Below are 144,179 nucleotides of genomic sequence, written 5' to 3'. Positions count from 1 at the left end.
TAGCCAAGGATGCCACGTGGTTATCTCTGCAGCTGCCCCCCTCTTAGGCCACGTCGACGCCACACGTAATAGAAGTGCACAACTAAGAAGGGCTGTCTTGCATGGACAAGGAAGCGAACTCCGCTAGGGAAAAGGAAACCTCCCGAAGACCCCGGCGGATGCCCTCATCTTGACAATCCCAAAAGCGCTATCCATCTTTGACACGGACACCCAACTATAAATAGGTATTCCCCACTCGAGGTAAGAAACTTCTGGAACTTTGTTCTTTTAATACCTCATTGCACTATCTCTTCAGCTCGGACTAGTGCTATTTCAACTTGTTCATCCCGGCCACATCCTTCTCTACCTTATTGACTTGAGCCTCGGAGTACCTACCCGATGAACAACTCCTTGAGCCTCTAACCTTTCTCCTAGTTGCAGATCTCAATGCGCGGCTTCGTCTTTCCGCCTTGGCCTCGTCTAGCTGATGTGACTATGTGATTGTGTCCTTGGTCCCAAACACCTTGGATCGAACTACATTAGGTAGTCCCCACATGTATTTCGCAATTATGAAAGTTGTGTGCAATACTCTTAAAAGGCGATAAAACTGGTTTCATTGATTTCCTTTTCTGTTGAATTTCGATAAATTATATTTCGGGAGAATGATTATTCAATCCATTATCAGAATTCTTAACCCCACTGTACAATTGGGATAGGTGCCAACTCAGAATTAATATCAATACATAGATGAATATTAGTGTTTAGTGTGAGGGTACTTGACATTTTGAATTATTGTAGATATGCAGTGAAATTCAAAATTCTACCGTGGGCCGCAGTGTATTTTCTTCATTATATAATAGTTGAAATGGTGGCCTCTCTATTTATTTGTTTGTTGATGAACAGGTCTTACACTTACATTATTTTTTTCTTTATTTTATTCATTAAAAAAAGAGCCAAACTTCAGTGATGATTGCAACAGCTGAATATAATCACACAATTCGGTTTTGGGAGGCAAAGAGTGGACGGTGCTATCGCCTATCAGACTCTTCAGATTTTCAAGTTAATCGTCTGGAAATAACCCCAAATAAGCAATACATGGCTGGTGGCTGCTGTTGGAAACCCTCACGTTCGATTATTTGAAGTCAGTTCAAACAGCCCTCAACCGATGATGAGTTATGGCAATAGGATTCCAATTTGATGAAAAATGGACGTGTTCTGGTTTTGAAGATGGGACTGTAAAGATTTGAGATTTTAGGGCTCCTGGTTATTGTCAAAGGGAATATGAAAGCCGTGCAGCTGCTAACACGGTTGTCCCCAGCATTGCTCTACACAATTTACATTCTCAAGAAATTAAAGAAGCCATCGGAGATGTTACCATTCAAGTAATTTTGCCCCAATCTTACTCCGGAAAGGCTCCATCATGTCCCTAAGTCTTTAGGGATCTGGCTGAAGAGATAATTCTTTTGAAAGATTTAGGCATTTAGATGGTTGATAAAAAAAAATAATAATAATAATATTTAAAGAGCAATTGTGTCTTTTCATATATTATTTAACAATTAATTAACAATATATATTAAAATAATATATTTTAAAATTTAATATACTGAATTATCACATTTTAAAATTTGTCACCGGCTTATATGTGATAATTAATCATACTGCGGATCCAAGCCTCTTATGAGCCACGTCATCCTTTACGTCATTGCACCTAATTCTCACCAATATAATAAATAAGAAATGATCCAACGCTTCTTTTCTTCTATCTAGTTGTTTCATCATCATCATCATTTAACTTACTGTATCTCATCCCTCTATTATTTAATTATGTTGTATTCGATATTATTGTGTCGCATTCCTGTTTCGATTATTTTAAACTTTCCATTGGATTATGTGTATTTCCACTTCAGTTCTATGTGGTATTTTGGGGCTTAATGATACATACGTGTTTAAGATAGATTATAATAAATTATTATAACTTGAAACATCAACATACCAAATATCCTCAATATACTCAGACTATTGTTTCATAAAATTTTTGTGTTGATGGTGGCAGTAGATGAGAGCTCGAGTTATCAAATTTTTAAATTTTGTTTTTTTTTTTTCCATTTTAGAATTTTAATTGATATTTTTGACAAAAAGTTGTTACTTTAGTAATATTGATTTTGAAAAAAAAAACGAAATTTCAGATGATGAATTGCACAATAAATTTACCCAAATTATCCTTTTTTTTTTTTCCATTTCGAGTATCAATTGCAAAACCAGAGTTTGGCCAAATTTAACCAAAAATTCACATCCCCGAAAATCTTCATTACTTAAGGCCGGCCTGACTCATATAAATTGATTTATCTTTATGTACCTCATTGTTCCTTCTATATTAATTCTCCAGCCTTTGAATAGAAATTGTTTAGCTCAAAGAAAAAAGATTAAGTTTAAGAAAAAAAGTTGCATGTAACCAATATATTTGACAACAAAAACAAGTGATTCTTCTAGATGTCATTGATTCTTAGGCTCTGCTTGGTTGCAATGCAAATAAATTTGCACTGATGTAAAATCATGGCAGTGCAAATGATTTGAATGTAAATTCTGACCTATTTTTGTTTCAAATTTTAGCTTATTTTGTTTGATTGCAGTTCAAATGAAGGAAATTAAGACATGAAGCAAAATAAAGTAAAATCCAAAACAAATTTAAACAAGAATTTGCATTTTTACATTTGCACTGCCATGAATTTGTAATAGTGCAAATAAATTTGTACCACAACCAAACACAACCTTAGGCTCAGTTTGGAAAGAGTACAAATACATACAAAATACAAGATTTTGCACTCTACATATTTGTATTTGACTTAGAAAATATCTCTATTTAATTTTTAAAAATCAATAAAAATGTGTTTTTAAAAATAAAAACATGTTTTCAATTTTAGCTTTAAGATGGCTACCCTTCCACGTGGAGTTTTGTAGGGGTGCAAGTCAGGCGGGTTGGGTCGGCTTTATGGTTAACCCAAGCCCAGCCCTAAACTTTGAGCTTAAGGCCTGGGTTTGGACGGAGCCCAAGGTCAAGCCCGATCTTTCCAAACCAAGCCCAGGCCCGGGCTGTGTTCGGATTGGTTAATGAACCACTCTAAAATTATGTATGTATGTATGTATGTATGTATGTAGGGGTGTCAAATGGACTGAGTTTTGTCCAATCCAATCCAGTCCAATGTGAGTCCATTACAAATGGACCTGTTCCAATCCAGTCCAACGGATATTTTGGACTGGTTTATAGACTGTTCAATCTATTCAAATTCCTATAAATTTAGATTGGTTTCAACTCAAACATGGTTCATTGACACCTATGTTCTTATCTTCTATCAATGGACCAGATATTGGCTTAATCCAATATAAATTCATTATGGATGGAGCAGGTCCAATCCAATATGTCATACCGGTCCGTCCAATTCATTCAAATTCAATATGTCTTATTGGTCCGTCTGATCTATTGACACCCCTATATATGTAAATTTAACATACATATTTGCATATATGCATACATGTCCTTTTTCAAACTACCTAAGGACCAGGCCAAAGTCTGGCTTGAAGAACAAAAAAGCCCGACTTATTAAGCTCAAACCTAACCTGAAGACCAAAAATCCAAATCCAACCCGTATAAGATTTCGGGCTGGGCCTGCCCAAGTTGCACCCCTAGAGTTTGAAAAATAAAAATAAAAAATTGATATGGACGACTGTATACACTGAAATATCCAATAGCCCTATTACAAGTACCATCAGCCCACATTTAAAATGGAGTTGCATTTAGATTATAAAAAAAGATATTATATAAAAATAAAAATTAGAAAGATGAACTAATTAACATACAGTTGATCAAAATTTTCTTTTCAAGCGTTGTACTGTTCATATAACATAATATAAGTCCTGGAGGAAATCAAATATTTTAATCCAGAAATTGAAGATTGTGTTTCTATATTCAATTTTGAAAAAAAGAAGAAAATACGTGGCAAAAAATATTTGTGCCTTTTAAAAACCAATGTTTATTAAACCAATTGTAGGGACAAAAAAAAAGCATTCATGTCATGTTAGAACCAAATTCAATCGAACAACAAGGTGAAATGGCCAAATTAATGCACCTTTCATCCCATGGTATGAAATGGCCAAACAGAATTTGACAACCTTAATTAAAATTGTAAATCTAATATATTATAATAGGTTCCACGTGGATGATAATGAAATATCAAAATATCGAATGTGTACTAAGAGTTGCGCGCAAACAAGCTGGTCGTACCAAATCCAAGGAAATGTAAATAATATGGTGAAGTTGTGGACCTCTGTCTTACGTACGTACAGATGTGAAATGTCTCTCCAAGATCAAATAGAAGTCCACCATTCTAAGTGCCAACATTTTAATTTTAATTTGCAGTTAGGAATTAGCTTACCTTTTCATCTTCATCTTCATCTTAGGATACAAAATTTCTATGGTCAAAGAGCAGAAAAATATAAATAAAAAATAGCAACTTCTATGATACCGGAAAGATATAGATATATATGATACCTATAATACTTAATTTAATCAATCAGAAATTCATGTGAATTTGAATGAACATCAGTTAATTGAATATCAGTGCAGGCTAAAAATCCCAAAATCTTTATGGTATTTTTTTCTTCTTCTGGAGGGTGATGGTGGTAATGGTGTATTAAATGATTAGAGAAGTACTTACTTGGAAGTTCTCCATTGTCCATTATATTGATAGGCTAAGCATAGATAAGAAGCACAATAGTCCAAAATATTGATGGGATATCTAGGACTTAGATAAGGATAGAATGGTCCTCTAATACGTAGACGGTAGACCTTTCTTCTTGTTTAAATCATAGAATTTTAGAGTAGTCCAGAAATCGGGAATAGTTTTAGACTTGGCAAACTCGATAGAAAATTGAAATTTGCAACCAAACCCATTTTGCTCTAATCAATGAGTCTGATGGCAGCAAACATTTCCTCCTTATATTATATATATACATTAGGTATATGTGTTCGATACACTCAATTTTTAACACAACATCAATTATTGACACAGTAAGGTGGAACTAAGAAAATAATCACAAATTCAGTGGAGATTCATTGTGTACGTCCGCCCACAGATTCATTACTTAAATTCTTATTTTAGTTATAGCCTTAATTTTTGCTAAACTAATCTCTGAAGAGATAAGAGAAATGTCACCACCTTAATTTAATGTCATTCATAAACTAATATCATCATCACCTTGAATTCGTCAATCTTTGTATTATTTTGCATCATCATCATCATTATTATTATTATTATTATTATTATTATTATTATTATTATTATTATTAGGGTTCTACTATGATATGAAAAAGATATGATATGGGAGAAATAACTGACCACTAAATTGAAATCACAAATGTGGGAATAAATAAGGTATTATTTATTAATATTTATGGGTGGGTTTTGATTGATCAACTCTTTCCATATCATATCTTTTCTATATCATATATTTTCCCTTATTATTATTATATACCCCAATTTTATTTTGAAAAGCAGGCACCACTCTCAATCAATGTTTAAGATTTTGATACAAAACGTCTTCTATTGAAATGTATCATATCATACTGATATGTGACTGATACATTTTTTTTAAGGCTTTTCATCTAAAATTTGTAAATGTTGAACAACATTTAAATTAGCCCTTAGTAAATATATGAAAGTAAAGAAAATTAATAATTTTTTTTTATAATATTAAAACATTCGATATACAAGCCCAAACATATCATATATCGATGTGTTTTTAAAGCCATCACCGCGTGCTGTAGAATCAGTGATAATGTTCTATACGAGTAATAAAATATACCGGGTCCTGCACACTTTTACAGTGCAACTCATGACTTTATTATTGGAGTGGAATACTGTCATTGGTTTCACACTTCATAGCCTTGTATGGCATTCAGCTAATCCAAATTAGCTTTGAACCATGCCGACAAATTCTTCTCACATTGGAAATATTGGAGTGACCAACCAATCCCTTCATATGATGTGATTATGGGAATGAACTGTAAGCCTTTAATGCAAAAGTTTCCTTTTACAACACTAGATCTCGCGATTTGATCCCACCGAGTTCCACGCAGTTAGAGGCTGAGGTTTGTTCATTGTACATTTTCACATGCTAGCAGGACTCCAGCTCCAGCAAGGAAGTAACACCTAACACACTCTTTCAATTCTACTAATTCCCACACTATTTCTAAGATCATTCTCAGGTAATCAAATGTCTCTCCACGATGACATTCTCACACGAACAACAAATAATAGATTCAATTTTTTCAATAATGGCATTCTCTAGTCATGAATTCACTCTACAAAATGATCTCAAAATTACACAGGTAGGGTACTCAAGTGTAATGTTTAATTGACAAAATACTAATGGATGGATCCAAGTGTCTAAGTTTGAGAGTTCAGGGTACTCAAGTGTTGCAATTGAAAGTTCAGGGTACATATCTGTCACTACCACAAAGTACAAGGAACCTATCTATAATTTACTCTAATAAATTAGATTATTATTATTTTGTTAAATAAAACAACTATAACTATATTATTTAAGAATAATAAATAACTATAGTGGGGAAGCCCAAATCTGCTTATGGTTGTCAATGGGTTATGTCTAGTAAGACTAATCTCGAATCGATTATTTAATCAAGACAAAATTATAGACCCAATTATATTGAAAAAATAAATGTTTATTCAACTAATAACTTAAATTTTAAAATTTTGATAATATAATCTTAATATAAATAATAGAAAATTACTAAATTATTCATATGTTAATAAGTAAAACATTTTTAACTATAATTATCTTATTTTCTATCAAATTTACTATTTCAAACATAAACATATGATTATATCTATACCTTATATATATATATATATATCATAAAATAATCGGTTTTGGGTTTGAATTGACTTAAGACAAGCAAGAACCAAAAGAAACCCAATTATTAATCGAGACAAAATCATAGAACTAGAACTATTATAATTGGCTTGATCGATTTGGGTCCATAAGTTAGACCCAACCCATTGATAACTCTAATCTAGTTACCTTTTTGCTAGTACTAATAGTTCATTAGTAAATTATTCCTAACTAAATACATTATTTAATTTTATTAAATAAACAAATGTTTGAATAACATTATATTAAATTGAATAAAATAATTAAATGAATAAACAAAAGGTTTTTGGATTGTCGAAGTGTCTCACGTCTCACGCTTTGTGGGCATGAACAATCCTAGGATCAACATCCTAATTAAAAAATAATTTAGTCATTTATTATTTTCTATAAAATTTTCTTCTTTATCTTGTTTCTTTGGATATATTTGATTAAACATCATTTACTTGGACAATTAGACACCCCCTCTAATTTCATATAATTACCCCTTATAGTTTGGATTTTTCATTGGGGGCACTTTTTGGGTTTTTCACTTTTTCATGAGGATACAATCCCAAAATACCAATGGTTTCTCGTAAAATTTGGATTAAGTAAATTGATTACAATTTGTAAAGTATTGGGGTGTCTTACTAATGTGTAAACTATAGGGATGTTTCAGGAATTACAGGGTCTCCAAGTAAATGACCCTTTCATTAAACAAGGTAAAATGTAAAAACTAAAAAAAGAGCAAAGAGAAGGGATAAGTGGACTGCAATCCACCTCGAATTCTGAATTGCAGCCCCTCCTAGTCTACTAGTATCTCTCTGTGAATTTGGCATCTAAAAATCTTAGTTCCACCCCTACTGAACTATAAAAACCCCTAAAGAGAATCGTGTGAGAGAGGTGGGAGAGTATTGACGGAGAGAGATAAATTTGATATTGAGAGAATGATTTGATGGGAGAGAGAATAGAAAGTGTCAAAAGAGAGAAATGAAAGAAAGGAAAGAGCATGCCATGTGTTGATTTTCAGAAATGAAAGAAGAGGGAGAGAAATCATGTACATATTTACATTTATCGAATTAGAACAAATACAAATATGTACAATACAAAACCTTATATTTTGAAATTTGTACTATTGTGTATATATTTACATTGTACATATTTGCATTTATAGTCTTCTCAAACTCAGGCCTTAATTGCAGGTCGCACCGTGGCCAAAGTTGTCACTCGTAAGTAGACCTGTTCATGGGTCGGGTTGGGCTCGAGTTGGGCTTTCACTCTCTATTAACAGAGTTTTCTAAGGCCCGAGCCCGACTATCGGGCCTACAACTTAGGCCCGAGCCTGGCCTTCATAAAAAGCTCGAAGCCCGAGTCTGAAATTTAGCCCATACTGTTAGCGGTTGAATAGAGAGAGAGATTATAAATAAAAGAATAAAAATATATATATTAAATTATAAATATTATATTATTTATATATTTCATAAAATATATAATACTGAATCGGGCCAAGCCGGATTTGAGCTAGGCTTTTTTAACAAATCCCGAATCCAACCCGAAAAACAGTCAGGCTTACTATATTAGGCCCGAAGTCAGGCCCACGAGCCTAATTACATGACCAAATTCGATCAGGATGCGGCCCGGGCCATCGGACTACTCGGCCCATGAACAGGTCTAGTTGTAAGTCGTACGATGCTTGAGGTATATATGTAATATGTTTGCATACCAATCAGAACGGTTGCCATTGATTCGTTCGTTGTCCATATTTGGATTGAGGAGCCTTCTGATACCAAATTAACGGAAGCTCGCAAGAGAGAGAGAGTTCTCCCGCACAAATGGCTTTTTGTTTTCGACCCCAAAAAAACAAAAAAGCTTTTTGTTTACGCAATGGCTGACGTCAATCAATAGATTTTCTTTTGTACTATTTTCCTTAAAATTTGCAACTTACTCGTGCCTACTGGATCCGGTCCCGCCACTCGCACTTTTATCCTTTGAAACCTCCGCCTGTTGCTGAATTTATATTCTCTTACTTTCTATATATAAATAACACACCTGCATAGACACATGTTATTAGTGATTGAATCTACTACACATCAACTTTCGTTTTCCGATAGGTTCGTTTACATCTACTTCATGCTAAATTACGCTCAACCCAGATAAGCATGTTGCCATTTCAACCCGTACAATAATACGTATAGGGGCATTTTTGTAAGCTTAGGATATAAGCAATTGAAGTAATCTTATCATCTCATCAACAGAAAAAAGAAAAAAAGTAGACTACAAACAAAATTGTATCTCTCCTCCTGCTCTATATAAACCGTCCATCATCGCCCGTTTCCTCACTCTTTGTCTCTCTCTCTCTCTTTCCCCCTTGAAAAGCTAACGATTCGGTAAACAAAGACAACAGTGAGAGCGAACGAGAGAGAGAGAGAGAGAGAAGTATCGTATCGAACGATGAAGAGAGTGTTGGCGACGGCATTACGGCGAAAAGATCTTAGTTCCAGGCGCCGTTGCTTCTCTCACCTGGCCCAAAGCGCAGCGCCTATAATCGAGGAATTTGGAGATGTTGGTCTTCCTAAAATGCCCCCCTTCCACTACTCTCCGCCTCCGTATACGGGTCCTCGGGCGGCTGAAATTTTGCAGAAGCGGCGAGAGTTTCTAAGCCCTTCCATGCTCTACTTCTACCAGAAACCTGTACGCCTCCCCCCAAAATGTCTATTTCTTCTCCTGTCTCTTCGCAATTTCTATGATTTACATCTCACCGGCTTTATATATTCCATCTTTTTGTTCTTCATTTTGATGCTTTTTATTGCTTAAACCATTAAACGTTATGGGATTTCTCAGTTTGGAAGGTATTATTTTTTTATGTATTTACACTGTACTCTTTTCAGTCTGAGTCTTACGTTTCAGTCTCGAAAGAGTGCAAACATAAATATTCTCTGAGTTTGGAAAGGAAGAATACAAATACGGATGTACACTATGCAAATACAAAGTTTATAAATACCGTATACAAGATTTTTGCATGTATTTTGTTTGGGAAAATACAAATGCATGATATTTTCAATACAAAACCTTCTGTATTTGCACTCTTCTCAGACTGAGCCTTCATAATCCATCATCCATTCGTGGCTCTTCTTTGTTTTACTTTCTCGTCCCCATCCCCTATTTTTGGAAAATTTCTGAATACAATCAAGTTCCACTTTTTTTTTTTTTTTTTTACTTTTCTTGTTACAAGTTTCTCCATCTATATGTTGAGTGTTGGTTGATGGAAGGGGGCTGTTATATACTTTTACGGCTATCGAACTCCATAGGCAATAGCCAATCTTATAGTCGTTAGTTATTATCTACTCGCAAGTCGCAACAACAATTATATGGGACCCACCCACCCAACAGATTGATAATGGGTAGTGGCCCCACTGTACATTATCCATCGTCTGATCCTCTTATATATATACACGATGAGCAGCTGAACGTGGTAGATGGAAAGATGCAATATTTGTTCGATGAGGATGGCCGTCGATACCTGGACGCCTTCGGGGGGATAGCTACCGTGTGCTGTGGACACTGCCACCCCGATGTAGTTGAAGCGATTGTGAACCAGACGAAGCGCTTGCAGCACTCCACTGTGTTGTATCTAAATAACGTCATTGCAGACTTCGCCGAGGCTCTGGCGTCAAAGTTACCAGGAGATCTCAAGGTATCCTACTTTGCTTCGATCTACGCAAGTACTGTATTGTATTGTATTGTAGACTTGTAGTGTAGCGACGATTACTTCGAGTGTTGCTTTAGCTTTAAAATCTGGGGACGAATTGAATGTATAGGTTGTTTTCTTCACGAATTCTGGGACGGAAGCGAACGAGCTGGCGATGATGATCGCTCGGTTGTACACCGGCTGCCATGATATCATATCACTCAGGAACGCGTACCATGGGAACGCTGCTGGGACGATGGGAGCTACTGCACAATGTAACTGGAAATTCAACGTCCCACAGGTGAGCAGTGAGCTTCTTTTCTCATTTCCAGAGATGATCGATTTAATTATAATCTTAAAACTAATATTATTATACATCTTATGGGTTATCGTTATGATTATGAGGATGATATCATAACAAACATACATAGCTTGAGGCTATATATAGTTCGTCCATTTCGGGTCAGTCTCAAAGGTTTTTCTTCTTGTTTTTACCTTTTAAATTTTAATTACTATGGCGTATGGGTTCGACATGGCCATGGCCCATGGGCCTCCTCCTGTCTTTGATCATGGGCCCCACGCGCCCAGCTTGTATATCTTAACTTAACAGCATCGACTTTCGAGTTTCGGCTCATCCACTACCTGTTGAACCGGTCGGTAAATCCGGGGAACTGGTGCCCATGGTAGTCGGGTTGGACATCCCGACAGATCTGGCTGTGGCTGGTTTTTCCTTGGAAATGGTCGACTAAAGACGCGGACAGATATTGACTGAAAGTTGATAGCAAGGCTACTAGGCCAGGCTATCTTGCGTCGTGTACTTTTAATGGCATCGAATTAACATGGTTGAACCAAACTGGTCTGTCTTACCTTTCAAAAAGAACCAAACTGGTCCGGATATCCATCTGATTTTGATTTTTGACGACCACTGAGCTAGAGTGCTTTTTTTTTGTTTTGTTTCAGCTTCAGGCTTCAGCAGTATATCATTGTAGTTAGTTATGTTGGGATGTTTTGTTTCTTTTTTTCTATAATTCTATTACAGTAGTCAGTTGCCAGCCATAAGGCAAGTATAATTGACGAATTTTCTGGCGCTTATCAAATAAAAATTTTACGAATTCCTGGCCTTTTCTCGGTTGTTCTGTCCAATCATATTGCGACAGAAGCTCTAAAATCTGCACACAAGAGAGACTTTGGACATCTGTCACGTGATTAGTGTAGGAAGTGTAGGAAAGAAGCTAGTGCAGAAATTCCGGACCGTAGCATGGAGGTTCTGGTGTATTTGTGTGTGTGTGTGTTCATCACTTGGTGTTTCCTTTCATACAAGATCACCGTCGAATAATGGTCACTGCGCTGGTTGCCTGTAACCTAGTGGGGTTGACTGTTGAGGAAACTAATCCCATGGAGAATTGGAGATGGAGGCCAGAATGAAGTGATTTTGTTATTCTTGTATATTAATATTAATTAAATTCTCCAACAGGTTGGCATTCACCATGCCTTGAACCCAGATGAATACAGGGGTGTCTTTGGTTCAGACGGAGAAAAATATGCAAAGGATGTTCATGAGATAATTGAGTTTGGAACATGCGGTCGTGTTGCTGGATTCATCGCTGAAGCCATACAGGTACCATTCCTATATATGCTTTAATCCCTCCTCCCCCCCCCCCCCCCCCCCATCCCCCTCCCAATCAAAAAAAAGATCAGAAGAAGAAAATCATGGGCTTCATTTAACAGATGATCTCTTCCGAGTTCAATTTCTCAAGTGTAGTTGTACGCTTTTTTTTTTTTTTTTTTGAACAGGGTGTGGGTGGAATTATAGAACTGGCACCAGGTTATTTGCCTGCTGCTTATAGCAGCGTAAGGAAAGCCGGGGGTCTCTGTATAGCTGATGAGGTTCAGGCTGGGTTTGCTCGCACAGGGAGTCATTTTTGGGGATTCGAAGCCCATGGAGTTGTGCCTGACATTGTGACAATTGCTAAGGTCGTATGTTCTTAAGTTACAGCTAACTTCCTTTATAATTAAAATTTTCTGCACTTTCTAATCAAACTATTCATCCATTCAAAATGGACGCAGTTGATCTAAACAATAATTCCTACTGATACATCCAGGGCATTGGGAATGGGATTCCTATTGGTGCAGTGGTAACCACTCCAGAGATTGCACAGGTCTTGACTCGCCGCAGTTACTTCAATACCTTTGGAGGAAATCCTGTATGTACTGCTGGAGGACTTGCTGTTCTGAAAGTAATCGAGAAACAAGAGCTTCAGCAGAACGCATTTGTTGTGGGGTCTCATTTGAAAGAGCGCCTTACAGCCCTCAAGGACAAGTATGAAAGTAAGTCATCCTGGAATTAAAATGTACCCCACCCAATCCATCCATATAGTTGATGATGATGGATTCTCTCAATTCTTCCCAATAGAATGTGATGTTTTACTTGGTGTATTCAGTTATCGGTGATGTGAGGGGAAGGGGTTTGATGCTTGGAGTTGAACTTGTCACAGATCGCAGATCGAAGACTCCAGCCAAAGTTGAAACTTTGCACATTATGGACCAGATGAAAGGTCTTTTTAATTTCCCTCTTCCATTGTTTCTCTCCTTCTGAGCTGATCCTGCACATATTGCGTAAACTAACCTCATATCTCAATTTAATAGACATGGGTGTGCTGATCGGGAAAGGCGGGTTTTATGGTAACGTGTTCAGAGTTACACCTCCCCTATGCTTCACCAAGGAGGATGCAGGTGAATATTATTTTAATTAAGACACCTCACCATTTATAAAACAGCAACTGCTGCAAGCATTGCACACATAGACTTGCATAGATACAAAAGCTTCTCTCTTCTCATCGTTTTCTTTCTTTCTTTTACCTCTTAACCTTGTGTTCTTTCTAATTTCCTTGGTTCCAGACTTCCTTGTGGACGCGATGGACTACACAGTGTCGAAGACGTGAAGTTTTTGCCTTCGATGTGGATAATATTGGTCGTTTTCACATCTTTCTCTTCATTTTCTATCCATATGTATCTATTTTCAAACGCAAATTATTAATATATGTTTGTATCTTATTATGAATAAGATGCTGTAATTTTGCAAGGAAATGGTGAGATACCACCTCCTTCTCTCTCTTGTTCTCTTGTTCTCTCCCCTGTTTTCTCTCCTACTGATTCAACCACAATGAAAATCACCCTCCAAGCAAATGAAATCAAACCCCAACTTATTAGCTTGAGTATTGAGCAGTCAAAGAAATAATGTCCAAAAAGTAAGTTTACCAGAAACGTATAATAGTATGGACGGATGGAAAAACTAAAAAAGGCTAAGGCTAAAACCTCAAGTCATCTTAATGAGCCAGCCTAGTAGTGATCAAAAGAAGTGATAAAATAAAAGAAAATAGATTTTGATGATTTGTTCATGTGAAGCTATAACAAACATAAGAAAAGGTGATCTTAGAAGGGACTACAAGTGTTAAGGGCATACCAAAAAAGACATGAATTGAAATAATAAAAAAATAATTTAACAAGGGATATGATATGGCATTAAAAAGAATGTAATAGTGAAACAAGAACCATGTAACCCACCCCATCTAGTTGGGATAAGGAGGTATGATGATATAGCTGTTAATTATTCACCATATTAAAAAATTATGATTAATTAAGGTGACTTCATTTTTTAGTAATTTGCATAAATGAAATATAAGAAATTGTTTTAATAATTAATTATTCTAGATGAACTTGGACAATAAATTGAATTCAGATTAGAGGTACATCCTAATGCATTATAATTTTCAATTCATCACATTTCGTATGACATTGAATTTTAAGCTAATCGTGAGTGGGACACCGGTTAATGCATTGCTAGGGAAGTGATGAGTGGGTTTTACAAATTTACTATATTGTCCTCCATTCAAATTTTTCCATGAATGAAAATACCCAAGATATCCTTATTTGCTCAACGTATCCCAACCCAAACCACTGCTCTTCTAAAACCTAATATAGAGTCGCCTCCGACTTGTATAGACCGCCATTAGAGGCAAACACTGAGCTCGATGACGGAAAATGAGAACAAGTAAAATTAGAAGCGGGGGAGAAAGGACAAATAATAAACTTTTGCTCCCGACTAGATGAGCAGGAAGTGATGTGAAAGTTATACTTCTCTTTCTTCTCTCTCCCTCTCGATATTTTCTTTTCACTCAGTACATTCTTTGTAATCGTAGTCGTGGAATATTTTTATGAATTTCCTATCCAGATTTTGCATTATTATTTCTGTTTTTTATTTTCCTAAAAAAATGAAAAGAACTAACAGAATTGCTATTAGACCCTTTTATCATATGTTTATGTTTATGTTTATCATTCTCAGGTAACCGAATGTTTCTCCACGATGACATACAATCTCACAGAACAACAAATAATAGATTCAAATTTTCCGATATTGACATTCTCTAGTCATGAATTTACTCTACAGAATGATCTCAAAATTATACAAATAAGTGTAATGTTTAATGGACAAAATACTAAAGGATGGAACCAAGTGTCTATATTTAAGAGTTCAGAGTACTCAAGTGTTGCAATTGAATAGGAAACCTATCTATAATTTACTCTAATTATTATTATTTTGTTAAATAAAATAACTATAACTATATTATTTAAGAATAATAAATAACTATAGTGGGGGAGCCTTAGTCTGATTACTGTTGTCAATGGATTGGGTCTAGTAGAAGTAATTCTGAACCAATTATTTAATCAGAACAAAATTATAGACCCGATTATATTGAAAACAATAATTGTTTATTCAAATAATAACTTAAATTTTAAAATTTTGATAATATAATCTTAATAAAAATAATAGAAAATTACTAAATTATTTATATGTTAATAAATACAACATTTTTAATTAATATTATCTTATTTATTATCTATCAAATTTACTATTTCAAACATCAACATAAACATAACTGCACGATAGTGCTCTGCTAAAAAAAGGCCCAAGCCAAGATTTCCCTCCATTTGCTTTCATTAGGATTGATGCTCTTTTCAAGCTTACCAGAGATCTAGGTATATGGAGCAATCGTTTTGAGTCAGGATGGCACCCTTTTAGCAGAGCACCATCGTGCAGTTATGTTTCCAGATCCCCTCTGTTTTCAGGGGCGATGGCAGCTCTCCACCGGTTAAAGCCAGGGGTGCCAATTGGACTGGATTTGGTCCAATCTGAGTCCATTACAAACGGATTTGGTCCAATACAGTCCAATGAATATTTTGGACGGGTCCAGAGGCTGTTCAATCTGTTTAAATTCCTGTTAATTTATATTGGTTTCAACTCAAACCTGGTCCATTGACAATTATGTTCTTATCTTCTATCAATGGATCAGATATTAGCTTAATCCAATATAAATTCATTATGGACGGATCAGGTCCAATCCAATATGTCATATTGGTCCATCCAGTTCATCTAAATTCAATATATCTTATTGATCCGTCCAATCCGTTCAAATGAATTTTGATTTGGAAGGAATCCAACCCAAAACTGGTCCATTGACACCCTTAGTTAAAGCTTGCTGCGAAGGTTGGCTTGGACTGTGTTTGCATTGAGAGTGATTGTCAGAACCACCTTCACGCAATCAGGAATACGAATGAAGCTTGTCTCAATGAAAATTGAGCTGTTTTGGAGGACATAAAAGAAACTCATGAGCAGGCTTTCTCTCAAGTCCCAAGTTCACTGAACAGACTCATACTCTGCCTCGAAGTTTTCTTGTCTTTCTGCTGTCTATGTTGTTGAACACTTATTTGTGTTTCAATGAATTTCAGTTGGATTACCTGAAAAAGACTAACAAAACACGATACTTTCTTGTCATCTTAGGTATTGAGACATTCGATATGGGAAATTCCCTGAGAGGCTTTGATGTCCTCAGTGACATTTGCTTAGTCGGATTACCTGAATAAGACTCTGCCTCTCTCTAGGATGACTTTTTCTCACTCCTACACCTACAGTGCTGAATCTGTTGATTGTATAGGCAAGCATATTGCTGTAAAATTCCAGAAGAACGTCAACATGGTGAAATTCTTGGAAATGAATTCCTCTAGAGTACTTGAATCCGATTTTTGTCGTCCAACCATCCCAGAAGAAGTCATTGATAGATGAGGCAAAGCCCTCCTTTTTTTTTTGAAAGTTATAGGCTGATTCATTTATCAATCTGGTAAGAAGAGTCGGTTACAATGATAGTAGTGAGAAAGTCAGGGATTACAGACCAAGTAAAACAGCTATTTAAAATGAGACTCTTTCTTGCTGCCATTAGCTTTTCTAGAAACATGTCTGACCGAGAAAGAAGGGTGCTGGAGATCTGAGACTATAACGTGCAGTCTCCACGGTGGGTTACAAGAACCAGCCAACAGAAGATTGACTATCTGTAGAGCATCACCCTCAATAATAACATGCGAAAATTGCATTTGTAAGGCGAATGTTAGGCCATGGTCACACAGAGAGATAGGTAAAGCACGAGCAAACAAGAACAAACCGCTATGATCTCTGACTACAAGCCCTACAGAAGCTGTTGTAGGCTTGTAGCATTAACAGCGGCATCAACATTAATTTTCACCGTTCCCACAGGGGGGCTTTGCCACTGCACCATCCAAGGAGTAGAGGTAGCAGTTCCGATAAGACGCTGTTGATTGTTGTTCAGAGCAAAGGAGATCTGTGTATGGGCTGAGGTAATGATCTTATACGGATCGAAGTGAGCTCCCTCGAAAATTACGGCATTACGAGCAAACCAGATTTGCCTCGTAATAATTGCTCCCATAAATAAATGTCCCTTTTCATTGTCTTTTACAGAATTGTCGAGCTTCCACCAATGATAGATAAACTCAGATATTTCTGTGGCCCGAATTTCCAGTGGTTTGAAATGAAGCCATGAGCCAAACCACACAGGCTGGACTCCCGGGCAGAGAAGAAGACTGGATGCTTGTTTCCACAACTTCAGCACAGATTGGGTGTGATCTCTCTTGAAGTGGGACAAACCTGTAAATATAATCCCTTGTTAGTAAAATATCTTCCAAACAAACAATTTGTTGACTTGAAGTTGAGCCGTTGAGGAAGGATTTTTTAACTTCCAGAGTTGTTTCGTTTCATCTCAGAATACAACTATTTGTTTTACGTAGATTTCTTTGAATGAGTATCCGAAGTTACTTGTTTCATCTTGGTTTTCGGCATTCAAGGCACCTATGGTTCAGATCTTCATTTTGTTATTTTTTGTTATTACTTTTTATTCAAAAATAAAACATTTCTGGCTAGAAGGGCTGTATACATTACCACTGTATGCCGAAAACCATATCAATGCATATCTCATAGTATCGGCCGATACGTACCGATACAAAAGTATATCGACTATGGTTTCAACCAATGACACACTATCTCACAATAAAAAAAAAAATGAAAATAGCATGAATTGAACCTACATTGGTCAATGCACACCCAATGCTTAGGCATACAGTAACCACAAAGCTATTTGTTATTTCATGTTAGCAAGTAAAATAAAATAACTTTTATTAAGCTTAATGTTTACATGCAAACAAAAAATAACATACATTTATTTTCAAAAACTTCAACTATAAATTAAAAAGAATAATATTCAAAATTAATATTTTATAAATAAATAAAATAAACAATTTATAAAATCCACATATATATATATCAAAAATGAATTTTAATCTTACAAATTTATACAAATAAAATACTCATAATAGAATATTTATTTTAATACTTAAATTTTATAAATTTGCATGTGGTATATATCTTAAACTTTTATAAATTATTAATTAATGTTTTAATTTACATTAAATTATTATTTACAAAAATAAAAGTAAAATATAAAATAAATTGAATTTATCAACTCCATTAACCTACATTTTTTATAAAAAATGATTTTTAACTTCGAATTTTTATAAAAATAAAATATTAATAATGGAATAACTATTTTAGTATTTAAAATTTATGAATTTTCATAAAATATGCATTTTCAAAATTTTAATAGATTTGGTATATTTTAAGTTAAGATTATATACTTTATAAATTATTAATTAATATTTTAATTTACATTTTATAATAACATATTTATTGTTCACAAAAACATAAGTATTATTTATCAAACATTTAAAATTTAATTTTTTAGTTGCATTTTTTTGTTAATGTTAAAAATAAAATAGAAAAATAGAAAAAATGATATAATAAATCAAATATAATAGTTACATAAGCACATTTTAATAGATAATAAAATAATATTGACTTTGTGCATATATTAATTTGTAAAAATCTTTATAATATATAACATATATATGTATGTTTAAATAAACAACTCCTATGTATTTATATACTATTTATAATTGTTTTGACATTAAAGTTAATACTATTAATATATTTATAAAATTTGTGCATTTTCTTAACGTTTCCATATTTTTCATTCGTATCCATACATTTTCCAAGTATATCCGTATCCATATCAAAGTTATCCGATACGATACCCGATACTAATACTTTAATACTTGCCACAGATAAAAATGAATAAGATTCTACCAAATGGGGCCTTTGCCACTTTTCCTACCATGGTTCAAAGAACCATACAAAAAAAATACCATTTTGAGCGAACAAACCAGGGTCGATCAATATTAGCATATATAACTCAATCAGAGATTCAGAATCTACAAGAGTTTCATCTGCAAGATTTGTTAATTACTCTCAAGTGGTGCTCAGCCAAACAATATACAAGCTCAGGAAGTGGAGGGTTTGAAGCCCCATGTTTGTGCAGGGTGAAGCACAAACTCGCCACTTCCAGAGTTTGCAGCACTTAATTTATAATAATGATACCGAGTATCCCGTCTTTACAAATTGAACAAAGGGATGGAAAGGGAGAAAACAAGGAAGAAAAAGCAAAAATATTTACATCTTTTGCCTATATAACCGATTATTGGCCAAAGCCCCCAGGGTATTAAATTCTTTCAACAGATGTGCAACCCTTGGTGTGGAGGCTAATGAATATGTAACATACAATTTTCACATGTGCACCTGATCTGCGTCCTCCAATGTGAAGGAACAGGAGGTAATCAGCTCAATGATCTAAATGACCCCATAAAGTCACATCAGCAAGATTGAGATGCATGTTCAAGTGCCTGCATTACCCCCACAAATAGGAACTTGAGCCATTGAAAGTGATCATCTTGTTTGGGTGCTGTCGTCGGCATAAATTGAGACACAAGCATCCACAGCACCAGCAGCAAGCAAGACTTGGTAAGGATGGAAGGTGAGACAGCTTACAGATCCAATCTTCGGGGCCATGAAAGTAGGGTGGTACCGGATGGTACCTAGTTGTCCGCCATCTAGGCTAAAGACTTTGATGAGCTGCTTTGCTGAGCCACTGGCAATAATAGGGGCATGACGATGGACAGCCAATGCTGTGAGTGAGCCCCTGTGGGCATCAATTGTGAGGTATGCATCAGCTTGATTTCTAATATCTAGAAACTGAATGTCACCAGCTTGTGATGCACTCACAATCTGCATAGAAATCAAAGAAATTAAGACTTCAGAATGGTTGTCAAAGATGTAAACTTCATCCTTATAAATGATGTAGAATAAAGCCTTCTACCAATAGTTTTCCCAATCCAAAGGCCATCATTGTACCATTACTTTGGATATTTATGTTTTAGCAATACTTTATCATCATCTAAACCCTGTGCAAACTATATAGATCAGCAACATGAATCCTGTTCCGCCATTCCATTATGTTCGGTATCAAATATCCATTGTAAAATTATAAACACTTGATTCATTTCTTAGTACTACAATCAATGTCTTTCATTGATCTGCCCCAAGCTCTTCTCGCCCCTTCAAATGTAACAGAGCTTTAGCAATACATCTTTACCAAAAAAAATAGGCATTGCATATTTATAAATTATCAGAAAAGACCAGACTTGCAATGATCTCAAAAACCATTATAACAAAATATCAAGTAATCACCAAAGATACTTCCCCTAATTAAGACTAGTATCTCCATTATCTGAAACATTGTAATCCACAGTTGAATCAAACTAAATGAAATATCTTTAGGAGAGTTAAAACACAGAAATAATGACTACAATCTCTAATGCACTTCCCATGACAAAACACGGCAATACAACTAAACTACAAAAACACATATCAGAGGTTACATGTTACTAGGGATGGCAATTTTCCCCATCCCCACCGAGTACACGACCTCCCCGACCCCATCGGGTTGGGGATGGGGAATGAAGTCCCCACCCCAGCCCGACCCCGATTATATATATAATAGTATCCCCACCCTGTTGCCATTCCTATATGTTACCAGTATATGGAGAGTGCTATGGGACAACTGCAAAAATGGTTGTCGCTAGCACTCCTCAGAAAATTAAATATATGAAGAGGCATATGAAGTACATATTAAATAAAATTTCACTTATTTACATCTCAAACCAACTAAAGCACCTAAGCATACCTTTGCTGGGTCTAAACCAGGTTGAAAGCCAATTCCCACTACTCTTTCTACTCTCTGTGTGTGTGGCCGTGTAGCACAAACAAGCCTATGATTCAAAGAAACATGCAAAAAAGTAAAAGTAATTAAAATGATAGCATGAAACATTACAAGGCAGAGAGGATGAAGAGGAACTTCAGGTAAAACACTTGAAACCACATACAAAATGTTCAAAGATTGTGTAATTTGGATAATTATTCCATGCGAAGAGAAGCAGGCTTACATTTCAGGAGTGCGGATGTCAAATAGTCTCACAGAACCATCCACAAAGCCAGCTGCCAGCTGACCCCCATGAACTTGAGAAGCAGACTACAAAATAGCGTACACTCATTAAAACCATCAAAAGCAAAATAATGCATACAAATTAAAGTAGGATCTCCCCATGGTAAGGTCAGTGGACCTCACATGCACCCTGCTCTTCCCCCCACCCCCACCCCCCACCCTATGACGAGTGTTATGTAATACCAAAGAAATAGGACTATATGAGAAACAAACTGACCATTGATGATGCTCAGATATGGATACTGACACGAACATGGATAAAGGAAACAATAAACAACTCTAATTTCCTAAGATCCTGGACAAGAATACAGGTAGGATTTAATATGCTTATATCATGATTATGTATCTAGTTTTTTAATCAGAGTGTCCAAGCAATATCCAGTTCTGTACATATTATGTCTGACATCAATATGTTAGTGTTAAGGCCACAGCCATAGCCCAGGCCCATGCGGATAAGCGCCTCCCAAGATGATCATTTTCCCACACTTCAGCAAGTTTTTGCAACGGGATCAAGGTGCCAAGTAGCATATACAAGTCAGACAGGAAGTTAGTTTTAACTAAATGGTGTAAGTAATGTAAGCCTATATAAAGCAGAATTGTGTCAACAAAGGGCACTGAAATTAGTACTCTCCAAATCTTCTGTCTTCCTCCTCTTACCTCTCATCTGTATTCAGGTGAGGACCTTGCATCCCCATTTTATTTAGAGACACAGAACCCTCCAAATCACTCCTTGTCCCTAGAAGCACCTAGAGGTGTGTACCACATAGCCTTATCCATGGAGACATGGTGAAGATTTAGTGCATTTTACATGCTATGTAAAGTGCACTGACCCTCATGGTGTCTTCACAGGTGGAAGACCAACTCTTATTATAGGCAATCCCAAGGAGCGATCCTAGGAAACCCAAAGGTGAAATGGAGTGGATAGAATTACCAATTACCCACATTCTCTTGTGTACACAGTACACACACACACACATAGAATAAAGCATCACCACATTCTAGATTCTTCAATATAACCCTTTACAGTAGCCAGCAAATAAGGGAAAGTACATGCAGGGCCAAATGGGCACAAACTAACCAATGCTGAGATGCTGCTCTCTGATGATGAAGCAATGGAACTAACAAGTTGCTCTTTATCTAGATCCCAAAGCATGATTGATGATATCTCCCCAGAAGCATACTGGTTGATGTAACACGAGAAATTTGAACAAAATCAACAAACATTTATGGATCAACAGTACAATTAATACTATCAACAGTCTTGAAATAAGAACATACCAAATACCCAGATTGCTGCTGCCAATCCACAACAGCATTGACACTCCGTACTCCAGGTCTATGGCCTTGAATCGAAGAGAACGCAGTTACCAGCTTTTGTTTTTCTTTTATACTGTAATCTTTCCATATTCGAATGTTTCCATCACCTTTAAATAAGCATACCATTAGATTCATCTAAATATACATCCCGTGAAAGTGGCTTACTACACTGTCACATGAACACCTGAAAATGGATGTCATGCCCATGTCTATGATACCCACATACATATACGGATACAGGCATTGATACAGGAAATGGGGATAGAAATCTCCATTTTCTAAAATACTTGGCATGGATAAAAGTACAGGTATCCCATGTAATAATATGCTTATGTATTTATATTTATCTTTTTGAAGCTAAATGTTATTTCTCAAGACTTACGCCTTTCCAAATGTTATTTCCATATAACAATTGCCACCATAACTATCATACTGCTTATCAAAAATACCAGATAAGAATCTTACATGAAGCAACAAGAAGCAAACTCTCATCAAGCTCATTTACAAGACACAACTTTGAAATTCCTTTGTCAGGAAAATCATGGTTATCAAAGCTGTTGAGCAGAGTAGCTTCCTCATAGTTCCATACCCTGAGAAATAACCAAAATATAAGAATAAGTTAATATAAATGTGAAACATCATAAACAACAAACAAAAAAATATTACAGATCCAAGTAAATAATCAATACATCTAGGGAATTTCAATCAGCACAGATGGGAATGATTGTTCACATAAAACACAGATGTACCCTTTTCAGCATGCACAGAAAAGCAAAAAGTTTACCGAGGGGTGGCTCAGTTGGTATGTTAGCTGGTTCGCTCCAGCATAGACGTGGATCTGATTCCCGCAAGGGGATTATTAGTGGTATGTATCATCAGATAACTATCCATGAAGACCCAAGATGCACATGCACCCATCCATGTACAGCTGTGTGTGCTAGTGCACTCAACTGTGCAAGCACATGCATGCATGTGCAGACACAGGTAAGAATGGTGATAAATGAAAACATTTACATTCATGTAAATGACATTGCATATGACAGTCTATTTGCTTCAATGAGGACAATACTAAACAGGAATAGAGACAGGACGTATGCTGTACCTAATTCTTTCACTCTCATCTGCAGCAATTACGACAGGAGAGAAAGGTTGTAGAAGAATTGTCTTTGTACCCATTTCAAACTTGGTATCCCAACTAGCAATTTGATTATGAAGTTTGCTTACAGCTGCAAAACAGAGATGGTTCATGATCACTACATTTTCTGCACTACATAAGTTCAAACTTAACAAAAGAAAAAGAAAAACAATAAAGGCCCATGTCTTGATAAATCACAAAGACTCACAAGAATGCTGGCATTTTGCTATTCGATCCAAAGCATATTTTTCTCTCTCTTCTCTTCTAACCAATATTTCTTCATTCTCATCTGCAGCAGTAAGGAGTGGCCTTGAGAAATGACCACAACTCCAGTTGTAGATAGTTGATTGTGGGAGCAAACTACGCTCTGAAGTCCCAGAAGATGCACTAGAACCCAAAAGTGGACAAGCTAATCCCGAGTCAGGAGAGGCCGGTAGGTTTGGCCTGAACTCTAAAGAACAAACTCTTCGCATTCCTGTCAAGTAACTTTGTCGAGGGGGACTAACAGGAGGAGTTCTAAATGTCAAAGGTAAATGACCTACATCCAAGTAGCAGAAAGAAATTTTTTTATTGCAGATGCAGACACAATGAACAATAACCAACTTAGAAGTTGGCATCAAACACGTCTTTACAGAAAACCATAACAAAGTCAGTTTGGATTTATATGTGCATTAAAATCACACAGAAACAACCAACCAAAATAGATGCTAGTGTCCTGAGAAAACTCACATGATCATATTTTTTTATAGTAAAGATAAATTACATTAAACGAAAAAAAAAAAGAAGATGCAATTTCAGGTAATAAGAAATTGCCATGAAAAAAAACTGAAACAGAAGAGGTACTCCTTACAACACCCCGTAACAAAATACAAAGAAAAGCCCAACACAACCCCCTCCTTACCAACTTACAACACCATAGACTGTCATCCCTCCAACAGAAAACAGCCTATCCCCCCCACCCACCCACCCCAAAAAAAGGCCTAAGCCACCCAATACATTAACCTCTAATCCTTTACCTCCATCTCATTGCTTTAAATATATATCCATTTCATGAATCTTACCATCCCAATATTTAAGCCTCCATCCTCCCTTTCCCCCCAACTTCTTAGAAAGCTCTGCCCTGATGAATTCTTGGAAACAGAAGCTGTGGTTTTAAAATTTTTAATTCTCTGCTCTTCTTAACTCCACAAACACCTTTCTGGCAAGTTCTTCACCACCTAAAAAGAACAAACCAAATTCTTATCAACAACAATCCCCCATCCAAACCATGTGCTTCCCCTAACACCTCCTTCAACGTACATTCTAAATCCAATTTAATATCTCAATCCATATCAGTCTTTTTGAAAGGTGAAAAGAGTATTGTATTGAGTGTGAAAATAAAATATATAGGAGGGCAAGCAGTCCTCGAGAATGTAAATACATGCACACACACACACACACACACACACACACACACACACACACACACACACATATATATAACATTTACATTACCTCCTATACATATAAGATCAAAACAAGATTGCTGACCAATGATCTGAAAAATGGCTAATCAGAACTCCCTGAACCAATCCCCCCTACCAATAACCACTTCCAGGGGCTCTAGTTTCGCCCAAAAAAAAACTGCTATTCCACTCTTTCCAAATCACCCAACAAATGGAAAAAGGTAAGCACTTCCAAAGAACCTTTAACCAAAAATACAGCAACCCTTCAAGCAGAAAGAAGCTCAGCCCAAGACAAAGGGGAAGACCCAATGAACCCATAAAAAGTTAAGAAAATGGTACCAAACCAGAGAAATGAAAGGGCAATGAGGAACATCTTCCACAATCAATTCTTGAGATTTGATATAATGATATCAGAACCTACATTGTAAGACAAGAATGCCAAGCTTTGATTTTTTTGAGAAAAGTTTAACCAAATTTCATTAAAGCAAGAAAAGTAGAACGGATTTTTTGAGGAAAGTTTAATCAACAACCTTTTGAGTTTTTCATAATATCGCACTATCATTTTTATAGTAAAAAAAAAGTTTCACTAAATTAAAGAAAAGGACTACAATCAGTATGACAACGGATTTTCATCAAAATATAAGATCCACATCCTCCCAGCCAATCCCTCTCACTTAAGCCCAATGTAAACCAAGATCAAGATCCAATGTCTAAATTTAGGGTGTGCAATTTTCCACTCAAGCATATTCGAGCAATAAAATTGCTTCTATGCCAAATCAGTTCTGAGAGCCTCGGTTTTGGAGGGTGGTACAAACCAAATATGGAGATAGAAACTTCGGACTCGGTTCTGAGAGCCTCAAATCAGTCATATGGAAGCTCAATTTGGAGAGGAATTGAAAAAGGTGGAGTCATCCTCAAAAGGAATCGTTTAAATTGGGGATGGTACTCAGGTGAAGTTTAGGAATAATATTAGGTGCTGAGAGTGACCTCTTCTTGAAGCATTCCCTATCTTGTTTGAGCTGGCTGCTGACAAAGATTCCATAGTTATAATGGAAGTGTAATGTAGTTCCCGCAGTTCAGAAGACACCTGAATGATTGGGAGCTGGATGCTATGGTGGAATTGCTACATTTATTATACAGCACACAGGTGGAGTCTGGGAGCTCAGATAGAAGACTGGGCAGTGGGAGAATTCAAGAGTATGCTCTGCGAATTCTCTTTGCAATGTACTTGGTTCAGAAGAGCATTTAGCCCCTGTCAAACAATTTGATCCAAGAGAGTAACCGCAAAAGTAACCTTCTTGATTTGGACCGCCTACTTGAACAGAATTCTGACTATAGACAACCTGGTACAGAAGGGTATAGTGTTGGATTCAACTGACTGTGAAACATGTGCAGGGCGCTAGAAACCACTGAACCACCGATTGCTACATTGCAATTTCTCTTACAATCTATGGTCTAAAATATGGAAACTGTTTGAAGTAAAGAGCTGTTGTCCACGGTCAGTGGTGGAGTTGGTAAAGGGTTGGATGGTTGAAAAGATGAGAAAATAGGAAAATTGAGTCGGAATATGATCCCTGCTGTGGTTTTTTGATGTTTTTGCCAGGAGAGAAGAGAAATGCAAGAATGCTCAAGAACAAATGTACAGCTCGGTCGATACAATTTTTCAGAAGCTGTTAGGGGAGATGTTTTCATGGCTGAATACAGATAAGTTGTTTAAAAATATAGATTATAATTCCTTTTTTGTATATGGAAATCTTTGGTTATGTTTCATTGGATTAAGAGAGATGCTAATTGCTTGTCTGATGCTTTGGCCAAGCAAGGGGTGGGAAGTAAAGTTTGTTCTGGGATATGCTGTAACTTCTTTTTGTGGGGGGGAGCTAAGAGAGTTTATCTCCCCTCTCCTCTTTGTATTCGCATAATTTTTTTAATGAAATCCATTCAGTTATGGATTATATAAATTAAATTTTAAAAATACTAATATTAATTCAAAAAAATGTCAGAAAATGCCAAAAAAATGCAAAAAATATTAAACATAATATTAATAAAAAATATAAACTTAAATTTTAAAAATAATGTTTTAAAAAAACCTATTATCTAAAATTAAAATACATAAACATAAAATGAAAAACTTATTTAAATGAAAAATTAAAAATAAAATCAAAGATATAAAACATTTTCAAGCATGTAAAACCCACAACCTCTTTTTTTCCTCAATTGCATTACTTCAAGTAGCTAATGTGATGTAAAACATATTACATTCCTAATTCTATGAGCCGCCTTTGTGCCATGCCCCTCGACTCAAGTTCATGTTAGCATCTTAAATTCATAATTTTCACACAAAAAATAATGATTTTATAATTTTAATTGCCTTTTAAGAATATATTTTATTAAGATGAATGAATGAATAACATTAGCAAATAGGGGGTGGTTGGGGGTCCGAGGGCAGAGCCCTCGGCCCAACCACTAGGTTCAAAAAAAAAATGCAAAAAAGAGAAATTTTCAAAAGGCACATTGTTGAGGGCCCGGGAATAGGATCTCGTCATGGGTCGGTCCACGGGGAAAACCTCCTGTTTTACCTTGTTCCTTCCTGCTCGTGATGAACCTATCTTGGCGCCTTTGGTGATTTGTCCAAGAGATCACCAACTCTCCTAACTCACTCTTGACTGAATAATTTGATCTCTCATTCAATAATGGGGTCTCCTTAAATAGGAGATTACAAGAGTCCTAATCAAGGGGAGTCTCCTTGCTGAATAGGGAGACTTCCAGTTCTATCTTGCTAAGGATAAGATAAGCTAATCCTAATCTGATAAGCTACTAACAAGATAAGATAAGCTAAGCTAATCCTAATCTGATAAGCTATTAACAAGATAAGATAAGAGATAAGAACAATAAGATAAGAACAAGCAAAATGAGCTAATCTAATCTAGATAAGGTTGCTGCTGCCGAACTGGATAGGATGAGCATCACTGAATCCTTGCTGCTGCTGGCGGTGGGCCCGGGGCCTATTGCTGCCGGCGGCGATGATACGTCTTCCCGAGGAAGGCATCCATAACATTACTCCCCTCCTGGACTACGAGCTTGTCCTCAAGCTCGAAAGCTGGATATGTGGCTTGGAACTCTGCCGACGGGATCCATGTGGCTTCTGTTGGTGGTAGATCACACCATTCCACCAAGACTTCAAGGATTCCACGATTGAAACCAGAGCGGTGACAATTTTAGGCTGGGGGACCAGTTTGCCATCTTTCAAGGGTGGTAGGGAGGGAACTTGGTCCGGGGGAACACCCATAAATGGTTTCAGCAAGGAGATGTGGAAGACATCATGAATTCGGCTAGTCTCTGGCGATTCCAGCTGGTAGGCCACACTGCCAATCCGTCGCAGAACCTTGTAGGGCCCATAGAACTTAGGGGCCAGCTTCGAGGCAGCCTTATGGAGCAAGGAGCGCTGCCGGTAGGGCTGGAGCTTCAACCAAACAAATTGTCATGGATCGAATGACAATTCCCGGTGGTGCTTATCATAGTGGAGCTTCATGCGGAGCTGGGCCTGCTGTAAGCGAATGCGGACGTCGGCGAGGAGGGCGTCGCGGTCCTGTAAGGAGTGATCGACTGCGTCCAAGCGAGTAGATCCGGGCTCGTAGGACATCAAGCGAGGATCCCTGCCGTAAACGACGCGAAAGGGAGTCATGCCAAGGGAGGAATGGTAGGCTGTGTTGTAGTAGTACTTGGCCCAAGGAAGCCATTCCAACCACCGCCGAGGTTGATCGCCTACGAAACAGCAGAGATACATCTCGATAGTGCGGTTAAGCACTTCCGTCAGACCGTCGGTTTGTGGCCGGTAAGCTGATGAGTAGGCCAGGGTGGTGCCGTGTAGTCGAAATAACTCTTTCCAGAAGGCAATAGTGAAGACCGGGTCTCTATCGTTGACGATGGATTCCGGCAACCCATGTAAGCGAAAGATATGTGTAAAGAAGGCGAGGGCAACCGAAGTCGCACTGTACGGGTGTGATAGAGGAATGAAGTGCGCGTATTTAGAGAAGCGGTCGTCTACCACAAAGAGAACTGATTTGCCCCCTACCTTGGGAAGTCCCTCAATGAAGTCCATGGAGATGTCGGCCCAGATCTGCGATGGGATGGAAAGGGGCTGAAGGAGGCCTGCCGGGTGTAGGTTTTCCCATTTGTGTTGTTGGCATGTGGAGCAATTATGGACAAAATCTCAAATAGAAGTCTTCATACCTCGCCAATGGAAACCAGTCCGGATGTGGTGTAGTGTTTTTTGAATGACCTCATAGGTGGAGTTATGGATGTTGGTGATGATGGTGGGAATCAACGGGTAGTCTGCTGGAAGATGGACTCGTCCCTTATACAGTACCAACCCGTCGTGAAGTGACCAATCGGGGTCGGCCGTGCTGGTCTGGATCTTCTGCAGTAAGAGCGACCATTCCGGGCACTGTGGTGCTGCCTTCTTAATGTCATCAAACAGAGAGATCCGAGGTTGGGAAATGCTACATAGAACCATCGCGTCTTCTTCTCGCCTAGACAAGGCATCAGCTGCGCGATTGGAGGATCCCACCTTATATTCCACCCGGAAGTCAAACCCGAGCAGTTTGCTAACCCAATGCTACTGAGGGGAAGTGGTGAGACGCTGCTCTAACAGGTATTTGAGGTTGTAATGATCAGTTTTGACGATGAACGACCGTCCCCACAAATACGGCCTCCAGTGCTGGATGGCTCGGGCAAGGCCGATTAGTTCGCACTCATAGGCTGGAAGCTTCAGATGCCATTCAGCCGATCTATGGCTGAAGAAAGCGATCGGGTGCCCGTGTTGCTGTAGTACGGCCCCGATACCCACTCCGGAAGCATCGCACTCGACTGTAAATTCGAGGGCAAAATTAGGTAATTGCAGGACAGGGGTTGAAGACAGTGCATTTCGTAGTGACAAAAAAGCTTCATCAACTACATCGTCCCACCGAAAGGAGTTTCTATTCAACAGGTTGGTTAACGGGGCTGCCAACACTCCATAGTTTTGTACAAATTTGCGGTAGTAACCCGTTCAACTGAGGAACCCGCGTAAGGCCTTGGCGGATTGAGGTTTGGGACATTCTGTTATAGCCTAAATCTTGGAACTATCAACTGTGACACCCTACCCATGGATGATGTGGCCGAGGTAAAGAACCTGTCGTTCCTCGAAGGAGCACTTGGACCGTTTCAGGAATAAGCTGTGTTGGCGTAGGAGTACGAAAACGGTCCTCAGATTGTGGACATGCTCTACCCATGATTTGTTGTAAACGAGGGTATCATCAAAGAAAACTAAAACAAATTTGCGCAGATGGGGCTGGAATACCTCGTTCATTAGTGCCTGAAATGTAGATGGTGCATTGGAGAGTCCGAATGGCATGACTAAAAATTCGAAGTGGCCATGGTGGGTGCGAAAAGCAGTCTTCTTCACGTCACCGGGAGCCATGCGAACTTGGAAATATTCGGACATGAGGTCCAACTTAGAGAAATACTGGGCACCATGCAACTCGTCCAACAGTTCGTCCACAACGGAAATAGGGAACTTATCTTTGATCGTCCAGTCATTGAGTTCTCTATAGTCAACACAGAACCTCCATGTTCCATCCCGCTTCGCCACCAACAGAACCGGTGAAGAGAAGGGGGAGTGACTTTTGCGTATGATCCCTTGGTTCAACATCACTGTACATTGTTTTTCTATCTCATCCTTCTGCAAGTGAGGGTAGCGATAAGGCCTGACAATGACTGGTGCTGAACCCACCACCAAAGGAATACGATGGTCGCAAGCTCAGGAAGTGGGAAGGCCCTTCGGTTCCTGGAACAGATCAAAAAACTCGGCGAGAAGTTTTTCCATGGCTGCCGGTTCTGTCTGGAGTGCATGAACTTGCGGTGTCTTTTCTTTTACCCTGCAACCGTGCCATGAAACTTGCTTGCCGTTCAGATGGAAGGTCATGGCGAGTGCGCTGAAGTCCCACAAAATCGGGCCTAGGGTAGTTAACCATTTGACCCCGAGAACAATATCGAACCCATCCAATGAGTACAAATAAATCAACAAGAATTAGTTCAGAATTGACCTGTACTGGGACGTCCTTACAAATCCCTGGACTGTGAACTTTTTCACCATTTGCGACGACTACCTGTAGTCGCGGCCAGAGTTCCATTGGTAGTTTTAACTGCAAGGCTGCATGTTCACTTATGAAGTTGTGTGTGCTCCCTGAATCGACGAGAATGCGCACCGGCTGACCTGCGATCTATGCATGTAACTGCATGGTCTAATAGGTTTTAATACCGGTGATTGCATGGAGAGAGATCTCTGGTTCGAATGGGACGGGTTCCCCTTCCTCCTCTTGCTCATCTATGAGAAGGCAAAAAAGCCTCTTGCATCTATGTCCTACCGAGTAGAGGTCATCACAGTTGAAACATTGATCTCTCGCTCAGCGCTCTGCCATTTGTGGTCGTGGGAGGCTTCATTTCCCAGCTGGTAGCAGAAGAGGGGGTCGTTGCTGCTGGTCTTGGGGGCACCCACGAGTTCGATGGACGACCCACATTAAAAATTACGTAGCTGAGCTGTAGCTTGCACTCAAATGCGCGAGCTAAGTTCATGGTTGTGACCAAATTTGAAGGATTCTGCATCTCAACATCCACTCGCAGGGGTTCTACTAACCCTGTTGTGAACATATCTACTTGCTGGTCTGGTCGCACGGAGGATGCCCTCGCGAGGAGGGTTTGGAACTGTTGTTGGTATTCAGCAATTGTTCCGGTCTGTTTAAGGTTAATTAGCTCGCCCAGTGGGTTGCTGTTCAATGGGGGTCCGAACCAAAGAAGGCAATAGGATTTAAACTGGGGACAAACTGAGCCCGGGTTCTTCTTCTTCTAACTGATAAACCCAAAGTTGTGCTTCTTCTGTTAAATGAAAGGCAGCTAGGCTTACCTTGTCCCGGTCACTTGTCCGTTGATTCCGAAAGAATTGCTCACAGCGATACAGCCAGCCTAGGGGGTCTCCGTTGCCGTTGTACGATGGGAACTCTAGCCTGCTGTACTTGGGGATGATGGCTGCTCCATGGCCGACGGACAGCTGTTCGCCGGAAGACTCCGACAGATCTGGTTGGCGGTCGTTAGCTGCTATCCCTCCGTCAGAGTTCCTTTCCCTGTTGGAAAGAAACATCTCCATTAGTCGCCGCAGTTCTCGCACTTCACCTTTGATCTCACGAACTTCGGAGTTGGTCTCCACGAGTTGGTGCTCGAGGTCGTGGACCCTAGAAGGTAGCTGCTCCAGATCTCCCATGATGCCTTGCTCTGATACCAAGTTGTTGAGGGCCCGGGAATAGGATCTCGTCACGGGCCGGTCCATGGGTAAAACCTCCTGTTTTCCCTTGTTCCTTCCTACTCGTGATGAACCTATCTTGGCGCCTTTGGTGATTTGTCCAAGAGATCACCAACTCTCCTAACTCACTCTTGACTGAATAATTTGATCTCTCATTCAATAATGGGGTCTCCTTAAATAAGAGATTACAAGAGTCCTAATCAAGGGGATTCTCCTTGCTGAATAGGGAGACTTCCAGTTCTATCTTGCTAAGGATAAGATAAGCTAATCCTAATCTGATAAGCTACTAACAAGATAAGATAAGCTAAGCTAATCCTAATCTGATAAGCTATTAACAAGATAAGATAAGAGATAAGAACAATAAGATTAGAACAAGCAAAATGAGCAAATCTAATCTAGATAAGGTTGTTGTTGCCAAACTAGGTAGGATGAGCATCACTGAACCCTTGCTGCTGCTAGCGGTGGGCCTGGGGCCTGTTGCTGCCGGCGGCGATGGTACGTCTTCCCGAGGAAGGCGTCCATAACACGCATGCTTGGGCTAAGGCGCAAGGCACATCAGGCACTCGCCTAGGCACATTAGGCATGCGCCTTTTGAAAGTGCTGCGCCTAGGACCTGGGCGAGGCGCCTACCCTAAAATGCACTTCACCTATGCACCTAGGCATGCCTTTTAAATCACTGATATATAATATATATATATATATACTGTTAGTGTCGAGTATGTAGGGGTATTTCTGTCTTTGTGCTTCTGTTTAGGTTGCTGATGTGTAAGATTATGTTATATCTAATGTCCCTAACTTAAGTAGGGGCACATATGTCTTTTCCACAGTATTAGTAATATTAAACAAATCTGGCCAAATGGGAGAGTGAGCTTTTTCTCTCATTCGAACCAGACCTTTCTCTCCCTTTCTTCTCTTCTTCTCCTTTCTCTCTCTCTTTCTCTTTTCCTTTTTCTTTGACTGTTATCAGCCTAACAGGATTCAAGGGCAGGCCAAATATATATATATATATATATATATATATATATATATATATATATATATATATATATAATACATTCTATCAAAAAGTATATAGGGGTGGGTTTTGTGATTTTGGTCCCAGCTCATTCTAGTTTAGGGTTAGCGATCAGAGATCAAATGTATTTTATTGCTTCTTTAGTGGAAATTTTGTTATCCGAGATCCTATCCACAATAACTAGGGCTTGAGGTATTCAAAATGTCTTTGTTTTCGCTCTTTTAAAACATAATAGACAATTACTAGGCATAACAAGAGCTCACACCTATTATAAGGGGCATCACTTGGGTTAAAGTGAGACATGTGCCTTACCTCTGTGCATTTAAAACACTGCATCTGCCACCCAAGCTTTTCATTTCCAAGGAGTCACATTGCTAATTAAACACTACTGTTATAACCTCACTCCACACTATAGGGTTTCCTATACCAAAGACTCTTGGTTGCCATTATCACACCTTGATTTCAAGGATGATTCATTGCTTCTAATAGTTACCTCCTTTATCTTTTTTTTTTATCAGTGAATTGTCAGATTTATTAAATCAAAGCCCAAGATAGTACAATTTAGGGAGAGGCACGAGATGCTACCTCCCCTTTAAGGAGGGGAGATGGAAGAAACCATCAACCCTTTAGTTAAAGAACATTACAAAGGAAAAAGAAAATTACAGAGAAGCCCAATACAATGAAACCCGAGTAGCCCCTTGTTTAGCAAGATAATCAGCCAAGGCATTAGCTGATCTACCCAACCACTGAACTCTAACTGTCATGCCCATCAATAGCCATTTGACCTTTTTTAAGATGTCCTTAAGGTTCCAAGTGACAGTACCCGGGTCAGCCAACCATCCTACTACCACCTTGGAGTCTCCTTCAATTATTAAGTTTTGCACTCCAAGTTGATAAGCAATCTGTACCCCCTGTGCCGCAGCTAAGAGTTCAGCCCTCAGAAGGTCTCCTATTCCCACTAGTCCCAAAAAAAAGCAATGATGTTGCTGTTCTCATCTCCCAGTACACCATTAATCCAAAACGGTCCTAGGTTACCCTAACTACTTCCATCAAAATTCAGCTTAACAAAACCAGACCAATTCCTCATTAAATCCTCAAAGGAATAATCTTCAAAGAGCTTTAAGGATTTCAGCCACAAAATAGTCCTTGTAACAATACACTCTTTGACCTCAAGAATGCTTCTTTCCTTCTCCTGAAAAAATCTGGAATTTCTCTCTTCCCAAATAGTCCAAAAGAGAGCTGCTCTTATACACTTCAACATGATTCTCCCTCTTCTTGTGGTCCACACAAAGGTAGAAGGGGAAAACAGCAAATTTTCCTCAACTGGCAAGTTCCACCTGCACTCAAACAAATCAAATACCCAATTCCAAATGACTGCAGCAAAAGAACAAGAGATCAATAAGTGGTAACAGTCCTCATTCTGCGCTTTGCACAAAATACACAAGTTAGGGGATAAACACAAGAAAGGCCTTTTCTTCTACAAGTTATTCATCGTATTGATTTTACCATAGCACACTTCCCAACAAAACACAGCTATTTTTGGGGAAATAGGCCTAGACCAAACTTCCTTAACTAGGAAAGCCCGAGGAGAGGAAATGGAGCAATGGAAATTAAAGAAAGATGCACAAGTAAACGACCCTTTCGGAGTCAAAGTCCAAATCCTCCTATCAAAAATGAGTGGGTCCAGGCAAACAGAATCAAGTAACAATAAGAGCTCAGAAACTGATAAGGATTCCTCATCCCTCAACCCTCTACGGAAGCCAAGGTCCCAACTTGTTGACAAAGGGGTATACGGGGACAAAAGAAAAGAAGACACAGGTTCTTTTTTATAAAGGGAAATAGAGAAGAGAGAAGGGAACAGATCCTTAAGGGGCAAATTTCCCACCTAAGTGTCTTCCCAGAAAAGAACATGAGTCCTAGAGCAAGCATCATACCTTACAAAGCTTAGGAACTGTGGGAGGATGCCATGAAGTGCCTTCCAAGGTGTTGCAAGAGTTGATCGTCTGGATAACCCTGCATCCCAACCATTTCCGGAACAGCCATGGATACTTGCCACCACTTCATGCCATAACCTCTCCCTCTCTAAAGGCCATCTCCACAACCACTTAGCTAGAAGAGCTACATTCTTAAAAGTAATATTCCATAATCCAAATCCTCCTTCCTCCTTACTTCAACTAACTATCTTCCATCTAATCAAATGATCCTTCTTCTCTTGCCCCAGCTCCGACAAGAAGTCCCTCATCATCTTCTATATCCTCTTAGCTTCCCTAATAGGAATCTTAAAGACATACAAAAAGTAAACCGGAAAATTAGAAAGTGTGGGTTTGATCAAAGTCACTCTACCCCCCACATAGATATAATTCTTTTTCCAGCTTGCCAATTTCTTGCCAAACTTTTCCACAACAGGGATCCAAAAGTGGCTTTCCTTTAGGTTAGCTCCTAGGGGAAGACCTAGATAAGCTAAGGGCCCGGATGAGGTGGAGCACTCTAAGCAACCTGCAATAGCCTCTATTTCTTGAGCATCCATATTGACTCCCACCACAACTTTTTTCAAAGGCTTTTCTCATTGATTTTCTTTCTGTATCTTCTTCACTACAAAGTCTTGTTGACCTCACAAGATGAACTTCTCTTTCCTTACCATTTTTATGCTATTATTTTTTATCATTTTGTTTTTAGTCAAGATTCCTTCATTATATGACTAATATTTGGCGATTACCAAAACTCAATCATTTGAACTATGATCCTTTTGATTTTGTGTTTGCTTTGCTATCTTCCATCTAATCAAATGATCCTTCTTCTCTTGCCCAGCTCCGACAAGAAGTCCCTCATCATCTTCTCTATCCTCTTAGCTTCCCTAGTAGGAATCTTAAAGACATACAAAAAGTAAACCGGCAAATTAGAAAGTGTGGATTTGATCAAAGTCACTCTACCCCCCACATAGATATAATTCTTTTTCCAGCTTGCCAACTTCTTGCCAAACTTTTCCACAACAGGGATCCAAAAGTGGCTTTCCTTTAGGTTAGCTCCTAGGGGAAGACCTAGATAAGTTAAGGGCCCGGATGAGGTGGAGCACTCTAAGCAACCTGCAATAGCCTCTATTTCTTGAGCATCCATATTGACTCCCACCACAACTTTTTTCAAAGGCTTTTCTCATTGATTTTCTTTCTGTATCTTCTTCACTACAAAGTCTTGTTGACCTCACAAGATGAACTTCTCTTTCCTTACCATTTTTATGCTATTATTTTTTATCATTTTGTTTTTAGTCAAGATTCCTTCATTATATGACTAATATTTAGCGATTACCAAAACTCAATCATTTGAACTATGATCCTTTTGATTTTGTGTTTGCTTTGCTATCTTCCATCTAATCAAATGATCCTTCTTCTCTTGCCCAGCTCCGACAAGAAGTCCCTCATCATCTTCTCTATCCTCTTAGCTTCCCTAGTAGGAATCTTAAAGACATACAAAAAGTAAACCGGCAAATTAGAAAGTGTGGATTTGATCAAAGTCACTCTACCCCCCACATAGATATAATTCTTTTTCCAGCTTGCCAACTTCTTGCCAAACTTTTCCACAACAGGGATCCAAAAGTGGCTTTCCTTTAGGTTAGCTCCTAGGGGAAGACCTAGATAAGTTAAGGGCCCGGATGAGGTGGAGCACTCTAAGCAACCTGCAATAGCCTCTATTTCTTGAGCATCCATATTGACTCCCACCACAACTTTTTTCAAAGGCTTTTCTCATTGATTTTCTTTCTGTATCTTCTTCACTACAAAGTCTTGTTGACCTCACAAGATGAACTTCTCTTTCCTTACCATTTTTATGCTATTATTTTTTATCATTTTGTTTTTAGTCAAGATTCCTTCATTATATGACTAATATTTAGCGATTACCAAAACTCAATCATTTGAACTATGATCCTTTTGATTTTGTGTTTGCTTTGCTATCTTCCATCTAATCAAATGATCCTTCTTCTCTTGCCCAGCTCCGACAAGAAGTCCCTCATCACCTTCTCTATCCTCTTAGCTTCCCTAGTAGGAATCTTAAAGACATACAAAAAGTAAACCGGCAAATTAGAAAGTGTGGATTTGATCAAAGTCACTCTACCCCCCACATAGATATAATTCTTTTTCCAGCTTGCCAACTTCTTGCCAAACTTTTCCACAACAGGGATCCAAAAGTGGCTTTCCTTTAGGTTAGCTCCTAGGGGAAGACCTAGATAAGTTAAGGGCCCGGATGAGGTGGAGCACTCTAAGCAACTTGCAATAGCCTCTATTTCTTGAGCATCCATATTGACTCCCACCACAACTTTTTTCAAAGGCTTTTCTCATTGATTTTCTTTTTGTATCTTCTTCACTACAAAGTCTTGTTGACCTCACAAGATGAACTTCTCTTTCCTTACCATTTTTATGCTATTATTTTTTATCATTTTGTTTTTAGTCAAGATTCCTTCATTATATGACTAATATTTGGCGATTACCAAAACTCAATCATTTGAACTATGATCCTTTTGATTTTGTGTTTGCTTTGTCTCGTCTACGTATCTTCCACCATATTACTAATACACCATGTTCCACATTCATGTCCCCCTCTGTAGTATGAATTTTTTTTGATAGTAAGTTCTCTTACTATCCTAACTTCCATTATAAACTGGCTTCTCTCCTCTACCATCCAACTTATATGTTGTCTTCTGTCATGATATCTTACCCAACTCCAACGCCCCCCCCCCAATTATACAGATAATTGCTATTACTTCATAAATGCACAATCATTATTTATTGAGCCTTCTGTCATGATATCTTCCCCGCATACCAAAATTAACCACAATTCTTCCCCATACTACACCTTTCTCAATTATTTTCTTTTATACATGTCATATGTCTCCCACCCTCCACTAGTTTTCCCCATCTGCCCCTTTTTTTCCCATGAGCCACTTCATTATCTTATTCATGCTTTTGACCTTTAAATTTCCTTCCATCTACAAAATCTACTTTTCCCACTGTTATTGATAGCAATTAAGGTTCCCATACCACATGCATGAAGCAGTATCTCTACCAAATTAATCCACACTAACTTCAATGTGGAATGAGCCTTAGCACTCGAGCCAATAGAGACCGATGGTAACGGAACTCAAGACTTCTATAATGTTTGTTTTCCAATGTCAGCAACCAATTTTCTCACCTCTACCAGAAGTAATGTGTTCCATTAAGCCATTGCCCAACCTGCTGCTACCTCCTTGATGTCTAGAACAGATTTCACAAACCATCCAACTAGACATGCATCCAACAACTCCAATCTCTGCTTCACTCTTCCACAAGATGAAACCGCCTCCCTACAATCCAATTATGAAAGATATCACTTGTTTCTTCTGGTTGGTTCCATCACTAGGCTATTTCCAGACAAACCGATTCGAATTGCCCTGTATTTTAATAGCTGATTTTCAATAGAAGAGGGTTCAGAGGTTAAATAAAATGTGCAGTTCGCATCTCCATGGAAAGAATTCAATGTACCATATATGGATTTTTGTATGCATCATCATAAACAAACAACAATAAGGAGATGCAAGTCATACCACATAAAAAGCTAATCAGAACTTACCTGCATTCATGTCAAACCAAGAAGAAGATCTTGCCAGTCCAACAAGATTAGGGGTTGGAGGCGTAGTTGCACCATCCCCCAGCCGAATGTTGCCATTATTGAACCGTGGTGTCTTAGTAACCTGTTCAATACCAATTATGGATAGTACTCGTCGACCAAGGCCTGCAATTCGAGGTGATGGATCTTTGGCAAGGGTACACATAGCCAACACACATTGTGAATATATTCCACTGTCAAGAGATCTAGACCTTGAATAGTTAAATACTCCATTAGTGACATTTTCATTTAATAGTATGCCAGAATCAGAATGTTGAGATGAATCATCCGACAATGGAGACTCATGTGTTATTCCTGAAGCAGAAAGGGGACTGCTGGTGGAAACCCTACCATCTAGACCCATAGTTGTGCTGTCACTGCTGACTCTCGTAACAGGACCAATTTGAGAAGGAATTGCACCTCCATGCTGGATAAACTGACTTGTGCTGGTATAGCAACTTCCTGGATTTCTAATGCTAGCCAATGATGGTAAAGAATTTAGCCGAGAGGTAGACTGTGGCTTCCAATATGCAGCAGTAATTGACTTCAGGTGCCTATTGTGACCAAAGGCAAAGCGTGCAAGGGCTGTCAGAAAATAACCCAACTGTCAAAATATATCCAGCTTTTTGTTATCATTAACAGATCACTGCTAATCTATTTTTATTTATGGAAATGAATCAAATAAACTTATTGAAAGTGCAGTTTAAGGCACAATGGATGAAACAATAGTCCATGCATAATCAACACTATGTTAGCAAAACCAATTTAAATATAAAGAGAAAGATTGAATAATCTTGAAGCAATATCAGATGTAACACAAATTAAGACCTAAGCAGAAAATATAAGTATAGTGGTAAAGGCCTTTATTAATGATTGTCCAAATAGAAACTACAGGCAAGGCATATTTCTAAATTAACACACAAAAAAGAGAGAATTATGTATATATGACATGTATCCCAGAGATCGAAATGACCTTTCACTATCTTTTTACATCAAGATGGTCATTTATTTCTTTTCCTTTTTTTCCTTTTTTCTCCTTTTTTTGATAATCTTGCAATTTTTCCTCCATGACATTTTTTTCATCAGTAACTAATATTTTTATTGGTGTAAAAGAATACTTTGTAAAAGACATGCCAGATGCACCCCTTCATTTGGCCTAATACCACTAACCACCCATCTCTTATTCTTGCAAATCCCTTAAGGGACCAAACCCCAAAATAGCATATTCCTAGTGGTTCCTAGTTTTGCTAATGCATCTGCCAAGTACTTGGCATATCTTGGGATCCACTTATAACCAGTTTTTAGCTTCTCTGCCAGAAGTCTAATATCCCTAAGATGCTCTATAAACCCACAATACTGTGTTTCTGTTCTTTGGAAATAGAACAAAAGGATTGGCCAATTGGCGACAAGAGATTTGGCTAACCTAAGGCCTTTCAACACTGCTGCCAGTTCAGACCTTATTGAGCCAACTTGGCCAATTGGCTCTGAGAACAATGTCATAATGTCTCCTTTATGACAACTAAAATTCAAAGCTGTTAGATGCCAAAATGGATGATGCATCATCAATCATTGGCCCAAAGTGCAAAACTCCATAGGTGAACATTTACAGGAAAAGTCCCATGGTATGGATTAAAATTTCAATATGAAACCAAGTTTTGAAATGATTTTATCAACAATCTTAATAAAAGTTTTATTATTCATCAAAAAAAAAGTTTTGAATTAATTTTGGAACCCATAAATTTAAGAATTTATCAAAAAAATAATTCATCAAAAAAAGATAACTGTGATAAATAAAACTTTTATTTCTATCACTTCCTTTTTTTTATGCCATGTTCATGTTGTTTTGTTTATAAAAACAGTAAGATATTTAAAAATAGCACATCCATGCTATTATTTTCACAATCTCAATTTCATCGCTCCTATTTCTTCTACTTATCTGGTTTTATCCTATTTATTCACTGAAACTATAAGGATTTTACAGTCCATAGATATCTCATTTTGGTTGCCCTCAAAATCAGAAACAAAAGAATTTTGAAAGCTCAACCAAAGTTCTAATCAAACCATAGCTGCAAGAAAATTTCTATTTCTTTTGATCAGTAACTGCAATAACTTCATTGAAAGTCCAGAAATTCTAATTTCTAAATACTCACTATGCCAAATAATCCCAGGTTTCCAAGACTGAATCCATCAAAGTTCAGCTTGATGCATCCATTAAAGTGTATTCTAGACAATTTTCCATCATAAAGGTGTCAACCTCTTTTCCATGAATTTTTTCATTAAGATTAAAAAATGCCCTTAAAGTTCTTACTTATCAAAGACAAAGATGTGGACATGCATACACACCTTAAATTTCTACTATTCACTCAGCCCCCTTTTTCCATACTACCTAGCTTCTATGCAACTACAACCATGCTCCCACCCTCCAGTTCTTTGCAGACTCACAACCATTAACCCCTTTCCATGCTACCTAGCTTCTGCGCAACTATCATGCTCCCACCCTCCGTTCATTAACCCTTTATCTTTTACATTTCTACTATTCACTCAGCCCCCTTTTCCAATAATTCCATGCTACCTAGTTTCTGTGCAACCACAATCATGCTCCCAACCTCCTGTTCCTTGCAGACTCACAATCATATGGAACATGGGGAAACAAGGAGACAAGATAAAATGCCATCATTCTTGTGGGAAACAAGAAGCTTTTCCCTTCACAATCAAGCTCTTCCCCCTCTTTCAGACAATAACCAGGAAGTTATAACGATAGGACATGAATGCCTAGAAGGGTATAATCTGTTTGAATTTTTTAAAATTGGAAAAAGCACATTAAAATCCTAGCTGTTTCCCAACAAATAAAAGAGATAGCCTAATAGTGAAAGTTTGTCTGGTTACATACCTACAGAAACTTCAGCCCTGACCAATGGGCTTCCGTCTGAAACAATAGTCAAAAGGATTCTAATAATATTTATCTCAGCCCTAATCTTTTCATCATCATCACTGTCATCATCCGCTCCAACCCCTCTACACGAGTCAGTTCCAATGTCAAGAAGGGTGCCCAGAGCAAAAACAGCAGAAGCTCGAACCTGAAACATGGTAGTTTCATATGTGTCAAGGTTGCAAGATTTGGTAGGAGACCTCAAAGAACTATTAAACCCAATGAGAGAAAAGCAAGAAATAATGAAATACAGAAACAAAACCTCAGGTTGGGGCTCTGACAGTAGAGGTGCACAAATTACAGGTGCATCTGCCTGCAAACCTATTGTCTGTGCCTCTAGAAAATCTTCCCACAGCTTCCCTACACAGAGACAAAGCCACTGAAGAAGTAATGGCTCAGTCTGTGTGTCATGGGGAATTGCAATTTGAAGATGTTTCAAGCAAACATGTAACAAATCAGCTTTAATACAAGCTTCCTGACCCAGTCTGTGCCCATCAACAATGACAGCCAAAACGAATGCAGCCATTGCCCGCTGCTCTGGATAGGCTTCCATGCTATCAAGGAACCTGATGAAATATGTGTGCCCACCATCCTTTACAAGATCAACCTGGCAAGACTAAAATTCCACAAAAAAAGATGGATAGTATTTCAAAAACGCATGCTTAACAAGACGACAAAAGAAAATACGCAAATAATAGAAGAAAATGAGATACTGTTACTGAAAAAAGAAAAAAAACCAAATATCAGTGTTATCAAAGTGCAAACTAATCAAATGACTAGTCAATCGAGGAACACACAAACTGCATCACTAACTAGTTAGACAACACTTATTTTGTGATCACCTAGGGTGAATACTGACTAAGAATCAACTATACTGACTAGGTTGATTAAAGGCTAGCAGCCTAGTTGATCCAGTCAACCACAAAATAAGTTTTATTTTCCCATATTTATCTCTAACCATTTAAAATAATATCATATGTGCCTTTATTTTGGTATATGCAAAACTATTTATTTTAAGTTCTTCTACTTCTTCCACCCAGCAGTGTACTGGTGTTCAATTGCCACTTACAAGGATATCACACCAATAGTCAAATTCCAGTCATTCCTTGAAAGACAAGGATTGTCACCCCCTATCTTAACCTATCCAGCCTTCTTTTTAATGTTTGCAAAAGAATAGACAATAAATTAAATACTCTATATCATTATTTCAATGCATATTTGTAGTTTGTATTGATGTACAACCAATATTGCATCAATATCTTAAATGTAGAACATGTTTCTTCCTGTCAACTAGTCAGCGCCTAGTCACTTCATTGCCTAGGGAAGCCATACAACTAGTCACTGCCTCACCACAATGGCAACACTGCTAAATATTAAAGGATACAAAAAATTAAATTTAAATATGAAATGTGATACTAGCAGATTTTATAACCTCAAATAGAGAATAAGTAAAAAGAGCTCAGTTGACTGAAATCATGTGCATTTTGCTTTCTGATACAAGATAAAATACTACTACCCTAGAGAAAAAGGGCCCCATCAACAATGCAAATGCTTCTGTAACTGACTACTACTCAACATGACAAATTAAAATCATATGGTTCCTCTACTAATTAAAAAAAAAAAAGTCATATGGTTCCTCGCTTTTTTTCTGCGTTGAAGTCAAAGAATGTGCTAAATTTTAAATGCCATCCATGAATTCCAAAATGGATAGAGAAAAACCTTGTCAAGTGCAAGGATCTTTGTCCAAATGAATACAAGAATTTGCCTCAACTCCATTGCTGTTGTTTGAAGCAACTTGAGTACATATGGAAAGATCCCAACAGATAAGGCCTACAAAAAGCAGCAGCGGTTCATTTATTCAGTAAGAATGGCATACCTAGCAACTACAGTCATACACTGACAAAGAGAACAATGTACAGGGACAAACAGAAGAGATAAATAATTACCAGATCAACAGCCCAAGGACCCATATCAAGAAATCTTCCAAGAAGTACCAGTGCACGAAAGCGATGGCATTGACTAAGCAAAACCTACAACAATGGATCAATATTTAGGCATAAAAGAAATAACAAGGGAGGTCAAAGACCACAGATATCAGTTTCTGTAAAGAATAAAATGAGAAAGGAAAGAAATAATCAAGCACCTTTTATACAACTCAAAAAGGAATGAGTGAAGAACATTCTAAAATATAGGAAGTACAGAAATTAAAAAGTGATTTAGGAAGGACAAAAACAACAATATTCTATACAATTAGCTCTTGCACCAAATCAGCAAGGGATTGGCAATAATACTGCCAAAAAACCATAACAATGGAAATGACAGCATTTACCATCACCATCTCTAGATGGTACTCATCTTGTAGCACTCAAGTATTAAGTATTTATCATCTTATTTCATATCTGAAGAGTAGCTGCCAAAGGGGAATTGATTGGTGCAATTGTAAAATATCCATTGACAAGCATGAGAATGCAGCTTCAAGTATGAGAGTATACACTCTGCAAAAAATAAAATAAAATAAAATAAAACAGAGGTTATCTCCATATTCAATTCATCCCACCCAAGACCCTGTATAGCAGGGACTGATACTGGATAATGGGTATGATAACCAGATATAGGCATGTATACAGTACGGGAAATGTCGTTACAACTCTATTTCCTGAAATCTCAGACATGGATACAGGAACAGGTATCACATATAATACGTGCATATCATACTTTGTATCTAGTCTTTGGAACTAGGCATGTACAAGTATCTGGGTATGACAGGGTAAAGGCCTTCCTGCCAGCACAAAAACTCTATCCAAACCAATATAAACATGAAATTTGAATTGTTTTATGCAATCCGATGTGTAGTTGAATGATTATCATAGCAAATCCTGAATGATGCCATGGACAATATCATGGGGTCCTCGCCCCCATTAAAGGGAAATAATGACATTCCATGTTTTAAAACATGCCTCCTATAGTGTGGCTCTGAAAGACTGAAACTACCTTACATTTCCTCCAACAAAGGATATGAGTAGAATTATAAATTATTAACCAATCAACATGTTTTAACTTTGAAGATGTATGGCAACAGATAAGGCATGGTTCACTTAAGACGGTTCAACCAAGACTACTCACTAAAGGATAAAGAAAGAGATCTTTCCAGGAGATGCCCAGATGCCCAAAAATGTAAGTACCATAATATATAATTTGATACAATTAATATATCCTTCAGCTTGAGAGGGACCACCTAGAAAGCACCTCACCTGAAGAACAATGGGTAACTGCTCAGGTGGTTTTTTATGCTCAGATCCATGGTCAAGCCATACTTCAAAAGCTGTCAGCTGCTCCGTGAAAAAAGGACTTGGCTGCAAGTTAAACCAGAAACAACTCAAGTTTTTCTAATGGCAATAGAAAATGCAAAGTGCAGTATTCAACTATCGTTCTCTAAACTACAAAACTTTTGAATGAAGAAATACAAACAAAGCAGACACCTGGAACTCTGCATTTGGTTCCTCAATCAAGGAAGGTAGTTGAGAAAGGCAAATTTCAGCAGCCATGTCCCATGCATCCCTGTACCAAAAGTAACACCAATAAGAAGGAATGAGTAGGAATATTCGAGACAGTATTGCTTCAGTTTACCTAAAAAGAGTGTCATGAAGACTTTTCTAGAGATAGTTACCACATATGATGCTGATGAGTTGGAGGCAACATTGGATATGAAATTGGTGAACAATTTGCGGATCGCATAATCCGTTCAGCAAGTAAAAAATTTCGAAATAGACTGGCAACTAGTAAGTCTTGCCTGAACAACCTCTGAAAACGTTCTGCAGGAAGCCAAGTTCAGTATTGACTACAGGATACACCAAAGGAGAGAGCGGGGGAAGGAAAAGAAGAATCGAAGATAAATATTACTTAGAAAATTTATAGTAGCTGGTTACCATGAGGGAGGACATTCCAAGCAATAGTGTCAGTCACTGCTGTAAAAATCCAGTTAAGTTCACCAAGAAGTGTTTTCCGATCATTTTGGCGGCCAGGAATGTTGTCTATGAGCGTGGGATTAATTGTATCACGAAGTAATGAACGTGTACGGAACCTGAAAACAGAATGCAACATGTCGAAAGATAAAACTGCTCAATATCACCAAAACAATATACAAGCACCATTAGAAGCAAAGGAAACAGCCACCACTATAGTATAGTAACAACTGTCATTTTGCCGGTAAAAGCAGTACAACTGTTAAAAGCATACAAGAAACAACTGTGCAGAGAGTGGGGATTCCACTGAATACCTAGAGCAGAAAATAGGTGCTCACCATACAACATTAGCAGGTGATACAAAAATGACAGTATATTCATGCAAAAATTACAAAATGGAACAGGGAGATATTACAAAGTATTAGTATTTGAAACACAGCCCAGGTCACTGAGTTGGGACCAACCTTATATCATATTCACCATCAGCACACCAGTACCATATTCAAAGAAAGAGATCGAATAAATATAATTGAAATTAAAAGACCAAATAAATCAAAAACAACCAAATTACCCAAGCCTGGAAACTACAGAAAAACCTATTTACTAGCAAACTTAGCATTTCAAATCCCACAGAGTACAATTCTTGTCTCACAACAACCTCCTCTTCCACCTAACATTAATCCCAACGAATGCAAAGCTACTTGCTTTACACAAAATATAATGGATAACCCCCCAACGACAAACCAACCCACTAAGTTAGGCCATTATCAATGAAAAAGATGATGAACAAATCCATCCATCCATTCTATTCAATGCGATAGTAGATAAGAAGTTGAAGTCACCTCTAGGCCCTATTATATGCATATAGTAGGGAGTAGGGATTAGGGAACAACCCTACTCTAGGAAATGAACCATCAAACCAAAAGAAAGCACCAACCTTGCAATACGGAAAGTGACAAGACTGAGTGGAAGAGCCAAGGCTCTTAGGGAATCATCCCTTTGCTACCACGACCTATCTAGAGGTAAGGATTTTGATGAAAAAATCAAATAAAAATGGATAAAAAAAGATCCTAATAAGTGGCATTAACAAAAGCTGGATGTGGTGCACTTTATCTGTCCATCTTAAAGGGGTTTATAAAATAGATTGTAATTTTTATTCATATGGTTTTCCTCTCTGAAAGATTAACTTTGGCTTATAAAGCCATTTTTCATGCATGCGTGTTATATGGGAGGGTAGGGGCCACTTATCTTACCCAACTGCATAATTTTTCATTGTAGCTGGGTCACATTTATACATGTTTTACAGTTTTTGCACAAATGCAATACATTATTCACTTTCTCCCACCCAAGAGGAGGGGGACCTTGTATTACCAATATTCAATGACAAAGGCCAACGAATCAGCATACATGTTAGCAATTAAACAAACTTTACAAAATCGAACAAAAAAGAATACCATAGTCCATTACAAATCTCTAAAAGACATTTAATTCCTTGTTTGAAGGTAGAGATGAGAAAAAGAATAACAATACTATATTTTAATCACGAATGAACACAAATAAACCATAAGGTTTTGCTCCGAGTTATGAAATTCAAACAGAGATAAGTCCCTGAGTTGTTGCTTCAGAGACATCCTATTACCACTTGAAAGTCCCCTGCCACCTCAAAGTTGTTAAGTTTATATTTTTTATCAGTAATTTAAGTTTTTTTTTTTCTTTTTGCATCTTTGCAGCTAACTTCAAAAAGGCGCACACCTCTATGTAACATTGGTTGGTCTATCCTCATGCATATCATTAATTAGGTTTATATACATATTTGGAACCCCTTCTCCAAAACTCACCATATTATCTCTGTAGGGACTTTATCATATACTTTCTCTAGATCAATGAATGAACACCTTATGAATCTTCTTCTTTCTAAACTTTTGTATCAATCATCTCAAAACAAAGAAAGTTATGTATGTGTTTTGCAAAAGTTACAATGCCAATATAATTTAAATATCAAACACCAAACTACACAAATAGGACTAGTGAGAACTAATAAAGAACAGGCAATGGACCTTACCATCTTAGTGCCATCTTAATTGGTGTTGTGAGGCAGGATGTGAACACGTCAGCAGGAAATTCAGCACTCTGAGGAAGAGTCTCATGTGCTTCACAGGCTGCAAGAAGAATGCAATCCTTCGAAAGAGATCCAGAGGGACCAGAAGAATTACATTCTTTTTGGAGCTGACCAACCAAAGGGAAACAAAATTAAAAGATATGCAATAGTAACGCTTTTTTTATAGGATATGCAATAGAAATGCTGCAAGACCCCATTCTGCAAAGTAATGTTGCAAGACCCTATTCTGCACTATGTCAATGAAAACTACCCTTTGGTGAATGAAAGAAAGAGACAGTACTGCTAACCTCTATAAAAGCATTGACAATCATGCCAGCAGCAGAGCAATCAAAAACATATATGGAGGGTGTCTTCAGCCAGGAATCAAGATCACTTATTGGCAAAGGAATGTACTGTGTATAACTCTGCATGCAGTGCACCACGGTGAGAACCAGAAAAAGACAATACTCTAGCAAATGTAGTAGAAGAACAGAATGGAAAGATCTCTTTAATAGTTTCCTACCTTATTAAAGAGCCAAATTTCACCGTTAGCGGTTGGTTTTGGAACTCCATGCCCATTGTAATGAAAGAGCACTCTCTCAGATTTGGCATTTTTGCGACATGTGTTACAAAGTTTCTTTACTTCGTCCACAGTAGGATCAAGTTGAAGCTTATACCGAGCCTAACCACAACTCAAAGATTTCAAAATTATGAAAGCACTGGATGCAGTAAATTCTCAAACAAGCATAAAGCAGATACACTCTTACCCTGGGTTGCCATCTTTCATATTGAGAATGCAAAGCTTTTCCGATCGTTTCTAGTGCTTTAGGAGCTGCCATAGAAAATGGATCTGCCAAATAATAAAAAACGAATTTAGGAGAAGAAGAAGAGTTAGAAGTTAAAAGGTTATTACAAGTCATTGAATAATTTATTCATAGCAAATACAAGCTAAATTTTCTTTAAGCATACATAAAAGAAAGAAACATGTAGCCCATCCTCCACAAAATTAAACAAAGATTAACCAGTCATTTTTTAGAAATAGTAACCAAATTTCATTAGAAAAAAAAATAAGTACATGAGTTGATGTACAAAACAGAGGAGAAGCCCCAAAAGCTTATACAGGAGGAAGCCTATCACTATACAAAACTTCCACAAGAACACCAAATTTAGCTAAGCCACCTGCAATAGGATTTAGCTCCCTTGGAATCCAGATCAGGTTTGCATTAAAACAACCCAGTGAATCCCTAGCCTCTGCCAAATAATGACCCAATCTCCACGGACCACTCCCCTTGCCCCTTAGCCATTTTATGGTATTTGCTAAATTGCCTGGAATAGTTCAATTCTGAAAACACAAGTTTTTCACTATTCTGATTCCTGTGAGAGAAGCCATCACTTCGGCCTTAGTACAGTCAGCAAAACCTACTGGACCACTGTACCCAGCAGATATTACCCCTTACATCCCTTATAATGCCACCTAAACTAGGATTGCCTGAAGCATTTACATCAAAGTTTAGAGTCGCCACTCCTTCACAGCATAATACTGGCTCTCTCAAGACAATTTGAGAAGAGTGTGGAGGAACAGACAAGTATGAGCATTTCTGCTAAGGTCATTAACTGAGACATGAGAACCTTTAAATAAATCCAAATTAACAGCCCAAAGATTTCAAAGATAATTAATATCGGAAATTAACTCTTCAAGGGAGATGGTCTTTTTATCAAAAAGGCGCTTATTTCTTTCCTCCCAAACTCCCTAAAGGTTAACAAGTCATCTATGTGAGCCTAAGAATAACCACCAAAAAGATTCACCTAAACTGTCCAATTAATCTTCAGTCTATTGGATAAAATAGCTCGAAATATCAGATTTTTCAGATGGTTGATCACTAAATTGCTACCTCTATGACCAATCACGAGAAAAAATATCACTACCCATATAATCATAATTATTGGACATATTATTATTTTTTTCTGATCAAACTTCAGTCTTTTTGGAAATGATCCCTGCAGCTGTTTTCTGGGTTATTTGGGTGGAAATGAATAACCAGATCTTTGAAAATAAGATCTTTGAGGAGAATATAGTGATGGAAAAAATTAAAGAAATGTTCTTTTCTTCCTTCGCCTCAAACCCTTTGCTTAAAGCAAGACATCACAATACTTTCTTTGACAAATGCCTGTTATCTGTAATTAGTTTGTCGTTTATCTTTTTGTATATCCCCAATGTACAGCCCCTTGTTGTACACGCACACTTCCTTTTTTGATATATTAAAATCTATACTTACCTGTTCTAAAATAATTAAAAAAAAAACTTCAGTCTTTTTCCTAAGTTGATATAATCAGTCATTATGTTAAAGCTATAAAGATCAAAGAAGTAAGCAGAAATAATGGACTCCAGACTCCAGGTATTAAAATTGTGTCCATAATGAACAAAAAAACTTTAGAGAAAATTATGAAAATACAAGAAAGCCTAGCAGCAATATTTAACCACCAAGTAAAGGAATATTTCCATAGATTATATTTTTCTTTTACCATTTAACAGCAAAAATCTTTAATCATTTCTATTTTAGAAGGTTTCAGGAGGGACTAATTTAGATCGTTCCATAATCACTAGAGTAGAATAGTACCATTTATGAATTATGATGCCCCTGAGCTACCAAATGTGCATGCTATACATGCAGCTGTCTACAGAACCATCTTTTTGTAGACATTGTTATCTCATCCCCTTGTAGTTTTCCCATAATTATTTTTTGATTGGTAACAATTAATGTATTTTATATTAATCACTTGATATCAGAAGGCTCTGGGGTGGAAAATGTGTTGTCTATGCCAGTCAGAAGCTGAATTGATTCCACATCTGTTGTTACATTGCAAGGTGACCTGTGGAGCTTGGTGCTACTTCATCAGGTTATTCAAAAGATCATGTGCAATTCCTTGTGACCTTTCCAATGCTACTCTCCCCTCGCCAATGAAAGAGTATCAGAACAGAGGTGCAATTCTCTAGAGTCTATTACTTTTTGCTTTGTACTGGTCTTTATGTGGGGAAAATAGCAGTATGTTACATTGGAAGAGTGCACATAAGGAAGCCTCAATTGGAAAATTAGAGAATGATGATTGGTGGTGAGCCATATTGAATGAATTTCATGGCAGGCCTTTTCTTTCTGAATAATTCTGTGGCAGCTCTTTTGATCAATTCCAAAATCACTTGGAGGATCTAATAGAGAAAAGGTGGGAGTCAGAAAAAAAAAACAAAAGATCTGTAGTCAGCACAGACCAAGAAAGGCACTTAGGGTCGGACTGACAAAGAATTCAAGATGATTAAACACCCAAACCTAAAAAAGGAAGCCCAAACAAGTCCATGTTCGCTCACTCACTGAAGCTCCAAGAACCCCCTATTTGCTAATGTTGTTCATTCATTTATCTTAATAAAATATCTTCTTAAAAGGCAATTAAAATTATAAAATTATTATTTTTTGTGTGAAAATTAAGATTTTAAGACCCTAACATGGACTTGTTTGGGCTTGCCTCGAGGGACATGGCACAAAGGCATCTCGTAGAACAGGAATCTAATATGTTTTACATCACATTAGCTACTTGAAGTAATGCAATTAAAGAAAAAAAGAGATTGTGGGCCTTACATACTTGAAAACATTTTATATGTTTGATTTTATTTTTAAATTTTCATTTGAATACGCTTTACATGTTATGTTTATGTATTTTAATTTAAGATAATGGTCTTTTAAAACATTAATTTTAAAATTTAAGTTTATATTTTTTATTAATATTATGTTTAATGTTTTTTGAATTTTTGGCATTTTTTATTTTTTTTTTAGCATTTTTTTTTGTATTTTTGCACCTTGCTTCAAAAAGGCATGCGCCTCGGGAACAAATTGGCCCTTGTGCCTTTTTTGCACCTTGCACTTTTAAAACACTGGGTCCTGCAGGAGTAGAGGACTCCATCCATTCCGAGTTCATAGCTGTATTCCAGGGCTTGCTAGAGAACTGAATGTGAACAGTTTGATAATAGAGATGGATTCAAAGCTGGTAATGGGTTGGTTGACAGATCCAGAAACTGTAATCTGGACCTATAGGGAAGCTGTGCACAGGTGTAAATGGTTAACCACTAACATGAACATAAGGATTCTGAGGCAAAGGAGATCAGCCAATGGGATAGCTGATTATTTAGCTAAGCAGTGGGTGCATAGGGAGCACTTGTTTTGGGAACAATTGCAATCTAACTTGTAACTGAGGCTGCATCTTGTACCTCTCTTTGGGAAGCCTCATTGTAAAGTTACTTTTCTGCTTTATTACTAAAATTTCTTTACTTATGACTTATCAAAAAAAAAAAAAAAAAAACGGAATAACTCAGTCCATGTGAAAGGAAACCTATACACTTAAGAAAATTATTCCTCAATCAACATAGCCATGCTAGCAAGGACATTCTTCAACAAAAATCCCCACCTATCAAATATCAGCCCACAGCCAACCAACATAACCATTGCACAGAACCCAACAACTACTTTAATGAGCTCTAGAGGTGGCTCCTTTACAACCCCTACCTCTCTGGTACTAACTCTCAGCCTTCCCCATCCAGACTTCCTTTTCTCATTGAGCAAGGAATCCTCCACCCTTCTATTCTGATAAAAGGTAAAAATTTACCGTTTGCTTGTTTGCCACTTGCATTCACATCACTAGCTAATTGCCTAATTCCTTGCCTTCTGTTAGCTGTAATTTATTAAGTCTCTTTCTTATTCCATTTGTTCCTGCTATTCCTGTTCCTACAGCAAATGAAAGCATTCATTTGCTCTAGTGCCTCTCCCACCACCACCACCCACCAAAATAAATGTATAAATAAATAACCCACCTTCTTGCTAAGAGAAATTTGCCTGTCAATCACCTTAAAACATTCTTTCAGAAGCTCATCTCTTCTTCAGACCATTGAGAAGTGGGTTGATTGAGTTATTGGGCCCTTAGTGGGCTCTATTTGCTTTACTTTTCTTTGTATTTATTATTATCTTATTGCTGCCAATTTAGGGGCATTATTGTCCTTTTACCATTATCTGTAACATGTTCATATAAGCAATAGAATGGGGCTGGGGCACATGCACCCCAAGGCAGTTACTCCGTCTTATTTGGTTCCCTTCTCCTCTCTGCTTTTCTCTTCTTCTACTGTTTCTGCTTGCTTAAATCTTCTTATTTCTGATCTGTTTTATATTATTTTTCTTGATCAAACAAGACAAGTCATACAATCCAAGTCTTTTTCATCCTGAGATTTTACCTCACTAGCCAATTTATTTTCTTCTCTGATTGAATATAGATGCCATATGCATGTATATAATAACGAAGCATATAGATTCCACATGCATGTATGCATGCATACGTCATTATTAAGTCTTTAGTAGCAAGACCAAAATACATCCTGACAGACCTAGACCCACAATTGTAAGAACAGACCATATCAGATCTTTCTTGTCAAGTGTCAACCAAATGCATATAATAATGGCATATCCAGCCATAGGTTATTTTTAATCTTTCCAAGGGTGCAATAATTAGTCAGTCTAACCATTACCATGTGGGCCCTACAAAGTTATCCTAAATCTCCTGTTTTGGGTTTCTATTCTTCTTAGGCTTCTTTAAATGGGTCATCCTCAGGCTTCCTTAAAAGTTCAAGGGGTCTCCAGCAGGGGGACCCTCTCACCCCTTACTATTTATATGTGTGGTGAAGACACTTATCAGAATGACAAAGAGAGCTATGGAGGATGGTCTGTTGGAAAGTTATAGTCAGTTCTAATGGAGCCAAAGTGCCTCTCCTTCGGTATGTTGATGATACCCTCCTTTTTCTCCAAGCAGATAAGAATCAAACAGTCCATCTTAGGGTGGTGCTTGCTTGGTAACTTTTTTTTGATAATTGAAAATTAATTTCATTAATCAAGCAGAATAAAACTCTACAAGCATCCCTTGGATAGGCACAAGATGCAGCCTCCCCTAACATTACAAGTGGTCAGAGAAAAAAGATTACAAAGCTGCTCAAAATAACCGATCCCTAGAAGACCCCTGTTTAGCATGATAATCAGGCAAAGCATATGCCTCCCTACCCACCCAACGATATCTATATGATATGTGCCTTGTTAAACATTAACATTTTTAATGTGATCCCTATAACTCCAAACAACTGAATCTGGATTTGACAACCAGCCCAAAATCACCTTACGATCCCCTTCAATTAATAAGTTCTCCACTCCTAGTTGACTAGCAATCTGAATTCCTTCTACTGCAGCCAACAACTCAACTATTGTAGAATCCCCTATCAGCACTGGGCCTGAGAACAATAAGGATATGGTGTTGCCATTCTCATTTCTCAAGACTCCTATGCCAGACAGTCCTAGGTTACCCTCATTGCATCCGTCAAAATTTAGTTTAATAACCCCTTCCGAAGGAGTTACTCAAATTGCTGCAGCCCTGGTTTTCCTAACCGAAGTGTGTGCAACTGCAGCCCAATTCCTCCAAATGTCATCAAATGAGAAAGAGTTGAAAGAAGCCAAGGATTTCAGCCAGTTAATATCCCTGGTTAAAATACATTCTGTCACTTCTGTAACGAACCTCTCCTTATCTTGGAAGATTCTAGCATTTCTTTCTTCCCAAATTGTCCATAGGGTGGCTGCACTAAAACATCTCTACATATTGCTCCCTCTTTTTGTTGGGCAAACAAAGGTAGACGAAGAAAACAATAATTTTACCTTTGTTGGCTGATTCCACTTACATCCAAACAAAACAAACATCCAATCCCAAAGAGCTGCAGCAAAAGAACAAAAAACCTGTAAGTGGTAACAATCCTCACTATGGGATTGGCACAACACACACCAGTTTGGGGATAAACATAGGAAAGGCTTTTTTCTTTTGTAAGTTCTCCAAAGTATTGGTCTTACCAAGGTACACTTCCCAACAAAAAATAGCAATTTTGGGGGAAACAAGCTTAGTCCAAACTTCTTTTACTAGGAAAGGCTCAAGGGAAGTAGCAATTTTGGCTTCATTAATATCTTCAGGTGGTCCCCTTCTTCCAACTCAAAGGTATTCTCGATTTCAAATGGGGTGGTAGTGCGTATCGTGGGTTTACCTTTCCATCTTTGGAAGGATGAAGTTGCAGAAGCAATAGCAGTGGTGTGTTGAGCGAAATTGGAGGGTGTATTCTGGGGAGATCTCAGGTCTGCAGCTATCTTGTTGAATGGAGTCAAGCCCGAGGATATTCCCAGGAAAGTGAATGTGAAGGTGGAAGGTGCTTTCATGGAGGTGTGGTTGGCTTCCTCCATGGAAGCCGAACTGTGGAGGGAAGCTAGGAAGGAGGAAGATGCAAAGGTTGAAGATGAAGTCTTGCGTGGCAGCAAAGGATTGGAGGACCTGCAAGGAAAGGAAAGTTATACAAAAAAGGGCGAACAAAACTTGGGAAGTTCAAAAGACTTGCAGAAGATGGAAAGTTTGAATCGTGCGCAACAAGCTAGCTGTTGGGCCTCTGACAAATCTTATGCCCATGCAGTTACTAGTGGTGCCTATCCTAAACCAGCTATTACAACTGTTATTCTGCGAGAAGACCAGAAAGAATTAGGAGGATATGCTGATAATGGGGAATTAAATGTTTGGGCCAAGGGGAAAAAGATAAAGATAGGTTTGGTGGGCCCAGAACTCTAAAACTTGGGCCGGATCAATCGGAAGCTATGGGTATTGGGCGATTTAAAGAAGGCCCTAAAAGATCAGGGGCGGAGGCTTTAAATGGGCCGCAAAAATCAGGCCCACTTAAGGCGGGTCAGGTGGATATAGGAAGCCCATTTCAGGGTCCCAACCCAAAAGATTATTACTTAAAAAGGCACGTGACTAAGCATGTGCCTTCAATAGATGGTTATTACTATCTATCTTCTTCTTCTTCGAGTGCAACAAACCGAGCAGCGGGAAGACTGAACTCGGTGCATACTAGAGCTTCGAAACGGTGGATTCCGACGGTAAGATTACAGAAATCGTCGCCAGAAAAGCGTAATCCAAGGTATGTTAAACGAAGTGATTTAGAGAAAATGAAGGAGGGAGCTCTCTAAGAATGAAGACTTGAGCGATTCTGAATCGGATGATTCTGAGAGTCTGGGTAGCATCGATCTCAGCAGATCAAAGGACATTTCTGAAGAAGATAACTTTGGTACGGAAGTATTACTTCAGGAGGAAGGAGATGATTCTCAAAGTTTTGAAAGAGGCCTGAAGAGTACGAAGGAACGGCAGAAGGCAACTACAATTGGGATGCAATTTTTGTCTATACTTGCAAGGGAGGTTAACTCCTTATCCCAGGAAGAACAGGTTTTGGGTTTGGAAAGAAAAGACTCTACTGGATTGCTCTGTGATGTATTGCCTAAAGCCAGACAGCAATGGAAGACTAACTGAAATGCGGAAGTTGACAAGTTGTCGACTCCTATGAAAATTCTCCTAAGCATATCAGAATACAGGAGACAGGATTAGACTTGCCTCCCTATGCCAGTCCTGTTCCCTTGGAAGAAGCTCATTTGGTTCCCAACAATGAAGGTACTTTTGTCAATTCGGATTTAGTTACTGATGTTTTTCCTGTGGTTGAAACAGATACTCCAGCATCCCGAGGAATCTTTAGGCAAGGAGGAAAACAGAGAGCTTAGCACTGGTGAAGGTGAGAGGAGTGAGGGAGAGTAAGATCTGCTTAGAAGAGAGAAGCCTAATATAGTCATGTTACAGGAAGCCAAGTTGGCAGATCTAGATAGAAGATGGTTCAAAAGTGTGTGGAAATCAAGAGGAGTGTGCTGGACTTTAGCTCCCTCATGGGGAGCCTCGGGAGGGATAGTGACCTTGGGGAGGGAGGATGTTATAGAATACGTGGAAGAACTTATAGGGAGATTCTCTGCCTATAAAATTCAGAACTGTGGAAGATGGATTCATTTGGGTGTGTTAACTAATGTCTACAGGCCAAATGGTTATAGAGAAAGGAAGGAAATGTGGGAGGAGTTGTATGGAATTCAAGGCTTGTGGGATGGCCCATGGTGCCGGGGGGGGGGGAGGGATTTCAATGTAATCAGGTTTTGCAATGAATCAAATAATCCCCAAAGATCGATTGCTACAAGCATGAAAAATTTCAATGAATTAATTAACACCTATGGGCTAAAGGAATTACCCCTTCTACAAGCTAATTTTACATGGTACAATTTCCAAACAAACTCGATAGATTCCTTTTTTAATGTAGAGCGGGAGGACCATTGGAGGAATTTAGTGGCTAGAACCCTTCCTAAAGTTACATCTGATCACTGCCCTATACTATTAAGTCAAGAAATTCTAGGCTTTGGACCACAACCCTTTAGATTTGAGAACATATGGCTGACTCATCCGAACTTTGAACGAAAGGTTGGTGAGTGGTGGAATGAAGACTTCAGAAGGCTAAAGTGGAAAGGTGTAAGGTTCCACAAGAAGTTGAAGAGATTGAGAGCTAGGATCAAAGAGTGGAATCGAGAACATTTTGGAAGGGTAGAGGATCACAAGAATATTTTGATGTCCAGGATTGATGAGCTAGACTCCAAAGAATCCCAGAGCATTATGAATGAGCAAGAAAGGATTTTGAGAAATAGCTTAAAAAAGGAATTGGAAAAAGTTCTTCTTAGAGAGGAGATTTCCTGGAGGCAAAAATCAAGACACAAATGGATCAAAAAAGGGGACGACAATACAAAATTTTTCCATGCGTTGGCTAATGGGAGGAGAAGAAAAAACTGTGTAGCCAAATTAGAAGTGGATGGGGAGGAAGTCACAAATCAAGATGAGATAGCAAAAGTGTTGGTTGATCACTTTAAATCAATTGTAGGGAAGCCATTGAATAATAGACTAAGGCTGGAAGGTCTAGATTGGCCCAGGCTGTCTGAAGATCAAGCAATCTGGTTAGAGAGAAGTTTTGAAGAAGAGGAAATTAGGCATGCAGTGTTTTCAATGGACAGATCCAAAGCCCCTAGTGGCTTTTCATCAAGACTGTTGGAATGTGGTAAGAGAAGACATTTGTGTTGTGTTTAAGGAATTTGAGGATAATAACAAAGTAAGCCCCTGAGTTGATGCTACTTTCACAGCTCTAATCCCTAAGAAGAAAGAAGCGAAAAATTCTAAAGATTTTAGGCTAATCAGTTTGGTGACTAGCATTTACAAAATCTTCGCTAAAGTGATATCTTTGAGGATAAAAGTAGTGCTACCCTCCATCATTAGTCAAGCCCAGGGTTCGTGCAAGGGAGACAAATAGCAGATTAGATTCAAATAGCTAATGAGTGTGTGGAGGATATGAGAAAGTCTAGAAAGCAAGGTTTTGTTTGCAAGCTGGATTTAGAAAAGGCCTATGATCTTGTGGATTGGAGTCTCTTATTATAGATCCTATGGTGTTGTGGGTTTGGAGTTAGATGGTGAAGATGGATAAAGGGCAGCATAAGTTCTTGCCGCTTTTCGGTCTTGGTTAATGGGGTAGTCAAGGATTTCTTCCCAGCTTTTAGAGGGTTAAGGCAAGGTGACCCCCTTTCCCCTTTCCTCTTTACCCTAGTTGCAGATGTTTTCAGTAGTTTGATCTCTAAGGCAAACATGGAAGGTGTAGTGAGAGGTTTGTTGATGACCTAATAATCTTTTTGTGAAGGGGGTGACAGGAGAACAGTAAGTAATCTCAAATCTTTGATAAAGCGCTTTGAGAGAGTATCAAATCTTAAAATAAACATGGAAAAGTGTTGCGTGGTGGGTGTGAATCTGGATGAGAGGACTATTGAGTCGGTGGCAGAGTATCTAGGTTGTCCCATTTCCTCTTGGCCCTTATAGTATTTAGGTCTTCCTCTAGGAGCCAACCAAAGGAGGTAGAGTTACTTTACTAAAAGCTTCCTTAGCAAATCTGTCAATTTATTACTTCTCTGTGTTTAGGATTCCTGTTAGGGAGGCCAAGAAGTTGGAGAAATTAATGAGAATTTTTCTTTGGGAACCAGGGGAGGAAAAAAAGGACCACTTAATAAATTGGGGAATAGTGTGTAGGAGGAAAGAGGAGGGTGGGTTGGGACTGGGGAACTTAGTTTTGAAGAATAAAGCACTCCTAGGAAAATGGTTGTGGAGATGGCCCTTAGAACAGGAGAGACTATGGAATGAGGTGATAGATAGTATACATGGCAGTTCGGGAAATGGATGGGATGCTGGTGTATCGCATCAAGCCACATTGGCAACTCCTTGAAAAGCAATTCAGAGTATTCTCCCTTTTTTTCCTCAACTGTATCAGGTATGATGTCAATTCTGGTACTTCTGTTTTGTTCTGGGAAGACATCTGAGTGGGCAATTCTGCCCTTAAGGACAGCTTCCCTTCTCTTTATTCCCTTTCTTGCTACAAGGATAAAACAATCTCTCACTCTCTGAATTGGGACTTTGGGTTTCGTAAGGGCTTGAGGGATCATGAACTCTCTTGTGTTTCAGACCTTTTGTCACTACTTGAAAGTGTTTTTCTGGACCCTTTAAGATCTGATGTGAGACTTTGGTCCCCCAATCCAAAAGGTTACTTCACGTGTGCTTCCTTCTTTAAGTCCCTTTGCTCTCCCTCGGGACAAGTGGGTTTCCCAGCTAAGAAGATTTGGTCTAAACCTGTACCCCCTAAAATTATTATTTTCTAGTGGGAGGTGTTCTATAGGAAAATCAACACTTCAAACTTATTGCAGAAGAGAAGGCCTTCTATGTGTCTGTCTCCAAATTGGTGTGTACTTTGCAGGGCTAATGGTGAGGGTTGCTCTCACTTACTTTTAACCTATTCTTTTTCTGTTGCTATTTGGGTTGGATCTTTGCTTTGTTTGATTGCAGATGGAATCTGACCACAGCCGTATATCAGATTTTTTACCCTTCCTTCTTTGTGTGGCCCACAAAAATTGGTAAAACAATGTGGAGGTGCATTAGAGCTGCTGCTTTGTTGACAATTTGGGAAGAAAGAAATGTGAGGATTTTCCAAGAGGAGACAAATATTCAGAATGTAAGGGATTTGCACTATGACCAGGGCAATCCATTGGTTGAGATCATTGGATTCCTTTAAAACATATTCCTTTGATGACATTTGGAGGAACTGGATTGCTGTGGCTAGTAGCAGTAACAGGAACAACAGGGTACCAGCTGTGTGGGTGCCTCCTTCAGAAGACTGGACAAAGCTGAACTTTGTCGGTAGCAGCCAAGAAATCTGGGTCCATCAGGAATAGGTGGGGTGCTGAGAGATACAAATAGTAATATAGTAGCTTTATTCTCAGGCTCCGTGGGTATAGGAGATTCTATTAGAGCCAAGCTTCTAGCGGCAGTACAAGTTATTCAGATTGCAGACCAGTTAGGAGTTCAGAATTTGCTTATTGAAGGGGACTCCAAAGTCATTGTGGGCTGGTTGAAAAATCCAGCTTCAATTATTTGGTGCTACAGGGATCTTATGAGGAAAGCTAACTGGTTTTCAAACAACATGACTGTTAATTATCAGTGGGTGGGTAGAACAGCTAATACCATAGTGGATGGGTTAGCTAAACAGGGGGTATCAAGGGAACATTTATACTGGGCAGCACTGTAAACTTTCTTTTCCTAGTCTGAAGTAGTACTTTGTTGTTGTTGTGGAGACGTACCAGCTCATGCCTCTCATTTGGGCAGGCTGTATTGTAATATCATTCTGATTATCATGAATAAATTTTCAATCATTTATCAAAAAAAAGGGCTCAAGGGAAGTACTAGAACAAAGGGATATGAAGAAGGATGCATAAATGAAGGAACCTTTGGGATAGGGATCCACAGTCTTCCATCAAGAGAAGAGGGTCCAAACAAACACTGTAAAAATGGATAGAAGATCAGTAACACAAACAAGCTCAGCCTCCCTTAAGCCCCTACGAAAACCAAAGTCTCAGTTCAAGGAAAAGTTAAGATCAGAGGGGGAAAAAAGACAGAAATAACCTCCTTTTTATAAAGGGAAAGGAAATAAAGGGAAGAGAAGAGGTCTTTTAGAGGTTGATTGCCCACCCAAGTGTCTTCCCAAAAAAGAACCGATTTCCCAGAGCGAGTGTCATACCTTACAAATTGAAGGAAGAGCGAGTTGTTCCAGGTTGGAGATACTTCATTCATAAGGTTATGTTTTAGCAGCTGAACTTGGGTGTAAGGTTGGTAGACTACCAGTAAAGTATTTAGGGTTACCTATTGGAGTCAAATGCAACTCCATGTCTATCTGGAATCTGGTAGTTGAGAGGCTGGAGAGGAGGTTAGCTGGATGGAAGTTTAAATATCTGTCAAAGGGAGCCAAATTAACATTGATAAAAAGCTCCCTTGAAAATCTCCCTACTTATCTTCTATCTTTGTTCCAAAATCCAGCAAAGGTGGTAGATAAGCTGAAGAAATTAGCTAGGGACTTCCTTTGTGGAGGTAAAGATGGGGACAGGTAGGAAGGCAAAATATTTGTCTATTAGCTGCCATTAGGTGCCAAGTGTTATTCTTCTGCTTTATGGGATCCAGTCATTGAGAGAATTGGAAAAAAAAAAATGACCTCCTGGAAGGCAAAATATTTGTCTATAGGAGGAAGAGTGACCCTTATCAAGAGTACACATGCAAACCTCCCTACTTACTCCATGTCCCTGTTTCCTATGCCATCTAAAATTGCAAAGAAACTTGAGAGGTTGCAGAGAGATTTTCTCTGGAGAGGATGGGAAGAAAATGCATCTTGTGAATTGGGACCAAGTATGTCTTCCTAAGGCAGAGGGAGGTTTAGGCCTAAGACAGTTAAATGTGGTAAATTCGGCTTTATTGAGTAAATGGTGTTGGAGGTTTGCTGCAGAAAGATCTTCTTGGTGGAGGTCCCTTATTGCCTCAAAATTTGGGGTGGATTGGAGAAGTTGGAAGTCTCAGGATCCATACCCAACATGGGGTTGTTCGGTTTGGAAAGGGATTCTTAAATTTCTTCCTGTGAGGTATGAAGGTGTGAAGTTTAAGGTGGGAAATGGGGGCAGGCTGAAATTTTGGAAAGATCCCTGGTGTTGGACAGACCTTTAGCTGAGGCCTGAGGCGTTTCCCCTTCTTTTCCAATGTGCAGTTAACCAAGAAATATCAGTGGCGGAATCCTATGTGAATTCTAACAACACAGTGACTAGGAGTCCTTAGTTTAGAACAGATTTGTTTGACTGGGAAATTGATGGAGTGATGCAACTAATGCAGATCTTACAGGAGCAGTCGATAGACATTTCTGGCGAAGATGAATGGAGCTGGTCCTGGAGTAGGGATGGCTGTTTCTCAGTCAAATCCCTTACTGTTAAGCTTAGCGGTACAGGGGTTACTGAGTTCCCCTGCCAGCAAGTGTGGAAGTCTTGTGCTCCCTCGAAGTCTATCTTCCTTGTGTGGACTATGGTGCTGAACAAATGTCTCTCAAGACTCAACCTGGATAGAAGGGGTATTCAGCTCCCTTCTCTGGTGTGTGGTTTGTGTGGTTTATTGCCTGAGTCCACAGATCATCTGTGTATTCATTGTCCTATCTCTTCGAGAGTCTGATACCACTTTATAGGAACAGTTGGTCTTTGTTGGTCGCCAAATTCAGTAAAAGGTCTGCTGATTTGCTGGAATTCTCAAGGTCTGAAGAGAAAAGGAAATCTAATTTGGAGAACTATTCCTGCAGTTGTGATGTGGGTAACTTGGTCAGAGAGGAACAGAAGAGTCTTCAGGAATAAATCTAAGAGCACTGAGGAGATTGTGCAGCAGGCAGTCAGCAAGCTGATTTCTTTGGTGTCTGTAGCCCCTGATTTTAAAAATTTGAATGTTCCTGAATTGTTTAGATCTGTATCCATTTGGGATCTGTAACATGTCCTGTGATCTGAGTAGCCACATGTGGTTAGCTCTCCTGTTGTAACAAGTTCTTTCTGAATTAATAAATTTCTTACTTTACCTTTCAAAAAAAAAAAAAAGATGGGGACAGGAAAACTCATCAGTGCAATGGGAAAAGGCTTGCAAAGCTTTGGCCACAAGTGGGCTGAGAGTGAGAAGTCTGAGGCAAATGAACTCATCCCTCCTAGGAAGGTGGTTCTGGCTCTTCAATGCTTGACCTCAAAGTCTTTGGAGAAAAACATAATAGTGGAAAAGTTTGGAACAAGCAATGATGGGTGGAACCCAGGCAGCTCAAATTCTTCTTATGGTTGCTCTATCGGGAGAGGAATAGAGAAGACACTCACAAGTTTCCTGCAGGGAGGAAATCTGAAAGTTGGTGATGGGAGTAGGGTGCAGTTCTGGCAAGACACTTGGTGTGGCAGCAGGGCCTTGATGAATGAGTTCCCTTCTTTATACCTTATAGCAGGAAACAGGAATGTTTTGGTAGCTGACCAATACGATGGGAGTGGCAAGGAAGGATTTTGGTGCCCCACTTTCAGAAGGCAAGTCACTGATTGGGAAATAGCTAATCTGGCCGGACTTTTGCAACAGCTGCAGGGCTTTAAACTCACCCCAAACCAAGCAGACAAGAGAGGATAAAAGTGATCCAAGGACAGCATATTTACAGTTAAGTCTTTTTATAACAATTTATCAGAAAGTAGGATACTAGACTCCCCTTGGATAGACACTTGACTTCCCTACGTTCCAACAGAGATTAGCTTTTTAGTCTGGGCTGCCGTCAATGGGAAATGCCTTGCCAAGGTTCATCTAGCAAGGACAGGTTTGGCACTGGAGTTCTGGAATATGCAATGTATGGGGAGAGAGGAAGAGGAAATAGATCGCGTGTTTCTACACTGCAGAGTGGCGGGTCTATTGTTTAACCATTTTTGTAATCCTCTCAACATTAGCTGGTGCCCCCCAAGTTCCACTTGCAACTTGTTGGGTAACCTGGAAGGAAAGGAACTGAAGAGTATTTAAAAACAGGAGAAGCTCTCAAGATGAGTTGGTGGTTGAGCTGAGGCCACAGTCTACTCATGACTGGCAGCTGATGATCACAAAGGAGTTCCTTTTCAGCAGTTTTTTGAACATAGTAGCATATTTAATGGTTAAGATGGTTAATTTATTTATCATACAGATCCATATGGGTGTTCAGGTTTTTGGTTTTTGCTTTGTGGGGGCTGGCTTTTTTGGCCTTCAATTGATCTATAGTTTCTGACTGTGCATGATGCATACTGAGCTTTCACATGGCCTATATGTAACTCTGACACATTTCAGAGATCTTAATACAACACTTTACCTTTTCCTAAAAAAAATATCTTCACGCTCCCCCCCCCAACAATTCAAAGACATATAACTTATTATCCACAGAAGACTTCCTTTTAGGATTAGAAACATCAGGGCCTCCAGGTGAGACACCCCCAAAACGCCCTGAGGCGCATCAGGTGCATGAGGAATACGCATCAACATCTTTTGCATGAGGCACACTTCATGTACACCTCATGCATAAAGAAAGAAAAGAAAAGAAGAAAAAGAAAAGGAAAGGAAAGGAAAGGGAAGAGAAGGGAAAGTCTGGGCCAGGGGGTTCATCCCCAAAATTACCCCCCCCCAAACACCTTTCAGCTAGCGTTATCTTCTTCATACATCTTAAAAAAAAAAATACATTTTTTATCAAAAAGAAACAAAAAAAAACAAGATGAGATCCTCCTTCCTCCTCCTCCTCTTGAGGAGAATCCTTGTGCTCGGGAGGCTTGCACCTCTTGCATTATGAACTACACCCTCGCATTTTAAAACACTGCTACACAGACATTTAAGACTTTCTTATCTTCAGACTAAGTCAAATTAAGACACCAAAAATGAAGCAAATGACAACCATGTGAGACAGATGATTGGTGTCACTGCCTCTTTTATTCTTGGAAAGGGTGCATATCAATTTTATGCATAACCATATTAGAATAAAAATAAAAAATCAAGCAGCAAATTTGCACCACTAAAGAAAAATAAGATCCTACATCCTCACTCCCCACGGCCCAAAAATATAAGCCTGCCTGCCTAGAAGTTTACAAGAGATTCCCTCCAACCAATACAACACTTCTTTAAAGAAATAACATAAAACTTCACAAACTGCAACAAGGCTAAAATCACTCACCCCACTTCAGCAAGGGTGCATATCATGTTAACAGTTGAGCATTCAAGTCCTCAAAGACAAAAAACCATGGACAAGAAATTTTTCTTTCTCTTGCAGAGTTAGAAATGTCCAGAAAAATTAAATTATCTGACAAATGGACCTTTTACAGGCAGCAGAAACTGGTAAAACACAAGAGAATCTAAGATAAAATATAAAAAAGAAATTTGGCAGTGCTTGATCACTTTACCTATCCAGCACTCCATTCTTGCACAAGGAGAGATTTTAATAACATCAGGTGGATCAACACTAATGTTTAAACACGGCACAAGTGCTACACACCCAGTCTTCATCTGCACTAGAAATTAAGGGTTAAAATTGTCAAATTAGCATGGCTGTCAAATAGAAAAATGCACTATGCAATATATCAATTACAGAACAATAAAAATGGAATAAGAACAGCAATAGAAATACCAATGAGAAGACCAAGGGAAAAAGCAACTAATCAAGCCATGTGACAATATTGGATTTAACATTTGAATGCAGTCCATACCCATTGACTCCAACATTGTTTCGAAATAGATAGTTCTTAAAAGCTTAAATTAATAAATGGCATAAGCTATACGCTAGATTGCTAGGATTTGCTTTGAAAAAATAACTATTAAAAGCCAGAATGGAACTCAAGAGATCCTAGTAAAAGCAAATAATTCTAGGTCAACAGCTAGATTATAAAAAGAAAAAGTCTAGTTTTTTATAACCTTCTATTTGTCCTTCATCTAAGGTCACACTTCACAGAAATAAGTTTTGAGAATAATTCAATAATTCTAAGCTATATTGGCCAAGATTAGGTAACCGTTCCTTCAACTGCAATAGCATGTGGGTTTCTTCCAAGCTTCTTTATCTTCTCCCTTTCTTCTTGTCCTTATGAATTGTTTGTTTTGGAGGGGATCAATAGTTCTTCCAAACTGATATAAGGAAATTCGCATTAAATAATTTTTAAATCCATTTCCAGAAATCTGGAGTAAGGCAGGAGGAAGGTCCATTTCATTTCCTGGATGAGTCCTCCTAAACAAAACCTCTTAAAACTTTACAATTTTTTTGATAGGTGTCTTAAAACTTTAAAATCACAAGTAATGTTTCCATGAGAAGTCCAGAGCCATCAATATCTTTATGACCAATAGGCCCAATACCCACATCCTAATCCTGATAGGGGAGTCAGGCCATGACCCTAAAATCTAGCAAAAACCAATATATATAGAAGTTCATAAATTAGGCAAGAAAAATAGTGATAATAAAAATTGAAATTAAGCTGTTTTTTAGTTTGTGGCATGTAGCAACACCTACAACTTTAAAAAAAAAAAAAAAATTATTGGAAAAGGAAAAGAAAGCATTTCATACGCAAAAAGTGACACTTTTACTTTCCAAGAGGAGAAAAGATTATTATCCCTAATTAGATGCAATTACTCAAGAAAATCCTACACCACTCTAAATGGGAGCAATAACAGTTTATTACCTATAAGATGGGTATGGCCTTCAAATACACCATCCAATGTATGTCTCTTTATGTGGACAGCCTATCTTTATAAGATCCTACTTTTGACTTTTTTTATAAATGGTAATTGTATTAAAAGAGGGAGAGATTCCCTCAAGAAGAAAACATGAACAAGGATAATATCAACAAGATCCTACAACGATCACTTATCTCAAGAGAAAGAGACCACCTTATCAAATATTGACTAGCCAACCAACCATTAAGTTGACGAGCATGCCAACTGCAACATTCATTAGTCAGTTAATCCCATGATGATGTGGCTTATAACAACCAAAGGTCAACTAATATTTTAGTTGTGCTAATCTTGAACTGTTTAAATATCATTATCTCAAACTAACTAAAATACTGTATAGGGAGCCCAAAACGAGTAGTTATTGCTTCAGCACATTAGCAACACTGAATGATACTCCAACAACCTATTCCAACTCTGCAGATCCTAGGAGGAATTAGTTTCTCATCTTTTCATTCATTGTAACTATTCCTACCAGAATCACTTCCACTGTCTGAAAGCCAATGAAGGGACCTAGCCTGCAATGGAGTATGGACTGTTGAAACATAGCCTGTGAAGGCCGAAGGGTAATAGTGAAAAGGGACACATCCTCTGGTATTTAGAACCCTCATATCAGCTGGTGCATATGGAAAGAATGTAACAAGCATATATATGACAACAACCATTGTCCCAAGTTGTCTGACACCAGTAAAGAGGAATGCATTATGTACATTTGGTCTTCAACATTGGTCAATTCTCAGATTTTAATTTCTATTGTTTTTGCAATTACTAGCATTCTATCACTTTCCCATATCCAGATGATGTCTAGATCGTGTACATGAGCTAGATTGGGCATTATATACATCATTTATATATAGCTTAGCCCTTTCTTTTCACTTATTACTATATAATGCAGATACCCCACCATTGAAGAAATCTACTATTAGCAGATTTCTTATCCTTTTTGTCTACTATCAACGATTCAACATCACATTTATTGTACCTGCCTCGCTACTCGTTATGGAAATGAAGACTCTATTGCCTATCAAAAGAAAGCTTCCCATAATAATTAGAAGATTTGATCAGCTATGACCTAGACTACAGCAGTTCATTGCAGAAGTAGAAATTTCTTCCAACTCATAATATTTACACTGACAGAAGCATCTCTTCCAAACCATACTCAACTTATAAATGCTGCAATGATAACTCTGTAGATCCAATTTTGTGGATAATTCCACAGATCCGCTTTAATTATTTAAAAAAACTTCACAGACCCTCAGCACATATTGGAAGATAAATGAGCAAAGGATGCTGACAAATTTAGTGTCAATGTCTAAAAGATTGTTGAACGTTTTTTTTTTCTTTCTAAGTTACAGCTTAAGAAATTTTTCATATACATGTTGGTGTAAGCTAGGTGGTGCAAATTTTTTATAAGGCAAAAGGCATAATGAGAGATAAAGTAGGATATGCCTTGAGGGAATACAAACTTCAAGAATTTTAATAAATTGATCCTAAAATAAAGGAGAGCAAAAGAAAATGTTTAGTTGGAATTTTTAAACAAAGAGAGAGGGAATTAAAAATACCAAGCAACACTCTAAGCCAAATAAAAATCACCATATCCCATGTCTGATTTTATCATTTTGACACTGCAAAATCTTCCTAGTTTCTTATCCATTAAAAATATTTGTTGATTTATTCCTCTACTCATTTTTCAAAAAGGAATAGATGCCTAATGTTAGTATCTATGGCAGAATACTAAAAAAACTTATAATTGAAGTAAAAAATGCAATTAGAGCTATATATTTTTATCAGAAAATGACACGTGTATGATGGATTCACATTATAAAATGTTACAAAATATAAATGTGCAAGTAACATGAAACTTGTATAATTAATAGAACATGCAGAAACATACTCTTGCTTGTACAAGGAGAGGAAACTAAATGCATATAGGTAAAAAGGGGGAAATTACATGTTAAAAAAGAAAACAAAAAAAAAAAAAACTTTATATTCTGATGAGAAAAGACCACAGGAGGCTAGAGAATGTTAGAGACCATCCAAGCAAGTTTAGCATATTGGATATTCAGGATGCAATTCACATCATGAAGCAGCTTAATATTTCTATGCTCTCAATCCTAAATGGACCTAAGCATGGTAGCATCTTCAAAGATAGCATCCCCATTTCAAAGGCCACATAACTCCATTACATTTCTTAACTAACCCAGCTTAGGTTTTTCTTTTAATCAACACCCATCCATTCATATTTTTTCATCGGTATAATAGAAATCTATCAGCCCCAAAAGTGTACCACAAAGGCCACATACCCAATGGGAGAAAAAGCATCTAGGAAGATAGAAAAGAAAAAATAAAATTGCAAGTTTTGGGGGGGGAAATGTAAGTCTAGGCATATGCAAAAGTTGAAGAGTGATATCTGCTAAAGGTGTTATCTTTCCCCACAAGGAAACTATTGTGTGTTGGTACCTTGAATTCCAATTAGTGACCGACTCCATGGTCCACCCAGAATCAAGTTGAGAAAAACCTGAAGACAAATTTCATAGTGGTTTGTGGTGGAAGAAAAGGGCCAGGCCCAAGCTCCACCAGCAAGGGGGACCCCCTGCAGTACAGGCCTGACCCATTTTCCATATACAGATCTGACCCAAATATGGAATCTACTGGACTAAAAGCTATATTGTATCTTGAGAAGCAAAAGAGAGAGAGAGAGAGAGAGAGCATGGAGTGTAATGGATGTAGGCTAAGCCAAACCATGTAAATCTCTGTGCACTTGTTTCCCTGTTATTGTTCTTCTTCTTTCTCCTATTGCATTCATTTATACTTAATTTCCTTGACATTTTTGAGCCTAACAAACATGGGTTCCAGGGTTGCAATTACGTGGTTCATTGTTTGGGAGCTGTCATTTTGGTGTTCAAACAGGGCTCGCCCTGTAATTCAACTTGGGCTGTGGGAATCGCACAAGAAATTGCACAGGGATTTGCACCACAAACTGGGAGTCGCACTACAGAAACAAATGACAAGAACAACCGCTCCTAGATAACAGCTTTCTTGAGCACCTGCCACCCTGTCCTAGCAGCACCTTTTTCTTCCGGTTGGGGAATCAATAAGCTTCCTCAATAACAAAAAGCTTAAAGTGCACCAACTACAAAATGTCAAACATCCAAAGGAAATATCCATACCTTAGACAGCTACAAGCCATCACCCAAAGTCCAAATCCTACAGGATTCATCTTATAGACTACTATGGCGAGCTATGAGTAGGAAATATAACAATAAAAGGAAAGATCAATTAAGAATGCGGCATTTCCCTAATAAGTTTAATCAAAATAAGTTATTCCATCTTTTGATGTGTTCTATATTCTCCAACGAAGATGGTGTCACTCCACCTAGCTGTTATTCATGCCCAATCGCAATAATAAACACCAACTCTAATAGTCGATAGAAGCACCAATTATTGACAGAGACACAGTAATAGGTTGGTAAATCAAGTTTATTGGTTCAAAAATGCACCAAATTAACAATGTCACCGACGAGCGTATAGGATAATAAAATTCAAACGCAAACAGAAGAGAAAGTGAAGAAACGATAGCTCACCCGGTCCTTAGGTCGCCACTTGGAGACCAACCCATTCTCAGATGGGCCCGATGGAAGGCAATCTTCAAATGCTTCATGTCGAAGCTCACACAATACAACAGTATGTGGCAAATACGCCATACTTGTCATTGTCATCCCAGCCGCATTGCTGCTGCTACTAGCAGCAGCCTCTAAATCTCTTCTTTGCCCAATAAAATCCCCATCTTCACGACTTGAAAACTCGTCCAAGTGATTCGAAACCGATACCGAAGATTGTGAAAATCGAGATGCCATCAGATCTTCCAATGCCATTCAAATCCCATAAAAAATCAACCTTGCCTCAATCGCATCGTTACAATTATATTTCAAATATCATAAACAAGCAATAAAGAATAATAAAATCCAAAACCAAAACCTTTTCTTCCACACTTGCGGAGCGGAGCAGAGCAGAGCTGAGTACTCGTCCAGAAACTAGACCTAATCAACAAAACCGCTAAACCAACGACGCATGAATGATATTCTTCGCAAGAAAGATAGAGAATCCAGCTTATATAAAACCTAAAACCTTAAAACCGCTCTGAAAACCCTAAAAACCCAAAAATTGGGGGAAGGGTATTCATAGTAATGGCGGCAGAGCAAACGAAGAAAAAGGATTTTAGAAACAGAGTGCGTGTTGAGTCTGTTACTATTTTTTTCTTCCTTTCTCTTTTTTTTTTATTTTTTTCTTTTACCCCTTTTTATCTATTTTACGTTTCGTTTCTCTCTCCTCTATTTTAATCTCCATTCCGAACTTTCGATTATAAAGCACAAGTTCGGAGCGGAGCCGCCGTTATAATAGGTGTGCGTGAGGGAGAAAGCGACTGTGTGTACATACTATATACTGCGCGCATACGCTGCTTTACCCGAACTGCCCGTAAATGCTGCCCGCGATTTTATGTTTGGTCGAGTGTAGCTCAGCAAGCCCCAAAATAGAACATGCTTACAGGCCCCTGGGCTCTGCCTCTCAGGACTCACTCAGTCGTCCATTCTCTTTTTTTTTTTTTGGTTCGAAAAAATGTGAAAAGTTATTACAATATTTAATTTTATATATGACAAGAAAAATAGGCCATTGAGATGTGAATGTGGGGTGCATTCTGTCGAGGGCAGATGTGAACTCGGCCATTGACCAACCCATGTCGTTTTAGCACCGTGTTCGGTTGGCAGTTCAGTCGTCTTCACATGTGGGACTTGAAATCGGACATCTCCCGTCTCCCGGTCTCCGTAACGTAACGTAATATATGTATACTTGTTTAGTGCAGCGATGCAGCACACAAACACGAATGATGTTTAGTGCAGCCGCTCGCTCATACACTCACTAATCCCACCTAGAGTAGAGTGACAAGTCATTGTTCCCATGGTTTACAGCTCTACACGTTTTTTTTTTTTTTGGGGGGGGGGGGGAGGGGGGGTAATCGCTCTGCACGTTAATGAAACACGCAAACACCCTCCTGCTTCCCTTTATGGCATGTGGGTCACGCACACGCTTGTTATATCACTATCAGATAGCCTATTGCAATTTAATTAATGGTCATGTTTTCCTCTTTTTTTCCTTTTCAGTACTACGGAATACAAACAGAAAATCAACTGTCAGCAAGCAAAGTAATTGATTGATGAAGAACATTTATCATGATATTTGAAAGGGGATAGTCATATATAGTCTAATAGAGGGGGTGTTAATTGCTAAAAGAACTGTGGTAATTCCGAGTAAGCAGAATTATGGGCAATTATATCTATATGGAGACTAATTTGATTAATTGTTCATTCGACCGTGAGAAAACTGCAGGTAGAATCATACGTGTAATCAGTTATGTTGGAAGTTAATAATTAATGAAGCTTGGCGATTGGGACTTCATCACCAATTTGGGCCACAACCACATTATTATATACATTTCCTCATATCAAATAGAGTGGGCTCATTATATGAAGTAGCCACTTCTAGCCGTCCAAAGTTCTTACCGTCTTCCCCTCTATGGATTATTATATGTTGGTTGTTATGTTTTGATAAGTTGTATTGTATGGATTAGCTAGGATGGCAGCTTGTTTATGGCCCAGGACCAGGAAGCTTCAACTCCTGCAACATGGTTGGGGCTGAAAGTGCCCCAACTATTAAGGGCATGCCTCTCACCACCTTCTGTTAATGGAGTCAATTTCAGCCCCAAAACCTATCCAAACTGTTGAAGACAAGCCTCTATTTTTATGGATCTGGATCTCCTATGCTTGTTATCTCCTACACTTTCATGCCGTCTATGACAGGTGTACACATGTATATCATATGAAAATACACGTCTATAGAGGACAATTATTGCACATTGAATGCAAGATTTTTTTTTTTTTAGGAGATCCATAGTCCTTTTTTCACAGGGCAAACTTCAAAAGAAAACTGAAAGTTGGGATGGGAGATATTACTTTAGGGGAAATGTCAATATGCAATTGGCATTAGGAAATTGAAAGTTACTAATTAAATGACACCTGCAAGATGGAAGAAAAACAATGGATTAGATTCTTGGTACGATGGTCTTCATGTCAAGCCAAGGAAAATATCAACATAATATAGTAAAGATAAATTAGGAAATTGAGAGGGTCATCATCCATCAAATGGACAGTTTGACAATGAATCCCTCAACCTTGACAGGTAATATCACTTGGGAAAAAAAAATGCATCTCAGTATGCGGGGAGTGGGTGGGTTTTATGCCTTACTGGTCAGGACCTGTGCCATGAGTCGGTTTTGTCAAGAGAGAGAGGGGCAAATGAACTTTTATATTAGATCAGTTTCTGAAGTAGAAAGATACTTTTGAGTTGAATTTAAATAAATGTTAATTTGATTAATAACTTTATTTTATTTTTTATTATTTGCAATGCATAAATTTTGTATTTTTTTAGTTTTATTAGTTGTAAATGGAACTAAGAAGTTATTGATAAAATTGTCTTTTTACTATTAAATATAATAGTTAATCCTTTTAAGAAAGTCATATATATATATATATATATACAATAGTTAATGCCTGACTAATCTATATAACAGTTAAATATAATAGTTAATGCCTGACTAATCTAGAAGATCATCTATATAACAAACTTTTCCACTATGTTAAAAACCAGAACCCTAAAAGTTTTTTCATCATCGTTATTATAATTTAAGCCTTGTCCCATTAGATGTGCTAACAAAAGTCTACTTACAAGTGAATTTTGCTTTTTTTAAGTAAGTTGAGATGTGAGATGTTTGGTAATTGTTGAAATGGGTGTTACAAGTAGTGGGATAGAAAAAGATTCCTACTTTAGGGTTCAAACATGATACCAAAAAAAACTTACAACCAACGAATCCATATCATAAAAGTAGTGACCATATAGGTGGTATGTATCAATGATACAATATTCATTTGGGAGTGTTGATTGTCAAAAAAAAACTCTTCAGGTATTATGTCTTTCCGGCATTACGGCATCAAAGTAACCTTTTTTTAAATGTCATGTTCAGCATTTCAGTAACTGATGACCATTCACTTATTTTACTTGGGCGCCAGCGGTCATCAAAAACCAGTATTAGTCATAAAACTAACTTACAGGAATTCATATTGGTGCAAAGAGAGTTTAGGAGGGGCATCAGTTGCAACAGGAACCCTTTGGTAGAATCTTTCATTCAGTGTCATATTTGTCTTGTATTGGCATGAAATTCCGGTAGCTTGTGTTACTGTAATGTGATGCCTCGACTGAATTGGTGATACCAGTTTCACATGGTACGGTGAAATTCCCTCACAACTTCCAACAAATAATCCGGCCCCGGATTCCACCAGAGCAACATAACGAGACAAAAGGTGGATTGGAGCCCATGAACAGATACAAATTTAAGGCAATGATTTATGCCCCCACTGATGATCAGTCGTAATCATAGTTTTAAAAACGATTCAAAAACGCTTTGGCCACTGGTTTTTGGATCAAACAATTTGACCATTCATTTGAATTCCGGTTAAATGGTTTTTGGGCCGAAAACTGGATCCAGAGACATGACTGATTATCAGCCAAATGGTCTGGCCATCCAGTCCGGTCCAATTATCAAAACCATGGTTGTGGTGTTTAGAAAATGTATGTTACCAAAATTTTCTACTAAAATATCGCTTCACTCGTATATATGTATAATGAAACTTTATTTAAATTCTTGATTTAAGCAATTTAATTTCATTAGCATGTACAATCAAGTGTGGATGCCCAGCATATATATATTAGGCTTGGGATGCAGGCTGGCAGGGCCAGGCTAGAGAGCTCAAAATGTTCTCGTAATAACCATACAATAACCTAGCGTGGGCTCATCCGGACCTAGTCCATGGTCATTCATAACATGACCCATGCTGTAAAATCAAACAGAAATGTTTTTGGAGCAATATTTAATTGGCCCTATTGCTGCATATCATATCATATAAATCCTGCTAATTAATTTTAGTTGGATTATCATCCAAAAAAGCCAAAATGAAATAAAGCAAACAAAAGGACGAGTATGAAGCCAAATAGGAATGACAAAGAAATAATCTTTTCAGTGGGTTTGCTGAACATCAAGTTGATGTATCCACATAATAACGTTTAACCAAAAATCAGAATCGCATGATATAACATACCAACAGCAGGAAAAGGCCATAACAATAATTTTAATAACCGTGATTTATATAATAAAACTAAAATCTTATTAATTAAAAGGTAAATTTAAAATAAAATAAAATTGAGAAGATAGCTAGCTACAGCTATTGGTATGGTAGAAGCTTTAGATCCCGAGTTGCCCAAAGACATGCATTGCATGGATCTAAATGCTCATACTTGAATATTTCATTGTGTATTACTTGTACGATTGTAAGCTTTATTACCACGCATTTGCTTGCATCACTAGCTCAACAGGCCGTTCCACGTACTTATCGTTGCCTTGCGTGTGACAAGCAACGAATTTGGTCATCCTCCATTTGGCAAAGGTTCAACTACCTTGTTCTTGTGAGGCAGGGAGCCTTTTATAATCACTTCGTGCATTCACTCCTAAGCTTCTGTTAGGTCGGGTATCATCACCTCTGCTGAGATAGAATCGCCACTGCTCTCTTTGTCGGAGCCATCTCTGCAACTGGAGATGGCAGTAGCAGGTGGCCGTTGGAGTGTGGCTGTCAAGTGTCAGATCCCAAGTCAGTCAGGTGTGCCGCCCCTGGGTACGGACTTCCTCGGTGTCAGGCAAGGTACGGTTGTTCAGTTTGGCATCCTGGAGGCAAAGTGCTAGAGTGGTGAGCGAGGTGAAGTCTTGAGTTCGGAAAGGGGAGTGTCCCGAACTGTCATGGGGTGGGCCAGTTCAGGTCGTTGCCTTGTATGAGGCTCGGGGCCTAAGGGAGAGTTCAGGCTCCTTATAGGGAGTTTGGACTGCTGGTTCCTCCCTTCGGTGCTCACGCCTTGGGCGTGCTGTTGTGCCGAGTTGTTGCCTTTGCCACGTGTTGAATGATTACGAGATCGAACCAAATCTTCCTTCATCAGTAACACTGGTCCAAGTCAGGGGTGGCAGAGGAGAGTCATGCCCCTCCCCCCCTCATGCCTTTAAAATTCCCATAATATCTATTTAAGTTTCACTTATATTTTAGTCCCTTTATTCATATTTTTTAGTTTTGGCCCCTAATAAAAAATCATAATTCCCCCCCTTCCGAAGCTGAATTTTATTCGGCGCTTCTTTGACGGTTTCATCTGCAGTGGCAGCAAGAATTTGCTATCTAAGGAAATCGAAAGTGACAATAAAACCCTCATAGACATAATGAATGATGTATCCCACTGCCCTTGGAACCTAACTCATCTTGTGAGGAAGATAAAACATCTTCTCTCTCCCATGACAACTATCTTCAAGAAGGTAATAACAAATTGTGCTAACTTCCTGGCCAACAAAGGGATTGATGAAGCAAATTTTGCCATCTTTTACCCTCCATGGCACCTTCCAAGAGAGCTTAGTGTCCTGCTTGATAAGGATTTTCATGGCATTTCCAATTGCAGAAGGATTTAATCCGGTTTCCTCCATTTTGGTTTTTGCTAGTTTTGATATATAATGTCCCTTTTTTTCCTTTGGGGCTCGGTAGTGCTTAATGTTTTCTCTTGTACCATTGATGTTTCCATTTGACAATGGTTAAATAAAATCCTTGGTGGCTTCCCATCCACCAGTTTCTTTTTGGGGATTAAAAAAAATCAAATAATTTGTAATTGGACCACCCGGCTGATTAATATTCTTCTCCATATGATCAGCAGACCAAATTTGAAGGCATGCTTACTCTTTAAGCTGTTCTTTTGACCTCTTTTTTTATTTATTTGGCTGCGTTTGGTAAATGTGTGAAATGGAACCAGGTAAATTTTACACCCCGATTTGATTTTATAAGCATTTGGTAAGCATGTAATTTTACACCGAAAATCAGTGTAAAATTACATGCTATTGTTGAATTACATCAATAATTGGTGTAATAAATACATCTCTATCTTCTTCTTCTTTTTCTCTTCTCTCTCCTTCTCTCTTCTTCTTCTTTCTCTCTCTCTTGTTCTTCTTCCTCCCTTCTTCTTCTTCTCTATCAATCTGAACCCACCTACGTTCTCCATGGAAACTGGCTCCATGGCAACCATCACCGGCTCAGTAGAAATAGTTCCATGGGAACATAGGCAGAAGCTTCATCACCGGCTCCGGCAACCATCTGCCTCCTTTGCTTGGGAACAGAGACAAAAAGTCAAAAACAGAACCGGTTCAGCAAAAGCTTCATCACCGGCTCTGGCATGGTTCAATCTTCTCCGGAAACGTATAACCCTCAACGTTGTGGTTTCAATCTTCACCGGAACCCTCCTGTTTCCGCCATGATTTCAATCCTCATATGACCATCTTCTCTCTCTCTCTCTCTATTTGTTCTCATTGTGCCAAGTTCGAGGTTTAAACGCCTTCTTCTCCTTCTCTGTGAGGACGCTCAGACGATCAAGGCATCTCATCGTCCCATCGCTCATATACCTTCGACAACAAATGCCAGAAAAATCTGCTCAACCTCCTTCCTTCCCTTGTCTCCAATGACTCCTGAAATGACTTCTTCAATACTTGTACGCCGATGATTTTACACCGTTTTGCCAAACACACAACAATGTAAAACATGCATTCGACAGATTTGTTTTTTACCCTCGTACATGAGCATTTTTTATTTCCACCGATTAAATTTTATATTTACACCTTTACCAAACGCAGCCTTAATATTCTTTTTGCGGGCGTGTTATATATTCAACTGGGTACATACGAGATGATCGTAAATAACTTATATATGCACTGTAAGGCAATGGTATATATTGTAGACACCTTGCGAGGTAAAGTGGGAATTTTCTCTAACAGTGAAGCTTGAGCTACCCCACAGGTTTACTACGAGCCTTAACTGGACAAGCTAGCCAGCTAGTTTCTGGGAAGAGCTTATATAGAATCATATATATATACATATATATAAAATAAGTAGAAAATGAAACAAGGTCAATTCACTCACTTCCATGCCAACTCCTATCTCCTACAATCTACAAATACAGCGGTCTACGTAACCCAATCCCATTGTACACGTCTTGTTTGCAGGTGCAGGAGACCTTGAGTCATTCCACGCACCCAAGCGACAGATTGACGGTATGTAGTATAGTCCTACCAAAAAGGTGAAGGGTACATATATAATTTCAAGTCATTCATTTTGTTGCTCGCCAAAAAAAAAAAGTGAACGTTATGTTAGAAAAAATGAAATTTAAATATTAGCTATATGATGACCAGTGGCTACTACGTACATGCAATGGCCCACCAACCATCCCACATCTTTGTTTTTCATCACTGGGGACCTGTAACGAATACAAACATAAACAGAAAAAGCCATCAACTAGTCAAGCCAAGAATTCGAATAACGTATGTGGGGTTATTTTCAGAATCCAAAGTGAAGTGAGAGAAAAGCGTTGAAGAGGCCGGGAATCAAATTAGTGGACTCCCTCTCGCGCAAAACCTGAACTCCAATGAAAAAAGAGCTCCTTCTCACTCCCTCTCTCTCTCTAAAAGACGACCACCACCTTCCAAGCCATATATAGTTAAACTTTTGGCCAAAGAATCTAAGTTTCCATTTAATAAAAAGATGAATTTTACTCCATCACAAATTCACAACCTTTTCAACAGCTTTCATCTCTGCTTTTTCAGCAATAACCAAAACAGAAAGAAAGAAAGACATGGATGGGTGTTGTGAGGACATCGACTTATCTAATGTTCACTTGTCCCGGTTTAGGATCGAACTTGGTCACTTGGAGCATTTGACAGATACCTTAAGCAGAGTCACTATAGCTATCTCATCCTAATCCAAGTTCTATTTGTTTTAGAGATAGAGCTTTTGACCATTATGCAGAGAGAGGGGAAGGGGAGGAATGGAGGAGTTCCACTCTAATGTCGTCTCAACTAACATTATTGGCTTTAATTTGTTGTGGCGTGCACCCTGTGGTGTCCATTGCATAAGCGGTGTTGCCATTAGGATACAAGTGATCGATTGACGAATAAACAGTTCTAGAATGTTGACAATGCATCGGTTTGGAAAATTGCATATCAAACCCGACATTAGTCACTCCAACTTGGACACTAGCTAAAGCCAGAACAAACATAGCAGAAAGGCAGTTCATAATGACCCACCCTATTAATATTTATAACACAGACAGCAACCTCATAAAACCTACAAATTACAATTGATCAGGAAAAAGATAATAAAATAATGGATAATTTTTGTCTAATGAAACAAAAATATTTGGATGAAAGACACATTAACTAGAACATGTATCACATAGCTATTACGTGCTCACTTATTGTGTTTATCTAACATGTCTACTATATTATGATCCCTATTCATACATTTTTGCTCAGATGTATTGACCACAATATATTACTGGTCATGTTCATCCGGTCACACATCGGAAATATTAGTGAAATAAAGTACATAAGATGTCCATAATGTGTTACTGGGTGAGTGTGGCCTGTGTTCTTGTATCTTGTCTTTTCCACATCATATTTTTTTTACATTTTTATTAATAATGAAAAATGAATACAAAAATTAGGAAAACAAAGAATTAATGTTTAACTCATATATAACCACACTAAATTAATTCTAAGTCATCATGTTGACTAAATCAATGGTTTTTATGGGTAAGCTTTTTGGAAATAGATCCAAAATTTTGATCAAGCAATGGATTAGCTAGTCCATCCAATTGATTTGATTATGGGATAAAAACACTGCTAAAAAATGGCGTTCCTCATTTCCTTTTTAGTTAAACAAGTCAACTTGTGATATCATAAATTAAATAATAAAAATACAAAAGATATTATACAATTTATATATAAAGAATTTAGTAATTGTTAATATTATGTATTTATTATATTAAACAAAATCATGTGTGAAAATAAGAATTATTGTTATTAATGATAAAAATGGGTAACATGAAGAGACTAGGAAAGATAATTAATGCCTTGTATACCCTCAACTTATTGGCTTAGTCAAATAGGTCATCAGTTCAACAAACAGGGTCATTTGATTGTTCACAAAGAAAATGGTCTTTTGCAAAAAAAAAAAAAGGTTTTAGTTTAAACATATAGTCAAAATTTTATTTGAATAGTAGATTAATAAATCTGACTATCTAGTTCAATCATTGATATAAAATAGAAGTGTTAGCACCCGATTTTTGTTCAGTCTGCCACTTAAACCTCTAATTCACACCAAATCCCTTATCAGACCCTTCCGACCTCTCCAAAACACCCCAAAACCAAGAAAGCTCAAATTTCACCCCAATAGCCTTCAAATCCACCGTTAAACCTGTGTGATACCAATCCAATGACCTTAATTGACCCCTTCTTACACCTCAACCACTAGATCTAACCCCACCATCAGACCCAGGACCTCCCAAAACACCCACTTGTAAAATTTCATCCAAAAAACCTTCATTTACCCCTTCATTGAACATAGATTCCATTCCGAGGCTCTAGAACTGTCGAATCAAGCCCTTTCCAGATTTGCCTGATTCGGGCCCAGTTGACCCAATCTGACCCTACTAATCAACCCAGAATCCCCAAAAACCCCACCTTGCCAAATTTTAGCTAAAAAATACCCACATTTACCCTTCCATCTAAAAAGATTTCATTTCGGTCAATTTCACTAGCCCATAGACACAAACCCTTCTCTGCATTCAGGAAATTATGAGCATCTCTAATATTTTATATTAATCATATTAAAGAAAAATAAGTATGAAAAAAATTAAATAACAAATTAAACATCAAATAGGAACATCTCTAATATCAAATGTTTTAATCCTTGATGTCATAATTAAAAATTAAAAATTAAAATAGATAAAAATACAAAAATACATAATTTTCGTAGCAAACATTTGGCCACATTTTTAATGTTTTATTTTACCATATTAAAGAAAAATAAGTGTGATAAAAAGAATTGTTTTATCGATGATGGAAATAAAATTCAAAATTTAAAACTGACAAAAAATGAAATTGTTTTCTTGTTCGGTGGTGGGTCAACAGTTCAATTTTTTGGCTCAAAGGTGTGAACCCTTGATGTCATAATTAAACAATAAAAACTAGGGTAAATTGTTGAAAATTCCCCTATAATTTGGTAATTGCAATCACCTCCCCTAAACTTTCTAACATACTTGCAAATAGATCCCCTTTGTTAGAATCCTCTAAAAAAAGGCATGAAATTAAAATGTCCAAAATATCGACATAATTACTTTTAACCAAAATGTTCATTTTCAAAATTTTCTCCTCATATGAATGGCTAGTCTAAACCCTTTTTTTTTCAGAAATAGATTTACTTTTCAAGTTTTTCCTTCATATCAATCATTCAAAGGTAAAGTTGCAACTTTAAGTTCTCTTTTTTTTGTTGTTGTTGTTTATAATATTTGTATTGTTTCTTCTTTTGTAGAAATCAATCTCAATAGTATTTGCATGGATATTTTGGACATTTTTGTGCCTTTTATTAGAGGGTTCTAACAAAGGTGGTCTACTTGGGATTGTGTCAAAAAGTTCAGGGGAGGTGACTACAATTACCAAACTTTGGGGGGGTTTTAACAATTTACCCTAAAAATTAAAAAAGATGAAAACATAAAAATACACAAAATTATGAAAAAAAATTAGACACATCTCTAATATCACATCTCCATCACATTAAACAAAACTAAGTATAATAAATAAGAATTAAACAAAACTAAGTATATTTATAGACATAAATATATATAAAAAAAAAATTATAGGACATCCGGAAACTTAATTGCTATCATTATCATCTGCAATTGTCATGCACAAAATAAATCACGTGCACATTTACTGGTTATAATATGTTTCTATCTACCGCCTAACAATGATGACTCATATATACAATTTGTCAAAATAATGAGCCAACTCATAAAAGAAAACATCATGATGTAAAACCAATCATTTTCTTGAAGTGAATTTGGTCGTGGTTGAGTTCCCATGCTGACTAAACAACAAATAACCATCAATATCAGTGAGTGTTGTCTGAGTGAATAGAAAACTGGAACGTCTTAGGACTGCATTTTAAGTTGCAATGGTGGTTGTTCTTAACTCGTTTTCTCTTATTCATGGTTCCATACATTATTTACTTTGTGCTATGATAATTAATAAGGTGACAAAGATATGTGCACGCCATTTTTCCTTGCTATAATATCAGGATTGGCAGGCCCCATCTCACGCTTGTGTTGTTGTTTAATCAGGTCGTTGCTAATCTTGGATATGGTCTTTATAAACGTGTCTCTATCTAAGCCCAACAGCCAAATGGTACTTTACAAAAACTTTGTAGTCTCCCTGAAAGCACTAGCCTGCACATTGGGAGTCGCTATGAATTTAACACACATGTGGGAGATATTCCCAATGCATGTGCAGATAGATGCCAATACTTTCAATATGCATGCAGAGTTTTGTAGGGAAGGAATTCGACAAGTCAATTTTGTTTTGTGGGTTAGACTAGTGATAATCACCCTTAATCCATATCTAAAGCCGACCCATTATTATCAACCTGCCTACAGGTTTCACGCATGTACATGTGGTTCCATCCACTGAGAGGTAGGATGGAAACTTATGGAAGGGAAACACACATGGGACAAAAGTCACAATACTTGCTCATTGTTTTATTTTTCCCCTTTTTTGCTAAAGAAGATACATTAATAATATTTGTTCAATGTTGGAAAGCACCTCAATAAGCGAACAATAAGCACCACCTCGATCTTCCACAGTATCGCCTTTCAATTTTCTAACAGTGCTAGAAGATCTACTTAATTCAAAATGATCAAAATTATCACATTATCCCTCTAGACTCTAGTTCCCTATTGGTGTTATGTAAAGCATCCAATTCAACTATAACCTGGAAATGGTGTAGTGATCAAGGAATACTAATTGCATTCGGAAGTAATATTAATTAGGTGCAAAGTTTAAGGTATTGATATGCATGATATGTTTCTACAAACGTATTGACCTAAATAGGTATTTTGAACCTTGTTCCAAAGTTCGATAGAGTGAACAAAGCAGATTTGTTAGAAAACTTTTGGAGTACTCTTGAGTTGCGTCCCTGTAGTGAAGATTTATTTTCAGTTTGAGTGGTGTAACTTTGTTTGATTTGTCAGCTCAACAACCAAATGACTTGTATTCTATCTCTTTTACAATTTAATGAAAATTTTCAATTGATCCTTCAAAAAAAATAATGAAATGAGGCTGTAAAAAACCACTAACAAGCCCAAGAGATCAAAGGACATGACCTACCTTGGCCAAATTCAATGACTCGTTTCAGAACATTCGGAAATAGATCAAGGATTCATTCATTATTTCTCTGACCTCTTTAACACTCAAACTAATGTAGACTTGTCCTCTTTGAATCAATTGTTGCCCCAAATCATCTTATATTCTGACAATGGAGCTATTTTAATAGCCCCATCCGAGGAAGAAGTTAAACAAGCACTTTTTAGCATAAAGAGCCTCAAATCCCCAGGCCCGGACGGTTTGCCATCTCTTGTCTATAAGGAATTCTAGGAGACAATGAAGAACCATATTCTTCTGTTTGTTTAGGATTTTTTTTTTTTAACAAGAGACTGCTCCACAGGGTAAACCATACTTATATTTATCTCTTACCCAAAAAGTTGGACTGTTCCAAAGTCCAAGACTACCATCCCATTAGCCTTTGTAGTTATACAAAATCCCAGCCAAAATCATCGCGAACTGTCATGGTACTATTGGACAAGTGTATAGGCCTCACCCAAGCTGCATTTGTTCCAGGCAAACACATATTTGATAACATTATCCTTTCCCAAGAAATGTTCAACTTTCTAAAATCCCAAGAAATGTCCTTTCCCAAGTCATGTCCAAGGCCTAATAAAAGAGTGTATTTTTACTGTGTCCTTCTCAACTCTCATTAATAGCACAATAGAAGAACACTTCCAACCTTCTACGGGCCTCAAACAAGGGAATTCTCTATTTCCTTACCTGTACATATTAGATGTGGAGGGTCTCTCTAGATTCATATATCAAGTTGAAAAGGAGAATAAGATTCAATGAATCCAAATAGCTCCAACAACTCCAAGTATCTGCCATATATATATTTTATTGATGATGTAATTCTTTTCATCAGAGCTCATAGGGACGAAATAGCAAATTTGAAAGATGTCCTTAATCATTTTCAGAACCTTTCGGGCCAATGTATCAATTTTGATAAATTTAGGGTGTTTTGCAATAAAAATATCAGATGGAGCATGATCTGGTTACTTCTACCTAGCAGGGGCTATATTCCTATCTGGCGTTGGACGTGGTATCTGCAAAGAAGAAGGTGAAGGATTCCCGGGGAACTCGCCCGGCGGGAACACTCTGATGCTTAAGTTAGAACTCGACGTAGAATTGAGAGAGTTGCGAAGAAATTAATGCTAAGAGTGAAGATGCGCAATTTTCAATTACCCTTTTCTTTGGGGGTTGAAGCCCTTATATATTAATGCCTTGTCAAATCGGGTGTAACCGCCTCTAAATCTCTGTCGTAGCCGTTATTTGCCAGGGCTAAGCAGGTGAGCGCAGGTAATCGTCACAGGGTATGGCCCTGTCAGTCGAGAGACATTTTTTTGGAGCTGACAGGCACGACGCCACCTAATGAGAAACGTGGGCGCAATCCTTTGGATTGGCAGGTGCTGCGCCGTCAGACAAGGGACGTGGGAGTAGTCTGATGGGCACGGTCTTGTCAGATAAGAAGCTTCCCGAAACCCTCGGATTGCTCAATAGCGAGCTACTTGATAGCAAACTGTCTGGTAGCGAGCTGCCTCGTAACAAGCTGCCTTGTAGCGAGCTCTTAGGATGGGTTTTAGCGAGCTCGTTATGCCAAGTTGTAGTCAATCTATCATGCTGAGCTGTCGCTTACGCTGAATCATGTTCACGTGTCACCTAATCAAGAGGTCGGGTCAAATCGCCCTCCATCAATATCCATCCTCGTCAACTCTAGATAAAAAGTTTGAACTCTAAATTGAAGTACCTTAGGGTTCCTATGTATGGTCCAGAAACAAACACTTGGATCTCCAATACGTCATGAACAACATCTCCTGCCTAAATAAATGGAAGGCGGGAATTTTTTTTTTTTTTTTTTCATTCAATCTGCTCTGCATTCTATCCCGATTCATTCTATGCAAGTAGTGAAGTAGCCCCGTAAAACTGTCAATCAAATAGAGAAAACCATTAGAAACTTCCGTGGGGTAAATTGGAAGCAAACCCCCACCCCTTCCGCTAGTGTGCTTGGGTCAAGCTTTCACATCCTAAAAGTTAGGGGGCTTAGGTTTTAGGGTCCTGAAAAATAACAACTTAGTACTTCTGAAAAAGCTAGTGTGGAGGTTTCTGGCAAAGCAAGATTCTCTTTAAGCTCATATGTGGAAATCCAAATACCTCAAACCTAATGTTTCCCCTCATTGATCAAAACTTCGGGCTCCCCCCCATGGAAGATAGTAGCTCCTCTCCTCCAAGACCTCTTCCATAAGGTTGGATATGTTGTCCATACGGATGTCAATATCTATATCAGCCAATCCCCTTGGACCCATTAGGTTTAAATTTCCAAATGATTCCTCAACCTTTGCCGCTGGAGCTCCAACAATCAAAATTTTCTGATTTGATTTCCAACGGCAGCTAGAACATCCCCATTATTCGCCACTATTTTCTCGGCCAAATAGTCACTCTCATCTTGGGAACCCCTATCTACCCCCAAGAGGTGAACCCACCCTAGATTTGGACAAGTCACTCCTCGGGAAAGTTCATTACCAAGCAGGCATATAAACACTTATCTTCCTCTGTGCACCCCCCATCTCTGACCAGCATGGGAAATGTTTTTCTAGATCTGGAAATTTCCAATACCAACAAGGTTCCAACTTTTCATGTGGAGGGTGCTAAACAATTGTTTTCCAGTCAAGGAGAAACTATTTCTTGATCCACGAGATGCCCAATGTGGCTTGTGTAATCAAGAAATAGAATCTCTAAACCATCTTCTCTCCCACTGCTTGTTTGCCAAAGCAATCCTCTTCACAGCTCCTTGGAACATCTCATTGCATTCCTTATTCTAGGACGTGTGGGTCTATTGTGTTTGTTACATTATTGATTAGATAACGGACAATAATGAATGTTCTTTAATTTTAAGTTGGTATGCATTGGCTCTCTATTATATTTGGTTTGCTCGTAATGAACAACACTTCAAAAGGAAACAACATTCCAATTAATTGGATTATCATGAGAATAAAAAACCTAATACGGTCCATATCTTTGTCTGAAAATATGCCTCCTCTAGAGGTGCCCCAACAGAAATTCTCGTTGGTAGTAAAACCCCAAACCAATATCATTATATTTACAGATGGGGGCCTGTTAAATGAAAATTCTTGTACTTTTGGAGTAATCTGTCTTACCTCATCTCTCTCCTGTTTAGGGATTGTTGGTGGAAGAAGTAGCTAGTGTGGATCAGTAGAGGAAGCTCAACTTTGGGCTATATACCAGGGCGTGTCTTTTGCATCCCGATTCTCTTCAAGTCGTGGTGATTCAAGTGCTGGAGAACAAGGCGTCATTGCGCCTGTGCCTTTCACAAAAGACCAAAACTTTGCTCTAATCTTTTGTGCCTATTAGTTTCTATTAAGTTTAACAAGCCAGCTCATACAGTGGCCCAAAAAGGCCAAAATTCTTGAGTGAGGAACTCTTCAATTTTCACAGTTATCCATCCAGGATACTAGATGTAAATATCTATATTTCCCTATCGTTGTTATACTAAAAATAATTTAGCTATCAAAAAAATAAGGATATACAAAATAAAAGAAACCTACAACCGAAGTTCTATAACTTGAAACCAAACCTGTTCATAGCCCAAGTAACTCGGTCCATTCTTTGTTAGGCTTGAACATGATTGAGAAAGTCCAACCAGATAATATTTTACATAATAATATATATATATATATATATAAATATGCATTTTTGTTTTATTCCTCTTCTCTTTTTCTCAAATAACAATGATATATTTGAGTATTTTTGGGTTTTGATGTTATTTTATCCAATTTTCAAAGATGGACTTCATGTTCAAGCTCAAAGATCTAAACTAGGCCCGAATTCAAGATTGAACGTGTTCTATTAATATAGAGGCCTGCCCTGGCCTGGCCAGATTGTGTTTTTGTTGTCTTCGACTAAACCATATTTTTTAGTTTTAACTCAAAAGGTTTAGGCGGTGTGGGATCATTGATGACTAACAAACTGGTATTTAAGGCCCTGTGCTAGAGAATCATTTTTGGGGATTCTTATGATTTTTTGGAGTATCGTGTTTGGGTTTGACATCTCTTCAGAATCCATCCTTTTTTGAATGGAATTTCTCATCCGAATGCCCACTCCCAAGAAATGAAAAATATCACACAGATGAGAAATTCTCACTATTAGAGGTGTAAATTGAGCCATACCATGCTGGCACGCAAGCTGAACTGGGCCGTGCTTCCCTCTCTTGGGATAAGTTGGGGGATCATCCTAACACGACCCATGCCCCAAGACCATGTGAGCCTATGTCGGGCCGCGGGCATGGGCCGAGTGGGCTGCAGGCCATTGTCTTTATCATTTTTCTTCAAGTTCCACTTCCATCTCCATTTTGATTTTGATCATCGGCGTCATGTGAATCATCAAGTGCAGTGTCATGCCCTCCTTTGTCTTGTAATCTATCGTCAACATCTAGCCAATCTTTGAAACAAATGCACATCTCCAAACTTTTATCATTCATGCAGCTTCTCTTATCATCCAGCACCTTAGTACTTGCAGTAAAACAAGACTTCGATGGAAATGTAGACATCAGAGAGTAAATTACGTGCCATGGTAGTGGTTTTTTTTTCTTGTCCACTCCACCAAGCTAAAATATCAAAATTATTCATTTCTTTTGAGTTGAATGAATCACTTAAATAGAAAAAAAAAATTGTTTATAAATAAAAATTAAGTTTAGCAAATGAATTTGTTGATGAAGTAACAGCAGATTTCTGCCTCCTACTTATTAAAGATTGAACTCTATCTTTTGTAGTATTGGAATTAGTTGTTTCAAAATTGGAAGATACACCAGTACAACTTGTAGATTTTTTATGCCCTACTATATGAGATTCATATAAGCTATACGTTTCAAATAATAAATTATTAATATTTTCGTTTTGATTTCCAACTTCAACATTCATATTTTCACAATATGATTCAAGTACAATATCTATACCATATTTCTCAATCTTCATAAAAAATAATATCTTGTGACATTTTTGCATTATAAAAATAAGTAAGAATTTGTTTATAGGGAATACAACTTTCTAAAAATGTTTATATTTTAAACCATAATTATGGCATAAATATTTAAATACTTGTTTTCTTACTCTAGAACTTTTAATATATATAATACAATTCCTAATTTTAGAAATAAAATTTAAAGCATCTTGAATACATAAATTTAAAATGTAACATGCACATCTAATATGAAATAATTTACCATTTAAATATGGTTTTAATTGAGATTTTAAAATATTTATCGTCAAATCATTATTACTAACATTATCAAAACTAATAGAAAAAGGTTTATTTTCAATTCTATAAACATGTAAAGTATTTAAAATACTTGCAGCAATAGTTGGGCCAGTATATAGCCATTCAAGCTTAGTAAAACTTAAAATTCTTTTTTGTAAAGTTCAGTTTCATCAATAAAATAACCGATAACACAAATATAACTTATATCAAATTTAAAGGTCCAAATATCAGAAGCAATTGCAACTCTAGAGTTAAGATTTGATAAAAATAGAAATTAAATTTTGTTTATATGAATAGAAAACTTTCAAAGTATCTACTCTAATAGTATTTCTATAAACTTTTTAAAATTGAGGATTTACAGATTCATGTAAAAATATTTTAAATTTACTATCTTAAACTAATAAAAATGGTTGTTCAGCATATACAATATATTATGCCAACTCATGCCTCATTTTTCTTGTAAATATTTAAAAGTACCAAAATCCCCTCCCAATTTGTGTTTGGGATTTTTTTCTTTCCCTTATTCTTCTTCTTGTTTCTCATGGCTGAGCAAATGTCTGCCCAAGTGGCTAATACCACTCTTGCTACAATAGCTATTGTCACTCCTACATTTTTGGCAAATAGCCCTTTTTCCCTTCCCCCCAACCTCAATTTTCAAACCGGACTAGTTAATTTAGTTCCCTTATATTTCTTACCCCCAACACCAATAGTAGTACAAGTAGTAGGGGGTGGGAACTTCGACAATTTCAATAGCATTCATATCAATGTTAACACTATCGTGTTGCGATTGAACACTGCCAACATTGAACATACTGGAGAATTAGTTTCAAGAGGAGCTGACCATTTTTTAATTAAAAAAATAAAAATTAATTTAATTGTACTCACCCGGATTACTCGTTCAGAATATCAACTCGATTTCAATGGTCAAAGCCTACAAGCCTCCCAAATTGCTAACTTTAGATACTTGAGTAAGCCTTATTCTTTTAGAAACATGAAAAAAGTCGAGACTAGAGAATTGGAGAGTAGAGAGAGTATTGAGAGTATGAGAGTGTATGAGAAGAGAATTGCTGAATTGGTGTAATGAGAATGGTGGAGAATAGGTCTATTTAAGAATTGAAAATAATTCAATTGCTCAAAATACCCTAAAAACTAATCATTTTTTAGTTGTTGGAAGGGGTATTTTGATTATTGTAAAGTCATTTGTCATGCCGTCGTACCATGCCATTTTGAGTCGATGCAAAATCGTGTCAGGCCATGGGCGGCATATCCCAATTTATACCTTTAAATTCGCAAACTTTACAAATGTTTGTGAATTTAGTTACAAATTTTACAATGCTAAGTTTCATTTTGTCCATTGAACTTATAATGTACCAACCTATAGTAATTTTTTATGTATGACTATTTTTTTGGGACTTCGAGGGTGAATGCTTTGTAAATATTTAGTTATTTAATACAATAGTTTTATCTTAAAAAAAAATAAAAAAGGGAAAATTCCATAAACTTTGGCTTGAGTGACAATTTGGTCCTCAAATTTTAAAATGCGACAATTTAATACCTGAACTTTCAAATGTGATAATTCAATACTCAAGCTTTCAAAATGTGACAATTTAGTACCTATTGTTAACCAATCCGTTACTCGATCGTTAAATGGCATTGAAAAAGTAAAAAAATGCTTTAAGAATGCCATCTAATTCTCTTTATCAATCATCTAAACATTGACAATAAAATGATCAGTCCCAAATTCTATATTCTTCTAAGCAATTATTCAGTTTGTTGTCATAATTTGAATGATTGATAAAAAGAATTAGATGATATTCTTAAGATATTTTTGACTTTTCAAATGTCATTTAACGACTGATTAACGACTGATTAACGGATGTCGCATCTTAAAGTTGGGATTAAATTATCAGTCGAGCCAAAATACAGGGTGAATTTTCCCAATAAAATAACAAACACGTGTTAGATAACAACACGCACGTGAAAGAGGGGGCATTTCAATAATTCGCAGGTCGTCTTCTTCCTCCCACTCTAAGACTCCACTTCGGGTGCCTGAGGCATACGATTCGTCGATTCGACAGCCACTAAAAAGCTCTATCAGTTGCTGGACGGTGATGAAACGGTGGAGAGACAGACAGCGATGAAATGGTCGGGTGACCCCTTGACGCTTGGTTGGTTCGGTGTTGAAGGAAGGGAAAAGCTGGCTTTTGAGGACGGAGAGGTGAAGATTCCCAAAGATTCCATCCATGCCCATCTCGGCTGAGATTGTGGAGACCCAAATCGATTATGGAGTATACTGTGCGGAGAACCCAAATCGATTCTTGTGATACAACCCAGGTAAGAACCTCACCATTGTAATCACTTTTTCGTGTTTATAGCAGTTTTGTTCCCTGGTAAGAACCTCTTCATGAGACTTTTGGCGTTTCAAACCCCAATCTCGTTCCAAAACCCCCAAAATCCTTATCTTGTTTGTTGCATTTTTGTTTGAATTTTTTGTATGTTTTACCGAAAAAAGACTGTTATTGAATTTCTCATTGATTGGCATTTTTCCTGTTTGTTTGAGTTTCACAATGAATTGATTTGTGTTACGATCCATTTGTCCCATATTATGTATGGGATGCTAATGTGAGGTATCCACATAGGTAGTATGGGATGCTGTTGTGGGGCATATATGTGATTGGGTTGAATGGTGTTAGAGTGGTGGTGGGGTATATATGTGATTGGGTTCAATGGGATGCTAATGGACTGCGGAGCGTGGTGGAATGTTACGATCCATTTGTCCCGTATTAGTAAGATGGGATGTTAATGGGAGGTATGCCATAGGTAATATGGGACAAGGATTAAATATCGATACGATAAGTTCAGTACAGTACAGGGCGTATGGTATGGTATCGGCCAGAGGGGATACGGGATATGCTACCAATAAACCCATATCCTCTGAATCGTGTGTATCGGAGCGATACACCATTGTATCGGTTTGTATCGTGATGTATCCAAAAAGTTACGCCTGGCATGAATCAAACACAAACCTTTCCGTGCCAAAGCCTTAAACGCGCACTTGAACCATTAAGCCGCTTTTCATCTTATGAAGCTTAATAAAATAAAATAATTTCTTTCTATTCTAGTGTCCACATGTAATGCAAAAAAGTTACATTTTTGTTTAACGATTCCAGCAAAATAAAAATAATAATAATATTCAAAACCAATATTTTATAAACTAATAGAATAAATAATTTCTTAAATCCACATTTATATCAAAAATTTGCTTAATCTCAAGAAATTTATACGAAAAAGATATTAATAATAGAATAATTATTTTAGTACTTAATATTTATAAATTTGAACATGAGATGTAACTTAAAATCTTATAAATTATTAATTAATATTTTAATTTGAATAAATAAAAGTATATATATTATTTGTAAAAATAAAAATATTATTTACAAAAACCTTGAGAATATAATATAAATTGAATTTGTCAAATCCGTTAATCTACATTTATATCAAAAAATGATTTTTTATCTCAAAATTTATGGAAATAAAAATATAATAATGGAATAATTATTTTAGTAGTTAAAAATTGTGAATTTGTGTATGATGTGTATCTTAGAAAATTTAATATATTTGATATATTTTAGGTTAATATTATATGTTATTATAAATTTTTAATTTATATTTTAATTACATTTTATAGTAACGTGTTTATTGTTTACAAAAATAAAAATATTGTTAACTAAGCATTTGAGAATTAATTTTTAGTTGATTTGCAGTTAATATTAAAAATTAAAAATAGTGAAATAGAAAATAATCAACATAATAATTCACATATAATAGTTGCATATGTTTTGTGCCTTGAAATTCAATAGAAAATAACATAATAATAGCTCAGTGCATGTATTAATTTAAAAAATAATATATATATATATATTATGTTATGGGATTCTTGGTTGATACAATATCAATAAAAGTTTATGATTTCTATGCATCCCACTATATTAATTGTAGTATATTTCTTCACATATACCTTTAGATTATACATTTTCTATGTATCTATACATTAATTATAGCTATTTTGATCTTAAAAATAATGTTATTAATATGTTTATAGAATTTATATGCATTTTTTGGCATATCCATATTTTTTCGTCCGTATCCATGCGTTTCCAAAGTGTATCCGCATCCGAGTGACCCGATACGATACCCGATACCAATACTTTAATCCTTGGTATGGGATGCTGTTGTGGGGTATATATGTGCTTGGGTTCCCTCCCTCTAACAGCTAGCTTTTAGGGGTGAGTTCTCCTAAGGCACATAACAATTTGGCGTTCGAAAGCCCCAAAACCTTTTTTCTAATTTGAGTTTCCCATTTATTTTATTGTTTGTGTTTTTCATTTTCTTGTTCATGTTATTTGCATGTGTTAACACCATCTCATCTCAGATTTGCTTGCTCCATGCGTCACCAACAATGAATTTTGTTTGTTTTTTAATGTATTCAAATATATTTTAAGCATCACTATGTTATTTTTAGTTTGTTTTGTAGTTTGCTTTAATTTAACAAGGAGTGGCATTCACTGAGCACCAACAAGTGTTATCAATATGTTATTTGTTTTTCAGTTTGATTTTGCAGATATGCTATTCTCTGCTCCAAATTGTCATTGTTTAATTTGGACTGCACATCAAATATTCATTTCATTTAACTTGTATGGTTGACCTTTGAAATATAAAGAGGAATTGCTCTATTCCGAAAAAAGAAAATAAAGAAGAAGTCATTTGGGTGGTGAAAATTGACACCCAAATTATAAGGTATACTGCATTTTAATAAAACTAATTATATATGGATTGATTTACATAAAACTCTCAGCACTCTAGCCATATTTCTCATTGCCATGAATCATGACTGTTCTGTTGGAGCTATCCTTCATCAGTGATTGAGTCTCCCTTTACCACTACATTCCATGCTTTTTACAAGTTCATTACACATTTCTTATACAAGGAAAAGACTAAACTATGGCCGTTAATGTTTGAAGCCATTATATCAAACATTGTCATTTACATACTTAGATAATAATAGAAATCTGACTTTCCTGATTGTTTGCTCATAGTTATTTATCTCATTGTTTTATCAGCTTATTTATATATGCATTGTTGATAGTTATTTATCTCTTTGTTTAACAACTTATTTATATGGAGTCTTATATTAACTATAAAAAAAAAAATGTTTGCTCATAGGCTGAAAGCATGACATTCATATTGCTAGGTAGTGCCTATCTCGTCTGTATCACTCATCTAGAGAATTGATATGAGGAAATAGGGTGATGCCAAATATGATTTTGATTCTAAGAAACAAGAATCAGATGACTGTGCCAAACACCAAACACACCTGCAAATTCTCTGGATGAAAATTCTTAGAATCCATTCTTTTCTGGAAGGATTCTAAGAATGAAAATTTTCAGATTTGATGCCAAATAGGGCCTAATATTTTATATTCTCCGAACGATGAATCGACTTTCACCTTATCACTCCAATCTTTCTTCTTGTTGAACACTTCAAGTCTTCAAGTAGATTTGGCAATTTTCAACCCAACACACCCATAACGGATTGGGTTTTTTAGATGGGGTCAAAGAGTCACATAACGGATTGGGTGGGTTGGAAATGGGTTATCAAACGGGTATCCATTAACAAATTATTTCACATTTCAATTTTCTTCTTCTCTCTTCCCTTTCCGGAGCTCCCACTTCTCTAGCTTGTTTGTTCTTCACTGGTTCACCATTCTAACCCTAATCCGAGGTTGAAGATAGCGGCTATCAGGCTATCAGAGTCTATTGCTCTCTCTTGCATGTACTTCTCTCTTTTTCTTATTCTATCCCTCTTATTTAAATAAGCCTAATCCAAACCCTAACCAGCACGAATTCAGCAGTTGTGATCCAAATGTGTTAAAATTCAAACCAGAGTTGGTATGGTCTGATTTGGTTTCCTGCAATTGTTAGTTGACTATAACCTTGATTTTCTGAGGTTTACCTTTGCAACACAAACCAGTCTTGGGTTTATCTTTGCACAAAATCAAAGCAAACCGGAGCTACAACACATGCTCTTTTCTCTTCATCTGTGTTTATCTTTGCAATTGTTACTTGACTTTAGACATTGGTTTCCTGCAAAGTCTACACCAAAGGTTGGTTAGATTTCTGCTATATTTGTCATTGATTTTCTGTGTATAAAGTATCAGAAGATACATTTATGAATTAATAAGATTCTGATGGAAATATGGGCTGGTCGTTTGAACGAATTGCTTGCCAATTGAAGTGAAAGACAAATCAGGAATCAGTCAGTAAACCTCTGCATCCAGTGCTCACCCAGTCTCTTTTCTCAATTGGTATTTGGAATGTTTGCAGTTCAACTGTTACAAATTGTTGCTAGAGTAATCTATCCATATTATGCAAGTCTTTCTAACTTCTACGAATCTGCTATTACCTTCCCCTCTTGAATGGTTTTGCTTCTTGCAGTGAATTATTGTTTGATGTCTCAATCAGATTATGCAGTTAGAAGTTTAGAACTTAGAACCTATAATGCTGTATCAGTCTTAGAACTACAGTAGTTTCTATGTGGATATCTTTTCTTACCCGCTAAAAGCAGATTTTTTTTCCTATCAAACCAAACACAACCTTAACTATACCTCCATATTAGCTTGGAACCTCTCCAAAATGCATGATGTTCTAAAGGGCATGTGCAAGTAACGAGAAGGTTTTATCTCAGAAAGATCCTGAGTCTAGACCTGAGTATAACATAACAATTAATTGTGTCAATATTGTTTATTTTTCTGACCACAAAGGAGTTCACGCCATGATTATGATATGGTACTGTACAGATTTCATGACTGGGAAGTGTGTGGCATGTAGCTGTGACCACTAACTGTCAGAGATTGACCTTTCAGTCTTAGTGGAGATCAGATCGGTGCCCCACAGCACCTCCCACCCGTGTATTGGGAACATCTCCCCATGATAAGTACAGGAGATGTTCCCAATGCACGGTGAGATGTGCATGTGGGGTGCCCTCTGTGATCTCAAGTTAGTGTTCGTATGTTTTAAAATTTAGCATTGTTCATGAAATTTTATCTAATTGTTATTATAATGTTTGAGGGAAAACTAAAATTGCAAAGAGAAAACAAATAACAAAATTATAGAAAATTAATCTCTGGATGGGAAAGGGCGAGTTTCAACCGGCATTGATTTGACTCAATGTTTCAAAATTTTCTAGTTAATGAAAGGGTAGATTCATTCTGGATAGTTGTGATACCTGGTGGTGGTGGTAAGAATGGATGGTTTAGAATATATAACCAATGTGGTCTACTTGGAGGTGTGGGAGACTCATAGTTGTAGGCTATCTGTTTTTGGCACATTTGTCCCTTTACCATCATCAAAACTCCTTGCATGTATCCTAGATTTTCATATGGATTTCTTAGGTTCTTAATGATGACATGATGTTTCATTTTCCAAGGGGGTAAGGGGGTCCTCAAAGGCGTCAATCAAAGCCATTACTCGATGTTGATCCCAACCATTTGATTTTTTTTCCCTTCAAGCTTTCAACAAGTTATTTGAGTTGATTTTTGATCTTCTAAAAAAGGGAGACTGGTCCTTTCAACTGTTTGTTCTTTGGTATATCTGTTTTTGTATTTCAAAGATATTATGTTATTGCTTTTAATATGTTACATCATTAGTGAAAATGCTGTATTTAATTATGTTATTGCTTCTGATTGTTATCTTTGAAGCAAGAAACCTTCAGGGCTTAGGAAAGAGGAGAAAAAAAAACTGTTTCTTCTTGGTGTTGAAGAAACTATATTTTGATGATGCACAGCTTTGATGTTATCGGCAACTGGATGGTTAAGTGAATTGTGTTAATCATAGCATATAGAAGGGGCCAGTTTCTATAATTTCTGCTTTTTTCCATGTTTTTCTGTAATTTCTGGTATTTTTCTTCATATCTTTTGTTTTCCATAATTTCTATTGTATTTTCTGTAACTTTTGTAATTTTATATTTCCTGTAATTTCTGCTATTTTTCTGCACTTCTCTGTTTTTCTATAATTTTTATTTGTATTTTTTCTGCAATTTATGTTTTTTTTTGTAATTTCTGCAGTTTATGTTATTTTTCTGCTATTCATTTATGTTTTATTTAATGAATTAAAAGATTAATGGGTTTGCCGGGTTTGGGTTGGTGGATTGGTTTGGACTGAAGCTTATAACCAAACCCAACCTGCTACCCCTATGGCCCCACTCTAAATGCTTCAATGTAGCAGAATACAAGGAAAGGGTACATGGCTGAAATTTCCCTATAAAATAAATGACCTTTTATTACTAGCAATTCATGATAATGACCATTCTGTTGTTCCGTGCAGCAAGCTGCTTAATTTGACTCTGGTAATGATTTGAAGTGGGAGTGTCAACAACATACCTGCGATGAAAATAAGCAACAGCTGCAGTAGTCTTATGAGAAGAAAGAGAAGATGGCCTCGTTCAGTGGCCTACAAAGGCAAATGGCAAGAGACCTTCAATGAACAACAAGCAATCGAGATGCTAAAGCAGGCAGCAGCATTAACACCCCAACCCCAACAAGAAAATGTTAGCGAACCTTATTTACTCTCTGCTCTCATCAATTCCTTTAGCAGCTACTGTTGTGAACCCACCCCTTTTGCCTACTCATTCATCATCAAGGCCATGACCATTAATTCACAGTTTGATAAACTACCTCCAGTCCTTGATCGCCTTGAGAAAGTTGAGAAATTTGAACCACCTGAGCAAATCTTCATTGATCTCATTCGAATCTATGGTGCTGCAAATATGCTTCAGGATGCTGCTGATATCTTCTTTAGAATCCCAAATTTCAGGTGTGTCCCCTCTGTGTACTCCCTCAATGCATTGCTTTTAGTTCTTTGCAAGAAAAGAGAAGGACTCCAAATGGTTGAACAAGTTCTATTGAGGACTCAAGCAATGAATATTCGGCTTGAGGAGTCCAGCTTTAAGATTTTAATTACTTCACTTTGTAAGATAAATAAGGTTGGTTATGCAATTGAGATGTTGAATCTTATCCCTCAGTGTGGATATAGTCCTAATGTAGAATTGTATTCTCTGATACTCTTGTCGATGTGCAAATGTGGGGATTTCACCCATGTTGAGGTTCTGGATTTCTTGGAAGAAATGCGTAAGGCAGGATTTGTCCCAAATAGAGTGGATTATGCCAATGTGATAAGGTTCTTGGTTAAGGAGGACAGGGGAATGGATGCTTTGAATTTGTTAAATCAAATGAAAATTAACGGAATGAAACCTGATACCATTTGCTACACCATGGTTATAGATGGGGTTGTCTCAGCTGAAGACTTTCAGAAAGCAGAAGAGCTGTTTGATGAGATGCTTGTGCTGGGTCTTGTTCCTGATATTTATACTTACAATGTTTATATAAATGGTCTGTGTAAGCAGAATGATGTTAAAGCAGGATTTAAGTTGCTTGATTGTATGGAACAATTGGAGTGCAAACCTAATGTCGTTACTTATAATACACTATTGGATGCTCTCTGCAAGCTTGGAGATTTGACAGGAGCTGAAAAACTTGTGAAGAAGATGGGGCTGAAGGGAGTTCAAGGCAATTTGCACACCTATAGGATTTTTATTGATGGATTTGTTCACAAAGGTGAAGTGGTGAAAGCGTATGGATTATTGAAAGAGATGCTGGACAGGGGGTTTCTTCCTAGTTCTTCAACTTTTGATGAGATGATCTATTTATTCTGTGAGAGGGGGCTCATGTGTGAAGCGGTAAAATTATTAGAAGAAATGGTTCTAAGGGCTGCTTCTCCTGGGACAAAAGTGTGGAAGGCACTACTCCTTGGTTATGGCTTTAAATCCAAGTCTTGTGAGAACTACCTCCCTCCTTTTGGAGGATCTATTATGTAATTAGTCAACACAGGTCACTATTGTTGTAGTAACTTCTGCTATTGCTTATAATAGACTGCCGTTTCTGGGTGTCAAATAATTAGTATGAGGTACTGGTATAATTTCTGAGCTCAGATCTCCTGCAAACAAAAACTCTGCTCACTTAACATACGGTCATTGGGAATATCTACCGTATATGTATGTTAAATTCATGGGGAGATCAGAGATGTTCCCAATGTGTGGTTGGATTTCCATGCTTGCATAGTTTTTACTTGTAGGGAATCCCATTGTACAATTTCTCTGCCAAGAAAAGCAGTTGCAGAAGAAGATTAAGAGTTGAAGTGCAGGTTTTCTGGTTTCTGGCTTTCCCAAGTGGGCTCCGCATTAATAGCCTAACCTGATAGCAAACAACATGAATCTGGTTTTCCCAGGGTTTTGAAACCCTGCCCGTCGGGCAAGGAATTGCAATCAATTTCACTGATTCAAAGAAAGGCAATGCACTTATTGTGACCATCGACCCATTCTCAATTCTTTTCTAAAAAAAAGGCAGAAAATGTAAAAGTGATTATCCACGACTTTCAATCCATATTCTAATAAATATTAAAAAACTATTTTTAAAATAAATATATTCTTAAATTTGTAATAATTATTTAAAATATTAATAAATATAAATTTAACATTATTGATTTAAATTTAATATTACGGGGTCATTCACTAGTTCAATAAAGATAACACTTCGCATTATACAACATCGTGTTTAAAGGACTCGTATAAATTGAGGAAAACATGTATCTTGATCCAAAGTGGGATGCCTTGCCTGCAACCAATGGGATTTCCGATAGTCGAGAACGCACAAGCATGCGTTGGCTGTGATGAGGCCATCGAGAGTGAATTTCATGAAGGATACAGACCAGTTTCAACAATTTAAAGATGGTCAATATGTTCCGGTAACACTACAACCTTTTTCAGCTAACCACTGGTTAAAGCTACAAAAGGCATTCAAGTAACTGATTTTCATACATTCCAGATCAATATAAAATAGTAAATATACACCACATTTCACATACGTCGTACACATTATGTATGAGATCACATGTATACAGCAGTACAAGAATATCAAGAATGCTTTACTTCCCCCCATTCACCATACTTTTCCCAGGCGTGCCTGATAAGCTGGGAGATGTGCTATTTGTTGTCTTCTTAAACCCTCTGTCCGCATTCCCAAGAACATTGAGATCTTCAAACAATCTGTACGAGGGAATAAATGGTTTTTGTTCAGCCACAGGGGCTGAGTTTCTTGGAGTGGAGTTCACCTTTGCTTCTTTTTGAATAGTTGACCCGCTGCTTCCTACTGAGGGGAATGAGTTGAAGTGCTGCAAAGACCTAGTTATCTGCAGGGGCAGTTGAGTAGCAGCAGCATTGGCATGAGGGGTCATATATGTGTAAGGCGTAGTCGAAGGACCCTGGTCTGAACCGGCAGGAGCTGTTGCCCATGGTGGGGGAGGATAGCTGGACGAGTACTGGGGAAACTGAGGTTGAGCTTGGGCCCAAGGAACAACATAACTGTTGTAAGATACCTGCCCTTGGTTTCCAGGGTAAGTCTGCGGTCCATATGGGTACCCTTGTGTCGTGGGAGAAACAGGTATTTGGTGCATGTCATGGTTAGACGCTGATGGAGGTGTTAAAGGAGTATGGGGCGAGGTTGAGGTTGTTGACAAAGTGATGCTCAAAAGGTCAATCATATCTTGCTCCTTTGTGGTGGTTCTGATCGGTGTAGGTGGATTTGGTAGAGCCAAATCCTTACTTGGAGAGGGGGTTGAGACTACTGGTGTTGATGGGGTTGTAACATTGGTCATGTTCAATGAGGTAGAACTTTCACGGAGGCCAGAAGATGGGATTTGAGAATGTACGGATGTAGTTTTTGAACGCCTGCATTTATAGAACACCAAAATCCATCATTCACCAAATTAAGCAAAAAACAAAGGTCTTTGTCAAAAAACAACGTTAATAAACAGATCAGAAATGGAATAGAAGAAACTAATAAAAATGGAATGACAGTAAATATGCAACCACGTAGGGGAAACAGGGATACAGTATCAGACATCCAGTCAAATTGATTTCTAGGCCATAAATTAGGCAACATGCTACGAGAAAAGTTGAGTTTGTGACATATCAGAAAAGCAAGACTCGTACTTTTTGAGTTGTTCTAGTAATAGTTAGTATAGATATCCATTCACGTACGCATGCAAATATCTATGTATACATTAGGAATAGGACTTCCAGAATTTTGAAATGAAAACTCTATTAAACATGAAGATGAATACACCTGTAACTGACCTTATCAACGGTTCCAGTATTCTGAATTTTTACAATAGCCTATTGGAAAAACCAATTTATATCTGGACATCCTGCATTTTTTTTTCTAATTTTCCCCCTCACATGTATATTTACTGCATATTTACCAATAATGATTAGTTCAGAAGGAAAAATAATCTCCCATCAGTCAATTTTATTATATAAATATCTCCCTTGGTGGTATCACTAGTATTGAATCTTGCATCTTGCAATGAACAATAAAGTTTATCTCCCTATGGAATAATAGACTAATTATAAATTCTTTGATAGAAATAACTCACCTGCGAGCTAACTGGGCAAAGTCATCATCCTCTTCTTCCTCTTCCTCAAGCTGGGCCTTTGTTGCAGCTGCCATCGGTGTATAGGATATCATGTTTGGTTTGGGGCTGGCATCTCTTAATTCTGGCTGTCCAGGGTTGGTTTCTCTAACTTCAGATGGTTTCGCACCAGCATCTCTTATTTCAAGTGGTCCGGCACTGGTGTCTCTTACTTCAGATGGTCTAAATCTGTTTTCTTTTACTTCAGTTGGAAGGGATGAACCAGAAGCTATAGAATCATGTTTTGCAAGGACACTTTGTAGATTGTCATTTAATGCAAGACCTTGGCCTAGGACCTCCTCATCACTGCCAAATAATTTTAGAAAAACTGTTACCCAAAACCCAAAACCAGATCATAGCAAATTGATATCTGTAATTAGCTCAAAGCAATCACCCTCAAGATTGTATTCATGGGTTCATAACTTCCATTTATCACCAAAAAGGAAAATTTATAATATTGTAGGTCTATTTACATTTTACAAAGCAAATTTATATCATGGTGATATTCAACATCTATAAGTACTTCACAACATATATATCTAACTCAATACAAACTAAAAGGAAAATGAACCGTCTATAGGTAAAGAAATATTGAGTCCTTAGAATGTTCTTTCTATAAATATATTGTCAAAATATAGCACATTAATATGCAGATGAACATGCTTAAGTAATACGCATACAAGTCTATAGTAAAGAAACATCGAGTCCTTAAGAATGTTCTTTCTATATATATATATATATTTGTCAAAATATAGCTCATTAGCATGCATATGCACATGCTTAAGGAATATGCACATAAGTATGCTAGTGTCAGGTCGTTCACTGGGCTTCCTCAGGTGACTTATGAACCTTCCACATGACAATTTGTTTCAGGACCTCAAAGGAGCCCCCCTTGTTTGTCTCACGGACTTTATCCAAGGAATGAATGTCAGCCTAAAAGACCTTGCCATGTGATAAATCTTGCAACATAGTCATCTTCTAAACTATAAAAAGCTGAACCATTGAATGACCAATAGTATAGCAAAACTCCAATACAAGGTGGAGCAACAATGGGTAGATGGATCATGGTCATAGGAGTAAAAATATAGCTGATTTAGATAGTCCCTTTTTTGGAGAATTGTCTGGATTGGCTACATGATTAGTCCACATGAGAAATAGGTTGGTCTGTACTCTGTAAAGGGAGCTTCCCTACTTTGACCCAGTTAAAGTAGGGAAGCATTGTTATATTATAATTTTAAAGAGGGAAACAGTGTTATAAAAAATATTGAAAATAATGAAGAGCTTAAACAAACCCAATAGCTATTAGGTATCAGAATATGGAAACTAAAATTCGGGATATAACCAGACTGGCAAGAATACATTAAAGCCAACACATTTAGATTTTAAAAAATCTATATTGCCCACTGCTGTGTGTCCACTGGCATAAATACCATTTTTTGACATGGATAAAAATTCTCTCTTTCCCATTGACCAACTTTACAGTGTTCTTTTTGCATTAAGTACTGGGCAGTCTGGACCCCACGGTAAAGAGAGTTTCGTTTACCCGGGTAAAACTTACCCATCTCCCAGGTGGGTAAGTAACTTTCCCACCTAGGGGAAAAGTTTATAAAATATAATGGGACAAGTTTGCCTATTTTAACATTAGCTTTTTATGGGTAAAAAAGTCATTATATTACTTACCTGGGAATCAAAAGAACATGGGTAAAAAAGTCATTATCTGTTGGGTTTATAGTGGACCAATTGGTTTCACTGACTCAACTAAGGCTGAAGTGTTGGATGCTCTCACAGGAATCAAAATAGCTAAAAGTTTGGGACCTTGGGTATTCATTATCTTTCCATCACAGGGGACTGAACAAATACCATCAAATGGTTAAAGGACAAAGAAGGGGGGTCCTTGGAGGTTAAACCATTATTTGGCAGAAACAAGGGATACTCTAGACAGTTTAAATGTAAACCTGTTTTTTTTTGAAAGGTAAAGTAAGATTTTATTAATTCAGAAAAAAACTCATTACAACAGGAGAGCTAACCATTAAATGGCTACTGAGATCACAGAACAAGTTAAAGAATCCAAATGGATTTAGATCTAAACAACTCAGGAACATTCAAGTTTTTAAAATCAGGAGCTACAGACACCCAAGAAATCAGCTTGCTAACCGCCTGCTGCACAGTCTCCTCAGTGCTCTTTGTTTTGTTGCCAAAGACACTTCTGTTCCTTTCTGACCAGATTACCCAAAGCACAGCTGCAGGAATACTCTCCATATTAATTTTCATTTTTTCTTCAGGCCTTGAATCTCCCAGCATAGCAGCAGATCTTTTACTGAGTTTAGCATGACCCAGCAAAGACCAATAGCCCTTAGAAAATGATTCCAAACTCTGGAAAAGATAGGGAAGTGGATACATAGATGGTCTGTGGATTCAGGCAATAGACCACACAAACCACAGCAAAGAAAGGGAGATGAAGACCCCTCCTATCTAGGTTGATTCTTGAGAGGCATTTGTTCAGCACCATTGTCCACACAAGGAAGTTAGACTTCAAGGGAGAACTAGGATTCCACACTTGATGGCAGGGAAAGTCAGTAACCCCTGTACTACTGAGCTTAGAAGTAAGGGATTTAACTGAGAAGCACCCATCCCTACTCCAAGTCCAGCTCCATTCATCTTCACTATTAATGTCTATAGGCTGATCCTGTAATAGCTGCAATAGCTGCAGCACCCCATCTATTTCCCAATCGAACAGATCTCTTCTAAACTGAGGATTTCATACCACTGTATTGTTGGACAAAACATAGGAATCTGCCACTGAGATTTCCTGGTTAGCTGCACATTGCTAAAGAAGGGGAAAAGCCTCTGATAAAGATCTGTCCAAACACCAGGATCTTTCCAAAATTTCAGCCTGCCACCACTTCCCACCTTAAATCTCACACCTTCGTACATCACAGGTAGACATTTAAGAATCCCTTTCCAAACCGAACAGCCCCAGTTTGAGAACAGATCCTCTGACTTCCAATTCCCCCAATCCACCCCATATTTTGAGGCAATTAAGGACCTCCACCAAGAATATCTTTCTGAAGCAAACCTCCAACACCATTTGCACAACAAAGCAGAATTTACCACCTTCAACTGCTTAGGCCCAGATTCCTGCTTAGGCCCAGCCCCCCTCTGCTTTAGGCAAACATACTTCCAATTTCCAAGGGAACTTAATGCTTTTGCAGATGGCTTAGCTAAATTGGGTGCTTGCTTAGAAAATTTGTGTAGTGATAGGATTCCTCCTTTGTAACCTTTGGGGTTCTCCCCGGTTTTGTACATCCACTCAGGTATTCCTTTTTATTTTAATGAAATCTGGTTAAACTTTTCTCAAATAGAACATGGGTAAGTGAGAAATTTGTAAATGAATGGGGCTGTTGTGCCAAGGATCACCTTCATTTTTAGACATGGATACTAAAGGCAAGTAGTCAAAATAAAAAAGGATATTTTTGGTGTAAAGGCATCCAGTAAATAAGTTATAACACAGGGTGCATAAATACTAAATACAGATTCAAAACAGGGATAAGTAAACATTTATAAAAAACAGGGATCCAAAAAATTATGCTATTAAATAAAAAAGGATTTTTTTGGTGTAAAGGGTGCATCCAGTAAATAAGTTATAACACAGGGTGCATAAATACTAAATACAGATTCAAAACAGGGATAAGTAAACATTTATAAAAAACAGGGATCCAAAAAATTATGCTATTTATTATATTAGGGCTTCCTCTCCCTTGTGCCTCACCTTAGTGTTTTTACATGGGAGGAGCGTGCCAATTTTAGATGTAGCCTACGTTACATAAATCATATTGTATAGATAAGGGTAAGGTAACTGGAAGTGCATTGTAAATGTGACCGATTTTCAATTCAAAGAATGAAACAACCAAAGCATGGGTTTAGCAAAATCTTAACTATGATAGGTTTTCAACTACTAGCCTTAATAATAGTATTCTACCACCTACCTCCTTTTCTCACAATCATTGCAAGTAAAACAGGGGCCTCAATTTGTTCATTTTTTATTCTTTTTTCCCCTTCAATTAACCACACCCTCCCCCCTCTCATGTTCAACATAACAGGCAGTTAATTGGATAAGTAGTTCAAATACCATTTGATATGAAGCCTGAAGGATGGTAGTAAAATTTGTGGAGCGTTCATCTTTTAAACTGTTAATGAAGCCTAATAGCAAGACCATTCTATAGTATCTAAACTACTTATTAGTTTAAACCGTTCTATGGTAGTTCAAATACCATAGAATGGTCTTGCAATCAGGCTTTATATAATTGACAGTTTAAAAGATGGACAATTCACAACCCTTCAGACCATAACATACAACTGACACAAGTAGTATATGTAATATCCAGTGAACCTCAACACCTGAAAAACTAAATAAACTAAAAAAATGGATAAGGCTTACACAGTTGAATTTAACATCTGCATGAGCCTTCTCTGGTTGGAGTGGCACCGGCTGACAAGATCAACTATCACTTCATCTTTTAGGGCCTAAAAAGACAAATGCAATAGAACTTTCAACTTTTGTCAAATTATACAGTGACAAGTAACAAGGATAAAATCATATCTTAGTATTTTTTATAGGAAATAAAAATTTTTATTAAATAATAAATAGTATCAAGTTATACGATGAAGGTTTCCCAATGAGAAACGCAAGATGCAACCTCAATTACATAATATCATTTACAATTGAGTCCAATATAGATGATCCTTATTCACCCCTAGCTTAATTAAGTTGTCTGCCATCTCATTGGTCAATCTCCTTTCCTTTTTTTGATCAGTAAAACAAAAATAATAATTCATTAGAATTAAAGAAAGAAAGAGATACAACAAGAAGTTGTGAAAAAACAGAGAACCAAAGAAAAAACAACCTTCAAGTGCCAAATCACCTCTTCCCCCTTTTTCAGCCATCCCACAACAACCTTCAAGTCCCCTTCAATGATCAATCTTCTAACACCCAAAACTCGTGAGAGCCAATCTCCTTTCCCATTGAAGTCTTATAGTCACATTTGTGCTTTGTGGTCAGCCATTTAAATCCTTTCACAGCTTCCCTGTAAGTCTAGACTAGTATGTCTGGGCCCTTCAGCCCCCAACTATTAGCTTAGAATCCCCTTCAATTGATAATTTGCCATAGTTCAACTCTCTAGCAATCTGTTCTCCTTGCAACACTGATTGGAACTCAGCATGAATAGAGTCCCCTACTCCTGCAAGACCTGGATATAAGGCAATTCTGCATTCCTGAAAACACCCCCTATCCCCTCCTATTCATGAAGTCCTTGGATAATCCAGGCTGTTACCATCCAAAATTGAGTTTTATGAATCCTTCTTCAGGAGGTACCCAAACCAAAATAGGCATTTCCTTATTAGCTGAACTTTCTGCCACAGATTCCCAATTCTGCCAAATATCACCAAAGGAAAACTGGGAGAACAAATCCAAAGTTTTGGCCCAATGTATAGCCCTCTTTATAATGCAAAATCCCAAACAGCATCCTTGTTTCTTTCTTTAAAAATTCTAGCATTTCTCTCCTCCCAAACCATCCAAACCAAAGTAACCTGCAAACAGCACAACTCTTCTCAAAATTAATTTTTAATTTTAAAAGATGTTCAAACAACTTCACGACCCATTTAGGTTCCTTGCCTTCTAAGGATCCTTAGCATCAAAATAAATAAATAAATGAATGAATAATTGTATCATTCGCAAACTACAGATGTGTTACTATCGTGCCATTCCTTCCAACCCTCCATCCTTTAAAAATGTCCATCCTATCTACCCTCAAAATTAATCCACAGATCCACTATCAAGGTAAATGGGAAGGGTGAAAGAGAATCCCCTTGTCTTAGTCCTCTCTTACCTAGGGAAGAAAATCCTTAACTACACCATTCAGTGATTTAAAAGGCGTGCCTCAAGGTAGGCGCCTCACCAAGGTCCTAGGCACAGCCCTTTCAAAAGGCGCACACCTGGTGTGCCTTGCGCCTAACCCAGGCATGTGCCTTTTGAAACTAAGACACTTTTTTTGCTTTTTTTGTGTTTAGCGGTTGGGTCAGGGGCTCCGCCCCCAGACCCCCGTGCGCTTCGAGAACCCCCTATTTGGTAATGTTGTTCATTCACTCATCCTAATAAAATGTCTTCTTAAAAAGCAATTAAAACTATAAAATCGTTATTTTTTTGTATGAGAACTAAGAACTTAAGACCTAGCGTGGACTTGTTTGGGCTTGCCTCGAGGGGCATGGTACAAAGGCGGCTCATAGAATCAAGAATGTAATATGTTTTACATCACATTAGCCACTTGAAATAATGCAATTGAGAAAAAAAAAAAGAGATTATGGGTTTCATATGCTTGAAAATGTTTTATATATTAGATTTTATTTTTAAATTCTCATTTGAATATGCTTTACATGTTATATTTATGTATTTTAATATTAGATAATAGGTTTTTTAAAACATTTAATTTAAAATTAAATTTTATATTTTTATTAATATTATGTTTCATATTTTTTTATTTTTTTATTTTTTATTTTTTTTGTCTTTTTTATTTTTTAGCCTTTTTTTATTTTTGCGCCTTGCTTAAAAAGGTGTGCGCCTTGCCTTGCACCCCAGGCGCAAATTGACCCCTGTGCCTTTTTTGCCTTGCACTTTTAAAAGACTGACACCATTGATGATAGTCAAATAATGACAGGTTTTTAGGCATCCTTCAATCTATCCACACCACCTTCCCCCAAACATGCATCTTCTCATTATTTATAGTAGAAATAACCAATCTACCATATCATAAACCTTTTCAAGATCCAACATACACACAAAACCTTTCTTTCTCCTTTTCAAGATCCAACATACACACAAAACCTTTCTTTTTTTTTTGATGAATAATAGTAAGTTTATGGCTTTTTGTTACTCACCAACCCTTTCCGTCAAAAGAAATTTGGTGTAGGCCAGTCCCCCAAAAAATTATGGCTTTTTGTTGGGAAGTTTTCCATGGGAAAGTAAACACTTTAAACAACCTACAAAAGAGAAGACCTTTTCTCTGTAATTCTCCTAATTGGTGTATCCTCTGTAGAGCTCACGGTGAGGATTGTTACTATCTATTAGTATCTTGTCCCTTTTCTACAGACCTTTGGGCTTGGCTACTTTCGTTGTTTGGGGGTAGTTGGAGTCTACCAGCAGAAGTTCACATGCTCTTCAACCATTCTACCTTTTATTGGCCTACAAAAATAGGGAGAATTATGTGGAGATGTGCTCGTGCTGCCTTGACTTGGACTCTTTAGGAAGAAAGGAATCTCGGAATTTTTCAAGATAAGGAAAGGAACAGCCAAGATTTGAAAGACTGTGTGTTAAACAGGGCAATACATTGGCTGAAGACCTTGGAAATCTTTCGTCAATTCTCCTTTAATGACATTTGGAGAAATTGGTTAGTAGTAGCAAGGTGTTCATCTTTAAAGGCCAAATCAATTACAAGCTGGTCTCCTCCACCCGAAGGCTCAATTAAGTTGAACTTTGATGGAAGCAGCATGGGTAATCCAGGATTATCCGGAATAGGGGGTGCTTTGAGAAATGAGAAGGGAGAGATTTTGTTGCTCTACTCAGGTCCTTTGCGAATTGGGAATTCCATCAGGGCAGAATTGTTAGCTGCTGTACAAGGGGTCCAATTTGCAAACCAGCTGGGGGTACAACAACTAATAATCGAGGGGGATTCCAAAGTGGTGGTGAGTTGGTTGAAAAATTCTGAAGAGGCTATGTGGCAATACAAGAATGAAATGAAGAAATTTAGTTGGTTGACAAGGAATATGTTGGTCACTATACAGTGGGTGGGGAGATCAGCAAATACCTTGTCAGATGTGTTAGCTAAGCAAGGGGTAAATAGGGAAGAATTATTTTGGGCTCAGTTGTGATTCTTGTTTTTCTTTCCTAGTTTACTTGTAAGTTTCAAGGAGGGGTTGCAGCTCGCGCCTCTCACTGGGATGATGTATGAACTCACTCTAATTTGCTTCTGAATCAATAAACTCCTTTTCAAAACCTCCACATACTCACTGCATTGGCTATCAAAATTTGATTAGAGATCTTGTCCACCTTGAATGAATGCCCCTTGGAATTGGCTTATTATAGTTGGTAGGGTTGTTCTTAATCTTAATGATAGCACACTTGCCACTATCTTATAAATTCTGGTCACCAAACTAATAGGTTTGGAGTCGTTTGGCTGAAAGCATCTCCCTTCTTAGGTGTTAAAGCTATGAAAGTAGCATTAATACTCAGGCTAATGAAGTGTTTTTCAGCAAACTCCTCAAAAACTACCCAAAGATCAAATTTAATAATCTCCCAACACAATTGGTAAAAAGCCATGGTGAAGTAGAGGTGTAAATCGGGTTATGCCAGGCTGGCTCTCTCCCTCCGTAGGGATACTTTGGGGCACGGCCCACAGCCCGAGCCTACGTGAGCCACTGTTGTGTTGTGGGTTGAGCAATCGGGCCAAGCCTTGGGCAAGGCTGGGCCGAGCTCTGAGAGGTCTACTTAGAAAAAAAATCTTTAAATTTTTATTTTATATGAATTTTGATGTATACAATTGTTTATATATACAATAATTAAATAAAATAGTATAGTAAAATTGAAAAAAAAATATATATATATATATATATTATTATATAATTATAATACATAATATATATAAATATATATATGGGTCATGCTAGCACACGGGTTGTAGCCTGTAGGCGACATGGCCCATTCCATCGTGTCGTGCTTGGCATGGCTGGCGTATTGTCGTGTCGGGCAACAAGTGGCATGGCCTAATTTATAGCTATATGGTGAAGCCATCCAAGCTCGAAGCTTTAGATCTATCCATTTAAAAAATAGCCCTCCTAATTTCCTCCAACTCGAAATCCATCCCCAATAATCTTGCCACTTCAACGTCCAAATTTGGCCAATTCAACCCCTCCACATTGAACCTGTTAGCTTCTCACCTATAAACTACCTCAACATGATCCACAAAACACATAATAATTCAATCATCTTGCCACTTCAACGTCCACACTTGGCTAATTCAACCCCTCCACATTGAACTTGTTAGCTTCTTGCCTTCTATAAAGTACCTCAATATGATCCACAAAACACTTAACAATCCCCTCTTGAGTCTTTATCATATAATATTTCTCCATTCATTTCCAATTTTACCACAAAGTTCTTTCTTCTTCTACCATTAGCAATTGCATTGAAGAATTTAGTATTATCATTCCCCTCCTTAATCCATTTATGCCTAGATTTCTATCTCTAATAGATCTCTTCCTTAATAAGTATTTTTCCCAGCTCCTTCAAATTTCATGTCAACCTCCTATCCTCCTCACTTATAAGGCCCCAACTCTCCTTATCATCTAGTTGCTTAATTTGAGAGGTTACGCTTAGCCTTTTTTTCTCTATTCTTCCAAAATGATCTCTATTCCACTCCTTTATCCTACCTTCTAATCTTTGCATCTTCTTATGGAACCTTACTCCTTTCCAAGGTATTCCCCTCAAATCTTCTCCCCACCATTCCTCCACCTTATGAATAAAATCCAGGTGTGTAAGCCACATATTTCAAATCTAAAAGGTGGTATGACCATTCAAAAAAGTCCCCTGCTCCAATTCTAATTGGACAATGGTCATATTAACTCTCGGCAATGCCTAGCTACCAATCCTACCTAATGTTTTTTTTTATATAAATAAATGAACCTTTTATTAATTTGGAAATATTAGCACGTACAAGCAGACCTTGGAGAGGTTTGAGCTGCGATCGCTCCACTAAAAAAGAAAACAAAAGCAATAAATTACAGTTGTGCCCAATACAAAGCTTCCCTAGCTGCCCCTTGCTTGGCTAGAAAGTCCCCCGTAGCATTTGCTGATCTCCCCACCCATTGTATTCTTAGGTCCATGTTTCTTGTTAGCACCTTAAACTTTTTAATTTCATTCTTAAAGCACCAAACTACTGACTCTAGGTCCTGCAACCAGCTTCTTACAACCTTTGAGCCACTTTCAACAATTAGTTGTTCCACCCCTAATTGAGCTGCAAACTGTACACCTTGCAGGGCAGCAAACATTTCTGCTCTAGTAGAGTCTCCCACTCCTAAATGACCTGAGAAGATAAGCATCACATTCCCGACTTCATTCCTCAATACCCCACCTAACCCAGAAGGGCCTGGGTTCCTAGACTGCTTCCATCAAAATTCAACTTCAAGAAGCCTACAGGAGGTGATGAGCAGCTTGTTCTCACTTTAGTCTTGGAAGATGAAGAACTTGCCACTACTGACCAATTCCTCCAAATGTCATTAAAGGAGAATTGGTGGAACAAGTCCAACGATTTCAGCCAACGAATCACCCTAACCAAGACACAGCCCTAATCTCTTGAAGGTTTCTTTCCTTCTCCAAAAATGTTTTAGCATTCCTTTCTTCCCAATTTGTCCATATCAATGCAGCTCTTGCACACCTCCACATGATTTTACCCCTTTTCTGCTTCCAAACAAAAGTAGAGGGATCAAAAAGCAATCTTAAATCTGCTAGCAAGTTCCAACTGCTCCCAAACAAAAAGAGAAGCCAATCCCATAACTTTGTAGTAAAGGAACAAGAAATTAGCAAATGATAACAGTCCTCACTCTGAGTTCTACAAAGGATGCACCAGTTGGGGGAAATATAGAAAAAAGGCCTTGTCTTCTGTAGATTGTCCAAGGTACCAATTCTACCTAATGGTCTTCCCACTTAGTATTGAAAATAAATCTATCCAACTTCAAGCAAATAGGGTAGACCTGTAAATTGGACCACGTGAACAAAGTATGCTGAACATGAATCTCTTTTAGTTCGCAAGTGTCTATAAACTCATTGAACTTCCTCATGCTGGTAGAGATTTGTTGATTGGGATTATTTGTCTCATTGGTGAATCTGATCACATTACAGCCCCCACCTAAGCACCAAGGACCGTCCCACAATCCCCTAATATCAAAGAGCTCCTCCCACATTTCACCTCTTTCACTATAATTGTTGGGCACGTAAACATTAGACAAAACAATGTAAAGCCATCCCACATTTCTCTATGCCTATGAAAGATATTGTACAGCTCTATAAATCTCAAATATAAAGGTGAGTTACCAGTTATCATGCAAGTGAAAATTTTCTAAAGAATTGGTTACCTTGTGAAACACAAGCACAGAGAGCCAAAATCATGTGCCTCCAAAACAGAGTAAATTGGCATTTCCCACATGTTTGATGGCAGATGTTTGGATACAACCTGGGCAGGTTAGATAGGGCTGGGGGGCAATAAATGCCTTACACTAGAAAGACTTTTACCAACAGTCCCTAGAGTAACCAGCCCAAGCCCAACCCAATCTGACATGACTAACCTTAACCAATTGGAACTAGACTGAATTGCCTTCTGTTAGGCTTTGTTTTAAAATATATGCCTAACAATAGGAAAGACTTTTCCCCAGAGTAACCAACCCAAGCCCAACCCAGTCTGGCATGACTAACCTTAACCAATTAGAACTAGACTGAATTGCCTTCTGTTAGGCTTTGTTTTAAAAAATATGCCTAACACTAGAAAGACTTTTACCAACAGTCCCTAGAGTAATCAACCCAAGCCCGACCCAGTCTGACATGACTAACCTTAACCAATTAGATCTAGGCTGAATTGCCTTCTGTTAGGCTTTGTTTTAAATAAATCCCAGGATAGGTGCACTGTATCAGAGTTTTTTTTTTTTTTTTTTGAAAACTGTGAAGTAAAGTGCTTTCATTAAAAGATCCATAATAAAGACACCTGTAAAATGAAAAATGAACAGAGGATATACAAAAACCATCTCATCCCTAACAGCCTTAATCCCCCCCAAACGAAAACAATTAAATTTGCAAATATCAACCCAGAAAGGTCCCTCAAAATTCAGCTTTGGTGGTTCAGTCAAGGAGAATTCCAATTTCCAATCAGGGTTACTTAGGCACTTAGGCCTAAAATCCAAAACCATCAAAATTAGTTATTTTGTGTTTGCTTGTGTTTTTCACTTTTTCTTTTATTTTGTTAATGTAAAAACTGTAGAATAAGCAAGAAAATGTAGACAGCTATGTAGATTTTTAATGGAGTTACCACTGTCTGATGCTTGAGAAATCGGTTTCTGATGAGAGATGGAGGAGGTGTTTTTTTTTGTATTTGATGATATGCACCACACTAATACCCTCCCCCCCCCCCAAAGTCAGTGGTTGCGGGAACCAATCCTGCATCTAAGCTGTAGCGAATCAGCTAACATACCAACTGAGCCACCCCTCAGTTGAAAGTTGGAATGTTATGGAACTTGCCAATTTTCTTACTGCAGTAAACAGCTTCCTGAAGGGTTCTTTTCAGACCAAATTGGATCTCTAGACCAAAAAGACTTAATGTCATCTTTCTTTGGGGTATTTGAAGGTGGTATTTTGTGTAGATTGATTAGCCTATCAAATAGATCCAATTTGTTTAGATTTTAGAGGTTTCAAAGAGTTAAAGATACAGTTGCAATGTCACACAATCATCAAGTGAAGGTTTTGTTTCACTTCAACTAGCTTATAATAATGCATGTACATATTCAACCGTTCAAAAAGTTGATTAAATTACCACATGTTATGTATACACAAGCATGTGCACACAAAGAGACACATTCAAATGTTTTCTTCATGTGTAGGCCATAGTGAAAATACTTCACTTTTCAGATTGATACAGTAAATACCAATTATTGTTGCACAAGGATGGAGCTAAATATATAACTGCAAATACCTCACGATCATTTGGGTTCACTGCCTGCAGCATCTCAGTTAGAAGCTCCATAATGCTCCGCATAGAATCAATGTTTGATAGACTGAAATGATACGGGAAACATTTAAACAAAAGCCAGTCCCCCCAAACACTCCCCCTCCTCGGCAGCAGGGAAAAGGTAATAATAATCAACAATCTTTTCAGACCAAAGTCAAAGCCAAGCCTTACCTTAAACTCTCTACCTCAGATGCCATTGCTTCATCAAGCCTTCTTGTGGTATTGCTGGGCATACCATATCCTGCTTGAATATGTCTTGGCATTGGATGTGTAACAGGTGGTGTAAATATAGGAGCCGCATCTGATGAACGCTGTGGAAATTCTACTCCAGACCGCTGCCATTGGTACAATCCCAATTTAAGAATCGTATTGTCCATGAATTTGGCAAGGCTTATAGTTTATTATATAAAGAACCAAATGCAAGTTTTAGTTGGTAGCATATGCATACCCTTAATTCCTCATATGCCCAGTAATATTGAGGATATTTCCCCGCAGGTCCACCAAATGCTTCTTGCCAAGAGTCTAGCAAGACTAATATTTTATCTCTCACATTCATATCCATCTGTAGAAATCCATAGAGGAAACTTCTTATAACCTGACTTGCAAGAGTACTCCAAATGATACATGGTAATAACAATTAACAAATGCACGGGAAAATGGTCAAATGAAGAAGAAAAGTGTAGTATAAATAATTACTTAATACAAGTTAATGAAAGAAAAGTATCAAGATATCATTCAAATACCTATCCAGGTTACCTATAAAAGAAAGAGATAAAAGCATATTTCTGGAATGAAATATTATCACCCAAGTATATGGTGGGACGATACTATCAGCCAGGCTGGGTTTTGACCACTTCATGGGCTAAAAAAATCCAGATCATCACTTGCCTTTCTGGCCACTACTCCTGGCTGCTTGGTGATATATCTAAACCATGCCTGAATTCAAAGAAAAAATAAACCATGCAATGACTTGAAATAGGGTCTACCATTTGGTCACCTAAGGCCAAACTTTGAAGAATACTGCCATTTTAAGCAAAGAATAAGCCATCCAACAAATTCAAGCATGGTCCAAAATCTGCTCAAGTATGGCTGGAATTTGATTGCAAGATATAACCACCTTGAGAAGACAATGATTTCATTGGGGACCTTGGTCCATCAGGTATAGGCCGCATGTGTAGAACAACAATGGTGTTATCAAGTAACACTTTTTTGGCCAGTGAGACTCTCTTAGTGCTCCAAAAGATCAAATGCATGACTTCATAGGACTAAAGCTAAGAGGGAGCTGTGGCCTGTGGTAGAGATAGTCCCAAATGATCATGGATTCATTGGATGGATGAGTAGAACATCCTATTCCAATGATCTGTAAGGTCCATTAATGCAACGACTGATAAGGTTGCTGGATATAACATCTAAAGAAATGATCTATATTGCAGCTTGTCTTTGCCAAGCTAACTTTTCTTCCATTTCCTTGTACTATTACTGCTGTTGCCTCGAGTGGTGTTAGAATTCATCTCCCTTCTTTCTTGATGAACTGACTTGAGAGAAAAAGAACTTATCTGAAAATCTCACCTGCTTTTTTACAATCTTCACCATCTCCTGTAGAATATTCCTTTCAGCAATTTGAAAGTGCACGTTATCACCACAGTTCTTTATGATTGTTTCCAAAAGCTGAAAAACAAAAGAGAAGAAATTGATTGAGTTTTCAAAAAAAAACAAAATTGCCATAACAGTATTGCTTTTGTCTGAAGTAATCAAACAAGTAATCATGCATGAGGTACCAGCTACAAGAATCATACTAGAGATTCTAAAGTGACAAACACATCCACCCATTTCTGCATGGATTTGGAGATTATGAATATATTTATTCTAAATACAAGCATTTGCAATTCGATATAAGAATGTATATGAAAAACTCCCATTAAACATACCGTCAAAGCAAGTAGTTGAACCTTTGGGTTCTTATTCTGCAACCGTTTTTTCAGGACTTTAATAACATCCTTTGCCTGCCTGATCAAATTCAATTCACAGCCTTTAATAAACCATCGGTAAATTTATTCTCTTAGAAATAAACAAATTAATGCATAAACGAAATAAATTTCAAACGATGTCACAAAGGGAGTGTAAATGGACATAAAACTTATCAGAAACTTTTCTTCACGCAACTTATCCCTGATAAAAAAATAATACCAATAATAATAAACAGGGGGTGGGAAAAAGGAAGGGGGAATACTTGCTCCGTGAGAGATAAGCACCCCGAAGGAAAAACACAAGTTCTTACAAACAAAGTATACTGTTCTTAAAATCTCAGACTCATAAGTGCCAACTTCATAAGCCTTGAAAGAACAATATACTAAAATTGCCTCAGCTTTATCTAAATCGGGAACTTAGAAACCAATCCGGATCTTCAGAAAATAAAAAGGGAAAAGTATATCCAACCAAACTACATCTAACAACAAACTTGTAACACTAGAAATCTACACCCAAGGAAGAAGTAGAAGAAATAAACACATAATAAAGGTACTGCAACATCAAGAGACCGTCCAAACTACAGGTTTTGGATAAAACAGAAGCCTTAAAACATGGTACAAAGTACAAACAACAAATGAAAAAATAGTCCTTAAATATGCAAGAATATTTCGTAGATATCAAAAGTTCAATTCTTATTTTTACCCGTAACTGGAATTGATGGAATCACAAATTTCCATATTCATGGTCCAATCGGGACCGATCAGAAGATCGCTCGTGGCCTTCTCGACTCGAACTGTAGCTGAAGAAGACATCTCTCTTCTCCCGAAGAAGAACAAAAGAAAACACAGCGCTTGTTGTCGAGAAAACGAAGAAAAACAAGGGAGCTTCAGCAAATGGTTCCTCTGAACAAAAAATCCGTCATTACTGTCTGAAGAGAGGAGGAAAAACCCTAAAAAGGTGCGTTGAAAAAGGTGGTTCTCTTCTTTCCCTTACCAGTCGACTTGTTTTTCGTTTTTATTCTTTCCCGGACTTTTCGTTTTTATTTTTTATTTTTTTTATCTAATTTTCATTCTTCGTGTTGTTCTACTTTTTAGTATATAAAAAATATAAATATTTTGTATTGTAATAAAAAGTCATAGCGATAGCAGCAGCCAGCAGGAGAAAGGAAAAGAGAAAGCGGACAAGAGGGATAGGCTCGTGTCCTCTAGGACTCTCACTCTGTCTCTTCTGCTTAGACATGTAGACTTGCGAGTTCAATTTTGCTACGGCATAGTTTTACTGCGGGGCTAAAAGCATGAATCGTGGCCTTAGATGTATTGTTGTGGGTCCATTACGACGTCACTTCTTCTAATTCTAAGGCTTTGATTTCACGGTTGTAGCACGGGGCTAAAAGGATCGTCAACAAAATACCTCATGATATCGAGGAAATAACGAAAATACCCTTTTGCTCACAACAATCAGATATTTTAATACACGTAAGCAAGAAGGGACAGCACAACGCGGAGGAGCCTTCCGGCCTTCCCTTCCCCCCACTGCCACTGTGCCACACATTCCCATCCATGGCATATATTTGAAATTAAAAATCATCGTTTTGTTTTTTAGTGTAGTAAATGATAAGAACAAACAAGATACTACACTTGATCTTAGCCAGAAGGAGAAGGCATGGAAAAGTCATTTAAAATACGCGTAAAAGTTTAGTCACTATTTTTAGAAAAAAAAACAAAACATATTAAGCCTGGAACTCGATTAATGATCAACTAATAACAAAAAAATGTAGTGGTGATCATTTACATATATAGTTCAGTTCGTAGGGATGAATTTGATCCGAGCTTAGTCGAATAACGTCTTATATAATTAACCTTGGTTTGGTAAAAAAATATGAGGTTTGAGCTTGAGTTCGAGTTTAAGTTCAATTCTAATTAGAAACTTGAGATTGAATTTGGAATGACTTGAAAGCTCACATATTCAACCTTAGTTAGGTTCAAATTCAACAATGAAGCAAGTTTCATATAAAAAAAAAAAAACTGTATATATAAAAAATTATACATGTAAAATATTAAAAATTATTATATAATATAAATTCAATCAAGCAAGCAAGCATCATTGGGCCTAGTTCAACTCGAAGCTCAATTTAAATCGAATCAAACCTAGCTTTTCAAAAGCCAAATAGCTCATAAAAAACTCTGTTTGTGTCGACCCTACTAGTTTGGCTAGTAAATTTTCACACTTAAAGGGGTGTTATTTTTGGGCATGATGTGGACCCATTTTGACGCACAATATATTTATATATCTTTTATATTTACTTTATATGTACATATATAATATTATAAAATGTTGCATTATCATCCAAGCTTATAATAATATATACAAGTCATAATATCTATTTTATATTTTATGCATGTATATATTACATGAATGCAAAGCTCTAGTTTTCCTAACAAGTCAATGTTGGTAGAGTTGTTAATGGGCCGATTCAACCCGATGGACCCAAACTGATTGGGTTGGTTATGCTTTTAGGAACTAGAATCAACGAGTTGGTTCTGGGTCCTAATATAGTGTGCTAATCATTATTGGTTCAAACCAATTCCACTCAATCCCAAATCGATTCAAACTCAGCTCAAGCTATATTTGTAATATATATAATATATTAAATAAATTATGTATATAACATATATATATATATATATATATATTATAATTGGGTCTGTCGGGTCAAACCTGATTGTCTTGAGAACCAATCGATTTGGTTTTGGTTATAAAAATTACATACCCTATCAGGTCCAATTCGATTATGGGTCCTCAATATTTCATGTCAATTCAATTCCAATTCTAGATAATCTTGACCCAGACCCGACTCATTGACAACCCTAAATGTGGGACATTGATTAGTTGTGAAAACTAAGGTTTTATGGAAGAATGCAAATTGGGTGGCTAGCATCCCACATTGCCTTTTCTTTTTTTTTCTTTTTTCTCCAGTGTTTGGTGATATGCACCACTAATACCCCCTCCCCTCTTCCCCAAAGTTGGGGTTGTGAGAATTGAATCTACTATGTTGGAGTGAACCAGCTACATATCAACTAAGCTACCCCTCATATATAAGTAGATAAAATTAGGATAACCAATCTATTCATTGTTACAAGCCCAAAGCTTGGCTTGGCCCCGACTTGGACCCATACAATCTTTTGGTGCATATACTATTGTTATTTTTATGATAAAAAATAAATACCATAAACATATAAATTTTGTATTTTATCTTAATTAATGGCATAGGCTTAAAACTTGCCCAACCTAGCTTGAGCTTGTATAGATCTAGACTAAAGCTTATATTTCAAGCATGAGGGGCATAATGTGATGAGTATGTTGTGTTTATTGCAACTTAGGCATGTGTCATGTGATCACATGCTAGTGCATTTTGCAGCTTCATATGACGAATTTTGACTCATCACTCAATACATGCATCCCACTCAAATCTTATCATTATCGCATTGTAATCCTATGATTCATCACATCGCAGCTATTTCCTTGCTCTTTGTTGTTTGACATGGTCTTATCACAACCAAGGTCCTTTTCATCGTAGCTATGGGAGCCCCAAGCTATATTAGTAGCTCTTTACCTATTCATCATATTGATTCATAAAGATTTTTTGTTGGTTAAGGACTAGTTAGGGAAGATGCTAGTTCAAGGTCCCAGCAGTGATGGCTAATATAAACTTCCCAATAGGTACGGTCTTATGCTCCAATAGACTGACATGCACGGATGGCATGCACATATTGGTCATGCATCTCTTTGTATAATTTAGCAGGTCATCACACAATTTGGGCTCTTAATTCATGGTAGTTCTATTTATTATATTTGTGGTTCTTGTTAATTGGCTAAAAGCCATAAGCTTCTGTTCTCTTCATCTACTTCAGTATCATATGGACCACTTGATTTGATTTACTCAAATGCTTACGGTTTTGCCCTTGTATTTTTTATTCATGGGAATCATTATTAAGGATGTTTGGTTCCATTGGCATTTTTTTCAATAAAAATTGTCACCTTAGCGTTTGGGTTGATAAACGTTTATTGGGTTTGAAATTAGTGTTTGGTGCAATCGTTTATTGAGAAAACAATGTTAAACGTTTATTCATCGATTTTTGTGAAAGGATCCATTGGGGAAAATTTTAAATTCTCACTTTCCCCCAACGGCTAGACATTTCGTGAAACATGTAGCTGATGTGGCACTAACATGTAAGTTGATGTGGCACTTGAGGTTTTCTGATCCGATGCAATCCCCATTGAGAGAGGATAGCTGCAAACAGTTGGAGTTGCAGAGAGAGTGTTCTTCTCGCGCTGATCGTATGCAATGGACGTCGATAAGTTCGTTGCCAACACTGTCTATCCCCCGCCTTAATGTCAACAAGGTGCTTCATACTAACCACTTGGCTTTTTTGGCAGCCCTATAACCCCTCGCAAGGGGCTTCAGAGACTATTAACCCCCTGGAAACTTTCTTTGTTGTTTCTTGTCGATTTGAACAGTATGTCCAACATACCCTTCCTCTGAATGTTGAGGTTCCTTTCCATGTTTGGTATTTTAGTTCATATTTGATTTCTCATGTTTTCCTCTTATCCATATTCTCATTAGTAAAACAAGCAGCATCTTCTTCACCCGCAAGTGAAGTATTCTTTTATCTTGACAGAGTAGTATACAAGCAAGAATAAGTTACAGATAAGCTACCTATGGGGATTTCTATTTTATTATATTGGGAAAGTTCTTTACCTTTTGCATCTTGCATTCATGAAGGGGGTTTATAAGTTACAACAAGCATATTCTATTTTATATGGAAGATTAAGAGTTAATTCAACAAGTTAAATAGTTTTATTGTTAACAAGGATTAAAGTATCGGTATCGGGTATCGTATCGGACAACTCATATACGCTTTGGAAGCACATGATATGGACAAAAAAGATGGAAACGCATGGATACGCTAGAGAAATACATACAAATTTTATAAATATATTAATAACAATATATTTAAGATTAAAATGATCACAAAATAGTATATAAAAACATAAAAATGTAAATATTAAGGATATATATGAAGAAATATAATTACGATTAATGAACCTTGATGCATAATTTTATTTATAGTGCATCAATCAAGAGTCCAAGACACTAATGCACCTATTATATTTTAATTATTATATCAATTATTTTTTATTTTACTATTTTAATTTTTTAGCATTAAGAAAAAATAAACTAAATATTAGATTTTCAAGTGCAAATCAAAATATCAATTAATAATTTATAAAAATATAATCGTAACTTAAAGTATATCAAATTTGTTAAAATTTCTAAGATGCATATCATATACAAATTCATAACTTATAATTACTAAAATAATCATTCTATTATTAATATTTTTATTAATATAAATTTTATGAAATAAAAAATCATTTTTGAAATAAATGTAGATTAATGGATTTGAAAGATTCAATTTAATATTATATTTTTCAATATTTTGTATATAATATTTTATTTTTTGTAAATAATAAATATGTTGTTATTACTTATTAATGTAAATTAAAATATTAGATAGTAACTAATAAAAGTATATAAAAAATTTAAGCTTTATATCATGTGCAAATTTATAAATTTTAAGCATTAATATAATTATTCTATTATTAATATTCTATTTTATAAATTTCTTGTTATTAAAAATTATCTTTTTCATATAAATGTGGATTTGATACATTATTTATTCTATTAGTTTATAAAATACTATTTTAAGTATTATTTTTTAATGTTTAGTTAGAGTTGCTAAATATAAATGTGTTTTTTATTTAAATTGCATGTGAACAGGAAAAATATTAATAAAATTTATTTTATTTTACTTTGTCACAAAATGAAGTGTGGCTTATTGGTTTGGAACCGCAGTGATTTCTAAACGTGTATGAGGTGACTCGATTTTGAATCACCTCATTCACGTTTTTATGAAGAATGGGCGCAGCATGTATCGTGCGGCTTGTATCGCAACGTATTGGACGATACAAAGCTTGTATTCGTGGCGTATCCTTACTAATCGATAGTCGACGTTGTCATGCTAATATTATGGAGTTTTCAATCTACTAGTCCCTCTAGTTTGTAATGTTAAACACCCTATCTCGTTAGCGTTATTACCACACTTTGAGGACTTATACCACACATTTTGATCATTGGATGTAATTTGCGTCCAAGATCCACCATTGGATCTCAAAATTGGCCATTGTGTAAAAGCATGGGTAATTTGGACCATTAGATTGACTTAATGGCTCATGAATATCAAGTAACAGTGTCACACCTCACCCATGTAGTTTCTTGAAATGCGCCACCAAACAACCAATCATGAGCAAACATTTATTTTTGCCAAGTTGTAAAATAATTTTATGGGTTGTTTCTTGAAACACCCAAGAAAAACCCAATCATACAAATGAACGAGAAACATTTAAACTTCATGGGTGTTTTTCTGATAAACGTTTATTGAAAAAATGCGTCCCCCCTCCAATAAACACCAATGATACCAAACATATACATTATGTGGTGTTTGTGGATGATTTTATCAAGTTTGGGTTTATACCATCTCTCATAAATATGATGTGATTGGCAATTTTATTAATTTTCATGTCATATTGAGAGACTATTGGACCACAAGATCAAAGTATTACAATTAGATTGGGGCGATGAGTACCATTCTCTCTCTTTAATTACTTATACGACTAAGGTATTAATCATCAACATTCATTCCTTCACACTCATGAACAAAAACAGTGACATTGAGTGATGTCATTGTGGAATGTGCCTTGGCTTTGTTGTCTAAAGCTTCAATTCCTCTTTTATTTTGGGGTCAAGTTGTAAACACAACAATATGTCCAATCAACAAGTTGTGCACTGAAATTTTGCATGGTAACTCTCCAATGCATAAATTCCTAATTACTCAATATTATAGATTTTTTGGTGCATTTGGTTTCCATATCCCCGCCCATATATGAAACAAAAGTTGGCTTTTCAATCCTTATAGTGTATATTCCTTGGGTATTATGCTGATAATAAAAGATATCATTGCTATTATGTTCTTATAGATGAAGTTTATAGAAGTGGTCATGTTATTTTTTATGAAAACACTTTCCATATGTTGCTTGGTCTTAGAATAAATCCTTCAACTCCACTCTTATCGACAATCCCCAAACATTATTACCCATTACATTACAACCATCCCTTTCTCTTACAACGAATAGATCACCACCTATGTCCATCTTCTCAAATACTGTTTTGTCCACTCTCTTGAACCTCTTTCCACCTATTTCAATATTCAACATACCCCTGTTGAGAGTAGTATTGGCTATGAATCACCTCCACCCAAAACCGACATATACAAGAATTATTGAATCAAATGATACTCGCTAATCCCCCTTCCTAAATACAATTACATTCATACAATGATGATTCATAATATGGATGATTTGCATTGACTTCATGCTCATGTACTAAGTACCTACTCCACTAATTCACTCCACTATATATAATGAGATTGAACTCTCATCTTTTGCCTAAGCCACCAAGTTTGTACATTGGTGTGAAGCAATGAATCAAGAGCTTACAACCTTGGCTAGAAACAATACTTGGTCCTTGGTAGGGGTGATCATTCTTAGCCAGACCCACATCAAATTTAGAAAATTCTAGGTCAAGTTTGGGCCCAACACTTGCCTAGCCTAGGCTCGGTTCGACTCACAATACAATATAATATACATATTTTTAAATATAATATAAAATATGTATTATATTTTATATGTTATATATACACAAGTATATTTTATTTTATATTAAATGTTCATTATTTTTTATAAAAATATAAATGCCTTAAGTTTTATTTTGACATAGATAAATATTTATGAATTGACACGTGTCAACACTTGAATCAATTTAAATGTGAGAATTGTCCTCCTAAGCAAGGCCTTATATAGATGAAAGCAAGTCCTTTGTTCTCATTCCCTAAAAAATGTGGGCTAAGGAAATCATTCAATGGTTGTATTAACTATTTAGTGTTGTTCAAAGTCCCACATTGATCAAGAATAGGAATGAAGACATTGCCTTCATCTATAAAATGATAGGTAAATCAAGCAAATCAAGCATAGCAATTATATGAGGCCCATGCCTTATTTTTTGCATGTATTACATGCTATTTAATTTAAAAATTTTAAATAATTAAATTTTTATTATTTGATGTCACATGTCCAAAGTCATTACTCATTAGGCCTAGAAAGCTTGTAAGTCTAGCCAAGGTCCATGTAGGGTTGGGTTAGGCCCAAGCATAAGTTAAAACCCTTATCATTGGTGCTAGACCCGGCCCGACCTGACCCATGATCACCCCTAGTCCTTAGTACCTTACAGTGATTCCATGCATTTGATTGGATCTAAATGGATATTCAATGAGACACTTTCATATGGTTAGACTAGTGACTATCAACACTATTTTGAGCATTGTGGGTCTCTCATGATTGGTCCATCCATTAATTTGATATTCACAATGCATTTTTCCATGGATATGTTGATGAGGATATATGCATTAGCCAAAAGGTTTTGACTTTTAAGGATGTCTAATTTCCTTAACATGTTTGCAAACTCACAAGGCTCTTTATGGGCTTCAATGCTTCACCAAACTCTCTAGGCCAGGATTGCATGTATCAACACTTATGTTCTATGAGATTTTCTTACTCACAATCTAATCATTCACTATTCATACTAAGGCAAGGCTAACACGCATTATTTATCCTCATTTATGTTGACAATATAATTGTTACTAGCAGCTCATCCACTCTTATTGTTATCACTCGTTTAAATAATGATTTGCTTTAAAGGACCTGGGTCCCGTTCACTTTTTCTTGGGCTTTGAAGCACATTGTAACTCATATGGTCTCATCTTAACCTAGCATCACTACATTGTAGATTCACCCTGTTGCATTGGTCTTGAATAAACCTGCTCATGGATCGGGTTTAGGCAAGGCTTTGTATATAAATCAATAAAATACACTTAGGCTCAAACTCGAGCTTGGCCCAACCATTGGGCCTAGGTCTTAAGCTCGCGCCCGGCCCTCATATAAAGCCCAAAGCTTGAGCCTGGCCAAAAATTTGAAAACAAAACTTTTTTTCTTTTTTTATTCAATAAAAAATGTTTTATTTATATTAAAAACCTTTAAAACTCAAAAATAATAAACATCTCACTATTACTTGGAAAAAAAGAGAAGAAGAACAAAGAAAAATATTGTGTATATATTTTTTATTAAATAAAACATATTTTTATTATTCAATATATAGTATCAAGTTGGGCTTGGGTTTGGGGTGGGCTTTTTTGAGAAAGCCCAAGCCCGACCTGAAAAAAAGTCAAGTGCTTTAGGCCTGAGCCCGAGCCTACGAGCCTAAAGTTATGACCAAGCTTGACTTATAATGAGTCGGGTCGGGCCAGCCCATCGGGCTACTCGACTCATGAACATGTTTAATCTTGAAGATACCAAACCAATCTCTTTCCTAGTGGCTGCATCGACTGGACTATCTCACCACTTAGGGAGACCCCCTACTTGATGCAACAGAATACCATAGTGTCATTAGTGTACTACAATATATCACCTTGGCCAGTCCTAATATATCTTTCACTATGAATAAAGTATCCCGGTTTCTCCACTCTCCCACAATTAAGCATTGGGCAATGGTAAAACACATATTTTATTATCAGTCCAGATTAGGTAGGCCGTAGGCACAATTTTGTAAGCACGTTGAATGAGTAGTTAAATTTTTTTTGACACTTATCCCTTAAAATACTCCCAACCTACCTTTGAAAAAGATTAAAAACCACTTTTGACAATTATCAAAATATTTATCAAGTGCTCATTGAATGTGCTTACTTTATTGTGCCTATTAGATCTGATCCCTTTCATTACATAAAGGGAACCATTCACACTAGTTTGTTCTTTAGTCATTCAAATGAGCCCACCATTACTAATTGGGTTAGCTGCCAAAACGACCAACTATCCATAAGAGGGTATTATGTGTTCTTTGACTCACATCTTCTAACTAGCTTGGAACTCTAAAAATAAAAAGCAAACAACTATCGTCCATTCTAGCATTGAAGTAGAGCTGCATGCTCTTGCCAATGCCATCACAGAGATACTTTGGATCCAAGCATTAGTTTCAGACCTTGGACCTCTAGTCCACCTGCTCTATATTGTGGTTGTGTTAGTGCCATTTACCTCTCATGGCAGTGTTTCATGCCAGGATCTGTCATGTGGAGGTTGACCTTAACTTCCTTGGTGACCACATCACTCGCCAACGTCTTCGAATTCATTGTCTCAACTCTGCTGATCAGTTTGTAGGCTTAGTTACTGAGCCGATGCCATCTCAACATTTTAATTTACTTGTTTTAGGCTCAGTTTGGAAAAAGTACAAATACAAATATATAGAGTGCAGATATGTACAAAATACAAGATTTTACATTCTACATATTTGTATTTATACTCTTACCAAACTGAGCCTTATTTACCAACTTCAAGTACCCAAGTCAGCTTGAAGGGGCATGATAAAGATAAGGTTGACATATCACTTAGATGATGTTCTAATATTAACCCTGACCAATCTTTGTAACTGTGGATAGTGTTTGTATCCTATTATAATTCTGTAACTCACTAATTAATATAAATACTATAATGCACCATTGTAAGAGAGGTGCAGTGCTTATTATTCTCCTTCATTACTCTTTTAATACAATAAACATTTTATATATGGAGCAAATGTCTTAAAGAACATAACACATTACAACACAAGTTTAGAATTAAAAAGATGAATAAAAAAAAAGATTACAACACAAGATCTTTGCCGCAACCACCAAAGGTTATTATTGTTATTTGTTATTAATATAGTGATCAGTATAATAAAAAGAGGAGGTTTAACTTGTACTGTTAATAAGCTTTATCCTCATTGATCTCGTCAAGAATCACTATGAGTGCAACAATAAAAGCATGGTCAATGTTGGGATACATAGTCACCGCAAAAGTGTCCTTCCCAAGCACCACACTCTGAATGCTATGTTTTTTATGCATCTGCATCATCACATTAATCACCAATAATCAATTCACATCAAACAATACATACCAATGATCATTAGGATTTATCTATCTTACTTGGGCGATGATAATTGAATTGGAAGAATCTCCGCTGTAGACAATACATGACCTCTCCAACCAACTCCCCTTGATATTGAAATCACAGACTTCCTCTTTTGTGTTGGTTGCTAAGAAGACATCCAATTCAGTCTTAAATTGAATCAACGAAGACTTCTTAACACTAAATAATAGATCTTTGGAGTCTGAGCTATCTCCTCGAAACACTTGCCACCTCCTATGTCCACTCATTATCTAAAATGAGACATGTAAAATCAACATATTTATACATGCATCGATGCTTTTCTAACCACATTTCCTATCTTTAGTGAAATTCTAAGAGAGGACGGATTTATATTCCAAGGGCCTGTTTGGTTCACAAGAATAGGGTATGGAATTGGAATAGGAATGGAAATTAGATTCTCATTCTGCTAGAATGACATTCTCCTAGTTGAGAGAATGACTATTCTCTCTCTCCCTTATCATTGAAATCTCATTCCAGTTATTCTAATTTTCATTCCAATTCCTGTCTAAACCAAATAGATTATAAAAATAGAGCATTGCAATTTTGGTTTAGATTCCGATTCCAACAGCAAACCAAATGAGCCCTAATTTTTATAAATTGTTCATTAATATTATTAAAGAAGCATATTTAAGAGAAAGTGTGAACAATAAAGAATGATTAAAACACTAGAGCTTCATTATTTAGCTTTGAGAGTAAATACTTTATTTTTCGTCACACCATTTACACCTTAAATGGGGTCAAAAATTAAGTCTTAATTGTAAAAAGGGTAAAAGATACAGATGAAATATTTCGGTGTAGAAGAAATTAATTCCATGCCTTCTATGATGAAACAAATGGAACCTTTATTTCTCTCTCTACAATATGGATAAAGCTTTTCAAATTAAATATATCTGCTATTATTTATGTTATGAGTTATGACCCTTTACAACGAAAACTTTGTTTTTCCTTTCATTCGGTATAATTTGTTTTGATATAAATAACTAGGAAAAAAAGGTTTTAATCATTAGAAAAAAAAGCAAATCAGAGGTCAAATATTGTATCCAAGCCCATCTAGGGGTATTCAACAACATGTGTCATTTCGTTTTCAGGATAAAAAACAACAGTCATATTAGCAAAGAGTGGGTTTTGTGTTTTGATCACAATTAACATATGAAGCGTTTGGCAATATTTATGATTTTGTTTTAAATAAAGATAAGGCTAAGCTATAGGACAATTATACAAATTTGGGACTTGCACCTGTACTAATAGGACTTTAAATGGCATAGGGCCCACGGTCCACCTGTGGCATGTGTCTGCACTCCGGCACTCAAACCATCATCCATATATAAGTTTGGTTCGGTGGGAATTGGGACCTGCTTCTCACCCAGGGCGCCTCACGCTGGAGACAAGATCTGCTCCTCACATGCATATCCACCATGCATTGGAAACATTTCCCATGAATAAATAATTAATAAGAACAGAAGATGTTCCTAATGCGTGGTAGGATGTGCATGTAAGGCGCCTGTGAGGCACCAGGTGTGAGGAGTAGATCCGTTCTCCTCACACCGACCTTACATGCACATCTCATGATGTATTGCGAATATTTTCCATACGAATGGTGAGATGTGTTTATGCAATCGGTGTGAGATGTCATGTGTGAAGAGCAGATTCTGTTTCATTCGGTGGGGTAGTCATATAAATTTAGGGATTTTTGGACTGCAATCCCTCTATAATTTACCATTACCCATGTGTAATTTGTAAATATGGAGATCTAGTTTGGGGTGCTCAGCCTAACTGGCTAATTTGGAAAGGACAAATTGAAAGAAACTAATCAGAAATTTGATTGCAAGAGCATTCTAAGAGAGAATTATAATTTATAACAACAAAAGAAATTGATAATAATAAATAATTATAAACAACAAAAGTTAGACCTTTTGTTGCATAGAGACGAGAGGATTTCTGAGAATGTCGAGGAGAATTCGCCGATCTCGAAGGCTTAGGAGGGTGTCCTTGACTTTGAAGATGATGTTACTTGAACGTCCATAATGACAAAATTTCCATCTGCTATGGTCATAACCTTTCTGATGATGGTCAAATCAATTGGGTAAGGGGCACATAACTGAGGACCTAAAATAGCGACGGGAATGCTTGACTGTGGAAAGCTTGATTCAGCAGGGGCGTAAGCCATTGCAGGGTCAAAAAGTGTTGGGTATGTTTATCTGTTTTGAGCCTAATGATCACTAGCTAAAATGGCTTTTGTCTTTTTCTTTATTTATAATAAGGAACAAAGTGGTACTAGGGCGATGTAGATATTGCTATGAAATAGGTTTTTCACCGTAGTCCCTGCTTGCCCCTTTTACTGTTGTTGGGAAAGGCTATTAGAACGGTGTGGACATAGTTTGCCTTGATGGAAACCGATCTCCGAGTTGAAAGTGGTTGTAACTTGTAAATTGATATGATTTATTTTGACCACTTGCAAGTTCCAACGTTATCTGGTTACATGTATCTATCTATTTATCTATATATATAGTAATATAGGGATGTTTGGTTCCCTTGGCATTTATTGAAAAAATAATGCCACATCAGTGCCACATAGGCATTGGCATTTATTGCAGATGAAGCAAAATGAAACAATTGTTTGGTTTCATCGTTTATCAAATGAAAGGTAGAAAACTGAAATGCTTTGATTTTTGTGCATGGGGCATTTGGGGAAATGCTAAATTCTTGTTTTCCCCAATACCCTAGCATTTCTTGAAACCAAATGCTGATGTGGAACATTTTAATGGGTATTAATCTGATGTGGAGAGAAAAAACGTTTGAAGTGAAGTTCAACCAAACAAAAAAAAAAAAAGAAAAAAAAACAAGAAAAGTTTAAAGTAAAAGAAAATCTTTAAAGTGAAAAAGCATAAATAAATGTTTAAAGTGAAAAAGTATAAATAAATGCCCATGGGACCAAACACATACATAATTTACGTCACCATGCCTCTCCTTGCTCCAAACCCCCTTTTCTAATTTCTTAATTTTTTGAATTTTTATTTTTTTAATTCCACATAATTACCCATTAAACCAATAAGAAAATAACATAAAGCTTCACTACTTCTAACAATCATAAAGAAAGAGGGAGTTTGTCACTCAGGACAGTCGAATCGTTAACCTGGAAACCAATGGCCAAAGCAGTTTCAGTTTGGTTGCAAGCTGTTTCCCCAACCAAATCGACTTGGTTAGGTCGGGAATTTGTCACTTTAAGTCGATTGACCATTAGTGAAAACCCACCAACTCGAGTTATATCAGTTTAGGTCTATTTTCGATTTGGTTTGTTTATTCAAAAGACTTAAACTTAAAACTTAAATTTAAATTTAATAAATTACAGTGGTATTATTAAAAATAAGTTAAAAAATTAAATTTGTGATATAAAATATTTTAGACTGAGAAATATGAAAAATTTCCACTTTCCCGTATTAAAAAAATTATATATATATAGGCCAAATCGAAACGGACCTAACTTGGTTGAGTTAGAAAGTTTCTAAACTAAATCCAATCGAAAATACTAAAAAATTGACCAACTCAAGTCGAGTTCGATTGGATTTGTTATTAAAAAGTTAAAATCAAAAACAATTGTATACTATTATGTATTTCTATTGTTTAACTTTTGCTCAACAAAACCGGTGCATTGCATAGGTTCCTGCTAGTATATATATCAGACTTGTTCATGGGCCGGGCTTTTGCTCATCATTAATGGAAATATGCTAAGCCCGAGCCCAAGCCCGACCCGACCAATAGGCCTATAACTTGGGCCCGAGCCCAGCCCTGATAAAAAGCCCAAAGCCTGAGCTCAAGCCAGACCTAATAAAAAAAATTACAATTTTCCCTATTCAAATTAGAATTCAAATGGACATAATCACATAACCCATTTTAAGTTTAATTTTAGGTCGAGCCGGGCCGGACTATTTTGACAAAACCTGAGCTCGGCTTGAATTTATTGTGGGCCAGGCTTTTTGGCCCGAGTTTAAGCCCGTAGGCCTATAAACATGTTCAAGCCTGTCCGGGGGCCGGGCCGGTTCGTCGGGCCACCCGGCCCATGAACAGGTCTAGTATATATATACACACTAGCAGCCCGTGCTCAACATGGGTATGGATGGAAATTACCAATTAACTTTGGTCCCCAAATTTTGAAACATGACAATTTAGTACCCAAACTTTCAAAACATGCCAATCTAGTACCTATTATTAACCAACCATTAAGTGGCATTTGAAAAGACACAAATGCCCTTTGATTGTCATCTAACTCTCTTTACCAACCATCCAAACGTTGACAAAAAATGAATAGTCCAAAATTCTTGCCTCTTCTATTCAAGAAAGTTGAGGACTTGAGGTCACATCTCAATGGGCATTCTGGTGACCCCAACTTTCATGAATAATAGGCAAATATTTGGGATTGATTATTTTTTATCAACGTTTGAATGGCTGATAAAGAAAATTGGATGACACAGGAAGGACATTTGTGCCTTTTCAAATGCCACTTAATGGCTGATTAATGGTAGATGCTAAATTAACATGTTTTAAAAACTCGAGTACATAATTGTTGCATTTCAAATTTCAGGGACTAAAGTAACACTAGACCCAAATTACAAAGTACTAATTGGGAAATTTTCATATTCCATGAACACTTACAAAAGAGACATATTCACACAAAACAAGCCCATCAAAGATGAAATTATGTTTAAGTTTTTTGATACTAACTCGACTGCTCATTTCCTTGTTTATAATGCAAGTTTGATGCTACTATATGTAACTTTGATGGTTATTGATCGGAAGGCTCTCCTTTGGAAAAAAAAAGTCCAAACATCCGGCCCAAGGCTTAAAAGAATCAATCAACACTTGATGAAGAAAAAGCAATTAGGATCTGAAACCCTCATCTCAAACATCTACCAGCGAAGATGGGGGAGACCCCACGCATTGGCTCTGCATAAACCGGCCAAACTTTGCAGCCACGTTTATTGCATAATTGCATTCTCTCTTTACAAAAAGAAAATCACAAATCCACCAGCCCAAGAAATATCTGTCTGATTTGGAGAGACAATTTTCTCAGGGAAGGGCAGAGTCCAAGTCACAATCAGCTTCCAAAATGGTGTATACTAAAACCAATTCAGCAAAATGAGCAAGCATTTCAAAATTATCCGAGATAGCCCTTTTCGTTTGTTTACCTTCAGAAAATACAATTTTTTATATATATTTGTTTCAACTCTGTTGGTAAAATATCGTGAATTTCTAGGCTTAAAAAAACTCTTTCTTCCTTTCAATTTATTTCTTTTCAAAGAGTTGAATTTAAATCCTCTACAGGAGCGGACGAACTATATATATATAAAAATCCAGTTAATATACAGTCGATGTATAGTCGAACCCATTACACAATATGATTGATGGCTTTTAAAACGTAAAGTGGATAGGAAAGGAAGTTTTAACGGAGAGAGAGAGACTGAGAAATAACATATCACTCTAATGGGGAGAGGAGGGAGAGAGAGATGTCAAATTGTCAACTGACCACCTCAACCACACGGTATTGCAACGTCAGCCATTGTCATTGAGTTGGTGAAGACTCATCCACTTTGTAGGGTATTGCAACGTCAGCCATTGTCATTGTGTTGGTGAAGACTCATCCACTTTGTAGTGCAAGTTCTTTTCAGTCATATTGAACGATTGGGAGCTTGAGACAACCTACAATTGAGATATTTCCTCAATGGATCTTAAAAAGAAGGTAAAATATAAAAACATTCTCTCTGGTTTATCACAATCATAAAAATCTCTATGAAGTTTGACTTTAACAAAATTCTCCCTTAGTTTTGAAAAGAGCTGTAGTCATCTACATAATTCAAAATGTCAGATTTGTCCTACAAAAAATTACTTGCGATATAAGCCTTGAAATGGGATATTTAACAAAATTCTCCCTTAGTTTTGAGAAGAACACATTTCTGTACCCATTTTTTTGGATATAACTTGTGCTCTTCTAATAATTGGTGCATTTGACTAAAATTTTATGACATTTAATAATGTGACACACATTTTGCATCAATTTCAAACAAATAGGAAGAATACAAAAAATGGGTTACACTTTGTATTAATATTTATAGTGTACATATTTGTGTTTATATTGCAACCAAACACAGCCTTACTTTCCTTACTTTTTTTTTTTTTTTTTTAATTTGACCTATGGAACATTTTCAGTTAAAAGTTAAAAATTTTTTTGAGGCATTTTAATAAATCTTTATATGCATAAAAGTAATATGGGTATTTAAAAAAAAAAGTATTAGACCAACATTTTCAACGATGGATAATGATGAAAGGGAGGTAAGTGCAGACTTTTTTTTTTTTTTTTTTTAATTATGGGGAAGGTTTTTGATAAAGTGAACGATCAGGGGTGATTTTTATGATTGTAAGACAACATAAGGAGGATTTTATATTTTACCCTAAAAAAAATAATAATAAAATATGTTCCTTCTCGAAAGGCCCAGCCAACATCAACGAATTTATTCCTACTTCAATAATGACATTCACATTCTGCGCGCCTTCTTTAAGTGGTCCATCTCATAAAGTAATCAGGCATTTTTCCGTTGTGTTAATCCGGATACACAGACTACGTTGATTGCATGATCCTTTAAAAGAAAATCTCAATTTTACCTACCCCCCCTTTTATAAGGCTGTGTTTGGTTTAATTCAGATTTTGTAACAAAATATATTCCAACACATTTTCAACATGATTTATATTCCAACATATTTTGCACTTGATGGGGGGGATGATATGGAACATGTTAAAGATGTGCGATTATAAGCTTATTGAAACATGTTTTATTGGGAGTAGATCGAGAGTTGCCTTGAGGATTTCTATCTAGGGGTGTCAATTGGATCGGATTTGGTCCAATCTGATATGGTATAATATGAAATCATTACAATCCAATCAATGTATGAAATCTGATATGTTTTAATATGAATACTTTGGACCAATTTTGATTAGCCCAATTCAATGTATGGACCATTAAATTTATTCAAATTAGTTTTAATTTAGGTTTTTTTTTCTAATCCAAACTTGACTCATTCACACCTATATTTTTATCTTCTATCAATGGATCAAAATATAAAGGGATAAGTAGACTGTAATCCATCTCAGAAATCTGAATTGCAGCCCAATCCTAATATATTAGTAGCCCCTTATAAACGGCATCCTACCCATAAATTTAGCATCAATCCACAGGTAGGATTCAATCCACCCTTAGAAATCTTAGTTCCACTTTAAGGATGAACTGAACTATAAAAACCCCTGATATAAATCTATTGCGGATGGACCACATCCAATTCAATCCAATAAATACTTGTAACATTAAGTCTAGACTAGTCAAACTCAATATATCTTATACTCTGTCCAACCCCGTTCAAATAGATTTTCGATTTGGATGGGGGCCAAGGTCAAAATCGGTCCATTGACACCCCTTCTCCCCGACACAAATGCATTTAGATGGCAATTTACTGTCATATGATATCGCTGGTGGAAGTGGAATGGAGCAGAGACAATATGACTTTTGGCCACTGACTCGGTGGATACATTTTGACTGGCCGAATTGCCTGCTCAGACTGGGCCGAGTACTATGAGGCCAGCACCAGCACCAGCACTGGGCTGGGCTGCCTTACATTTTGAGCTTCATAGACAATTGAGCTATATTAGTTCTAGCCAGAAAAGTTCAGAAGTTGTAATAGATGAGAAAGCTTAGTCTGTTGGGAGCCAACAGCCTGTGCTCTTGGAAGCGTTTTTGGGCATGACACGCCAACTATTCAGGTCCCTTAATTGTCTTTATGGTCAGAAAAAATATTAAGGGCAGTTACTCTTTTAACCCATCACATGAGAATGGTGTCATACCCAAGAATGTTTTCAACAGCTTTGGCTGTTGGCAGTTGGCCCCCAGCAGTCGGTTTTTTCTGTAATAGATGCTTGTTATGGAGAGCTGAAACACAATGGCTTATTGGCTTTTGACTTTCTGAGGTGGGCCTTACACAGACAACCTTTAAGCTACACTTGATGAAAAATCCAAAGAGCTCAAATCGGATGTAAGTCATTTTTTGGGCTTTTCATTTCAGCCTCTTTAGGAAGAAAGCAAGAAAATGAATAAATTTAATAAGACCCCTATTCTCCTGCAAAAAGAGGTGGGAAGAAGCTTTTTGTGCCGAGAGAAGGTGGCTTTGGAGGTTTCTTTCTGCCTGCAACGGAACCCAGCGGCGTTGAATAGCTTAAAGATCACCCGGTTCTCTCAAAGGTAAGCTGAACTAGCTTGGCTGAATGATCAGTCCACCCTCCCAAATCAGTCTTTTTTTACTTGTTTTTTTTTTTTTGGATAAATTTATGATGCTGGAAAGGTATGACGCCAGAAAACATGACCGATTAAAACTTCCCGTTTGATGTATACCGACTAATTGGCTATCTATGATTAGTGGTGGCAATTGGGTGGGTTGGCTTGTGTTTGGTTTGGGTTGAGTTTCAACAGCCCATCTAATCCGTCAACCCATTAATGATCCGGTTATATAAAATTAAATAGGTTGGGTTCAAACTAAACCCACTTTAATCCAATCCAATCCGTCCAAACCCATTAATCTTATATTTATGGACTTAAAAAACAAACCAACTCTCTTAACAAATAAGTTAGTCAAAGCTTGGTGGTACCACTTGAAACCACTTCGGATTTTGGTTGACCCGGATCGAGTTGTATCAGATTAGGCTGTGTGAATACTGGTTGGACCGGATGATCCAAACCGAGCAGAGCAAGCAGTACCAAACCGTCCCACCTGGGGTTTATTTCGGATTTGGGTTTACTCGAATCGGCTTGCATCGAGTCGGGTTGGGTTGTGTGAATACTAGTTGGATAGGATGACCCAAACTGGGCAGAGTGAGCGGTACCGAACCATTACACTTGGAATCTATTTCGGATTTGGGTCGATCTAGATCGATATATGGTGGATCGAGTCAGACCATGTTGAATTGTCAGGCTCGGGTCAAATTAATTTGGACTTATGTTGGATGAAGTGTATCGGTTCAAGACAAAACTAAATTTAGTCAATAATTAATAGAAAATTAAGGCATTAATTATAACTTACTTAATTCAAATGAAGAAAATAAAAAAAGGGTAAAGAATTAATTCTTATGTTTGTAATGGTTAATCCATTGGTTATCCACAACCCAACCCAACTCAACCCATTTAAATGGGCAGGTTGGGTCATGGGTTGATCACACAACCCGCTAAGTAAATGTGCGAGTTGGGTAGGTGGTTCGGTGGGTTGGGTGAAAAATTGCCACCTCTACCTATGATACATATTGGTTGCTAGTAATAGTTTTTTTTTTTTTTTTTTTTTTTTTTTTTTTATATATATATATCATGCCTTTCCATAACACAGTTAATAGGATTTAATCCTCAGCTGTATCCATAAGGACAGAAGCAACTTTTGGCGAGATAATAATTAAACAAATGGCAAAGTCATTTAACAATGCACAAAGAAAATCAAATAAATTGAATATGTTGAAGAAATGGATTGTATTTGTCAAATTTATATGGGAAGAATGCAACAATTACATTTTCAAGGGTAGGGATAAAACCAGATTCAATGCAAATACAGAAATAGAGTCTTCAATTCTTACAACAAGAAAGTAATAAAGAGCCGGTGTAGATAGATAGAATCAGAACAGATGCTTCTAAAAATGATATTTTTTCCCATATTTATTAGGATAAATTATAGATAGATATATCTTGTACTTTGGGGGTAATGACAAATAATTATTCTAAACTTTCAATTGCTATACTTGAGTACCCTAAACTCTAAAAAATAGACACTTAGGTCCATCCGTTAGTATTCCATCAGTTAAATATTACATTATATCAAAGATACCCTTCTCATGTATTTCTGAGATCATTCTCAGATAGCCAAACATTTCCCCACGATGACATTCCCACATAGACAACAAATAATATATTATAATTTTCTAATGATGACATTCTCTGGTGATGAGTTTACTTCATAGAATGATCTCAAAAATACACGAGAAGGGTATTTCTGATATTATGTAATGTTTAACTGACGGAATACTAATGGATTGACCCAAATGTCTATTTTTGAAAGTTTAGGGTACTCAAGTATTGCAATTAAAAGTTCAGGATATCTATCTGTCACTACCCCCAAACTATAGTGTACTTATCTATAATTTACCCTATTTAGTAATGAGGCCATTTGTTAATACAAACACGTCACTTTCTCTCCAAACTAATCTCTTAAAAGCTGACATCATGTCCTTAGTAAGAAACTTCTTCGAGATAGCAGAATTTCCTTCTAACATTAATGCCACCAATTTGGTTTACATTCCAAATATGAAAAATCCAGAAAATATTTCTTAATATAGGCCAATAAGTGTTTGCAGTGTAATATACAAAATTCTTGCAAAATGCCTCGTAATGAGAATGCAAAAATTGTTGGAAAAGTAATTGCTCCAAATTAGGCTGCATTCACGAGCACTTGGTTTGAAGGAAAAAGTAGGGAAAGAAAAGGAAAGGTAGGGAAACCATTACAAACCTTGTACGAGTTTCCCTACTTTTCCCTTTCTTTTCTTACCTTTTACTTCAAACCAAACATAGCGTAAAGGAAGGCAATGTGTGGATAATGTGATAGTGGCCAATGAAATATGCAATAAAATGAAAAAAAAAGGAGTGGGATGGGTGCTAATGAAAATGGACATGCCAAATGGTTATAATCGAATGAGAAGAGATTTTACCCTGGAAGTCCTTTCTGAAATGGGATTCCCTCACGAATGGTGTAAAATGGTGGATACCTGTATTAATTCTCCCAAGTTTTCAATCAAGATAGATGGAACCCAAAAAGAGTATTTTAGTTTGAGAAATGGACTAGACAAGGGGATCCTCTCTCCCCATACCTATTCATTATGGGAACGCAAGTGCAATCTTGCCTATTTGAAAAAGCTGAGAGAGATGGAGGTTTGAAGGGATTTAAGCTATGTAGAAGAGGAATTCTGATTACTCATCTGCTCTTCGCAGATGACTATTTAGTAATGTGCAAAGCTGATCCAAATCAAGTGTCCAAAGTGAAAGAAGTCCTATTTGATTTCCAAACCTTATTAGGACAAAAAATCAACAATCATAAATCAGGAGCCCAATTTAGTAAATGTGTTTATAGAAGGAAAAGGAAAATTCTGTTGAGAGAACTTGGGATAAAACATATGACCTTAAAAGAAAAATACTTGGGAGGGGTACTAAATTTTGAAGGCAGAAGAAGAAAAGAACACCGAAAAATTATCCAAAATATGGAAGCTAGGTTAGCAAGGTGGAAAGCCAAATTTATGACCCAAGCGGGAAGGACTACAATGGTCAAGTCAGTTCTTCAAGTTGTTCCCACCTATCTAATGAGTTTCTTCATTCTAAATAGCAAAACAGTGGCCAAAATGGAACAAATACAAAGAGATTTTTGGTGGTGTGGTCAACAAAATAAAACAACATTCCACACTATTGCATGGAGCAAAATCTGTAAACCAATACAAGGAGAGTTAGGCTTTTGAAAATTAAAGGATTTCAATAAAACCTTGTTTGCAAAAAATATTTGGAGGCTATTCTCTAGAAAATCAGGTATGTGGAATGCCATTTTGAAAGAGAAATATCTCACAAATAAATCTTGGTTTTCTCTAAAAAAGAAATCAAATGATTCTAAAAGATAACTTCATTTGACAAATCAAAGATGGCCAATCAATACAAATTTCAGACCCGTTGATCCCCACATTCAATGAAGGCTATCTAGAATTCAAGGATGTTGTTTCTTCTAGTCTTTTGAATGTAAATGTGAAGGATATGATTGGTGAGAATGGAAGCTGGGATCAAAGGAAATTACTCCATTTCTTTACTGATAGATGTATTGCTAATATTAGCCAAATTTGTTTATCCCCTCATTGATGTTTGCGCATGCTACACATCATTTTTATTGCTGTATATATGGTTTTGATGATGATTTGCAATGGTTTTTACCCTAATTGAGCAGAAATCTAGGAAACTAAGAGTTTGTGACAATCTAGGGTGAAGAGAGCATACTTCGGCCCATCAAGAAGAAAAGCCCAGCCAAAACCCCATGGGAAGTACTAAAGCCACCAAGGAGAGAGGCCCAACTGCAGCCCAACCGAAACCTTATGGGAGAACAATAGTTCGGCCCATCAAGGAGAACAACCCAACAACAATTCGGCCCACCAAGAATTGCAGCCCAACTGCAGCCCTAAGGGAGGCTCCAAAAAGGCGGCTGACTTTAGAGAAGAGAGAGGCTGAAAAGAAGAGTATAAAAAGAAAAGAAAAAGAAGGAATTAGGGTTCGGACCCCTGAAGACAAAACCAAAGAAGAAGAAGAAGAAGTGTTAGAGAAGGGAGAAGGCTACTAAATGCGAATTGAAGAGGAAATCGAAGGTTGATGCAGAAATCTTAGGTTGTTTTCTTCTTTGATTCTACAAATTCGGTAACCTAGATTCGATTAGGGGGGTTTCATGATCTTTCTTTATTAAATCTTTCTTTCATTCTTTCTATTATGCGAACCATGATGGATTTCAAATCTGATATGTAATTAATATTTTAAGCATATCCGGTTGATTGTGATTTATTCTTGGGATTTCTTGATTAGGGTTTTCGATTAATAGAATAATCTTGGCCAAATTATTCTTGTTTCTTAGATTGCTTAAATTGCTTGAGAAAGAGTTTAGGTAATCAGATCAACTAATAAAAAAAAAAACGGATTGAATGCATCTTAGAGATAATTTGCATGATTCGTTGGCATTCTTTCAACTAGAGTAAATTTTTGTCGACTCCTTGTTCTTAATGCATCTATGGCGATTAAATATCTGATAGAGATATAGGAATTATTGCTCATAGATAGAGTGGGCTGTGCTCGAGAGTGGTTGCTCATACAATTAGGGTTTCGCCAACCCAAGACTGAATTCATTTCGGTTGGGCTGCATAAAGATTTAATTGCTAAACTGGTTCTGCTATTTCTTGCATGCAGTAATTCTTCTTATCATTAAAGGTGAACTGATCCGAAACTGCTTAGGGTAGCTTGCTAATTAGGAGTTAGGGTTTTCCTTTGTTTAATATTTCAGTTTATCAGATAACAAAAAGTTGATTCAGTACTAGTAGTTGTTGGATCAATCCCCATGGGAATGATACTCTATTCATCATTATATTACTTAATCGGCTAGTGCACTTGCCAGTGTAATTTATACGCATCACCCATCTACATCATGACACCTTATTGTGGAAAAATCAAAGAAGGTTAAATATGATGTCAAATTAGGATATAGAGTGTTCTCAGAGAATAATCCATTTCATCGGACTCTCAGGTGAATTGGAATGTCATTTGGAAAGCCAAAACCCCTCTAAGGTATCAAGTCTTCATGTAGAAGGCTTGGTGGCATGGTATTTGTATCGGAGACCGGTTCGTTTTTTTACTAGAAGAAGACATGAAATGTGTGATGTGCAACGAAGAGACTGAATCCTGGCAACATGTTTTCTTCTCATGCCATTATTCAAGAGCAGTTTGGTTCTCAACCCAACTGGGAACCAACCCTCTTAATATAATAAACAATACCATGGCTAACTTTGTAAATCAATGGATTTCGTCCCAACTAGCCAATTTACCTAAGGAGGAGAAAAATATTTCATTGGCAAATTTTCCAGATTAATCTGGGATATGAGGAATGCCAGATTGCATAGTCAACAAGTCTTGAACCCGAATTAAATTCTGGATTTAGCATTGTAGTTCTTGGTTGTACCTCCAGATCCTGAGAGAATTGTTGATTCTGATTTAAGTAGGCACCCTCCTCTTACTAATCACAACTCTTTCTCAATGTTTATGGATGAATCTTTTATTCCTAACTCAGGCGTTGCAAGAATTGGATATACTATTCATAACAACAATGACCATCTGATGTTTGTAGCTAGTAGGAGACTTTTTGCAAATGGAGCGGTGAAGTCGAATGGTGGGCATTATTAAATGGCCTGAAGAAAGCAAAGGAGCTGCGAACATCATTTATCATTTTTTTTTTGCTTTTTTTTTTTTTTTTTTTCAGATGCCAAGGGCACTTATAAATAGTTTATTAGAAGACAGTGATGTAGAATGGTCAATCAAAGCTTTGAAGGATCAAGTAAATTTGTTATTACACTCTTTTGTGTTTGTAAATATAAAGTATGTAAGTAGACAATTTAATACAGCTGCTCGTGATCTAGCATCTAATGCTAATAAGTATAATATAGAAGTATGTAAGGAAAGCAGCTGTTATGATCCTTGTATTTTCAGTTCTCCTAGACAATAACATATGCCCTTGTTTTTTTTGGCAAAAAAAAATGTGGTGGATACTAAATGGTGGTCTATTCCCTTTTTTTTCTGAGATAAAATACAAAAAACTCCCTTGAGGTTTCTGACAATCATAAAAACATCCCCTCAAGTTTCACTTTAACAAAAATCTCCCTTAACCTTTTAGAAAACTCAACAGATACCTCTTCATTGACGTGTTAGTTTTTTCAAGATACCCATTCTACCCTTGTGTATATCATTTCACATAAAGTCTTACTAAAATAACCTTGAATGAACCTTTTAACCAGTGTTATAGATATTCTATTTCATCATTGGAGATGTGTGAGGCCTGAAAGAATTATTCGTAACCACGGTGAACTCTAATTTCTTAAACAAGTCAACTCCATCTCCATCCACAACTGTTCACTCAATATCCCTCATCAAATTGGCTACAATATTCTCTAGATGAAGCAATGCCAAGCCAAGACCAGGACAAATCCTCATTCTAGCACTAAGTGACATCTTCTTAATCTCCCTAATCTCCGTTATATCAAACACTTCCTCTCCATGAGGTCCTTCTGCTTGAACTCCATCGGGTCTTTCTGTACTTTTTGGGTCTCATCCCATCTCCACTACCATGGAATTCACTATAGCTTTCTTTGGTATGACATACACTTCTATGGTGATATCCTCTATAATTGCATGTAGTGTTGTAGCACAAGTTGTTAGAGAACAAAATCTATTTAAGGACCTCACTTAACAGGTTAAGCTTTCAGGTTGAATGATTCTTAGACATGGTATTAGAGCCACTTTGGTTAAGTGGTTTAGTGTTTGTTTCTTGTCACCCCTATTATAATTAATTAAATTTCAGTACAAGGTATGGGCGGGCCTGTGCTGTCCACGCTTCAAGCCCAATGGCCTTTCGTGTGAGGGGGCATGTTAGAGAATAAAACCTATTCATGGATCTCACTTAACAGCTTAAGTTTTTAGGTTGAATGGTTCTGTGGGTGCCTTCTCAAACCCTCCAATACTATCACCTTTAGATACGACATCTTCTACAGATCTTTCTCCTCTTCGCCAGATTTTACCACTCCATCGATCTCGGAAAACAACTTTGCTTGGATGTGTGGATGCTACACTAGATTTGCAGGCCATGATCCATTGCAACGTGATGGATGTTGTATCAGTGCGCACATTTAGAAACTCCGAGCACAAGGCCACTACTCGTCTTCCGTCAAGCTTCCTTCCACCATCTAGGAGTTCAAGGCTGAGAAGCATATCAACATAGCAGACGATGGGCTCATGCTGTTTTTCTTCTCTTGTTCTTGTTGGGCTCTAATTAGAGGAATAAGAATGCATTCTTGGTTGTGCTCAAGCTGATAGAGCTTCTTCTACTTCTTTTGGAATAAACTCTTTCCCAATATTGGCATGAAAACTAGCACATTGAATCGACTAGAACTGGTTATAAACTTCCACTGAATGGATTCGACTGGATGTGGATCGAAACATGTCTTTTCATGGAAGGCTGGAGGAGGAGTCGGTTTTGGATTTGTTGGGGTTGGAAGGGACGAGTTAGAATTTGTTGGGGTTGGATTTGTTGAGGCTGACCGTGAGTTGTGTCAAAATGATTCTCGAAAGTAAAAGTTGAGTGAATCGATTTAGGGCAATTTGATTCGGGGATAATTTCGTAATTTTGCAATTTTACATATGGATTAGTGATGGAAGGGAGGTATGTGTCAAGTTTTTCAAAAATTTAAGGAGGTTTTTATTAAAATAAAACTTAATTTAGGGGAGGTTTTATGATTGTAAAAAACTTTAGGAGAGGTTTTTGCATTTTACTTTTTTTTCTTTTTCTTTTTTTTCTTTTTTTTTATACAAATGGTGGGCTATTCTTTATGCATTAAGGCCAGCTCCTCATATTGGAATCAGAAAAGATGCCCAACATATTGGTAATAGTTTAACAAATATGAATAGTTGATTAAACCGGGATGAACAAGGTCTGTTTGATGTAGTGAAGGATTTCATGTAGTCTTTTTTTTGCTCTATGGTGGTATACACTGGGAAGGGGTAACTCGTCCTCTAAACCCATAACCCTCCAACCCTGGTGCAGGTGAGATTCATTCTGCTACAATCAACACGAGACGTTACCAACTAGGAAATTGGCACCTTGCATCTTATTATATATCAAGAGTGAACAATCAAGTAGCTTATGAAATAGCTAATAAAGGTAGAATAGGAAAGGGAGATACAGAATTCAGAGCTGAAACTTTAGATTGGATGAAGAGTCTTTTTTGCACTCTTCCAATCCGGGAGAAACAATGTAACTCTGATATATGGATGAAATTTCTTTGGTTGAAACAGGTGATATTCATCAAACTTCAATGCGGTTTTGATTGGTCAAATTCTGAGGCATGATAAATATATCTTATTTTTTAATAGCCTAATATCCAGTATTTTATTAATTTTACCGACGATACTTCAGTTTTTCAACACCGTTGAAAAGAAAAGCTGATGACGGTTTTCAATTTTTTTTTGGCTTTTGGCCTAACAAGTAATAACAATAAAAATGGATAAAGAACATCTGGCATAAAGGGATGGAAAATGGAAATACAGGGTATCGATCCCTGTACCTCTCACATGCTGAGAAAGCACTTTACCATCTAAGCTACATCCCCCCCATATACTACCTTTATGTGAATTTACCAACTCTCTCCAAACTCAGTTCAGTTCAAACCACATAACGCAAACAGGTTCTTATATGATAGGGACCATCCTAATCCGGCTTCC

At 37.1% G+C, this 144,179-nt stretch overlaps 4 protein-coding genes and 2 pseudogenes across 13 annotated transcripts; 2 read left to right on the top strand and 4 right to left on the bottom strand.

Moving 5' to 3' along the window:
* The first annotated feature begins 9,172 nt into the window (after positions 1-9,172).
* LOC148870509 (alanine--glyoxylate aminotransferase 2 homolog 3, mitochondrial-like) lies at positions 9,173-13,704 on the top strand. 2 transcript variants are annotated; one of them, XM_088971375.1, is made up of 9 exons: positions 9,173-9,594; positions 10,367-10,597; positions 10,722-10,892; positions 12,066-12,209; positions 12,386-12,565; positions 12,694-12,919; positions 13,033-13,146; positions 13,238-13,324; positions 13,490-13,704. In XM_088971375.1, the coding sequence occupies exons 1-9, from the start codon at positions 9,355-9,357 to the stop codon at positions 13,531-13,533; spliced, it is 1,437 nt and encodes a 478-aa protein (XP_088827501.1). In that variant the 5' UTR covers positions 9,173-9,354; the 3' UTR covers positions 13,534-13,704. The 2 variants fall into 2 exon arrangements, with proteins under 2 accessions (XP_088827501.1, XP_088827502.1); XM_088971376.1 differs by having other exon boundaries at positions 9,239-9,594; positions 13,087-13,146.
* Positions 13,705-19,292: 5,588 nt separating this feature from the next.
* On the bottom strand, positions 19,293-71,102 carry LOC148870508 (regulatory-associated protein of TOR 1-like). 5 transcript variants are annotated; one of them, XM_088971371.1, is made up of 24 exons: positions 70,810-71,102; positions 70,416-70,693; positions 65,520-65,622; positions 49,020-49,102; positions 48,776-48,934; positions 48,561-48,677; positions 48,217-48,380; positions 46,119-46,273; positions 45,860-46,004; positions 45,672-45,750; positions 45,444-45,545; positions 44,139-44,222; positions 43,912-44,022; positions 42,455-42,808; positions 42,154-42,340; positions 39,228-39,848; positions 24,048-24,377; positions 23,807-23,930; positions 23,170-23,294; positions 22,666-22,811; positions 22,466-22,567; positions 21,329-21,414; positions 21,070-21,154; positions 19,293-20,111 (listed from the first exon to the last, which is right to left on the bottom strand). In XM_088971371.1, the coding sequence occupies exons 2-24, from the start codon at positions 70,686-70,688 to the stop codon at positions 19,773-19,775; spliced, it is 4,074 nt and encodes a 1,357-aa protein (XP_088827497.1). In that variant the 5' UTR covers positions 70,689-70,693; positions 70,810-71,102; the 3' UTR covers positions 19,293-19,772. The 5 variants fall into 5 exon arrangements, with proteins under 5 accessions (XP_088827497.1, XP_088827496.1, XP_088827499.1 ...); XM_088971370.1 differs by having other exon boundaries at positions 70,416-70,852; XM_088971373.1 differs by lacking the exon at positions 21,070-21,154 and having other exon boundaries at positions 70,416-70,852.
* A 19,364-nt stretch (positions 71,103-90,466) lies between these two features.
* Positions 90,467-98,504, top strand: LOC148870507 (Pentatricopeptide repeat (PPR) superfamily protein). 2 transcript variants are annotated; one of them, XM_088970508.1, is made up of 2 exons: positions 90,467-90,829; positions 96,880-98,504. In XM_088970508.1, exon 2 carries the CDS (start codon positions 96,941-96,943, stop codon positions 98,426-98,428), a length of 1,488 nt encoding a protein of 495 aa, XP_088826634.1. In that variant the 5' UTR covers positions 90,467-90,829; positions 96,880-96,940; the 3' UTR covers positions 98,429-98,504. The 2 variants fall into 2 exon arrangements, with proteins under 2 accessions (XP_088826634.1, XP_088826635.1); XM_088970509.1 differs by lacking the exon at positions 90,467-90,829 and adding an exon at positions 94,145-94,661.
* A 795-nt stretch (positions 98,505-99,299) lies between these two features.
* Positions 99,300-117,071, bottom strand: LOC148870506 (ENTH/VHS/GAT family protein). 4 transcript variants are annotated; one of them, XM_088970504.1, is made up of 9 exons: positions 116,568-117,071; positions 115,826-115,904; positions 115,467-115,565; positions 114,346-114,459; positions 114,069-114,232; positions 113,862-113,943; positions 105,518-105,603; positions 101,044-101,385; positions 99,300-100,336 (listed from the first exon to the last, which is right to left on the bottom strand). In XM_088970504.1, the coding sequence occupies exons 1-9, from the start codon at positions 116,675-116,677 to the stop codon at positions 99,535-99,537; spliced, it is 1,878 nt and encodes a 625-aa protein (XP_088826630.1). In that variant the 5' UTR covers positions 116,678-117,071; the 3' UTR covers positions 99,300-99,534. The 4 variants fall into 4 exon arrangements, with proteins under 4 accessions (XP_088826630.1, XP_088826631.1, XP_088826632.1 ...); XM_088970505.1 differs by having other exon boundaries at positions 115,826-115,900; positions 116,568-116,940; XM_088970506.1 differs by having other exon boundaries at positions 116,575-116,875.
* A 9,759-nt stretch (positions 117,072-126,830) lies between these two features.
* Positions 126,831-129,223, bottom strand: LOC148870505 (protein LURP-one-related 15-like; annotated as a pseudogene).
* Positions 129,224-141,815: 12,592 nt separating this feature from the next.
* LOC148870504 (cytochrome P450 89A2 pseudogene) lies at positions 141,816-142,670 on the bottom strand (annotated as a pseudogene).
* Positions 142,671-144,179: the final 1,509 nt, after the last annotated feature.

Source organism: Nelumbo lutea, chromosome 2 (assembly GCF_056320005.1).
Source record: "Nelumbo lutea isolate HS-2025 chromosome 2, American lotus-T2T, whole genome shotgun sequence".
In the NCBI taxonomy this organism is placed as follows: Eukaryota; Viridiplantae; Streptophyta; class Magnoliopsida; order Proteales; family Nelumbonaceae; genus Nelumbo; species Nelumbo lutea.
This window is presented reverse-complemented; position numbering and strand designations above follow the sequence as displayed.

What these genes read in the sequence shown, in the direction of transcription:
- LOC148870507 (XM_088970508.1), top strand. Translation starts at nt 96,941, where the DNA reads ATGAAAATAAGCAACAGCTGCAGTAGTCTTATGAGAAGAAAGAGAAGA.
- LOC148870508 (XM_088971370.1), bottom strand. Translation starts at nt 70,706, where the DNA reads ATGGCATTGGAAGATCTGATGGCATCTCGATTTTCACAATCTTCGGTA. An exon ending in AGCAGCAATCTGGGTATTTG is followed by an intron (nt 22,568 to 22,665) that starts GTATGTTCTTAT and finishes TACATCAACCAG; the next exon opens with TATGCTTCTGGGGAGATATC. An exon ending in GACATCCGCACTCCTGAAAT is followed by an intron (nt 21,155 to 21,328) that starts GTAAGCCTGCTT and finishes TTTGAATCATAG; the next exon opens with GCTTGTTTGTGCTACACGGC.
- LOC148870509 (XM_088971375.1), top strand. Translation starts at nt 9,355, where the DNA reads ATGAAGAGAGTGTTGGCGACGGCATTACGGCGAAAAGATCTTAGTTCC. An exon ending in AGTTACCAGGAGATCTCAAG is followed by an intron (nt 10,598 to 10,721) that starts GTATCCTACTTT and finishes TTGAATGTATAG; the next exon opens with GTTGTTTTCTTCACGAATTC. An exon ending in CTTCACCAAGGAGGATGCAG is followed by an intron (nt 13,325 to 13,489) that starts GTGAATATTATT and finishes CCTTGGTTCCAG; the next exon opens with ACTTCCTTGTGGACGCGATG.
- LOC148870506 (XM_088970504.1), bottom strand. Translation starts at nt 116,677, where the DNA reads ATGTCTTCTTCAGCTACAGTTCGAGTCGAGAAGGCCACGAGCGATCTT. An exon ending in TGAAGATTGTAAAAAAGCAG is followed by an intron (nt 114,460 to 115,466) that starts GTGAGATTTTCA and finishes GGATTTCTACAG; the next exon opens with ATGGATATGAATGTGAGAGA. An exon ending in TTTGCCCAGTTAGCTCGCAG is followed by an intron (nt 100,337 to 101,043) that starts GTGAGTTATTTC and finishes CTATAAATGCAG; the next exon opens with GCGTTCAAAAACTACATCCG.